The sequence below is a fragment of the Micropterus salmoides genome, unplaced genomic scaffold, assembly GCF_014851395.1.
Source record: "Micropterus salmoides isolate LMB-PRFRI ecotype aquatic unplaced genomic scaffold, ASM1485139v1 Ms_hic_scaffold_20, whole genome shotgun sequence".
Taxonomy (NCBI): domain Eukaryota; kingdom Metazoa; phylum Chordata; class Actinopteri; order Centrarchiformes; family Centrarchidae; genus Micropterus; species Micropterus salmoides.
Genome location: NW_024041151.1, coordinates 7,076,621 through 7,201,911, shown reverse-complemented (window position 1 = coordinate 7,201,911; position 125,291 = coordinate 7,076,621). Strand labels below are relative to the sequence as shown.

Genomic DNA, 125,291 nt, shown 5'->3' with positions numbered 1-125,291 from the left:
GGAATGTGCATCTGAACTAATGAATGAATTTGGGTGATTTCAGAATCAGCAACACAAATGATGCACGACGCGCGGCTCAGAGGCCCCTTTACGCACACGTGCGGATTCCTTGCAGAGATGTGTGTGTGTGTGTGTGTGTGTGTGTGTGTGTGTGTGAGAGAGAGAGAGAGAGAGAGAGATCGTGGGATATAAATGTTTTGCTTAACCAGAGGAAACACTGTGCCCGCTAACCGATCGTCGAATCCATTAAGCTAATTTATTAAATGCAATTTGCCGTGTGTCATTGAGCTGAGTAATGCTGGGAGAGTTGAAAACGGGGCGACAAAGGGCCACTGGGCGGGACAGCGGGGATACACGGCCCTGACACGCGGAATTAGAGAGGAATTAAGAGACTCGTTCAAGAGGTGGTTCCAGGATAAACACAGCAGCCATCACTGGCAGACAGAAAATACTCTGTGCAGAAAAATCCAGCGGCCTCTGAGGCCCTGAGTGGATTTCTGCTTCTGTTTTTCAAGGTACTTTGATTATTGAATTTCCATGTTCAATAAAGCCTATATTTAGCGAGCCAAACAGGTTTGATTTGCAGGCGGTATTCCCACTGGCCAGCATGCATGATTAGCACTTTTCTCTGGGAGCTAATATGCTTGAGGTTGTTTTCCCCACGCACTCAGCATTAAATCATCTTCCAGTGTGTTTTGCAATCCTCCTTGTTCTGCTCTGCAGGTTCCTTCATTCTGCAGGTGCCCCGGTCCCACCACGAGGCAATTTTAGGCTCCCTGTAACACACAACTCTGCCTTCAACTGCAAGCTTGACATTTTTTTTCTTTCTTGTTTTTGTCTTTCTTCTGCTATGTCGTTATTTAATTCCTCTTTCAAGTCCACAACAGTTAATGTTACATTACAAGACTGATGTTTCATCATATTGTTCATAATGAATGTAAAATCTAACAGAAAAGAAACGCGCTCTAATTCCCACACTGGAGGAACAGATAAAAAAATCTCATGCGCCATGGTTATTAGCTCAGGCAATTTATTTTGTGTATGTCAGAAACCAAGAAGACCAGAGAAAAAAAGAAAAAAAAAAAGAATATATAGGCTTTCTTTTCCATTACCAAACATTACAACCTTATTTCCATCACTGCACCGTTAAGTAATTTGCGGGGAAAAAAGCCAACAGTCTGGCGGCATTCTCGGTGCGTGTGTTTAAACCCATTACTTTGCCTTTTAATCAAACGGCGCGCTGGTGTCAAAACGCACTATTTTCTCCATGCATCTCCCCTCCCTGGTTCCAGTTCACCGGGTGACCTTGAAAATGTTTGCTCTCCTAAACGTCTCCCTCACCCTCCCTGTAGCCCTCCGGGCTCCCACCTCTCATCCATTCTCGCTGATCCCGGGGAAAACAAGAGCCTGAGCCATGCACGGACAGCCCGGTACCGGGCACAAATGTGATGATAATGATGACGATATGATGGGTTTAAAGGTGGAGTCATAAAAAGACGATCAAATTATGTCCTGTACGTGATCATCAAAGGCAAAACAACCACTAATATCAACAAAAAAAATCGATTACACTTCCAGAAAGGCGTGAATTAATGTTTTTCTTGAAGGTCTGACATGATGGATTGCATTGATTTATGCCATTTAGATTTATATCAGCTTTAAAAAGGCTTGTAGTTGGGTTTGTCCTCAACTGCTCATCCGTGCTAATATGAGGAAATGACAGCAGTCCTCGCGATGCTGCTGCGTTCAAGGCCATAAGAAGAGAAAAATATATATATTTAAAAGAAAATGATCTAAAAGCAGAGTGCTAAATCCTGAGTAGGCCAAAGAATTAGGCCTCAAAGTAATTGTTTACTGCCATCGCATCAGGCTCAGATAATGGACTATTGCTTCAATTACACTGCTGATCAATTGATTTAACCTGCAGGTGTAAAGGTGTGAGAGGCGCATGGCCGGCACGTGATGTGGTAAACATACCTGCACTTTTGCGTGCCAGAGAGAGATAGAGAGAGATAGAGAGAGAGAGAGAGAGAGAGGGGGGTGGGGGAGGGGGGTCTGAATGTGAATGTAACAACATTGGGCCGTATGATTTATCGCAATGGGAACGCAGCTCCAGTTTTTTGGTGCCTGGCCTGTCCTAACGCATTTCGCTCCAGCCATCAGCTATGATTAAACACCTGCTGTTGCGGGGGAACAAAGCGCACTAATCCAATATGTATTTCTGACATCTTAAATATCACCCAATCCCCTGACATCACGGGCTGCTTTTTCCGTGGGATGGAATTCTAAAACATATTTTTCTAATTTATGGACGGACTATAAATCAAAATTAAGGCCGCGGACAACGAAATATACATCAGTGCAAAAAATGAAGGAGGCTCTTACAGCCACATGCTGAAGCACATGCCCTTGTATGCTCGCTCTCTCTCTCTCTCTCTCTCTCTTTCTTTCTTTCTCTCTCTCTCTCGCTTTCTTTCTCTCTGTCTCTCTGTCTCTCTCTCTGTCTGTCTCTGTGTCTGGACACATTCCTTCATGTTTCACAGCTGTTCAGAGTAAAATCCTGATTCTGTAAATGCCAATATTTGTTTTGGTCATTTTTGTAAAAAGAACACAATTGTCGCCTATACCTGCTCCTGCTTTGTGCTGAGAGCCTCCTCAGCCATTTTAAACCCTCAAATGTTCATTTAGCTCAACAAATAGAATCAGTACTAGTGATAAGTCATTCATTCGCGCTTTTTAAACGTGCTCTCAGTCGATTAGACACAATTGAAATAGCTAAACTGGATGGGGACCTGTGGGCTCTTCCTCTGATTGGTCTGCTATACACACCAAGCGGACCTGCATCGATACTTTCACAGTGGTATTTTGTTGCACTTGAAGTTTAATTCAGTTAAATTAAAGTGCACCTTTATCAGTGGTGCAAAGTAACTGAATACATTTACTGAAGTACTTAAGTCAAGTTATTTATTGTACAGTACAGGTAATTCAAGTATTAATATGACAGTAGTATAATAAGTACAATTCTGAGCTACTGTACTTTAATTTAATGCTACCTTACACTAGTACACCCCCTACATTTGACAGAGGAATATTTATTTTACTCCACAAGGTTGCATTGCTGTTAGCTAGTTTAACTTTAACTGCAACTTAACCAGATGAAACATAAATTTCTTACACATCAATGCATCATTGATAATAATCCATGAAGCCCATCTGCTGCCTATCGATACTTTACTGAAGTAAAAATTGGAATACATTTAGCCTACCTGTAATGGAGTACTTTGTGGTATTGGTCTTTTTTAGATTCTTTCCTCAGAACAAATTGCATAGTCAATGAAATATCAAGAAATACTGACAAAAAATACACATCACAATTTCCCAGAGTGCACATTAACGTCGTTAAATTGCTTATTTTGTGGGAACAACATTTCAAAATCCCCAAAACAGTCAGTTTACTATCATTTGTGACAAAGAAAAGCAGCAAGTGATCACATTGGAGAAGCTGGAACAACAGCTTTGTTTGCAGTTTTTGCTTGAAAACATTGGTTATCAAAATAGTAGCTGTGATCGGCAAATCGATTAACCGTTTCAGCTCAGATATGAAGTCAACTAACCAATTAATGAGGAGGTAAATTAACTTTTTTTAGGAAATGTTCAAATTGCAAAGTATTTTACATTTAGGGGAACGTTTCTCTTATTTCTTCAAAGTTGCTGCAGTGTTATAGGAAGTGCTGCTGAATCTGTCCCCCCAACTCCCCCATCCCCCACCCCAAGGCCACTGTCCCCCCCCCCCCTGAGGTGACGCTCATTGTATGTGACTCCTCAATTTTGCTGCTTCCCTGCATTTACAGCACATTTCTGCCGCTGTATTACCACGCTATGAACTATCTGGACAACCGGTGTTTGCACCAGGTAATGGATTGTTTTTTTTTTCCTCCTCTGTATCCCACTGCTGATGTGCTGAGATACCATTTCTACCACAGAAAACCTCCCGTAAAAGATCAAACATTATTCTATTTGTTGATTTTCTCGCTGTAGGAATTCGCGCCCTCTAATACTGTCCTAACTGGCATTGTGTAGAAATTAGTCTCACTGTGGTGTTGATTCTATCACAACAATGACCCATTACAGGATTACTGAAAAACTAACCCAGATAATTGTTTATAGTGGCCTTAATTAATGCACTAATGACTGCATTTCATGCCTCTTAATGAAAATAAAGTATATTTTCAAGCATATAAAGTTTGCGGTCAATAGGGCGGGTAATTGTCATAATGTCTTCTTATTGATATTTATGTAAATAAGCAAGTTCCTTTAATCAAACCATTTGAATCAGGTGAAATTGTTAGGATTCATTACAACGCGCATGCGGAGAATCAATGCAGCATTAATTTTTAGCGCCATGGACAGCGCACTTAAAGCCGAGGACTTATTGGCCAATTTGCATCTAAAACGACTCTGTCAAACATGTTTTGGTAATGCGTTTATGAATGTTATTCAAGCATTAGTGCCGTGGATAAAGAGCGATATTAAGGTGGATTATTTTCCCTCATAACACACACTGCAGTTAAATAGACTGGACCGGCAGAGTGTTGCTAAGTAGCTGCCTAAAGCTACGGACTCTAACACTGACAAACAGGATAATGTCACCACATGGCACCCAAATAATAAGATGAAATTAATACTTTTTAGCATAGTAGTCCAGTTGAGTCTGTGCTAAGTTTTCAGGCTCAAACCAGTAGCATCAAAACACTTCAGGCGATGTGTTTTCCTCTCCTGAAGTGATTCTAAAAGGTTTGGGGGAAAACAGGTGGCGTTAATTAAGGGAAGAGTGAAAAATGCAGACATTCCCATCCATTCAGCGACTTTTATGTCAGACAGCAGAATTTAATGGCGACGTCAATGTCCAGAAAATGAATGCTTGCTTTACTATAATTTTCATCTCCCTGACAAATTGGTTTCTTTTGCCTAACATGCCTCCCATGGCTGCCACTTAACGCCTTCCTGGGAAGCAGAGTCTGTTTTTCATTTTTCACCAGCGCGGCTTCCATCAGCCGCCTTTCTTCTTCATAAAGCTCCTAATTCTGAATTACAGAAAATGTTCTTTACTGTCTCGTGGTATATTTACAGAGCAGGGCCCGATCAACTGATGATAGATGTGTAGAAAGATATGCAGTGGTGGAATGTAACATTTACTCAAGTACAATACTCAACGTACAATGTTAGTTTGACCTTACTCTGTACTCCACTACATTTATTACATCAGCAGTTTCCTTTAGGGTTAAAGATGTACATACAAAATCTATGGTAATTGATGCACTGAGATGAGAATCTGTTGAAATATTACAATTAAATTGTAAAAATGAGCTCCACCTCAACCAAGCACAACAGTAAAATACTCCTCACCCATCATTGCATGAGTAATAACACTCCTACAGTATGATATATAATAATAATGTAATATTTCACACTAGCAGGGTGTATTTTACTTTGTACTTTAAGTACATTTTGCTACTACTAGCTAGGTACTTTTACTTGAGTGACCATTTTACTTGCAATATAGTACTTTTACACTGCAGTTTTGCTACTTTTACTTAAATGAAAGATCTGAATACTTCATCCACCATGGGTGTGAGCACATAATATATTATTATATATATATTATATGATGAAATCACGTATATATTTTGCTGCGGTGGAAAGTAACTCGGGTAAAAGTAAATCTATACAAATATACCTTACTTGGGCATATGCATTTTATGCTACTTTCTTCTTCTTCAGCACTACATTTCAGTGTGAAATATTGTGCTCAACTACATTTACTCAACAGCAGCGATTTACTAAATACTCTGTAGATTAAGATTTAACATACTAAACATATGATGAGCTCATAAAATGATCTATTGTTATAGATTAAAATACTTAACAAAAGTAATTAAAATAAGCATCACAGTAAAATAACTATACTATATTAGTATGTTATTTTTTGAATATTTCCAGAGATAAAGATCACAAAATCCAACATACCAGCATTCACATGTACATTAATATATATAAAACTGCTCCACATCTTTAAACGCACACGTACATACATGAATCTGTGTGCAAAGAGAAATGAGAAGTGCGGAGGGAGATGATTTCTCATTTTGTGTTTCGCTTCAGCTCTGCCCCCCTTCTACAGAGGATCCAATCAATCTGCCAGCTATTAAGTTTGTTAATTGATAATGCATACTAATTAGGCTGTGCGCAGTTACTTTGGAGACTCAGAGGAGGTAATTGTAGGCACAAGTCCAAATGGAGTTTAAAACAGTCTGTGCCAGGTAAAAATTCATTAGGCGGATAGATTGGAGAGGACGAGGACAGGGAGGAGGTGCGGAGCAGAACAGGTGGAGGGAGGGAGGTGCAGGGGAGGGAGGAGGATGGGGGTCAATGCTAATACCAGTCTATGGAGAAATTTCCCACTGTGATCCAATCATTGTTTCTTTACCGTGCAGCCCTCCTTATGGAAAGACTTTGATGCTGTTCTATAAACTTCTCCATTCAGCTGTGAGGTCAAAGCACAGACTTGTGCTGAGTTTTCTTTTTCTGCTTTTCAAACACTGCAAATATGTTTTTCTTTTAACTCACACATCAAGCAAATAGCTTTCAACAACCACCACCATCGCAACTCACTCCCTCCACCAACACCATGCCGCCTCCTCCACGTTGTTGCCCTGAGGCGTTTGTGATTGACATGCATTTAACATAATGAGACCTATCTCCGGGATCTCTGCGTGACGCCTGTGAATCAAAGGCCTGGCCACTAATTGAGATGGTTGTGGTGTGTTTACTGTCCCCTTTCGGTGTCAGCCTGACGACCCTTTGAACTGTCTGTCAGTCTCCTCGACAAATGAATGTGTCCCTCACTGTGAGAGGCATGCCTGGGGATCATGTCAAAAGCATGTTTTACAGCTCGCCTCAGTGTCTTTGTCACTGAGATGGAGTGACAGAGATATACTGTGTAGGAATAGAAATAGATTAGAAGCTTAGAAGTGTCTGCAAACCCCTTCAGGAGTTTAGAGATTGCAGATGGGAATTGTGTTGCAGTGGACAGGAGTGCACAGATTGTTGTATCCTAACTGCAGCGGTTTGCACAGTGTTCATAAGACGCTTTGTGTCAGACCGTTGTCTTTGTCTTTTCTATTTCACTGTTTTTGTAGCTGACAAAGTGAATTAGCTATTCTATTGCTGTAACATGAGAAAGCAGGACAATTTTTTGCCATCTCAAACTCAATGTAGAGAGACTGTAATCTCTACAAATTGCTTTGATGTTCTGCTGTTGTCACATTATTTATCCAGCAATATCCTCCATTTGAAATATCGCCAGGCACCTTTTGTTGAATTAATAATCATTTATAGTGGGAGATTTCACTTGCAATGTGAGCCTTCACTCCCGTTTTTTTTCCCTCCCTGTGGTCACTTGTTAAATAATCTCTCTCTCTTTCTGTCTCAGTCTTATTCTCTGTCTCTCGGTTTTGTTTGTTTCCCGCTAGCCTCATGGGACACCCAGAGACAGACAGCCTTGCCAGATTCATTTTCTGATCAAAGCTGTTTGATTTGGTCAATTTTGCCACATTGGAGACGTTCTCTATTACTGAGATAAATAGCCTCGGGCTAACTGTCAACGAAAACTTGTAAGCTAATAAATTATTCCAATTTCTTCCAGCTGGATTTCTCTTGGGAGTCAGCCTCTAGGAAATACACTTTTTGATTAGTAAATTTCTGCCTGTGTGTGTGTCTGTTTGGGTGTGCGAGCGTGCGCATGTGTGTATGTCTGGACATTCGGATGTGTCGTTTTTGATTAGCGGGCAGGCTGCTGGAGTGGAAGGCGGCAGAGGGGGCTGTCAGTAGATGGAGGCCTCTAATGCATTATGCATTGACAAGGCTTTGGATCCTGCCACCTTCGCTGGCACGCCTGGGAGAGGAGGCTGAGTCGGGCTCACCTGAGGGGCCTCTGCTTTCCCCTCCTTGCTCCTCAGTCCTCGCTCGCACTCCAGGGAAAGGAAACTTTGATAGAAGCCAGCCCTCGCCGTCTTCAACACCGCTCCCCTCGGACAACCCCCAGGTGTGTGCTCTCTCTCTCTCTCTCTCTCTCTCTCTCTCTCTCTCTCTCTCTCTCTCTCTCTCTCTCCCTCTCTCTCTCTCTCTTTCTGCATCTGACTGACACACACACACACAAACATGCACGTTCAAGACAAATACACACAACTAGACTTTCTTTTTTGCTCTTGGCCTGGAAATGGGCCGATGGGCAGAGAAAGTGTGTCATCAGCAGAAACGGACAGAGTGAGAGGACATGACTGATAGGCTGGAGAGGAAAATTGATCGGCTCCACGTCTCCCAGCCAGGCAGTCTGTCCTCTTTCCATCGCTCCATCCCTGTTGAACCCCCCCCCCCCCCCCCCCCCCCCCCTCCTTCTCCTCCTTCTCCTCCTGCTCCCCTGGCCTGTCTCTCCGCTCAACTAGCGCTGGTGACTCAATAAGGCTCAGCATGCTCCGCATCTCTAGCCCTGCTCGGCTGGGTTTAGGCCAGAGCAGATAAATAGGTGTGCGTGTGTGTGCGAGCACCAAAGCCACACACACCATTCATCAACCTACCAAAACTGTCCCTAGATGATTACCTTTTCCAAGCTCTCCAAAACCAAGGGGAGGGAGATAGAAGGAGGAGATGGTAAATGAAACTTTTGAGGGGTCAGTGGTTTTGTACTTTGGCTATTCATCTTCTCTCTCACCTTGCAGAGCTGCAGAACGGCAGGAGTGCTGCTGGGTAATTACCTCTCAGCGTGCCGCACTGCTTCATTATGTCCTGCAACTCCAATCCACTGAAACATTTGTAATTTAGTCTGGGAAGCTTCGCGCAGGCCATGCTGAGAGGAAGATGGCTGTGTGGATGTATGCTTGTGTGTGTGTGTGTGTGTGTGAGAGCAACTGTGTGTGTGTTGGTGTCTGCAAGCCTTGGAGGGTAATATGTGTATGCATATTATTGGTTGGGATCACTTCTATCTCTGCACAGTCCATTTAGGAAATGAATCGAAATTTAATTCATCAGTTGCAGAGATTGCCCATTATTTTCAATGAGCATTGTTTTTTAAATCGGGGATATTGTACAGTACATGAAGCACACAGAAATGCACTTTCAGCCAAATACTGTGGTGATATGACTCGCTCTGCAGCAGTGTTCATTTTAGAACATGATTTGTGATGTGGTTTTTGTCATTTGATTAGTTTTAGTGAACATTTTTATGTCACCCTCTTTGTTGTGTACAGTTACATTGGTTACAGGTGTCGTTCTTGACGAGGTTGGTGGAAAAGTTGTCCATTAACTTGTTTATACCCACAGTGTCCATGTGACTCTGATCTGCAGTGATACAACAGGCTGATTACCATTTCCAAACAATGGCTGTTTGAACAGAGCTGCTTGCTCTCCCCGTCGTTCCTGCTCACCTAGGATTAGCGTTAGCATTAGCACAGCTACCTCTCTCCATTCAGAAGCTGATTCGCTTACTTGATACTGTTCACTGTCTGGGTTTAGCTTGAGAGGATTAATTATTATTATTATTAACTGAACATCTAGAGTAAGAATTAGATGGTTGACTCTTGACAGTAATCCTGAAACAAAGTCGACTGAAAGTAATGTTAACGTCACATGTACAGCACTTGATAACACTACTTTACATTATATGAATGTCGGCCATCTTAATTGTCTAATTCTCAGTAGATTGTGGAGGAATTTAGTCCACAAATGTGTTTTTTCTAAGAACCGGTACGTACAGAGAAGGAGTGTTACTGAATGTAAGATGCTTCCTGTTAACAGTAGTTCAACACCAGGTCAAGCAGCTGAATCGACTTCTGAACAAGAGATATTTTGGGCATTGGAGGAAATAGTTTTACCAATCAGGAGCTACAGTGTGATTTTGCAGATGCATGCAGGTCGTTGGATAAGACTTTGCATTAAAACAGTCATTAGTTAATTTGTCTGCCTCTATATTATTATTTAGTTTTTATTTGTTTACATTTCGTTATAGAGCTCATTTTTATTGGTTACTTTCGTTACTTCATTATAGCCTAATATTTGGCAGTAAAAGAAGTTCATCAACAGATATTCTTCATCGATGAAATGAACATTGCTCTTCAGCTGGTGTTAAGGGAAAGTGACCCGAACCTAACATCCTGTCTTCCCGCCATGTTTCACTTCAGCAATTTACTAAAGAGTCTGGAAATGGAATAGCACTGGAACGAGTGCACCTCCAAGGTCCATGTCTTTCCTGTCACAACCTTTATCTAATCCTTCTCCGTGTCATTCTGTTGGCCAATGACGTCACAGTAAACTGGAGCCAGCCCTTGTCATACAGGCACTAGTATACATACAGACTAGTGACAGCACACTCATACGTCCAAACCCCACGGGACTGCTGTCCAGGCCGAGGCCCAGTCTCTCAGATGTGGACTCAGATGAGAGGACGGATGGATGAACAGGCCTTTGTTTTGACAGAGCCTGTGGGACTGAGGTTACAGTGCCCGGCAAGCTGTGTTTTCAGATCTTCTGAAGGCTCCACTCTGAGAGAAAACACAAGGCTGTCACTGAAATGGCTTTGTCCATGACACATGTGTTTTATGTCTGTCTTAAAACACTTCAAAGCCTACTCTAACCTGCCATGTACATGTAAAGTGGGTCTAATTTCTTTTAAATAAACAGGTCACAAATATATAGTTTCATTTTTTAAAAAGGCTCAGTCATTTCCTAAAACAGATAGGCAACGTAGTTTTTAGAAAACGTTACTCAAAGAGGAGTAAAATGGACATTTATTTGGGACTATTTGCACAACACGCCTTCATACCTAAATGGTAAAATAGGTAGATCCCAAAACGGCATATATGACCATTTTCCAAAACAGCATGTGAGAGGGTTGGCGAGTATCAGTCCAACAACAGGCATATCGGACCTTAAGTACGTAAGGTCATGGTTTGGGTTCAAAAAAGTACATAAGTCACATTAGTCATCTGCAAAAAGTTATTTCACTTAAATCTTGTCAACACGGGACTCGAACCTTGGTCTCCTGAGTGAAAGTCCTTAGTTTACTTTAAACAGCCATATACTCCTCCATCCTCCTTGTTGCTGTGTCTACTACGTCACTTTTTCTGCCACTAGAGGTTGAAAAAAACAGCTAGATTTTGGCTTTGGAGACCTCCCTCCAAAGCCACTCCGCCCAAAAACACTACAAATTTTCTGTCTGTGATTTTATTCTTCTTACACTAAACATACGCAAGTCCACTTTAGTATTAGTTAGTTATGTTTTATATTGTGTTATGACTAAAGAACACAACTTCCTACAGATAAAATGACACTACGAAGAACAAAGATTCCCACACATCTGTTTTTTAGAATCATTCACCAGAAGAACTCATCAGAACTGAAAGACTTAAATCATCATAAAACAAACAAATATAAAATTTAATTGACTTCATCTTCAAAAATCAGACAATAAACAAACCCTTTCCACTTCATGTGATCCTTCAAACCTGCCTTTTTCTCAGATCATGGTAGTCCACCGCCGTAAGTGTGCACACAGAGACATTTGTTAAACTCTGCTTCGCATAAGGCACATATCCCACTGTCGCTGTTTTTTATGAGATGATACGTTCATTAGGTTTTTACCAAACATTAAAAGACCATCTTTCCTAATACACAATATAACAATATGCGCTGAGCATCATGAATATTACACCTTGAAAAACAAGTTCAACAAATCTTTAACAGTAATATATTTAGCGTCAATGATTCCTTTTGTACAAATATGCACCTATTTCTGTTTCCCCTTCACTTTCTACCATTCTTATGCTGATACCTGTGACATCTTCTCCTTTTCTGATTCTTCCACAATCATCATAAGTTCTTGTCCTCTTGTCAATCCCTCGATTTAGCCCTGCCTGATTTCATTCTTGTGTTGTTTCCGCCCCCCTCAGTGTCATCAGAGAGCTCCCTCTAACTAAGCAGCTCCCAGACAAGTCCCTATTAGAGACTGTTGGCCTCTAATCCGCTAATCAGAAAACGCATTTTTTCCTCAGTCCATGAACTCCCAGCAGCCTAGGATTCACATTATGCTTGTTCACTTGCATGTTCACACACACACACACACACACACACACACACACACAGTCTTCCTGTAAGAGGTGGGGCTTTACAGTAGGAAGAAGGACCCCCCTCTTCCCCTCCTCCACCTCACCCCCCCTCAGTGGAGAGAAGAGAGTGTAGGGACGGCAGGAGCAGCCAGCTGGGTTGTAGGAGTAATAAAGAAGGAGAATCAATAGGGCATGCAATGGAGCCAAGGTGCTGCCATTCATCACGCCGCCTCCCTGACTCCCATCATTCATCATGCTCAATGAGGCAGCAAATAGGAAAATGACTATTTGTATCAAACACATCTGCACTCATCCACCAAGGTATTTTATTCCCATTAACTCTCAGAGTAAAATACGCACAGGGTTGTTGTTTTTTACCCCCCCCCCCTCTTTCCAGTGATTGTGTGTGTTTGAGTGTGTGTTGTCTTTGTGTTGCACGTGTCTCTATGTTTGTAAAGAATAGCGGTGAAAGATTTCTCGGGCAAAGAACATATTTATGGAGTTTTTTCCCCAGCTTTTTTTTTTTCAGCAGACAAATATTTTTATGATTCAACCACACCCACCTCCCCTCCCAGGTCTCAGCACCCACCTCCCCGCCATCCTTTATGTGCTGTCATTGGCGGGTTGTCATGGATGTCTTCATTCTTCAACACCGACCACAAACATACACACACACACTTGCAGGCCTATTCTATTTGCCTTTTGGGTTTACACTCCTATAATAAATCTCTGCGGTTGACTCTAAGTGTGGGTTGTATTATTCCAGAGCGGCTTATTCACGCCTTTGCTCTATAAATTACCCGTGCCAGGTAAGATGGAGGTGCAGCGCTGCAGCTAAAGGCTGGATGGGATGCAAATGTCGAGGACTATCATCATTATAGTGTAATACCCCATGAAATGGCGGGATCATTACAGTCTATGGCAGGATCATTATTGTCTATGAGCTTTATGAGGTTCTGGGGAATGGTAGAGAAGAGCGACTCTACAGGAAAATAGGCGTGCACGTGCGTGCGCTCGCACGCACTCGTGCCTCCTCTTCAAGGCTCTGTGATCCAGCCCCTCAACCTTTACATTAAACTAGTGCTGTTTGTTTTGAGGCTGCTCCCCTGGTGGCAACCCCATCGCATCATTATGGGCCTACAATTTTAATTGGATCTGTCGAAGTCTAATTAATCTGGATGATCCTCAAAACACAAAACATAAACAACCAGATTCTCATTACAATGAAAATAATACAATCTGAGTTTTGAGGGGCTCTTTTTTTTCTCCACATCAACAGAAAGGCCAAACATAGTGTCTATGTATGGATTTGTTGATAACATTTTACTTTAACCCTGCGTATTTAGCATTCATAAGCAGTTTAGAAACATTTTATTAATGGTTTATAACACACTATTATATGGTTGTGCGCAGATATAAATTTATTAATGTATTTGTCAACAAAAACTCTTCCCGTGGGCACCCATAAATGAAGGCTGGTGGATAGACTGATAATAAATTACCATATGAGAGTAAAACACAGTTGCAATAATATACAGTCTGTCTTCAAATGAGAAGTTATCATTGTTGACAATTACTGAACATTGACAACCACTTAAAATGTTGCAATATCTGCTTACAACTATCTAGATCACCTGACTCCGCTCAGAAGAACAAGTTGCACAGATGATACAGAAGCAACTTTTATTTCATTTAGTGATGATTGAACCCTTGAGTGCTTTTATTATGTGTACCTGCTGTCTACTGTCTATTATTTGTGTTGTTTTCCAAAATGTGAGCACTGTTGTCCACTGCAAAACAAATCTACCCACAGGTCCAAACAGAGTAACCTGAGCCTGATTTCACTCGTTTCAAACCCACACCTGAAACCTTTACAAGGAAGTGCTTTTTCTGTAGACTAACAAAACAATTTATATTTATAATTATATCTCCACACTATGGCTGCTGACCAAACAGCAGATTTAAATCTGATTATGGAGAAGGTAACTCACAACCTATAAACTAATTATACCATGATAATGAAAACTGTGAAAGTAATTTGACACAGGCATTTTTGAGGAGGTAATACATTCACCTGTAAGCAGGTATGGATCACGGAGCACAGGCACAGGGGCCCAAGCAGTCACAGGGCCCCTAAATCAGATTGTCAGTATAAAGTTATTAACAATTCTTGTTGGGAAATCAGTCTGTCAATCAAAAGTGCATCTTTTCCATCCAGATATTTATTATTGTTTCTGTTCTTCCTACGTAGGCTATGACATCCCTGTGTTATAATAGCGATAGAGCGTCGCATTTTAAGCACATCTTCAGTCATTTTTGTCAGCGTTTTCCACATGCACATGAGCTTAAACAGTGAAGCCTGCTGGTAAAGGAATAACACCTTATTGAGAAAAGAACCAGACATGATTCATGTGTTAATAAGAACTATGTTTTAAACAACGTGCCTCATGAAAACTGACATATCTTCTATTTTATTATTATTATTTTTTTGTTCATAGAGATAACCAAAACTGACAAGCCACCGATGCTGCAAACACCAATCTATGGAGAAATTGTCAACAACTACAAATGATTACAAATAATTTGAGGAGGAAAACACTGGATGCAATGACCTAATGTGAATGAAAGGCATCTTCTCCCTTTAAAACCTTTGTCAGAGCTTAAAAGCCAGAGCTGGCATAAAAGGATACCTAGAAACAAGATGTTTTTTTGTGTAGGTGTTTTCATTAAAGCACCAGACTGCAATAGGGGCTGCTAATAACATCTCCCCTACTGAGAATGTCGCTAAACAGCTGTAGTACTAATAACTAAGGTTTTTTATATTATGTATTAGATTTGTTTTCATCACAATGCTTCCCAGGTCTCGTTATGATTAATAGGCTATAGGACTCAGTAACGCAGTGACAATAACTATTAAGATTAGAGCAGAAATCCATATTTTACCTCTTGAAAACAAGTATTTACAGAATACGTGTGCTTTGAGTTTGGTGAGCTACACAATGTAGATATTCAAAATTATTAACTGACAATAAAAAGTTAACACGAAAAAATAATTTTGCCATTGGTAATGAAACTGATTAGCGTTCAGAGCGAATAGCACGTCAGTCCGTCTATCTCTTAAGACTTTCTGACTTCCTGTCTGTGGCACTGGGCTCCAAGCATATTGCTTCCTAGCGAAAATGTAAATCTTTAAAAAACTAGTAATTTTTTAAAACAGCTGCTCACTGTATTTTTTATCAAATGTTATTCAAACAGGAGGAAATAGTACATTTGTTGGGGACTATTTTCAGCAGCGGATGAATCCACATGTGGCGCTCTAGTGAGTATTTGGGGCAGCAGGAAGGTGTGTGTGGGACTGATTCAGAAGTAACTAGTGTGTTTGTTCATGGTGATGAAGGAATATGTCAGCCTTTGCAGCAGTGAGACTCACTGATCGGTTTGTAATAGTTTTTGGCCAAAGAGTGGAGCTCTATGGCACAAACACAGACAATAGTTAAATACGATCAATTCAGTGTTATTTTCATAGGATTTGTTTAAAAAGACTAAGAAGGAGAAAAAACGATTCCAAATCAAATAACAGCTCTAATTGTTCAAGAAAAGTACACTTCACTGAAAGCAACAAATATCTGTATACCAATTGAAAAGACATCCGGAGTTACCTGATCTTTATCAGCATGTGTTATTAAAGATGTGGAATTAAATTATGTCTTATATTTAGTCAAGGAAAAGCTAAAGTGTTGTTCTAGTTGTGGAAATGAAAGTTATTATTGTTGCTTATGACACACAGCTAAAAAAAGGAATTAACCGGCATTTCTAACTAACCTCTCAGTCTTGGACCTTAAATGGCATCTTGAGCATCTAACAGCGCCTTTTGTTCCTGTAAAAACTTAAATTCTCCCTAGTGCCAAACTAGAAAAACAAACTTCTATAAAAACCTTTGTACCTTTCCCTTTCTTCCCCCTTTCTCTTCTAAGTCTCCTTCATTTGGCACACCGCCTGTGCCCCACTTTCCACCTCCTCCTCAGGGAGCAGCCAGCAGAGTCACAGACTCCAGGAACAGGCCTTTCAAATTCATAAAATTCATAGGATTTTTCACAAATGAATGAACACAATTTTCTACCAATTTCCTCATTATGCAAATATGCAAAATATCGCATTTAAGCCAATTAGGGTTCCACACAGTTCCAAATTTAACCGTTTAAGTCATAATTGCAGAAACTATCAAATAATTACCGCCGCTAATTGTGAATATTTGTGACAGATACAACAAATTCTCACACAAATTACATTTTATTCAAGGATCCACTGAACGCCACTGCAACTTTTTTTTTTTTTTGGAGCAAAGTCTAAATTAACTTACATAATAAAGCGAATTGAGTGCTTGTTATCAAATTTGAACAATTCATAAGGCTGTAATGTGGAATGATGAAGTAAATTGGTCCGAGATCCACACAATATTTTACTGATCTCCTTCACTGGCCTTTCTTTCTGTGGGGAAAATGTCTCCCGCTATTACTGAAGGTGTCACAAAGTCTTTCAGAGAGTGATAGAAGCTGATAGAAGGTGATGGGTTCTCATCTCCAAGATTCACTCCTCCTCCTTCACTGAAGCTGGTTGCAGAAATACCCTTTTTTTTTTTTGATAAAATGAGCCATTTAATAACAGTATAATAAAGAAATGTGTGACAAAGCCTTTCTTTCTGTTTTCCCCCCTGCCTTATAAATAACTGCAGGGCACAGTGGCTGTTGCATTCAGGGAAGGTCATCTTTGGACACAGACATCTATTCTACCCCTAATCCTAGACACAGGCATTTATAACTGTCTTGCCGGTGACCCGTTAGCGGATTATGGATGTCCCCCTCGGGCAGTGATTTGTTTAATCCGTGGAAATGGTCCTGGTGCTATGTAAACAAGCCAAGTGCAGAATGAAGGTGGCTACCCAAGCGTAGCGGGGAGGCCCTATTTGTCAGGGACCCTTCATAAAACATGGGGATGGTGTTGGAGAAGTGATGTCTTCATTTTACACAGAGGGCAAAAAAGGCTAAAATACTTTTCCTGTGAATTTAACCATGAGGACATTTTAGCTCAGAAAAATTAAGTTGCACTCTGTCAGTCGATGGCATGAAAGTATTATCAAGTTAATTGCCTGGTTAGAATATTTTAGATCACATCCAGCAAAATGAAGTTGTAAACAATCACTGAGCAAATTGGATGATTTTCTGTTTGTGTTTCCAAATAGTGACTAAAGTTAGTTTATTTATCTTAACTTGAGTCTTTTAGCCTTTTTTTTTGATTATTTTCTATTAAAATCTGCTGTTTTCTTTCCTTTTTCCTGCAATATGAGAAGATGGATCCCATTAACAATCCTGTATCCTAGATATTGTGCTGATATACAGCTAATTTGCAGCAACAAATACGTTTTGAGGTAACTCTAATCCGACTGTTTTTCTGTTAACATAATAAGAAAATGTTGTTTATGAACGTATCTGGTAAATTGCAAAAATGTTAAATTGTATTAATAAAATGTTCATGGCAAAGTATTTAATTTGCTTTCCACAAAAATATCCCTATATCTTGCAATCCAGTATCTGCTTGGAGTTGGTTATGGTTACAGAAATGTCACAGTCTAATTTTATACAGAAAAAAGTCCACAGTGACTCAAGACACTTGAGACACAAACATGGTCGGTGCTGTCAAAGTCCTCTGCTTTGTATAATCCCCGTCCACCTCCGTGCGACAGCAGTACAGAAATGTAGCGCGTCATTCACTCAAAGAAATGTTGCCTCTGAATATAATCCAGGCAGCAATTACGTTTGTCAATTTAGAAATATAAACAGAATTTCTTGGAAACAGGGTTGCCGTTAAATATGAAGCTACAGCCAGCGGACAATTAGCTTAGCCTAGCCTAAGTACTGGAAGCAGGGGGAAACAGCTAGCCTGTCTGAATGTACCAGCACTAAAGCTCACTAATTATAACATTGTGTTTTAAAAATCGAAGAGTACTTACTGACAGAACCGGGCTAGCTGTTTCCCCGTTTCCAGTCTTTATGCTAAACTACGCTAACCCTCTCCCATCTGTAGCTTCATATTTAGCATACAGACATGAGAGTGGCATCGATCTTCTCATCTAATTCTCAGCAAGAAAGCAAATAAGCGCATTTCCTAAAAATACCAAACCATTCTTTTAAATCCACTTTAATCCACTTGAATTTAATTTTAGACATTTTGATCAAATTTACATGCGAGACACATTAAATTACACGCAAACTACTGAACACTGTCTGGTTGATTTCTGTGTTACAGTAAAAAAAAGTCATTGTGTCTCCTCTTTTTTTACCCCCCAACACATGGCTGCAACCATCATGGAGGATGGTTTTGGGAGTGAATAGAGATGAAGGAGGGGATATTAAGTCACTCTATATAACATCCAGGACACAATGCCGCAGTGATTGATGGGGGACAAAGTGGGAACAGCAGGACGGGGTGGAGGAGGTAGGGGGGGTGGGGATCCTTGGAGACAGCAGGGGGAGTAAATATTGGAAAGGAGAGAAAAAGGAGAGAGGAGAGGAGGTGAACAGAGGAAAAACACATTTCGGGAGGGACCAGGCGGAGTTTGGAGTCTATTTGTATGAGTAATCAGCCAGCTATCTACTGCCTTACACACACACCCCTCTCTCTCTCTGTCAGCCGTGTTTACTCACTGATTTTCTCAACAAGACAGCCATTGACACTGGATGGATGGGGCTAATCCGACACAGAGAGGAACAGCTCTGCCGGGGTTACAGGTCTGAGATAGACTGCCCTCGACACACTCCCCTCACCTAATCTTCCGGCAAATATTTATCACTATCAATTTGGCCTGACTCCATGACATTAAAATACCACGTATAGATAACCTCTCGCTGTAGAATCGATCGTGGGTTCCAGCCGGCCCCGTCCGGCTCTGGCTCCCGGTGTAGCAGACCAGAGGATCAGATGGAGAAGGTCACTTTAGTAGCACATCACACCTGATACCAAACAGGTCATCCGTGCTGCTGCTGCGGTGCCCGGGGAGGTCTTATGCATTTTAATAGGAGTTTTGTTAGAGAGGGTGTTGGATCCCTGAAAAGGGGTCCGGGAGCCAACAGGGTCCCGGAGAAGAGGGGGGCCTCTGGGCAACAAAATGAGGAACTGATTCATTTAGCTGAAACTAGAGAAAGACTTTAATAGTCACAGGTCTTATTGTTGTCACACTGTTCACAGGTATAAATAAATTGATAATTTAATAAAGTATAAAGCCACAAGGAACCCAAAATACAAGCAAAATTACACAGATGCATATAAAAATGTGATAATCATTCAAAATATTAGAATAGGTAGAAATGAAACTACAATGATGTCTATTTACTCATCTCAGCTCCTGTTGGGGACTTTTCACCTTCATTCATGTATGCCTGTAAATCAGTGAAACTTAAAATTTACTTTAAACTTTAAAATGTCTTTCAAAATGATTTTATGGACTAAAACCCCACATCAGCACTTTAAACTGGCTTTCTCTGCTTTACATGATATATAAATATATTTATGTTAATTGAAATACAACATGCTCAGTGTAGATGGACTCCAGAGGGCCACAGCATCCAAATGACAAAAATAGATTTTTGACTAATGATTTGAGTCTTTTTTTTTTTATCTTGCGGTCCAATAACCTGAAAGTCAACCAAACTTCTCGTCATTGAGTTTTTAAGGCTACACAGTTCCATCAGATGAAAAACCTATTTCAGATGTCTTGTGCATCATTTTAGACCCCCCCCCCCCCAAAAATCCCAAAACATATTTGGTGTCTTTGGAAGCTTTGGGATCTCCACTAGGATTTCAAATTGTGGGCTGGAAAAATGTTTGGCTGCACAACTTGAGTTTGTAATAACCGAGGTGTTTGTTAATGTGTTACAGTGGAGGTATAGACTTTATATCTACTCTAACAATTCATTTGCACTCCACGTACAGTAGGTACCAGGCAAGGCAGTACCACCGTGATGCCCATATGCATCGGTTTGACCCGTTTTCATTTGTTTTTACTTATTGTTTTTACTGTTGGGTGTAACGGTTTGTCCTATTTTATTCTGTTTTACTGATAGTTGAGTTCGGAGTGATTTTGCCATACTGCAAGTAAGATAATAAAAAAATAATTGTACAGATTTTCAAATTATTATTATTTTGATCATTTGATATATTAGTAATTGTTTTGTTTTTTACATTTGATACTGATTTCTTTTTCTTTTTATTATTTTTTAATCAATTAATTATTTTAAAAAATATTTTTTTGTATATTAATATATACACACACACGTTACTGTTTCATTTATTTATTTTATTTTTTTTATATATTTTTAACACACACACACACTTACCGTTTTATTTATTTATTTTATTTTTAATATATTTTTATTTTTAACCAACACACACACACAAAGACACACTCGCTTACTGTTTTATTTATTTATTTTATTTTTTATATATTTTATTTTTAACAAACACACACACACGCTTACTGTTTTATTTATTTATTTTATTTTTAATATATTTTTATTTTTTAACACACACACACAAAACACACACACTTACTGTTTGTTTATTTATTTTATTTTTAATATATTTTTTTTAAACACACACACAGGCTTACTGCTTTGTTTATTTATTTTATTTTAATTTTTTATCTCTCTTTTTTTTTTTTTTTTTTTTTTACACAAACACACATACGCTTTAATTACTTGTTTAAACGTATGGGGCTGATTTTTCTTATGTTGTGTATATATGATGCTTTGGCAATATACATTCATGCCAATAAAGCTAATTTGAATTGAATTGAACTGAATTGAATTAATAAAGACTGAACTGAAAATGGAAAAACAATTTCAGCAGTGGCAAACCTTTACAGAGACAATATCCTCCTTACTAGTATAATCCAGAGATGAGATGGCGAACACGTTTTATTAGAGCTACTTTCTAATGAAGAAAACTGCTGACAGAGGTTTGTGGATGACCCAGAGTAACAGGGACACTGTTTTCAAGACATATTGAGAGAGATGGATATCACAATACAATAAGTATCTGCATACTATGAGAGGTAAGTGAGAAAATCTGTTTTGAGTGAACTGACCCTTTAAGATCTGTGACAAGTGTGAGTTTCAGGAAATAAAACCAGATAAACAGCCAATAATAAAACACTTCTCATATGCCATCATCCCAGTCAGAGATTCTATTTACCCAACTTTATTATAATTCAGAGGAAATCACATCAAGCCTGTGAGAAAGAGGAAAGACAGAAGGCTGGGGGGTGTTGTTGGTATCTGTGTGCGTGTGTGCGCGCTCTCCAGGCAAATCTGCACTATAGGAGTACCAGCTGATTTTCTCGCCTCCTCCCTCCTCTTCCTCTCGCCTCGCTAATTGACCGACGGCGTTCATACACACATTTCTCACTAATTTCTCATTTGCTATTCCAGCAGTGGCCGAGGCACGTCTCAAGGAAAATCTCGCCCTCACTACTGCTGAGTCCATCAACGATTTCCCCCCTCCCCTGTTATAAATTACCTGTTTTGTTTGATAATCAAATCTCTGTGATTCAGCCTTGTTCCCTTCTTTCTCTCTCTATCTCTCTCTCACACACACACACACACACACACACACACACACACACACACAAACACGCGCTAATACGCACACGCGCGCAGAAGCTTTAGCTATTTCTAATGGAGAAAAATGACAAAGTGAATTGATATCTGATTTTTTTTTTTTTTAGTAATATAACTTCCTTGCAAACACACACAAGCGCACGCATTCTCACATATACAAAGACTGAGACATATAAAGAGTGAACACTGACACACACACGCACGCACGCACGCAGGCGAGGCAACGCATTAGAAAACTCCAAAGTCATCCAGTTTGCTCTAATCATTACAATTAGTCGTGAATTATCATCGGACTCTGACAGACGTTCCTTGTAACTCTCTTTTATTTCCACCCCGCGCTAATCAGCGGCTCTCATTACAAACGCTGATTAAACTGCAAATTACCCAGCAGCGGCCCCGTCCGCGCCTACCAGTGCCTCGCTCAATATCAATTAAGTCTAGCAGCCCGTCTGTAGTCTCACGGCGCTTCCAAATGCTTGATAGTGCCACTTATTAGTTTGGAAAACTCGGAAAATACCAATAATCAACGGCCATGAAGCTGCAGGGGAAAGAGCCCTGGGCTTTCCCACCTCTCAGATGCAATCACACGAGCTTTGTCCGATAAAGGATTTCTCTGCTGCTGCTCCCCCCAGCATGCAGGCCTGGACAGAAACCTGTGCCATATTTTATTCTTGTCTAGTTTGGGAGACGAAAATATGTATTTTACTAGCTCATATGTTTCGCGTTGGAGTGATATGTAAAATAATGTCTTGCATTAATGCATGGCACATCTTAAAGCTAACATAATTAGATCGTTCCGGTTGCAGAGAGAATGAACTGGTTTCTACCCTCTTATGTTAACCTATTTAGTCTTGGTTTAATATAAATTAATAGGAGCTCATTATAATTATTTTGCATTTATGGGAAATCCTGGTTCTGCATGTTTCTATAACATGCTTTTGAGCAGGAAATTTAACCCCTTAGCCTACTGTGCTAGTGGAGCTCCACAGTGTTGAGCAAGAGAATAGGTATTAAACACCTAAGTATTAGTAGCTATTTAAGAGGAGGAAGTATTCATTTTCTTTCAAATAGGCAATATGTAAAGTTAAAATAACAATTGTAAGTACTGCACTGAAAATGTTATAAGTAAAAGTATTATCAGCAAAATGTATTTAAAGATTCGAAGTATACTCATGAAGAGAAATGGCCCCTCTCTGTGTTACATTATCATACAGCATATTATATTACTGGATTATTTTTACTGATGCATTTGTTCTGTGTCAAGCAGCATTTTGATGTTTTAGTTGGTGGAGCACAACTTCTTTATAAAGTGTTGGGTATTTAATCTAACGCTTCATATTTTATGAGATCATCATTGGTTTTGTGCACAGAATGGTAATCTGTAAAGTAACTACAAAATAAAGCAGATAAAAATAAATGACAAATATGACAATATTTTGACTTTCAAATGTAATGGAGTAGAAGTAGCATGAAATAGAAGTATGTAAAGTGCAATTACCTCAAAATTGCACCCAAGTATATTCTATCATTTCCTTCAGTTGTAACTGTATATGCATAAAGTTGTTATAATGTCTGTTTATCTTGATAACTACCTTACTTTTTCATGTCCTTGTCTTTGCCAGTGATTCAGAAGTTGTTGAGAATACTACGCTAAAGGTGAGCTTATTTTTATACTTAATTTATTGCAGAACTAAATTTGGATTTACATTCTCCAGTATTACACAAGCAGATGCACATTTAATGAGTCTCTTTCTATTTGCCAGGGTATAATAATGTCATGTCTAAATGAAAAGCAGCCATCCTGGTAGTGGAATAATGAATATTCACTTGAAATCATTTGTTTATGTTGTTGCAATATTAGCTGGTATTGCTGAGAATTATAACAGCGTGCACAGTATATTTTCATACCTAATTTGTTAAAAGCTAAATAAGCCACATTGATACTTTGTTAAAGTGGAATTGTAGGCACCACCACTAAAACATTGATGACTGCTTCTGCTTCTTCTGCCACTGCTATGGACATATTTACCCAATTATTTTTTTTGTATACCATTTCATGCATTCTTTATAATTTTTGCACCACTCAAATAAAGCAGAGCCTTCAGCTACCAAAAAAATAAATATAAACAGAGCTTTCAGCTACCAAGCTCCTATCCTGTAGAATTGGGTCCCAGTTTGGGTTCAGGAGGCAGACACCAACTCCACAGGCTTAAAACTCAGGTGAGTCCTGAATCATCTCTTAGTTATGCTGCTATAGGCTCAGACTGTCTAGGCAGTCTTGACTCATGCATGATGCAGTGAGCTCCTCTCTCCTCCTCTTCCTCTCCATCTGTATGCATCATTATCCCATTAATGCATGTTACTGACTTGACTCCTTCCATCTCCCTTAGTTTTGTGCATCCTCATCCCTCTCTCCTTCTGTCACTTTCTGCAGGTGTTTCTGGCTCCAGAGCTGTAGAGTCTGGATCTGTGGTTGCAGGCTGCCTTTTGCCCCCATGTTGCTAACAATAATTAGTATTAGTCTTATTAATATTATTGCTAATACTTATTATTAATATTTTTATTGATTGAATTAATGTTACCACTAGAATGGTGAGGACGAGTTTAACAACATTTTTAAAAGAGAGAATTTTGATGTAAATTTATTTGCATGAGAAAATGTCTACATTTATGTAATTCTGCAGAGGCTGTATTCCTTTCTTCCACCCTTGACCTGACAACTGCTCTGCTCATTAGTTGTAAGTTTTGTTGTTATTATAAGTGTGATGAGCAATTAAGACATTTAGGTTGTGTTGCTGTATATAATTATTCTACTGTTATGGAAAAGCTGTGTTGAAGCTGTGATACCATAATGTGCAGAAATGTAGTTGAGTAACATAAACTTTTAATGGTATTGACAGACTGAAGACTGGAATGTAATAAAATATATGTTTTTCTGACACAAGCAGCCTTGAAGAAAACTATGAAATTGATTCTTTTTCATAGATCACACAAATCAATATCAGATGCACAGAGATTCAAATTATATTGAATGTGCTGTTTTGTAATACAGCTTTATCTGCCATGTCAATTGTTTAGCTTAAGTGATATACTGTTTAAATAAAGAAATTGGTTTATTCTGAGGCTTATAAAGCCTTAACTTACACAGAGCATATAAGGCAATATTTGCCTGTATATAGATTTTAATGCCTATTGACACTAAATGTTTAAAGCTAAACACACTGGCCTTACACATGAATATATATATGTTATAGTGAACAAGATGTATGCAAAACTAGTATATGTGTAACCCCAAAAGGTAAGGATTTTTGGGTCTGCTGTAAGACTTGTACTTGCTGTACTTGGATCTCATTACTGACTTTGGATCAGATTGCTGTAGAAGAGACAAGATTCAGAGCAGGACTCAGTGGATACCTGAGTATGTTTATGTGTTTTATATCCAATGCTGTCTCATGGTTTGATCCAAGGTGGGCAGTCAACAAAGACAGGATGCCAAAGTAGTGAAGTAGTAGGAGTATTTTACATTTGTCAGATAATGACCCACATGCACAAAGGCAGGAGACTGCACATGATTTAGATAGATAGATAGATTGATAGCAGCATTAGAGCAGCCATGTCACACATTAACATCCTCACACAACATTAAGACAAAGATGTAAATAAAAAAGGGAATGATAAAACATAAATAACTACAAACTTAACTAGAAGCTGGACTAGCTAAGAATTAGGATTATACTCTAACTCTAAATATATTAAACAGTATAGCCTGATAATATTATGTACATGGCTAATGCAATTGTAGTATATACTGTTTATTGTCTTGTATTGAAATAGCAAGGTACCTCATTGGAACTGCATAGATGTATTAGGAATAACTATACAGTGAATATCTCTACAGTATACACAGGTCAAAATATTAAAAGTAAAGTACTTTAAAGTAGTTTGTTTCTCCTAAGCCTCGAACATTACTTAAATGAAAATATCTGAGCAGTTTAGAGGAGAAATGTCTCTTTGGTGGAACACCTAACACCTTATAGACATCAGAAACATAACAAGGAGCCAAAGCGTTTTCTGTTAGGGGTCACAAACCGAAAAGTTGAGAGCCACTGGTTTTATTTTTACCTCTTCTGAACCAAATAAATTGCTTAATTAAGTATATATATAGTATATATAAAAGATGCAGCTCTTCGTTTTTCTTGTTACTTAATTGCATATTCAAAAATAGTATCACAAACTAGACTTTCCAGTTTATAAAATTCAGAAGTCAATGAAACATTGGAAATATGTTAAAGGTTAATGCATAGGACAATACAAAAATATAATACATTTGTTTTATTATTATATTATTTAATTTATATGGCAACAGAGCAACATGCCAGATGATCTTAAACCTTGATAAAATTCAGCTCTTCTGAGGGAATCCCCAACTGCTCGCAAAGCAGCTAAAAGATGAAGCTCCTATTAGTCTTGGATATTTTTCATGGTCTGCTGGCTGTCAGAGTTGTCCATGTCCAGAACACCTTCAAAGCAAGATGCGTGAGAGATATCCTTCCCCAGATCATCTCAACTCATTTCTCTAAATGTGGAAGAAAAGCAGCTCATCAATTAATAACTCCCACATCACTAAAACTGAAGCTGAGTGGGGCACTTCACCCAAAACATGTGATTATGGATTACGATGAAGCTGAAATTGCCCTGTAGCCTTTTCAACCACCGCCGCATGCCACACCTGTGTACTGCATTTGTTGTAAGAAAAAAAAAAGTCCTGCATTCAAAAGTAAAAGTACAAGAGTATTAGCATCAAAATATACTTAATTTGTTATATTTGTTTATTGTCCCTGTGGGAAAATTAGGTCACAGCAGAAATGATATGGCATTTGGCAGCAAAAGACAAGAAAAAAAATCAGACAACAGACACCAATGAACAATTTCAACCATACATGGACAGATATACAGACACTTGTGACAATACGTTATCATCATTAAATATTACATTTCTTTAAGAAATTTATTGGCCTGTGGAAAAAAGGAAAACTTGGATTTGTTTTTTGTAACAGAAGCACAGTCTTGTCGTCCAGAAGGAAACAGTTAAAATGAAGAGGCAAAGGGGCGTCCCTGATCACCCACAATGCTGTTTGCCTTTTTAGTGTTCTGTGTTTGTAAATGCAACCCATACTTTGAAGTTTACTGGATGTTGTTATTATTTTCCTTAAAGTACCATCAGCAAAAGTACTCATTATATATATATATTAAAGAAATGTAGAACTACAATATTACCCACTGAAATGTAGTGGAGTAGAAGTATAAAGTAGCATACAATGGAACTACTCAAGTAAAGTACAAGTATCTCAAAATTACAATACTTAGTTACATTCTACCACTGTATAGGACTAATACAAAAGGAATACAATGACCTTGTACAAGTTACCAGGACCAGAGCGCTCTCTCCCCAAACTGGACCAGTTGTAATCTGTGATCCACACACTCGGTAATCATCTAATCCAAACGATCGATTTATCTGCAAGCAGCTTGTCATCACTGAATTCCACCTGTGCGCCGTGTTCACCCAGTTACCCACAGAAACTGTAATATCCCCAGTCTACAGCCATGGCAGATCCAAGAATACGGCAAATTAAGATTAAAACCGGCATCGTTAAGAGGTAAGATGCTTATATTTGTAGTTATAGATCATTTAGCATGTCCAGAAAGCTGCTTGAATAGCTACATTGAGCTAAGGATAGCGATCTAACTAGCTTACCCAGGATAGGAAGACTGTTTGTCGGATATGTTTTAACTTTACTCCGGTGTTTGGGCGCGGCCTGCGGTCACTGATGGCTACGCAGTTTTCTTTTGTTCCGTTTGCAGTGGCTACACTTCATTTTGGTTTGACAGTAACTAGCTAACACTTGTGGTCTGACGATACAAACTCACTGTAACGCCACCCAAAATGATAGCGTTGTTCAGTTACTGTCATTATGTTCAGCGTAGCTTCCAGCTGCAGCTAACGTTGATCAACTGATGCTAGCTGTTAGCTAGATAGCTCTCATGTTGCTATGAACATGTTGCCTATACGGCTCGTCTGTGAGATAACTATTGCTGTGTTGTTTCCCAAACTGCCATGTATAATGATAGAAGAGGTAAATCCCAACCACCAGTGTCATACACGTTGTTTTTAGTGGTTGTAATGTAAACACAACTAACTAACGGTAGCTACATAGCCGCTAACATTGAAAACTTCCCCATCTCGGCTAACATTGAATATACTAACGTTAATGTTACACTGCTGTCATTAATGCAGTCATATTTAGCTGTGTTTGTTGGTTTTATTTCCATATAATTAGACTTTTCACCACCCTGTCTGAACGGATGGTGGACATTTGTAGAAATGCATGAAATACCTGCACAGTCACGATGACTACAATGGGACAGTCTCCATCATGTACTGCTGCTATTAGTATTATGGCCTAGATAGCAGATCATCACATTTGTATTAGGACTGCAAGTTTGCTGTCACTAAGCATATCATAAAAATATGCTGTTAAATATGATGCTGCTTTATTTTCTATACTGAAATTGTTTCTATGAAGAAACATGTTGGCACTAGCTTCAGGTCGGTTATTTTGTGGTAAGATTATATTATGGCCTCATTTGTACCGTCCTGGAGACAGACAAGTTATGCAGTCTCATCGTTTGTTTCATTATGCGCATATGAAGTTGGCAGTGCTCTCTTTAGAGCTCTGGTAGAGTGATATTAAAAGACTACAGTGATGTCAGGAAATTTGGGCCATTGGTAAACTTAAACCAAGTTGATCATGTGACCCCATTCTGTGGCAGTTTTCATGTCACTTAATACCAGAACAATACCAGAGATGTTTTAAGAGGCGACAGGTTACTTAAAGAATCCTCAATACAACTCCCATAATGCCGGGTTATCCCGCCCCTCTCGCTAAAAAGCCAATCGTCTGCTTTTAACTGCCGAGCCGGGAAACGTATTAAGCCAATCGTGTGGTTCCATTGACGTAAAGGTCTGCTGCGCATGCGTCACTACTACCACGCATATGAAGGTGGGGAACTATAACCGGTGGGGAAAAATGCTTATCAAACCTTATTTTTGGGCAAAGTCATCAAACTTTTTCAGTGTTTTTTTTTTTTTTTTGACAGAGTTTACTGCTGATTCTGTACGTGCAGTTTTTATGTTCTGCTGACCAGTGAAAGTGCAGTTATGGCTCTCTCCCTATTCATTCAGATAGGGGCCTGGTGTTGTTAGTCCGAAATAACCACCAATGGTCATATGGGACTTGCCTATAAGGACTTTGGCAATACTTTTACTCTAAATTTTAATGCTTAAATCAAATTCAGGATTTAGATTTAGGGCTTTGAAATTGCGTCTTAAGTGCGTGCGTTATTAGAATTAAATGTAGAGATCTCCTGAATTCCTTTTTTCTGAGGCATTTCATATTGACTATCTGGTCAGTAGCTTGATATTTAGGATAAATTAGCTTCTGTTTCTCTCCATCAGTATATAACCTCAGTGTAGTTAAGCCAAAGATGGTTATATTTCTCTTAACTTATATTATCAAGGTGACGTATCTACAAGATTATTGAGACATTTATATAGGCCTAATTAGAGTAAATAAATCAGACCACAGCTCATCACTAAACTTAACTTATTGACACTTGATGCCAGGGAGTGGATTCTGTTGGATGACAAGTTGCAGCATCTCCAGAAGCATGGAAAATATTTTATTACCTCCGCAAACCACAAAGGTATATGCGGTGTAGTGTAAGTTTAATCTTGTACAGTCAGTATTCTTCACATTCTGTTCAACTGGAATCTGCAGTAGATCCTGATTTGATGATCAAACACGTTCAAGAAAAACATTGCAGTATCAAAGCTTGTAGTATTATATGGTAGGGATGGGCATTTCAAGCAGAAGTACTGTTCAAGAGTCACTGGGAACTATGAGAGTAAGAGAGTAGTAAAGCTGGTTAACTAGCAGTCTGGACTGCTGATGAAGATTTTTCGCTAGAGATTGTGGTGAAGTTCATACTGTAAGCAGGATAACACTATTAGGCTGCAACTTGAGCCTCCAGCCCACGTTACAGAGCTGTAGCCAAACTGAACATGCCACAGCGGTATGTTTTACAGACGCCTGGTAAAATGTACCTCTTTTACTATCACTACTGTTAAATAACAGCAGTAAGTGGATAGATGTCTTCAGGAATGTGTTTCAAGTTGGCAAGTTGCTACCAGCCATGTTTCCATGACGACAGCGGAAACAGCTGATCAGTCGTAAGTTACAAGGTCACTACGTCAGAACTTAATCTGCAAAAGTGTTTCCATCTCCCATTTAGCGCATTAAGTCTTTTTAGAAAAAGACAATTTTTTTTTCCGTTTCCATCAGCTTTTTCTAATTTGATACTTCAAAATGTCATTTAAAAACATTGGTGGAAGCACAGCTTTTGTTTCCATAGTTTTCTAGCTGGTGAGGGATGTAGCATGGGAAAGAAGACAGCATGGGAAAATCGACTCTTACAGTACAAAAGAATAATGAATAGAAATTCCAAACCTGTACCCTAATACATGTGTTTTTCTTTGTACATGACATCTCAGCAGATTTGAGATGTGACAAAACACAGGCTTTTTGATGTAGGACCTCTGAAGATCATCATCCAGTGTAAGCCAATCTATTAAAAGAGTTGGCATCCACTCTGAGCTCATCTCTAAATTTGTCCAATGGCCTGATTTACCATGCTGTTATAGAAAATACTGTAGATATTATAAGAGCTGTGGTGAGGTAATGGGCTCAGTATAGTAGTCTCTGTGATGGACTGGGAGGGTCTCTCGTCGATCAGGCAGACCTCTAATTCCCTCCTGTCAATAGCGTTAGTGTAATGTGCTATTGATTGTGTTTTGATGAGGGTCAGATTACTAACAGGCTCCCTGAGGTGGTAATGATGGTGGCTGGGCTTCCCATAGAGAAAAATGTCACAGTGTCCAGTGCAAGAAAAACAATAGTGCAGTAGTATAGAAGTGTACTGTCCCTAAAGACTGTACTTTTTAAGGTTGAGTATACTATTTGAACATAAGGCAGGCGATACTACATCTCACCCCCTGTAGGCCCAAAGTACTACGCTGACATGAACCCTTAATCAAGCCGTTAGGTTTAAATGTACAGAGTGTCATTGCTTTCTGTCTCTTCATAATCTTGTGTCCCTCCCATTCAGTCTCTTTCTCCTCTGTCTCTACTTTTTCTCTCCTCTTGCCTCACTAGCTCCCTGCTTCCTTGTTATATATTGGAGTTTAGAGGAAACCTGCCTGGTCTTTTAGCCAGGCCTATTTCCACTGGCTTTTGCACATTCCAGTCAGTGCCTTTTCTGCCCTAGCGAGGCGGATGCCCTTAATAAAATGACAACAGTAATTTGCCTTTGTCATTCCGGTCCCAGCACAGACTACGTCGTGGCTCAAAAATACAGTGCCAGAGGAGGCGGCCGAATGTGTGTGTCGGCTGGCTCTAATTCCCTTTTTTTTCTATTTTCCAGAGAGCTGCCTTTTCCATTAAGCCTGAGGTGGCAGGTCTATTTAAAACCAGCCACGACCCCACCCCTCATTCACACGGCGCTCCAAGTCTGGGAGAAATAAGAAATTAACATCAGGACTGGAAGGGGTGGAATGGACATTTTGTTATTAGACTGTCCTTCAGTTTTATTCAAATTATTCCAAGCCTTCCTTCCTCCATCTTTCCCCTCTCTTTGCCACCTTCTTTGACTCTAAACAGGTGACATCACTCATTCAGCATCAAGCATGAGAGTGGAAGGCAGGCGCTGCGATTACATATGGCGCCTGTTTAAAAAGCTTCTTGATGGAACCGCATTAAAATGAGTGGTAATTGATGTAAAATATGACAGAGCAGTGCAACACGGAGGGAAGGGTCTCCAGTAATGTGGCTGATTAATGAAAGATCACTCACTTACGCACACACACAGCTGATTTTATGAAAAATTACGTTCATGTTGTCATTCAGGCACAGACGGAAAAAGACTATTAGTTGGGAATCATTATCAATAGCGATATTTTCAAACTCAATTATGCCAATCAGGGTCAGAATCTGTTTAATAGATTTAGTTCCATTTGGCCCGTAATTGATAAATAATCAAAATTTATCAATGTACTCAACCCCATTTTCACTAACAATCAAGGAAAAGAGGCCCATTTACCACCTGACTTGGTCCAAATTAGGGACTAAATTGATGATCAATTAATCTCTAAAAAGGACTAGTAGTGTGCATGTCCGTGTGTGTGTGTGTGTGTGTGTTGGAGGTGATGGAGCTAGATAAAGGAGTCAGGTAAGCACAGTGATGGCGTGAGCTGGAAGCAATGATACAGTTCACAAGGACAGTAAAATGTTTTCTGTTTGTCTGGCCCTGTATGTTTGCAAAACATGGAATAGGTTGAGGTGCAATTTAATTGTCGATGTTACTCAACACTTGATAATGAAGACATTCGGACACATATTTATTTTGAAAAGTACATTAGTAAGAATACATTTAATCAGAATTCAGTTTACTTCACAGTAGAGATGATTATGCAGCACTGAAATGATCTTGATGTGTCACTTCAGAGTCTCACCTTGGTATATTTTGGAATAAAATTCAAATTAAATTGAACAGCATACAACAGAGCCACTATGTCACTAAATATAATATTTTTAATTGCCCTGGCACTGGGAATCCCTACTCTGAATTAATGTGAAATAAGCTTCTGTGCGATAATATTTCAGAATAATCATCTTGCTTATCTTCGTGCTCCTGAGGTCATGCTCGTTTTTGTTAGAGGAATGTTTTGTTAACAATTAGATTCTGATATTAAATATACATTGGACTAGAGAACAGATTCATGCTGAAACAATTGGTTGAATAATCGATCAGTTGACCCCTAGATAATTAATTGCCACCACGTTGCCATCTAAGGCTGGTAACAAGTTGAATTTGTATTTGCCGAATTGACGAGAAGACTGTTGACATATGGCACCTTTCATCTTTAGTTTCTACAGTTATGTGTTTTTGCCGACACACTATGAATGGTTACTATGTTGTTTCTTCAATGGAGTATGGTGTAATATTTTCCCTGGAGACAGCAGGGAGCTTGCGTTTCATTCAGACTGCTAATACTGTATGTTTATTCTTTTACGTTTTGTCACCACCACAGAAACAATAGGTGACTGTTAAAGTACGATAAGGTTGTCTGATGTTGACTGCAGTTAGTTACTTGTTTGATTAATGGTTTACAGTCTGATAAGATTTAAGTGTTTGTATTGATTACGTCTGATGATCAGGCTAATTACCCGCTAATTGTACTCAGTTTCTAACGGCAATAAGCAGTAAATGGTTAAATTAATATGAGTTATTGACATTTTGAAAAATCAAACAGCATTTTAACTTTCAAATTTAATAAACTCAGGAATGTTTCTCAATACACCTACTCCTAATTGTTGATTTCATACTGTTCTTTCTTGATACAATGTAATTATAACTTACTGCACCTTTGGTTTTAACTGCCCTACATTTTGCCTTATATGCCCCAATATATTTATATATATCCATGGCCAAATGGCGTTGCCCTAAAAATTACTTAATACCAGACCTAAGATCCATGTTTCTGTTTTGGATAAATAACTTGTGCTAATGTTGCGTATGCATCAGGTTTGTGGTGTGCATTGTGACATGACACGCTTACAGAAATGGTGTGGGTAACCTAGTGAAGATTATAGAAATGGTAGAATAACAGTAACAATAATAATAATAATAACTCCTGAAATCTCCACTTTAAAGTGCAAATTAACACCCCCTGGAAACCTTGTTTTTGTTTACAGCCAGTGTTTTAACTTCTCACTTTGCTGCGGTGATGTAGTTGTGTACCTGAAGGCGTGTCAGTAAACTGTGACAGCACTGCCTCAGGGTGTGGGGGTACAGGTACTCCAGACCTGAAACCTTTTCAGCCTAGTGTTAAGTTACACTATAATCATCTTCAGTCATATATGAGGTTTTCAGAAATTCCCAACATGAGCTGTCTCCATTCAAACTACTCAAATTGTCACATTTGAGCAATATATGATACAAATACTAATAATAAATAATAATATACAGTATAAAACTTGTGAAAAAGGCTTCTCAGTCTCATTTCAACATCAGGCCTGTACCATTATTGCCCATGACTATGACGCTCTACTAATAAGTGTTCAGTTGTTTAGTCTATTTACTATGAAAGAAATATCCTGTAAATATTTTTCAGTTTAGTCGTGACCTTTGCAAAGACTTATTTTGTGATTATTATGGAGAATGTCTGTGCAAAGCAGCTATCAAGCACTGATTTTAATACTATCTTAGTGTAAAACTAAAGATTTGTTCCAGAAATAAAACACATTTCATATCAGATGAGCATGACATTAACATTGTATGGGAAACATTTGTCTGAGGTATTCAGGGACATTTTAAGATCTGCAAGTACATCATATCCTTGATTTGAATTTCAAATTAAAGCATAATTTAAGGCTGATCTCCGCTTGGATGCCAGAATGGTGTGTAGCAGCAGTGAGGAGGAATGGTGTATTCGGTGGTTGTTATTGAGGTGTGCGTCTCGCCATCCTGCGGGAAATGATCTCCCTGTGACCCCTCAGTCAGAGGACCATTGGACAGAATGAGGATAGATGGCCTCTGTAAAAGGTGACCATCACAGCTCGTCTTTTTCATGGCGCGGCCTATATTATCTGTCGGGGAGCCCGTGCATTTATGTTTCATGTTTGAAGGAACAACACTGTGTCACTGCCTCTAACTGAACCGTCTTTTCCCCTCTTGCTGTTCTTGTTGTCTGCAGGCTGGTGAAAGAGGAGATGTCGTACAAAACTGAGGCACAGCAGCAGGAGGAGAAGATTGAGCGCCTGAAAGCGGAGGCAGGAGATCTTTATGTGATCAAGAAACAGGTATGTGGGTCCTATTCTTTGCTTCTTTGATCATATATAACAGTATATATGGAAATCATAGCATTATCCATTTATCTCAGCCAGTAAGTGACTCTCATAGTTAAGAAGCGAATTCTATGTTGATGATTTGAGTAGCCCCTCGTTCATGTAATGAGGTCAGTCCACAGTGATAATGAAGAATTAGGTTTTGAGAAGAGAATCATTAGTGATTTTGTAATTTGCTTGATGCAGATGTAATTATATCATGTTACTTTAGAGGAGTTTGATAATTACTGACACATGCTGGTAATTTAGTGTCCCTCTGCTCCTTCATTCTCTGTCACTATGCCGGCGAGCCCTCCATCATTTGCCTGTGCACTGGAGAAAGCAGTGTAGGGTTTGAACATGTGTGCGACACACTTGTTGCTAACTTGCTTTATGTCTTGGTAAAATAAGTTTTACAAGTCCTTGTGTTTTCATTAGCAGAATGAAAACACAAAGACTAGCGTAGAGTCATCAGTTAACAGACCTATACACAGGTACAGTAAATTACAAAGGGATTTGGGCCAAAAAGGTCAAATTAAGAGGAACATTAAATAAAATTGCTTGATTATCAAGAGAAATGCACAAAATACTGACAGTACTACGGTAGGTTGATGACTTAAACATTACTGGCACACCACTCAGCCCTACTAGTCAGTGTTTCCCACATAGAGACTTTACTTGGGCCGGCCTCCCAGGTATATTTGGTGACCCATTTTAGCATTTTGCAGAGAAACACAGAGAGAATTGTGATCTATTACATGACAAGACGTGGACATGGTGGATATTTTACAAGCACGGACCAGGTAAAGCAAAGATAAGCTCTGTGTCGTTTCAGCAACTTTATAAAACGTATCCTACTGGAGGAGGTGGGTAAAAGAAAACTGAAGGGAAAGGGAGCAGATTCTAAAATAAGGTGGAGAATGAAGTAGAATTAAAATGGTGAAATAAGCTACTAGAAATGGTAAATGCATACACCGCTAACACTGATCAGTCTTGTCTTTCTGTGGTTGAAGGGTGCAAGTAATTTATTCCATGGAGCGTAGTCAGTGTTAAAGTTTCATAGTTGGTTATTTCTCTGAGTTTGGTAACAGTTCTTTTTTACTTGAAGCCGTAACAATATTTAGGAGATAGATATCCCTTTTATACAATCCCAAAAAGCCTCAGTATGTGGACTGTACCAAAATATGTGGGCGTGTTCCACCAGTACTGCTCCTTACTTCCTCCTGCAAGAGTACTGGGTCCCAGTTAATTTGGATTTCACTTGTACATGGTTCAGGCAGGGAGGAACTACATTATGTTTACTGGTAACATTAAAATTCTGTGTGTGTTTTGTTTTGTTTGTTCATTCATAGAGCGGAGGCTCAGGCTGAGCAGCAGGCTTGGCTGGAGTTAAATGTGGAGATTGTGAAGCCAGATGGATTATGGTTGGAGATGAGAGGTCTGGGGCAGGATGGATTAGAGGTTTTTATTTTAATGGAATCAATACGCTGTAAGTGTCGTCTTTATCCAGCGCTGATGGGATCATTCCACTGCACTGGGAGGGCACCATGACTTTTCTCTGTTTCAGCACTCCTCTGCTTAGTCTGGCTCACCTTGTCACATCTAGATGGAAACCTACTCGACTAGTTGTTTACCGTCTTTTCGGCGTGTCAGTTAGCCTGCCAGCCTGCCCGTGTATGAGTTCATCTGAGCGCCTGTTTGTGGGCACAGCCGTGAAATGTACATGTGTGTAACTGCGTCCATGTTTTGACTTTCCAGCTCGACAGAGGGCTAGGTGAGGAAACATCTGTCATGAGTGAGTGTGTCTGACAGCGTTAGCCAACTCTTCTCTGCTCTTTAGGGTGCCAGCTGGGGGAATTCCACATTAGCCGCGGCTGTGAAAGTTCCTCAAGCTTTAACACAGTTCCACTCCGGGCGTAGTAATACCTCTTTACGCCTGATCACAGTGCCCTCGGCTCAGGGTTTCTTCATTTATCCAGGTGTGCAGTCAGATCGAGGTGGTCCCCTGCCGCCCAACTCCCTGCCCGATCGATAACTCAATAACATTTTTCATACCATCGCCTTGTTGGGAGATGTTCACCACAGCAGAGTGAATGTGGGACACCCTGCACGTTACTGTCAGGAACAAGGCTACAGCCAAATGCAGCAAATGAGTATGCCTGTATCTAGCTGTTTAAAGTAATGTTCCTTATTTTGAAAATACATGTTTGATAATGTGTTTATTTTTAATTTTTTTGTGAAGGCAGGTAATGAAAAATGATAACGGGAGCAGTGTTGGGGGTAAGTCCAATTAATAATGGTGATGGCTCTGTGTGGTTTCAGATGGAGGTGTTGCAGGAGTCCAGGATGATGATCCCAGACAGCCACCGCCGTTTGACCATAGCTCACGCAGATCTGCTTCAGTTATTAGTAAGTAACACACAAAAACAACTTTTTTCATCTCACAAAAGGACAAAACTTTATTGATGAAACTCTCAATCTATTAATTCATGGCTTTGTTGAAAACCTACATGGTGTCATTGTATTTGTACTGTTTTTCATTCAGTTAGCCTAAACAGCGTATTTTACATAAAATGGGTTTCTCACTGTCACCAAGCAGTGTATCTTTTAGTCCTCATTGTATATCTGATAGTAACTTTATAACCTGGTCTGAAACTAAGCTGGTCCCAAGGCTCAAAGAGGTGAGTAGGTGAGTGGGCACTGCTTGACATTTGACTGCTTAAAAGTATCCAGACAACAGTAACAACAAACTGCTTTGCCTTGATTTTGGAAATGTGAGAGATAATCCAATACGATATTAGAGACTTCCGCCAGCATTTAAACATAGAGTGGAGCTGAGTGAGATTTTTGTTGCTCAAAAGATTGAAAATTGACATTTGGAGAAACTCAACAGCAACATGTTTTTCCAGAAACAATGATGTAGTTAAATTTTTTATTAGCCGTGCTATTCATGTAACTGTAGGGTTGGCAAGGTCAGTCTGTTGGTCAGTCGGTCAACCACTTTGGTCCAGACTGAAATATCTTAACATCTGCTCAGTGGATTGTCATGAAGCAGACATTCATGACACGGGTGGCGTTAACCAAATATTCCCTGTAAATGAATGTGGGGGGGACAACAAAGGAAAAATCTAAAGGCTGTCTATCATTTTGACAGATAAAGACTCGGGGCGCTCTACTGTAATGTTAAGTAACTCACATGCAACGCTGTCAGTAACCACACGTAGACCTCCTGTCCAGTTGGCGGCGAGTGTGCATATTAAATTAGCTGTTGTCTAGTAGTTTTGTCTTTGATCTCACATTCATGACCTTGTTATCCAGGTAAGTGGCAGCAAGCAGGTAAAAATCATTCGCCTGCTTCGTGTGGTCACATGAAAAGTCTCTCCATGCCCTTAATAAATGCATAATCTATAATGCTTTTGAAAATTAAATCCTATTAAATAGGCTATATGTCTCAATAAAAACTGACATGTAATAACAGATTATGACGGACATCGAGTCTAACGCAGCCTCTGATTCATGGTTCCCAGATGATGAATCCTACTGACTTTGTTGATCCCCTGACTTTTCCTGTACAATGAGGTTAACATTTGTTTTTTTAGTGAAACATCTTGACAACATTTAGATAGATTGCTATGATATAGGCACTTAAATAAATGTCTCCCTCAGGATGAGTTGTTTTAACTTTAACTTTAATTACAATTTGTCCAGTTTGGTTTATGACTTGAAAAACTAATGACATTCCCATCAGCCTCGCCTGAACTTTGGGTTTAATGTTAATTAGCACCTTTCAGCCTTCCTTCTTCACAGCAAACCAAGATGGTGAAAATGGTGAACATAAAACGCACTTATTGAATCAGCTTGTTAACCTTGTCATTGTGACCACATAAATGCTTTTTTTGTGATATCAATGAACTGAACATTTGAATATCCTCAAATGTCACGTTACACCATATTTTGTCTTTCTGTACAACCACAGTCTCAGGGTCGTCTCAAATAATGCAGTGCAACAGCTGGTGGTGTGAGTCAGTAAATGGTAGGCGGAGGGAGCTAACTTGGGATTAGCAACATGTCCTCTTCCGTCATCACTCATCCTGTCTTCTTTTTTTCTTTCTTTGAGACGGACGTGCACATATGAATATGCTCATCGCAGTTCATTAGCAGCGCTGTCACTGCAGTGACCACCACAGGAACTCGCACACACTTGATTAAAGGACATGGACACCACACAAGTCACGTTATCTCTCAGTCCTACACTCAACTTCTCAGTTTAGATCCCAGTCACATGAGGCTGACTGAAATATTACCTCAGTCATTAACGTTTTATGATGACAATGACAAAGCGACATCAAAACAGTTTTGTTCAAATCTTTTGATTATAGACAGTTACACAAATATGTGTAGAGGACAGTTGTGCATTTATTCTAAAGTAGCTGTAATTCCTCATTTTTGGGCTTTGGAGATATTTTTCAAAAGTCTGTGTTTGTGTCTTTTCAGGAAACAGAAGAGGATTTGGCCGAATCAGAGGAGTACAAGGAGGCTAGAAACATTCTGGACTCAGTGAAGCTTGAAGGATGATTTCTGATCTGTGTCTGTTCTCACTGTGAGATTCACTTGCTTTAAATGTCCATTCCTTTCGTCAGGCTCTGTTTGCAACCGTGGAGGCAAACTGAATCCATTCAGAGTCTCTGTTCTTGATGTAATTATTTTTACTGTTCACCACTAACGTGCCAGCACATTTGATCGAGCCTCTCCTGTGAGTAAAATCCCACAAGAACACGATAAATCATTCAGTTTATCGCAGTAGAGGAGTAAAAAGGTTTTTCTTATGACATTAATTAGCATACTAATACACAGTCTGGACTACATAGGCATGATTAAACACACACATGTTTGTTGTCTTTTCCGCAAACATTTTTTGTTGGTGCGGGTCCACTGCAGGATTGATTTATAAGTAGGAAGGTTTACACTGGTTGCTATTGTAAACAGTGAAAGACTGCAGATCTCTGTAGAAGCTCCAGTGTTTTATGAAGTGACAGATTAATACATTTTGAATTTCTTTTGACATGTATCTGATTTGGTTAAGTTTTGAGGACCTTTATTGTTTCTAACCCTTGATGATGATGATGAGACATCCCAGAAAACTAACCAGAGCTGCAACTGACAATTGTTTTCATTGTCGATTTATTCTTTCGATTAATTGTTTAATTTGTAAAATGTCAGAAGGGAAAAGTACCCATCACAAGTTACCTGAGCTTGTTTTGCGAAAACACAAATATATTCAGCTTACAGTGATTAAAAAAACAGCTGAAAAGCAGCAAATTATCACATTTGAGAAACTAAAACCAGTTAATGTTTGGCTTTTTTTGTTGCTTGAAAAATTACTAAAACAATTAAGCAATTATCAGAATTGTTGGGGATTGTGAATTTCTTTCAACTAATCTATTAATAAACTGATTGTTTCAGCACTAACACTAAGTGATGGGTTTAATTGCACCATGTATTCACTTGCTGGTGTTCCTGTTAAGAGCAGTGAAAATGGATTGTCTTGATACCTACAATAAAGACCAGAGCACTCTGGGCAGCCCCGTCAGTCACATGATGAATGTTGGTTAAGGCCATGAATGACAAAACAGGCCTGTCTCATGTCCCTGCAGCAGTTACATCTATTATCCAAATGACCTAAAATAACGACACCTTGTATCAAGGCTGAGAGAGTCCTTCCTAAATAGTCATACTAATAAATGAACTCAATTGCCAGACAAATTAAGGTTACATTTGACTTGATCCTTATTTTACAGATTTCGATAATTATCGGGATCACCCCAAAGTCTCATTACCGCCCTAATGAGGCGCTGCTACTCCGTGGCATCTACCCCGCTCCATCTCGTTAAGGAAATCGCTCTTCAATGCTGATTATTTTATTTGGAGGTATAATTATATTTCTTTCGGATAAATCACGGCCTAATCGAGTCCGTACAGAGGGCAGCGGCGCTAATTGAGGCATGAGATGCGGTGGCTGGGCGCTACATCTGGGTTTATGTGACCAGAGGACCCGTGCAGGCTGCTGGCTGCTCTGAGTGGCTAAAAGAAGAAGTGTTCAGATCCTACATCTAAAAGTAGCAGTAAATAAATGTTTTACGTAAGTATTATCCGCACTTTTTTAAAACTTAGGTATCAAAATAAAAGCAGTCATTAGGCAGTAGAACTGCCCCCTTCAAGGAGATGCCATATTTGGCCTATAGGTGAATTATTTTTAATAATAATGCATGAACTTGTAAGCAGCATTTTAGTGTTGTAGCTGGAGCAAATGGTAACTTGTTTATATCCTGGTAGATGGTTTAATGTTTGTTAGAAACTGATCACGTGTTTTTCATGTAAAATCTTTATCTGAAAACGTCTCTGCCATATAAATGGAGTTGAATGGACTACAAGTATAAAATGGCATAAATTGGAAATACTACTTCTTTATTCTGCCTCTTGAGTAATTAGTTATTTCTCATTAGGCCTATACTTTATTCAAAAGTAATGTTTGTCTACTCATTTCTCAAACAAAACTAATTTCAGCCTCTTTGCTTCCACGACCACCAGACTACCAATTATCTGGGAAACCTTAAATTAGCATAGAATGAATGAATTGGCCTGTATATAACCTCAGAGCAAGCTAACCTGCCATTTCCAATCTAATAATGGAGCAGTTATGGCACGTGACTATTTTGATAAGCTGTGGAAGGAAACTATGGACATTTTCTCAAGTACTGAGTCGCCAATACCTCAAAATGTCATTCTATTTTACGCTTAAAATATAGATATTTTTTACTTCTAGGATATAGGCTATTGTAGGCTCCTTCTCAGCGACTTTTATTTGGCAGTTTTGCACACGGAGATTTTAGTTACTGCAGTTAGGCTAAGGATGTATGCAGTAAATTAAACAACCTAACACTATAAAGTAAAATGAGCTCTACCGCAGCCAGATAACATTAAAATGCCGCTTACATATTAATACATCATTAGCATAGGTGTCATTTACACTGGGGAAGATGGGGACATGTCCCCACCACTTTTTTAAAGCATAATTTGTTTAAAAAAAAACATGCAATGCAATTAGGCTAAAATATAGAAGAAACAAATGTGCATTGTCCAATAAAAGTAACTTAAGCTAAAAAAAAACAAGCTACTGATTATAAACTGACCCAAAAATGTGCATGCACCAGTCAGTAACATTAACAACTTCTTGACACAGTTCCTTTTTGGCCTTGTTTTCGGTTCTCTTTCTTTGATAAAAGAGGAGGGAAGACTAAATCATGCCTACATATGTGTTGCCTCAACGGGGATGATATTACATGAGAAAAGTTGATCTACAGGAGCAACACAGAATGACTGAGAGCTGCACTGACTTAGATTCTGTTATATTTATATATTTTGAAATGTCAGCTGCAACCTGAATTTTGTGTTTCCTTTACCATAAATAAAAACATTTCCACCATAAATTGGTGCAGAAACTTTCACCAGAATGCAGGAAATGAAGTGTTTAAAGATCAGAATTTCATGGGGTAGGTCCCCCATGACCCCCGCTATTATATCTTGACTTTGAGGATATCTTTAAAACACTGTTTAAGGATCTTTTCGTCTCCAACCTAATATTGCGTATCGTGATTTCTCGCGAGCTTAGTGTCTCTTAGTGTCTCCCTAATCTGAGCCCCTATGTCCCCACCACTTTTCCCCACAAAGTGAAGCCCTTGATCAGCAGTAATCCAATAGGCCTAGTCTAATAAATAGGCTATCTATATATATTTACTGTAACAGGCAATTTTGCCTTCACTGTAAGTAGCCTACTTTTATACGTAAGGTTACATTGCTGATAAAAGCCGATTTATGTAGGCCTAGGCCTACTTTAAGCATTTTGAAAGCATGACTTTTATTTGTAATGGAGTAGCCTATTTTCAATATTTTGAATTGCTTACTAAAGGATCTGAATACTTCCTCTGCCACTAATTTTGTTGATAATTTACTATTTACAAGTTTATTGTTATTAGAAATAGGCTGTAACTGCGGACATGTTGAAGACAACAGTCCTTATTTTGACGCGGGCGCGGCACGTTGCCGCTGTCGCGGTAGCGGCACAGAAGGTGGGATGCATACGTTTTCCCCTCACGCGATCGAGCAGAATGCCGTCTTTATCTGCTGCTAAAGTTTGTCTGTGTACAAACTTTCTGCCGCTGCATGCAGGACGCAGAGCAGACCGCTGAGTTGCAGCATCAGCGGCAGCCGCTCGTCTCCTCTTCAACACAGTAATTTATTACTCCTAATCCCCCGGACTGTCACCAAATCAGCTGCATGAAACAAGAATCTCATTTGTTAAACGGGGCCTTGTGCAGATGGAAGATCGATTGTTTTTCTCCTCAGAAATCTCTAATTGAGTGAATACGGACTGCAAAGCCGGATCAGAGAGAGGGAGAGATAGAGAGAGGAAGGGGGATGAAAACCTCCCGCGGGCCTATAGTATTGGAGACCCTGTACTGTAACCAAGAGGTCACAGGTTCAAGCCCCGCCAGCCTCTCCAACTGCGCGTCCAACAGCAGCAGTCACGGACGTGCATATGAGGTAAAAAGCCATGCCCCCACAGATATCTGCCCCAGTACACCACTTACAGTTGGATTACATTTTTATGTTGTTTTTATTAAAAGTCACTCCTCATCTCCACAACGCGTGAAAATGTCTACTTTCCACTCAGATGCACCGCATTAACTTTGAGCGGGCGAATTTGTTTGTCTATTTTTATTTATGTCATGGCTAAGATTGATGGGAGCATGTAAGTGGGATCTACCAGGGAGATATAACTGTGGCTTTGCTCCTTGTTTACCCTAATTACAACCTTATAACTCAGCAAAACCAAGACCTTCAATAAAACACACACACACACACACACACACACACACACACACACACACACATATATATATATATATATATTAAGTGAAAAGAACCCTTTAAATTAGTTTATATTGTTAGTTTAACAACTTAGATTATTGTTAGATGAGACAGCAATTTGGTTAATATAAAACAACCCAATACTACAAATATCATTTACTTGTGCTTTAAGTCTCCAGTGCATTGAATAAAAGAGTAAAATGTTGTTTTATTATTCCAAATAAAGCATGAAATCTTGCAAGGTTCAATCTAAACCAGATTAATAAATTGTATTAAGGCAGTCAGTGTTGTTTGGATCAATCACAACGTATTTATTTGGAGGGGGAAACACTTATCACACTCAATCTACCATTTCTAAAAAGTTGATATTTTTTTTCGGCTTGTAAATATTAAATAAAAATGTGCAAGCAAGTTAATATTTGTTTTTAGGCAGCTCATGTTTAACCGGAACTAGGGGTTAAACATGAGCTGCTGCTGCTATGAGAGGACTCTTCACTTTTGTTTGTACAGCTATAAAATCACTGAGCTATTGAAAAGTCGTAAAACGAAGAGCGCAATCCATCATCCCAGTGTGATGACTTTGAATTATCCTTATTGGCTTTCAGCGCGCCAGGAGAAGCTGTGACAAAAAGGCTACACAAGAAAATGTCATTGAATTTTGTACATATTTTTTAGGCTAATACAAATGACAAAATGGCTTTATAATTCTGTAAAATAAACAAACATTAATATAAATGATGGGCTATGTCCTAAACTCTACAATAGGCCTCCTTTAAATTAACATCGCTTATTTCCAGTCTTCACCCTCTTAAAGTCTACCTCAAGTCCCGCTTCTAAAAAAACAGAGCCTTGAAGAAGAAGAGGACGAGAAATATCTCCAAGTGCGCATCTTCTTCTTTTCCCCCTCTGAAGAAAGACGCAGACATCAGCGCAAAGACCAAATCTCCTCCACGTCCCCGATGCGTCCGAGAGAGACTCCGGCACACGACTCCACTCCATCCATCCATCCCTCCCGCTCGGTCTGTCGGTCGTGCCACCAGATTGCAGACACATAAAAGATGAGCAGAGGCAATAGAAGCCTGGGTGGATGAAGAAAGGAACCCAAACGAGCCCCGGGTTCACGCTCGGACGCCTCCTTTGTGGCATTTTTTCAGCACATAATAAATAAACCTGCTCCCTTAAAATGTCCGGACATCTGTCCAAATGCATGTCTGATTTTTTTTTTGTCCTTAAATATTTGGAAGGCTGGTGTGTTTGTTTGTGTTTGTGTGTGTGTGTGTGTGTGCGACAAAAAAAAAAAGCTGCTGTGCTAATCGAACCTAATTCAGTGACAAAGGGATCTCCCTTTTAGTTGCATTTAAAATAACTTTTCTTGTCTCGTTGAGAATAAATAACCTTCATTTAGAGAGATTAGGAAAAATGAATAAATTGCTCCTCCAGGTGCTGTAAACATGTAAGAATATAGGCTATATCTATTCAGGTGTCATGTTATTCAGGTTTAACTGTGTCCCTTTATCAAAGGCAAACATCCGCAGCTCGTGTTGAACTCCCTCCACTTTCTGCCGAATTAATTCGCTCACACATCATTTAAACCAAGTCCCTCCCTTCTTGACAGTTGGGCCTAAACACTAGTAAATTACCACTAATTTATACTGATCTTACTCTGATATTTGCAATAAAGGCGTATAGATTTGGCACTAATTACATAAAGGCCTAATGGCCTTGAAAATTAGTCTGGTTAGAATTATATAAAGTTTGTTGTTTGGCTGGATTGGGAAATCAAGGAAATTAGAAGAGGTTCACTTGGTCTCCAAGAACCATTTAGTGTCATGAAGAGGTCGACAATGTCATCATGGACTACAAATGTCATAATAACAATAAATGCAGTTTGATATTATAGACTCAAGTTCAAACTCATGGTGTTGCACATATTTGCCATGCAATGTGGTATCTGTTAATGCAGCCATGTGGTTCTTCCTCATATGAATAACTCCTATTCTTGTTCGAGTGGCTTGCTCTAAAAACAAGTGCAGAACAGCATGCACAATTAAACAAATATTGTGGTGATCCAACATTTCTTGAACGGGTCGAAGCTTTCACACAGATATTAAATCAGGTTATTTTATTGGATGTAATTTGGAGGAGAAATCAAAGCCAATTACAGGAATGAGGAGGAATGAACTTGTGGATGTGAGAGGGGGAGGAGGAAGTGGGGGTGGGGGTGGGGGTGGCGTGCGGCGGGGGTCTCGGGCTAAAGCTGACATACCTCAGGCTTCAACTCTGATTGGTCCTCGTTTGGAGAAGCTCATGGGTTCATTCCGTTGTTAAGCGCCTCCCCATTTCTCTAAACTACATTATAATGCAACGAACCCCCCATTTAACCACAAACCGAATTTGCTTTCATTTACGCTATATATATTTCTTAAATAGGTTAAAGTCATAGAGATTTTTTTGGAATAGCACTTCGCCCTGGAGCGGTGCGCAATGCTATCTCATGCCGACCTCCTGGATGCTCGCCTCGGTGAGTTATCATCACCAAACTCCGGTCTTCAACTCTACTGTAAGCTGGAGGAACTTCTAACTTTAAATCAAGCTCAGAAAATTGTCAATTTGCTTCTTATATCATCTTAATGTGACTGAAGTGAGCCAAACTCGCTTAATTCATTGGAAAAGTAATTATTATTATTATATTACTGCGTAATTTGATTTAACAATTTCCTAAGATATCGGTGTGATCGAATTGAATTAAGAGTATTTAAGGAGCAGATTGTAATGTGCATGCTGTGGTTGTCTCTCTCAAAGAGCTGCACGCTTTTTTAATTCCTGCATTTGTGTTTTAAATCTGAACTGGATCGTTTAATGCATGCGCAGCTTTTCTGTGATCATTTACTACAGCAAAATAATGTTTATACTACTCATAATTCCTCTCTCTTTTGTCTGTAAAGTGTATTCTCTGTGTACAGTTTAATGTCTCGCAGTATTTGATTAACGTGTGCTTCCCCCCTTCTGTAGCGAAAGTGTTTACTGTACAAATCTCACCAGCTGTGGTTGTCTGTGCAGGGATGAAGGATGCCGCGGCGGAGCTCCTGGGCCACAGGGAGGCTTTGAAGTGCAGGCTCGGCGGAGGGGGACCTGACCCAGGACACTCCGGAGAGCTCGGCCCAGGCTCGGACGGCGTGGAAGGGGCCACGATGCTCCCGGGCGATGATATTAGCAGCGGCGGAGGATCCAACACGGTGCAGGTCAACAGCAAAGAGCAGGATAAACAGCAGCAACAGCAGCAGCAGAACAACAGCTCCAACCAGTCGGCAGCGCAGCAGTCCCAGAAACAGAAGCGGCACCGGACCCGCTTCACCCCGGCGCAGCTCAACGAGCTCGAGAGAAGCTTCGCCAAAACGCACTACCCAGATATCTTCATGCGGGAGGAGCTGGCGCTGAGGATCGGTCTGACGGAGTCCAGAGTGCAGGTAGGGCGGCTGGAACTGTAGTTTCAGTTAATAACGGAGGGAATGAAACGCAATGCAGAGAAGAGACACAGGCTCATGTGCCATTTGATATTTGTAGGGCCTAAATATCGTTTAATATCGTTTATCTATGAAGCGTCAGACATATGTGCCGCAGGTGAGGACAGAATAAAAACAATCATTTCGCTTTTCGAATAAAAAAAACCTTAAAAAAACATCTAATCAAAAAATAAAATAAGACAAAATAAAAATGTCATGATGCAATTATACTGGAATAAATATAGAAATTGAGAATTGAAATCCCTCCCAACAGAAGCCTTTTTATTCCTTATTCTGTGACTAAACAACTCAACTTATTGTGTTCACCTTACTACAACACAGGAACATTTCGACAGGTGTGCACATACATTTAGCCTAAATGCATCCTAGCTCGAAAAAAAAATCCATCCCGGTAATTTCTTATCAGTAATCAATAATTGTGCTTTAACAAAATAGCAATTTAATTTCTCATGCATGTAGAATTTAATGCTCTGATTTTAGAAGAGAATTTACTCGATAAACCAAAAAAAGTGATTTGGCTTACGTTTTTAAAGTTTTACACAAATCAATTATTTATCCTCTTCAGTTCAGCTTCCGGTTACACTGAAATAATTATCTACAAGAGGAAAACTAATACAACTGTTTAAATAGGCTACACATTTTTATTAAATCCCAGAACTTTAGGTCTATAGCTCGCAGTTTATTTTATAAAAACAAACAAAAACAAAACAATCACGGCTGAAAGAAAATGTATTTTGTTGAGGTTATTTTTATTTTATTTTACATGAACTTCAATAAGTGAGCCAATGAATAAAGAAAAGCTTACAACACTTCCGGCGTGTGTGCCTTGCCCAAGTGCAGTGGCTGTGTCTGGTCCGGATTCAAAACGTGTGGATTACACGCGTGCTTCATCCACACACACTGTAAATACATAAGGAGGCTTCAGGAGTGACAGGAGTCATCACAGCCTGAGATCAGCTCGTTACACGTTACTTCAGTTACATCCTGTTTGCAGACAGACAGACATCATCAACAACAACAACAAGTCACGCTGTCACGCTCTCACTTCACGGGATTTAAGACTTTTAAGGACAATTTTATGATGTAAAAACTCGTGTTTGACTGCACATTTAATTAAATTGAATTTAACCAAAGGTCTCACTGCAGCAGTTTGTTTAGCAGCCGTTTGTTGTTATTAATGGTGAGGAAACTTTAACCTCTAAATTCTGCCTAATTCTGGATTTGTCCTACATCTCGTGTCTGTCTCGTTTCAATGAATCCACAGGGAACCAAATGATGATTGCAGCTTTATCACACTCGTTTAGTCGCCTCAGATAAAAACGCACTGATATCAAGGGTTTTATCCTCTTTAAAAACACAGCCCTCACTGGCTTCCAGCCTGCACAGATACCAAATCCACATTAGGAATTATGGCATCACCGCCTTATTAACTATAGCAATGCCAAATGCACTCAAATGTGAAATAATACCCTAATAATCATTATTGCTGTGTGGGTCAATTCAGTTTCTATATACTATTTCCATAAAATCAGAATTAGTGAAATGACGCTCATCTGCTGTTATTATAGGGCTGAAATAAGAAGCCGGTTTAGCGATGGGCCTGTCACCGCCCTGCGTGTCTTAATGCTGGACGGGCTGAGGGTGCACTCTGTCTTTTTAAACGGAATGAGAAATTGCATTTTCTTTCCTTTGAAGTGTAATGCATTTCAGGCCGGATTTCACGGCTGGCTACGCGGATTGGAAAGAGAGTGAGATTGTCCCGTTCTTATTACTGCGCCCCACTTTCTCAACCAAATCTTCACATTAATCATAGACGCCCGCGTACAAGCAAACCTACAGGAGCCCAAGGACTCCCGGAATAAAGTCTGTTCGTCTGCAGACTGTTTGTCACAGCAACAACGTTATCTTTATTATCTGAGTGCGTAGTTTTCAGTGGCTCCTCCCAAAGCAGTAGAAGTCAATTGGGGTCAAATAAGTAAAAAGTAATAAGTTATCTATAATGTTATCTTTACAGAAAAATAAAACTGTTATAAAAACATAATTTCTACATCTTTAAAAACTCGAGATAATACTTATATAGCCTATTAATATTAACGAGACCTATAATATTATTTAGGCCTAAGAAAATGCTGTTGATTTATTAAGGCATCATTTCAACAATTCAAATCCAAAATTTTTAGCATTTTGCCACCTAGATGAGATGTAACCTCTGTTGAAACTCTTGTTTTAAGGATCAGGAAAGAATAACCAAAATAAACAAAACGTATCCTACAGGCGTGTTAGCCTATATAGGCTATATTTTATTGATTGGGAACGTTTACACATCAATTGCAAGGTTTTGGAACTTTGTGATAAGCTGATAAAATCCTGGAAAAAACATAAATCTGTGTTTTTCTGCAGCTGATTTATTGCTGGTGGTTGGCATTATCATGATGGTCACAGACTGGTGTCATAACCTTTTTATGTGCGCTTACTGCTCTGATAACACGACCCTTCAATACACCCGCAGCCATTACACCTGCTCCTCCTAACTCATCACATCTCTTTCTGCAGGTCTGGTTTCAGAACCGACGCGCCAAGTGGAAGAAGCGCAAGAAGACCACCAATGTCTTTCGGGCTCCGGGGACTCTCCTGCCGACGCACCACGGGCTGCCTCAGTTCCCGTCTGCCGCGGCAGCAGCAGCGGCCATGGGCGACAGCCTCTGCTCCTTTCACGCCAACGACACCCGCTGGGCTACGGCAGGGATGCCCGGCGTGTCTCAACTGCAGCTACCGCCGGCTCTCGGCCGCCAGCAGGCCATGGCGCAGTCCCTGTCTCAGTGTAGTCTCGGCGCAGGGCCGCCGCCCAACTCCATGGGTCTAGCCAACATGTCGTCAAACGGCTCCGGGCTTCAGTCGCACCTCTACCAGCCCACTTTCCCCGGTATGGTACCCGCGTCCCTGTCGGGCCCGACCAACGTGACCGGCTCGCCTCAGCTGTGTAGTTCCCCGGACAGTGACGTCTGGAGAGGGACAAGCATCGCGTCGCTGCGCCGCAAAGCGCTGGAGCACACAGTATCCATGAGTTTCACCTAGTAAGGAGGGCCACCGCAAAGAGCTTTTCTTTCACTCACACAGAATTCTTCTGCATTTACTTCTTATCCATCCAATCCATCCAAACGGTGAACCGGGGAAACTACAAACAGGATACTGTACACCTGACATTTTTTCTCCCAAATCACAAACAAGAGGGAAAACTGAATCTATTTATCAGGCCTGTTGGTCTTTATCAAGCTAGGACTGGTTCTGTTTTAAGCTTTAATTTATTATTTCGCATGTAACCTATGCCAACTATTTATTTGATTATTTAAATTCACTTATTTGTTTGTTCTGTGTTTATTTATTTGGTACATGCAGCCCTGGCCTTTATTGTTGCAGGGTTTTCAGTGACATTTGCTTGGTGACTGACATTTCTGAAGACAAATTCTGTGGATACTATGAAACACAAAACTACTTACAGATTCCCTTCTCCACCTGCTGCACAGAATGCAACTATGAGGAGCCAAAAAGAGGAACAGTGGATGTGCAGAAACAAGACACCTGGAGGTTTAAAAGATGATGAGGACATGAAAGATTCACCAGAAGAGAGAAGGAAGCTGATTTGACAAGAATCAGGACAACATGGAAGAGGACTTGACTGCATGTGCTGTTCAAGGCAAAAAAAACATGGGAAATACAATAAATTAAGACATGGAAACTGACTTAACTATAATCTGTTATATAGGATGTTTTGTGTAGCGGAAGCACTCTTGTTCCCATTTGGTCAGTTTGTGATAACTTATGTTTCCAAAATTATGTCTGTGCTGATTATCAAATACTTGACTTTCTTAAATGTTTGAATCATTTTGTTCCATGGACATGTTTATATCAATTAAATGTAAATTATCAAATAAAAATCATTTTCGATTATGTCACATCACGAATCAACCCTTCTTTCTTGAAGCAGTTTAAGGGCTCAAGTTAAAGAGTGAAAGGCATCACTGGACCACTGGTGCCACTGAAAAAAAACATGTATGTGTTAACATCAATTTGTCATGAGAAACAGTCTTGTTTTCAGCTTTATTTTAGGAAATCTAATTGGTTTTTAATGGTTTATTTAATTTAAAAGTACAAGAATTTACTCAACTCATAAAGGAACACAGTTCTTCTTCAAATAAAAAAAGAAATTGAAGATGCATGTTTTTCACTGGACAGCGACAAGATGCAATATGAAAAAAGAATAAATATTGTATGCAACTTTAATCTAATCCAAAACACTGATGCAGAAGCTGCATGTCCCAACTCCACAGTGTCATCCACTTTAAATCTCCAATTCAAACTAAATTATGAATCACATTTTCTGTTCAATATGACATCATATCATGACATCATCAGATAAGGTTTTTTAGTGACCACATAAACCATCAATGAAGACAGGAAGAAGACTTTTACAGTAAAGACAGTGGAAATCCATTTTAAAGCTAAAAATAAACAGCATCAAACAAATTATCTATAATTTGGTGAAAGGTAGCAAAATTATGTTCTTTATGCAAACTTCTGTTACAATTTTATGCTATTTATACTTTATTTTAGGATTTTATGGTACTTTATTTTTCTACTTCAGAAGGAAATACAGTACTTTTTACTCCACTGCATTTGCCTGATTTAAAATGTACATACAAAATACATGAGCAGTTTATAAAATATGCAGAAGAGATGCATTTTTAAAGCTTGAACAACCCAACATTAAATAAAGTAGTCAAAATTATCTCCACCTCAACCAGCTCCAACATTGAAATGCTGCTAATATGCATCAATAATAATATAAACAGTCCACAATAATATAGCACTCTGAAAGGGGATATTTTGCATTTTGAGTACATTTGGCTGATATTACTTTTGTACTTTCACTTTTTATGAGTTTTACTTTCATTTAAGTAAAGAGTCACCTTCCTCCTCTGCCTCTGGTTTCAGGGTGCGTAACCAATCCTTTTTCAAACAGTGAGGAGATCATTCACGTGCTGGCACCTGAAAGCAGTTGTAGGTTCTGCAGTTTCTGTGATGGACCAGCCCAAGAAACTGCTCATGTCCCAGTGTGCATTTCTTTTTTAAGTGGACAAAAGTCTCTTCCAATAATAGGAATATGTATCTCCACACAAAATGCTCAATTCCCAAACTCCATACTGACAAATTAGCAGAGGGCCAATGCCGTTTTTCTTCATTTTAATATATTTTAGCTGAACGACACCTGGTTACTATAAAACCTGAAACAAGAGGAACATTCAATGGCTGTGAACCTTGGCATGTAGTCAACTTGAAATTATGAATCTCAGGAGCTTCAACTTTCTCACATGTGACACCTACAACAATCAAATAATTAATCGTAAAACATGCTTTTCCCAAAGATTAACCTACATGTTAATAATAAAACAATGATAAACAGGCTGTGTACATACTGTATCTGAAGGTAGAATTCAAACATGAAGACAAGGCTGTGGCGTCATGTCTAGGACAAACTTAAATCTCTGCTGTGCACAAGCTGGAGCTGGGCGAGCATGCAACATAACTGGGCCCAACAGCCTCCATGGACATAACGTTAGCTAATAGCAGAGGCGAAGAGACCGAAGAGGATGTTAGTGGTGGAAGCTAAGAAGAGAATAAGACAAGAGCAGCAGCAGCTAGACACAAAGCTAGACAGCAACCGACTAATGTCAGAATGTGTTATCTAATTTAACATCAACTCAAGATTTATAGCTAGTGGCAAAACCTCTGTCTGTGAAACCTCAGGATGATTTTGCTCTAGTCGACAACTTTGCTAACAGTGGCAAACATAAGCAAATGCAACAAGACATAGGAAGCCAGCTAATAAGATGTTAGGCTACTTCAAACATCAAGAAGGCCGCCCGGCGTCTCTTTTGCATTCTTTCAGCTATTTTAGCCAGTCCAATATTTACTGCTGTCCAGTCTCTTACTTGGTCACTCTCTCTTTTCTTTGCTTCTTTCAACAACATCTTCTTCGGTCTCTTTGCAGCCTCTGCCATGATATCCAAACAGAGAATACCGAGATAGCTCCAAAGAACTTACATTGTTACAGACATTACAATTTTTGCTTGTTCTTATTGCTTGGTTGCTGATGAGTTGTGTTACATTGCGCAGTAGCTGGCACTGTGAGCTCGGGGTAGTAATGACATCCTATTACAAGTCAGTCTTCCACCAAAATGAGCTGTTATTTTAAGATTTTAAAGAAATCAGTTTCCACAATATTGTCAGCAGCTGTGTAAGGTAAGTGTCTTTAGGGTGGGTTATATACATATATCTCCTTTTCCAGGTATATTTTGATAGACAAAGGAGAGGTTTTCCCCATCAGCAGGTGCAACTGGACCTCAGGTAGGTCTTGTTAGGGTAACTTAATTACAATTTAAGCTCAAGGGTCTGTCATTACTAGTTCAACATGTAGATGGCACAATGTACGCTGGTGGCAGCACACAGACAAATGATTTAAGGTAATCAAGGGTAGGACCATGCAGGACCAAAGGGCATTCGGAGATTTATTGTTGTTCCATATTGGTGTTGCTGGTTTTTGTTAACAATTGAGGTGGGCGTCACTTTGTGTTGAAAAGGGGACATAGGGGCTCAGATTAGGGGGTGTGAAGAGACACATAGCTCACAAGACATCATGATAAGCAACATTAGGTTCACAAAAAATGAGACGAAAAGATCCTTAAACAGTGTTTTAAAGATATGCTCAATGCTGAGATAAATGAGTGGGGGGTCTGGGGGGACGTCCCCCAGGAAATCTTGATCATTAAACACTTCATTTCCTGCATTCTGGTGAAGGTTTCTGCAACAATTTATGGTGTAAATGTTTTATGGTAAAGGAAACACAAAATTTAGGTAACATGTGACATTTAGAAATATATAAATATAGCAGAATATAAGTCAGTGCAGCTCTCAGGCATTCTGTGTTGCTTTCAGATCTGTTTCTCCTGTAGATCAACTCTTCTCATGTAATGTCATCCCTGCTGAGGCAACACATATGTAGGGATGATTTAGTCTTTCCTCCTCTTTTGTCATGTTCAAAGGGAGAGAACAGAAAAATTGGCCAAAAAGAAACTGTGTCAAGAAGTTGTTGATGTTGCTGATTGGTGCTTGCACATTTTTGGGTCATTTTATAATTTGTTTTAGTTTTTTAGCTTAAGTTACTTTTTTTGGACAATGCACATTTGTTTCTTCTATATTTTAGTTGCAAAGCACATTTTCTTAGTATGCAAATAAACATTTCTAAAAGCATTTTCATTTGTTATTTAACGGCAAGCTATATTTCAGAACTTTATTCAAACAATTTTGCTTTTAAAAAGTGGTGGGGACAAAATCAGCCATTTCAAAAAGTGATGGGGACATGTCCCCAGCGTCCCCAGTGTAAATAACACATGTGCATTGAGGCTACGGTAACAAGAATGTACGAAAAGAAACTAAGCTTAAACCAGGAGAGACTTATTATTGCTGATACTGAACATCTGCTGACAGGTGAGCATCAGAAAAGGCTCTTTTAATTCCCAACATTTTTATGTCTGATGTACCCCCACCACCTTATCAGACAAGCTTAAGTAGCTCTTCATACATACCACACATCATGTTACCAAGGGAGTATTGTGAATAGGTTTTCAACTGGAGGTTATTTAAAACTATTTATGTACAAGACATGATGTCTGGGTGTGCTTATAATCACAACCAGAAGCGATCTGGGGGCGGGGAACTGGGATGAAGATTTTTGTAGTCTAGCGACAGATGTGAAATAATATTACATAAATGTAATAATTTGTTTCACCATCACCCAGGTTAATTAGTTTGTGGAAATGGGTAACCTATTTCTCATTGGGTAATTTGTCACACACTGACGAGGTAACCAATCAGTGACCCTGCTGTTGGTGGGATCATTTCTCCCAGAATGCTGTGCAGCGAGTGTGTGAAAATGTGAGAGCGAGCCAATATTTACCTCCTATTTATTCCACACAAATAAATGAAATCAGTCAATAAACCATCCAAGGGTGAATATGGCTCTCTCCATCCTGGATTATGAATGAGAGCTCATTAATTTTCCTGTGTGTGAGTTTGTGTATGTGTGTGTGTGTGTGTGTGTGTGTGTGTGTGTGTGTGTGTGTGTGTGAGAGAGAGAGAATTTGTGTATAGGTGCGCATGCATGTGTGTGTGCATCTAGTTACTGTGTTTATGTCCACATGTTAATATTTGTGTATGTGTAAGGAGATGTCTGAATGAAATCATTTGTATTTATATTCATAGATAAGCATTAGGCTACTGTATTATAAATCATAACAAGTACTTGCAAAGGTCCACAGTTTTGTTATTATATCAACAAAATAACAATAATAATTTCACTATTGGGAAATGTGCTTATTTTCTTTTGCATTTTAGCTAAGGCAGTTACATTAGCTTAGCCTAAAGTCTTGAAACAGAGGGGAAAAGCTAGCCTGGCTCTGTCCAAATGTGAAGATCTGCCTATCAGCACCTCTAAAGCTCAATAATTAATACGTTATATTGTAATGATTCACTGTGTCCAGCCAAGAGACAATCTGGCACATGGCCCCACAACCTTGTTGTTTTTACACTTCAGTTTTTGTAAAGAACAAAAATAGATATACCATGATAATTAGTGAGCTTTAGAGGTGCTGGGAGGAATGTTTTGTTACCTTTGGACAGAGCCAGGCTAGCTGTTCCCCCATCTTTAGTCCTTGTGTTAAGCTAAGCTACACAATTTCCTGTCAAGTCTGTCTCAAAACACATGTCCACATGTAGCTACATTAAATCTTGTTGCTCGCAGTGGACAGGCCTGCCCCTTGCATGGCAGCTCCGTTCGGAGTGTATGGATACAACGGACAGACAGGACTGCAGAAAAAATCATTGGTGCCCTCCATTCAGGACTTACACTTTTCCAGAGTCAGGAAACGGGCAGGAAACATCACTGCAGATCCATCTCACCCTGGACACAACCCTTTCCAATTTCTCCCCTCTGGTAGACGCTACAGAGCTCTGTACGCCAAAACCAACAGACTCGGGGACAGTTTCTTCCCACAAACCATCACTCTGATGAACAGCTGACTCTGACTCACAGTATCAGGAACAATTCCTGTGTAATAACCCAGTAACTCTGCCTGTTTACTGGTTGCTACTTATTATTTATTCATCATTTTCTATTTCAGAGCTGTTCATACTGTTCATATTGTCATTTAGTATATTGTATACACTGTATACCAAATCCACCTACCTCAAGTACATAACACCTGCACATGATACTTTTTTTTATTCCAGCATCCTTTGCACTGTGCTCCATCACACTGTGTACATGTGTACATGTTTGCTTGTATGTGTAGGTGCACCTGTGTATCACAGCCACCTCCGACATGTGCATAATGATAATAACGTCAATAATAATTTACTCCTGCATCCTTTGCACTCTGCTCATTGCACTATTGCAATCTGTCTATTTTGTTTTTGTTTATAGTCTGTGTATAATGTAGCCTGTGTTTGATTTTATTACTGTATTATTGTGGTGTTGTATTATTGTATAAGTAAGCACATCGTGAGCATACAATCCAGAGTCAAATTCCTCGTATGTGTACACATACCTGGCAGTTCTGATTGTGATTTGTGAGAGGCCAATTGTAAAGTGCTTTGTCAGTTAAGGTAGAAAAGCACTATATAAGTGCAGTCATTCACTTGATGTGGCAAACTCAATCTGCTGAAGCCTCATATAAACTTTGGTTGAACTTCAGAATGAGACAAAACAAGGACTGTGGAGTTTTTCAGCCATCTGACCCTATCCTTCAAAATAATTTTTTGTCATTTCGGAAAAACCACTTTCTTTCCGAGAGCTAGATGAGGAGATCGATGGCTGGTCTCATATCTGTACACTAATTATGAAGCTAGACAATGCAGCCGGTTCACTTAGCTTAGCATAAAGGGATTGTTTTGATACAGACTTACAAGATGTTAATGACATTAGTTCTAACACTAAAACATTTCCATCTTCCTCTAAGCAGGATGATCTTCCAGTGTTCAGTGTCTTGCCCAAAGACACTTTGACATTTGGACAGGAGGAGGTGGGGATTTTACCTCCAACCCTGTGCTCAGTAGATGACCCACTCCACCACCAGAGCCACAACTGCTAACAAGACCCTCGAGTTGATATTATTTTTGGGTGGTGATGGTGCAATGGATACTTAACATGCCTTTGATGTGAGAGACCCGGGTTCGATTCCTACTGTAACCCATCCACCACTGTGTACCTGAGCAGGACACTTGCACTATTGGAGGAGTGCGACCTCTGACATGTATTGCAGTTGTAAGTCACTTTGGAGAAAAGTGACAGCTAAACGAATAAAGACAGAAGTCTCCAATACTTTCAACACTTGGGCTGAACATGTTTCCAATGTCTGAACTTATAAATAGATAAAGAGATTTTGATCTCTGAAATCATTCTGGGCCACACATCCAATCATTTTTGAAGGAAAATGTAATTCTTAGGGTTTTTGGGGGTAGTGGTATGTTGGTGTCTCCACATGCACGTTACGAATCCAAATTCATGAGAACTTTAATTTTATTTGACAGGCAGAGTCTAGGAGTGTCGTGGTGATTGTTATGCCAGATGGCGGTGAGAAAATTCCATGTGAAGGTTTTATTAATTTTCGTTAAAATGGAGGGGTTCGCCCATTCTGTCTCTGCTTTCTTACTGACGGGGCTGACTGACATCTCGCAGCTCCCTCCATTTGTCATTGTTTGAAAAGGTCTTAATTGTATTACATGCAAATGAAGAGATTTGATTTTTGCCCATTATCTATTCATAAGAGAAAATGAACAGAACATTAGTGGGTCACCAGATGAGGGAGGGAAGAGGGAAAGGAAAGGAGGGGTGAGAGACTGACAGTGATGATCAGTTAGACAGGGAGGAAGATTAAACAGAGTAAAAGAGAATTGGCAGCTTTACATTACTGTGCTGTATGTCTTATAACTTTTTAGACTGTACAAAAACAATCACTCATCCTCATGTTTAAAGTGTGCGATTATCTGTATGTGTGTATGTAATAGGTCAAGGCTGATAATTAACCTATGATGACTGAAACATAGCAATTACAGTCATACTCATGTGACAAATCAAAGTGACAAGCTTGAATACACTCAGGCGTCTTCCCCTGGTCATCTTTAGATCATGATCCTTTTGGATTATGTGCCATATGTATTCTAATCAGATCCACATCCACTTTGTGTTAATGAGCTCTTTATGGCTCGAGTGTCACCATATACAAATTAAAGGATCAGTTAAAAAACAAAACATCAACAACAGAAAGAAACATATTTTCTGTGGACAGATTTTATTGGACGACTTTCTACCAAAGAAATAGTCATTATGAAGTGTTGACAGAAGCCATGTTTCCATCTAATTGTCAAGTGAATTTTAAGCCAACTTTTGAAATGTGCAAAAAAGAAAAAAGATAATGTGAAAGAGGTGCATTTTCATAACACTTGGTTGTAGCCACTACCCACCAAACAGAAGAAAAAATACCTCAAAGCCTGCTGCGGAACGTTGAATAACGTCGCAAGGAAACATGTCGATCAATTTGAAAATGTTGCACACTGGTGCAAAACCGTTTGCGATTTGCTACGTTTTGTCGGCGCTGAACTCGCCCCTGAACACCCTATTGTGTAAGCAAGTACTCAGACTGCTGCAGTGTCTGGACTTTTGAATGCCCTCTTGCCCGTCTGTTAAATTGGAGTTGTGTTAGGCAAGTGGCTCTTCATGGCCAGTTTGAAAAGGAGGAATGAATATGAGATAGCCTATTAACAATACCAATGCACTGGGCATGTGAGAACTGAACACTGAACAGTTCTTTAAAGGACAATAAACTGTCCTTTAAAGGGTTATATCCAACGAAGATTAAAGTCAAGGGCAACTGGAATTGGCTGAAGATACTAGAAGACGTTTTGAGGAGTTGGCCCTTCTGTGTTGACATTTTTGACACTTTAACCTCAACGACCCCACTGAGGTTAAATAGCTTAGTTTCCCTACCAGTCAGTCAGAACTGAAGAAGTCCCTTGGATGAGGGAGGAAACGTCTTCTAGTATCTTCAACCAAGTTCAGTTGCCCTTGACTTTAACCTTCTTTGGATAACCATGACCTGGATGACTGAGAATCTTCACTTAAAGGGTTATAGTTTTGAAAAGGCCAAAACCAACAATGAACTAATCCTAACAGGAATGGTCTGTGTAGTCAAAACCATGTAGCTTATTGATCTGTGGCACAGAGCTCTATTGTTGTCTAAAAACTGCTACGTAGTTGGGTGACACGACCCTCCAACATGATGAACACAGGCGCTGTAGTGATTCAATCTAACATACACACCTACATCTGATAGCATAAATAATCTATAATACATCAAATGTATATCAATCTGTGGCTGAAAATAGTCCCCAACAAATACATAGTTTAATCCAGTTTGAGTCATATTTGCAAAAAACTATAGTGTAGACTTAAAAAAAAGAGAAAAGAAAAGTTATATTTGGGACCTGTTTCTTTGGAATGACTGGACTTTGGGACGAGTGCCTCAGATAGGATAGAGAAAAAATACTAGTAAAGTAGTATATTGGTGTTGTTTACATAACATTTTTAGATAGTGCTTGCTCATGGTGGATATTGTTCGGTCTCTGTTAATAATATTACAAAGAGTACTGTCTAGACTTGCTCTATATTAAAAGTGCAGTGAGATATTTATGAATTGGAGCTATATAAATAAAACTGAATTGAACTGAATTTAAAAAAATTGTCATATATTTTTATTGAAATAAGAATTAAAGACAAATGCTGTATATCTATATTACCTATGGACCTCTGAAGGTGCTTCCCTGCGTGTTCAGGCCTGAGTGCAGATCCCATGTAGGGCGAAGGTAAAGGCAGCAAAATCAGAACACAGTGAAAACCTGATGAAGAGGGACAGTGAAGTGTGTTGGTCAAGAATGAGACTTTCTCTTCTACCAGACCCCTCCGAACAGCGAGAGAGGGAGCCCGTTATTGAATTCTGCTGTTGGCCCATTGTTAAATTACAGCTTAATTCCTTTTCCATCATCATAACCATTTGTTTTCCTTACAGTGTGGAGATAGGGGGATGAGATCAGGCACTATGGCGGAGGCCACTTTTTTCTTTGCTCTGACTCTTTAGTGCTCTGAGTGTTTTGGTGGCCATCGCATCATGACTTCACCTCTTAGCTGATTCCTGCCATTGGTCATATTTGACACCTCGTCTACAACAGACCAAAGCCGCGGAACTCAGGAACCACTTATTTTTATCTCCCATTTCTTCCTGGTGAACTCCTGAATCTCTGCCGTATCTCCCTTTCTGTTTGTTTTTTTATGAATTCTTCCTTATCTTCACCCTATAATGTGTCTTTACCTCCTCATTTCTTGGCATGGCTCTGGGGATAGCAATTTCAGTTGGTCCACCACTTAGGTCTAATGCCTCAACAAATTGTTGGTATGATCTGGTACAAACATTCACTGTATCCAGAAGATGAATTCTAATAACTTGTGATTATGTGGTTCCCCGACTTTTCTTCTAATGCCAACCAACAACATTTCTATTAATTCTGTTAAATAACTCTTTGATGGATTGGTCCATAATTAAAGGCTGTATCTTTTAGGGGCACCATGATGTTGACATTAGTGATTTTGAGTGGGATGTTGGTCGACCACTTTGGCCCAGACGCAAATATCTCGACAACTATTGGATGGATTATACGTCTGGAAGGTACAGACATTCATTTTTCTCTCAGGATGAATTCTAATGACTTTGATGATCCCTGACTTTTCATCCAGTGCCATCATCAGCTGAATATTTTAATGTGTCCAATCGGCTACTCCACCTACAGCTCCAGGTCTTCTAGTCACATCCGTTTACAAATCCCTCCAGCAAACGCACGGCTAGGCCGCACTGCCTTTCGGTTTGCTGTGCCCAACGATTGGAACCAACTACAAAAAACAATAAAGCTCTCTACTCTATCACCACTGCCACTGTTAAAAGCAAAACCACCAGCTCATTTACAGAAACTTGATGCTATGTGTGTGTTTTGATTTAATGTTGCCCGGCTGCCCTGCTTCTTCTTGTCTGTGTTTTATTATTCTTTCATTTGGTTTCTTTGTGCCTGGTTTTCAGCGTTAGTTGTTGGGACTGTGTTGTTGTCCTGTGTCTTCATGTTATTTTATTTAATCCCAGTACCCATTCCCTAAAGGAGGCCTTTATCTCCTGCCAGGCCGTTATTGTAAATAAGAATCTGTTCTTAATTAACTTGCCTGGTAAAATAAAGGTATAATAAAAAAAACCTTTTGTTCATAACCACATGACTCAGCCTTAGAGAAATTCAGGCTCAGCTGCACTGTTTAAAGCTAATTAGTAAATGTTTGCATCCTATAACGCTACACTAAGAAGGTGAACATGGCAAACATTACACCTGCTAAACATCAGCATGTTAGCCATCTCATTATGAGCATGTTAACATTAGCATTTAGCTCAAAGCACCATTGTGCCTGTGTAAAGCCTCATAGAGCTGCTAGCACGGCTGTAATCTTGTACGTGAGTCACATTCCTTCACATCTTTTGAATGAATTATAACTCAAAACACTTCTCTAGAGTTGCCATATTTGACCCATTCATTCAGACATCTGACACATAGTTAAACAAACAGAGCATCACCCATTCCCAAATCTAAAACCTATTCAGTCCACCTCAACCAATCCCTCTCCCTGACCCTCCTCCTTTCTCCAGCTGCCCTTGAGCTTTTCTATTACCGCATGGAAAGCACCTCGCAGCCTCTGACAAGCGCAGCGGATCGACACTAAATCAGAAATCAGTGCCAGCCGCAGATCTGAGCCACCATGAAGGTCACAGGCCCTACACTGTGTGTCGTCTCAATCGGGGGAGCAGGAGTAGACACAGGGTGATGTGCGAGTGTGTGTGTGAGTGTGTGTGTGTGTGGTAAGTGTGTTAAACAGGGGGACACTGAGAGCAGGAGAATGTAGAAGGGAGGAAGAAGATATGAAGGGAAAGCAGGACAACGTGAATGCAGAAGTCATAGGAAGGAGGAGAGAAATGAGGGGAAGTAAGACAAACTGCAGGCAGAGAGAAGTGAAATAAAAACAAATTATTTGATTTTGTCTTTTAAGAATTACATTCATAATTTAGATACATGCAAGGGGAAACACTTGGAAACTCTACATTCCCTTGATAATAGAGGTTTGAACCTTCCTCTGATCTCATGGGATTGTTACACACTGCCATCTAGTAGTAAACAGGAGAATCACACCCATTTAAACACAAGCTACACAGTGCTCAGTCTGTTAACACTCCCCTTCACTGTTGATACCTAGATGTTTGAGCTTCACTATGCAGACTTACGTATGTGCAGACACTAGGAGGCTATTCTGGATCTGCTGAAGGGGGAAAGTTTCTCATGCGCTCACCTTAAATCTGTGTATAGGGGCATGATATTTCAAGCACTCACAGCTGCTGTAGTTTGGAAGCCACATGTGATCCAATATGCTACTTAAAGTTGAACCTAATATGTGGCGTGGAAACCTCCAGTGCACACTGGCAGAGAATGGACTTGTTGGCCTGTTGTGATAATTTGGATTACCTTTTAATCATTTGGTTAGTTTCCTCTAACTTTCAGCTATATTTCAATAAATTGGCTTATTGTCTCCACCCCTGAGATCAACAGTGCACTGAGTTCAATAGATTTGGCTTAATGTGTAATGGCCGATAACCAGCAAAACTAAATGTAATTTCATTTTATTAGGTTGAAACTTTTTTCCTATTTCAAATAATTATTCACTCACAGATGTGGTAAAAGCGTACATCTCTTCATTTAAGGTGAAGACTCTGATGAAGCATGCTGAGAAAATTAAAATGTTTTAGGCTCTGATTGGGCTACTTTTTGTCAGCCAAAACTGGCAACGCGGTTTCTACATTCGCCTATTCTGGATCTGTCATGACAGATGATGAGTAGGCCTAGATGCGGTCACTAGTCACTTTGTGTTGAAAAGTGGTGGGGACATAAGGGGTCAGCTTCGGGGTGTGACAATACATTTAGCTCACGATACCTGACGATGCACAATATTGCGTTCACAAGAAGAAGAAAAAATGTTAGCTCTATTTTTAAGACATATTCAATGCTGAAATATTAGTGGGGGTCCTCCCTCATAAAAGTTTGAGCATTAAATACTTAATTCCCTGCACTCTGGAGACATTTTCTGCATCATTTTATGGAGGATATGTTATATATATATAAAGGGAAACAGAAAATTAAGGGTACAATTAAAAATATAAAAAATATTTGAATTTAATACAGTAATGAGTAGCTGGTTTTATTTTTTTTGGCTTAAGTTACTTTTTTTGGACAACGCACATTTGTTTCTTCTATATTTACATTGCATTGCATGTTTTATTATCGTGCAAATAAACCTTTCTCAAAGTATTTTCATTTGATAGTTAACATTGCCAACACCAAATCTGACGGATACTATCTTTTATGTTTATGTCTTCCCCCTAGTTCCTGTAGGTTTCCCTGTTAGGTCATCTTAAGCTGGCCTTAACCTAGAAGAACAAATCTATCTGATGTTTAGATTTCAATACTGCGTCATATTGGAATCATTACTATCCATGAGTTGTACTCTTAATCTGTGGAGCCACTGAGTTCTTGTAAACATACTTGTAAGACTCAACCTTGCTAGATTCCCAGAGAACACTGATATCTGCTAGCCTGACACCTGAGCTACACCCTCAGTCTAATTGTCTCCCTAACAAGGAAAGTCACATGGGAGAAATAACTACAGCTGGAAGGTCAGTGAACACTTGTGGGGTCAGCCAGTGACTCCAACCCAGACTCCTCTTACCTTTCCCTTTTACATCTATTAAGCCCCCTAAAAATATCTTTAACACTTCTCTTCAACAAAGTTATGGGGACAAAGTCAGCCATTTCAAAAAGTGGTCCCCAGTGTAAATGACACCTGTGCCTAGATGTAATTTCAAGACTTCTGAGAAGGTAATTGGACTTTTTCTGGAAAAAGACAAAATTTTATTCAAAGCAGGGCATTTTTATATATTTAAAAAAAACGGTCCGGGAGAGATCTTTAAAGAAAGCACGATAAATAGGCTAAATATCAATAAATACAATGTTTGGTACATTACACTCACTTCCTGTTTTTATCGGCCTGAATGAATCGTGTCCAACCGAAGCTTCCGTAGTTTGAGTCACAAGAATGATTTGTTGTGGTCGTGACTGAAATGTAACGTTACCTCTAACAACATTTAGCTCGCTTACGTACTTGTGTATCTGTAACGGTACATTTATCTGCTTTGGGTGAAAATATCAACAACACGGATCGTTACATCTGAGTTTCCTCTCCTGAAGGCGGTAATTAAGAAGATATTTGACCAGGCGGAAGCGTTTTCTGGCATCTCTGTTTGCGCCAATGACGGGTGAAATAAAAAGCGTGTTTGTTATGCTAACGGACATGTTAAGCTATGTTTATGCTCATATTCAGATGTGTTTGTAAACTGGCTTTATTCTGTTCCTTCAGCAAACGTTAATCGCTATTAAACGAAGTCATGCTTCGGTGGATTCTTGGTGGTCGAGAAGCTCCGGGTTCAGTGGAGGTAAGATGTAGCTCACAGTTTAAAGCTAACACACAGTTTTCTTTTCGATTGCTAACATGCATTGGTCAAGAAACAGAAGTGAATGTGCACCAGACTGTTAATACATTTTCATTGCTTTCACTCAACATGCATTCAATGGCCACTTTCTCCAAAATGAACTGCTTTCTCATTACTTATATATCTGCAGCAATTTTTAAATGATTACACGCTGTGTCATTCAAAACAGAGTGCTGGCAAATGTCCTGAAGCAATTCATTAGTTTCAGCTGTATGTTAGCTAGTGTCACTTCACAATGTATCCTATCTGATTTATAGTAATGTTGTTTGGCTTAATACATACCTGTCTAATCGCCCAATAAGCTTTTATGTAACTGCGAAAAAAGATTTGTAAGATTGGGGTCCAATAGTGGAAAGTAACAAAGCACAGTTAATCTAGTACTGTACTTAAGTGCAGCTCTATGGTACCTGTACTATACTTGAGTGTTTCAGTTGTATGCTACTTTATGCTTCATGTCCATTTCAGGGGGCAGTATTGCACCTTTTAACCCACTGCATTTAACTGCTGTAGTTGCTTCATTTTGCAGATTGATATTTTTTTTTTAGCACTACAGCTGCATGCTACAATAAAAAAAAATGCTGCTAACATAGTTAGTACTTACAATTTTTACTGTGTGATACAGTGTTAGTATATTCTGCATGTGTGTTTTATTGTGAAAAAGTTTTATGAGACAAATTGAGTGTATCTATAGCTACGTGTATCAGAGTTCTTGTCAAAATATATCTATTTTCCTTGATATAATATAACCAATTTAAAATTTCTTTAAATATTAATCATTATCAGTAGTAAGAATGACAAATTATATAAGCCAGATAAACATCCACTCTATATCTATACATAGTGTAGCACATAGTGCATTGAAGCCCAGTATGAAATAACTGGTGTGGGAAGTATTGCTTCGGTAAAAGCAGCAAAATAACAATGTAAAAATACTTAAATATAAGTAAAAGGCCTGCATTCAAAATTCTACTCAAGTAAAAGTATCATCAGCTAAATGTACTTGAAGTATCAAAAGTAAAGTTACTCATTGATTGATGTATTATTATGCATTTTATTTTTTTCTGATGTAATAAAATGTAAGCAGTATTTAAATTTAAAGGTGGAGCTAGTTTTAACTATATGCCGTTTAGTCCAGTAGTTCCAGACCTCCAAAAGGTTACAAGATTCTGAGTGGTTGTGAGATTATTAATGGGGTATGAAAGATAAAAAAACAAAGTTATGCTACACTAATTGTTGATCATTTTGCAGACTTTTCTCTAATCCTTGTTTCTGTTGTGAAATGTTGGATAATCCTCAAACCATGTGAGCAGTTTAGGGGAAATGTCTCTTTGGTGAAACTGCTTACAACCTACAACTTATAGACATCTGAAACATGACAAGGGGCCCTCAGTAGACACTGCCTTTTTCTCTGCATTGTATTTATTAAACCCATCATTTTAAGGTGAAATATTAAACTGTGGTAAGAATAGTGCTGTAAAAAGTACAATATTTCCTTCTAAAATGTAGTGGAGAACAAGTATAAATTAGCAGAAAATGAAAATACTTAAAGTACAAATCCCTTAAAATGTTCAATACTTGGGTAAATGTACTGAGTTAGCTTCCACCACTGTCTGCCTCTGCACCACAGCCTGTTTGTCTCACTACTTTCGCTCTTATGTCTGCAGAAAAGCCCCGTGTTGTGCATCGGAGAGGAACAGCCCAAAAACTGCTTCACTGAGCTGCAGGTGCTGAAAGGACATTTTGACATTGTTCGATTTCTGGTGCAGATTGATGACTTCAGGTAAGTAGACCACAACCCCTCCCCCCCTTTTCTTCTCTCTCTCTAACCTCTCTCCTCTCTACCCTTGGCTGGCCTCTATCCCTCTGTGATTGACAGGAGATCCTCACCTACAGCAAACTTACAGAGCATGACAAGAGCCCAATCATCACCACTATGTGATTGTGTGTGCACAGTACAGTATAACCAAAGCCTTTTAATGCTGTCCATACACACATGCGCGCACACACAGAAAGGTTTTGCACCTGCTCTCCTCTCTTGGTGGAAGTGTGCTGCACACTGGCATGGCAGAGTGGGTCTGCATAAGTGGTCAGATTGGGATTTATAACAGAACTAAGTGTGTGTGTATGTGTATGTCAGGAGGTGGGGGTTGCTTCACGCCTGGTCTCCTCCAATAATAACCCCCTCCTCTGGGTCTCGTCCTCTACGCACACAGGTCCACAGTCGGGGGCAAAGGCCAGAAAATTCTCTCCAGATTGCTTTTGAAGTCAGAAAATGTATCCTGGACAGTTCCTTTCTTCTCATTTTAACTCTCTTTTTTTATCTGCTCATCCTGTCTTTTGATTTTGGGAACAGGGTGGTTGAGGGTCAGAGGGCAAGTGAAGATAGAAAACCCCCAGGACAGATGTTTTTTTTTAAAAACAGATTTCTCAGGTGGAGATGGACCTACAGGAAATAATTCCTCACACAGATAGAGATGAACTTGGTGTGTTCGACTACGCTTCGTGAACTCGCAAAAGATGAGACTACCACTGAAGGATTTTTGTCACGTATGAGTCTGCTTTCAAGAAACAACTGATACCTTTCATCTTATGTATTCTAGGTGTGCCTCAGCAGGGGATGATGGTCTTATTTTGGTGTGGAATATTGAGGTAATACATTGCAAGTTCATAATTTCAGTGCATTGTGAAACTGCACACAACACAGTGGTGCTAATTGCTTTTTTTTTTTTCTCTCTCTGACTGTTAGACCGGGGAAAGGCTGCAGGAGCTAAGGGGCCATTCCCAGCAAATAACAGCAATAACCACCTTCACCTGTAAGAATGGGCCCACATTGCACACCTCGCTCATCACAGCCTCCTCAGACCGCAGTCTCAGTGTATCCTCATACCAAAGACAGAGCAAACACCCCTACATTTAAACACACACTAAAATCATTCATGTGTAATTGTTGTGTTTGTAATTCAAACTTGGTTTTCCTTAATCTTATGTGTCAGTTGTGGAACCCTGATACAGGCAACAGAGTCCAGACTATTTCAGATCTTCAGTCTTCTGTAAAGGTATTTGATAAGCCCCTTTCAGACATGTACCTTGTTACCTAAATGTATCTGAGTCACTTTTACGTGAAAGTCATGATGCTAATCTTACTATGTCTGACCTATAAACATTTGCGTAAAACTTCCAACACAGACAACTCTGAATTGAATGTTGTCACGTTAACGAAAGGGCTACAGAAGAACGAGGCTTGTGCATACGAGGCCTCATTTTCCCAAATCTCTACAACGGAGGTGGTGAATGTCATTTGTCGTTTTTCAAGCAAAAACAGTGGACAAATGCTTCACGTTTGCAGGTTCCAGCTGCTCAAATGTGAGAATTTCCTGCATCTCTGTTATATATGTAATAGTTTACTGATTACTTTTTGGATTTTAAACTTTTGGTGAGAGAAAACAAGGCATTTGAAGACAGCACATCAGACTCTGTGAAGTTGACATCGAGTGATTGACATTTCATTGACCAGGTGATTAAAGTTATCTTAAAAAGTGTTTGAAAAGAAGGCTAGTCACATCTCTCCTCGAGTGCATAAAACAACCAATTAGAGGCGGTAAAGTGAAGGAAATTGGTGTTCGTGACAGCTGTGGTTTTGCACCATCACATGTAGAACAACTTATTTTAGTTATTTATCTACCTAATGTTGGTATAAAAACTACAGTGTTTGTAAGAAAGTGGCTGCAGGAGGATTTTCAACTCTGAAACCTGACCGTCACAGTGCTGGTTGGGTGTGGTTTCCACTCCATTTCAGTTTGGTACACTAAACGGTGCAAGCTAATTCATAGTTCGATTTTCTTAAAACAACACCTGACATGTGACACTTTAATTTATATTATACAAGAATGTGTAGTTGAAGGGCAATATAATTGTATATTGTTTTTCTGTTAATCTTAGTAGCTGTTAAATATCATCAGCTGTGATAGTGCTCTGTTTCCCCAGTGACTTTAGAAAACTATTAGTCATTTTTAATTGGGACATATTCCAAGTTTAATCCTTTGTACACATCTGCTTTGAGGAGTTTTGGGTTTCAGGTTACGCCTCGTTTCTGCATTGTTTATTATTCCCTGACAACAGTATGTCTGAAATACGTCATAAGCAATATGTATGCAAGTATCTGTGTGTTTTTAAGAATTGAAAAGATCAAAAATTTAAAGTAGTTTTGAAAGAAACAGTTACAGCTGCAGAAATGTTTGCTCAGTGCTCCAACAACATATCCAGTACGTCTTGGTCCTAAATATAAGATTTTCTTGGATATGCCAGTCATGTCATCCAACTCTGGGCAATTAAGTTTATGTTGACAAGATATATAACAAACTAATTAACATGTATGACACCAAGGTTGGGCTGCCAGATATGATTTAAAATAAAAATGCTAATTGCCTCCTCTTGATGATAGATTAAGGTTAATTGCAGAATCCATAGGTTAATTACATTTGATTTATATTCTTCGCTGATATTGTGTGTGTATGTGTGCATGTCCAAATTGAAAATAGCGCATGTATTTCCCGTGCTGGATCCCGCTGTGTGTCTCTCTCAGTGTTTGCTGGTGCTGGAGCGGCTGTGTGTGTGGGTCTCCGGCGGGGAGGAACTGTGTGCATGGAACAAAGACTTTCAGCTGCAGTGTCAAAAACAGAACCACAGCGACACTGGTAAGGAGAAACCAAAGGAAAAATAACTGTCACAATAAACAAATCACGTGTTGATTGTTGCACCAACTGTACTCACCCCCGACACTTCTGTTTGCACACAAACTGATTAATGTTGTCTTTGTGTTTTGTCATTTTGCAGGGATAACTGCTTTAATAGAGCTGCCCAAGAACTGTATAGCAGCTGCGATGGATAAAGAGATAGGTAAGAGATAGATTTTGATGACTAAAGTATTCAATAATTACAGTATGTTATGTGCAAATAGATTAAAATGACATGGCTTTAAAGCAGTGGTAATAAACTTTTTCATATCAAGGACCCCTAAACTGACATCTATTAGACCATGGACATTTGATAAGATTTAGTTCTGTTATTTAGTTCCCCATCTGATAGAATATTTGCTTTTAGATTTTTTATTACAGAAAGTGTATGAAATTAGTGACCAAAATAGTGATACATTCTGTCTATGCGTTACGTATGGATGGAATTATAGAATTAAATAATTGTGGTTAATATATCTTCTTTTAAATTACAGTTTCATCAACTTTTTGCTGGGGACCCCTTGAAGGACCCCTGGGGGTCCCCGGACCCCACGTTGTGAACCACTGCTTAAAAGAACCTTGACCTATATTTTGTCTCCTTTGCAGTGATCTACAGACTGACAGTCTCTATTGATTCCTCTCTGTCAATGGCTGAGATCCGCTGTCTGTCCGATCACCAGGACCAGATTCGAGCTCTTATAAATGTCAATGGTCAGTTTGTCAGGAAACTCTGACTCATATTTCAAAGTCAAAGTGGCTTCATTCAGTTAAATTGCAGGTTGTACCCTTTGGTTCATTATGTACACGTGTTATATATATACCATATCTTCTTCAGACCGGCTCTTTGCCAGCGGTTCCCACGCGGGAGAGTTGATCTTATGGGATGCTATCGACTGGAATGTCTTTGCCTATGAGCACATCCTGTGGGAGGAGTCACAAGCCTGCACTCAGTCTGAAATACGACTGGCCGCTCCCAAACCCAGTGAGATGTCCATTCAGCATCTGACCACCAATGGAAAGGTGAGGAAGACGGGATGAGTGGATGCACCTGCTGTATTGTGCTATATTGCTTTGTCATCGTGATACATAAAAAAAACCTTGTGTGTTTTGTAGCACGTCCTTGCAGCTGTGGGCAGCGGCCTGTACGTGTACAGCGTTCTGACCAAGACAGTGGTGGCCTACAGGAAGGTTGCCCATGACTCTAATGTCTTACACACCATGATGTTATCTGACAGGTATAAATATATCAAGACATTTTCGCCTTTTTATTAGTATATTTATATGAATATGTTAGAGTTCCAATGATTATAATAATTTACAAAAGCAAAAATTAAAGGAAAGTCTAATTTCTTCCTTTTTTTTCTAAGGGCGGATTCAGACGAGCAAAGTCAGCTAGGTCACTTGCTTTGCTCTGGACCAAATACAATGTTGATTATTTTTGATTGGTGTAGTTTGCTTTCACACTGCCCTTTTTGCAAGTGAACCAGAAGTTATAAAATAAAATCACATGTGTCTTGAGGTCATCAAATCATTGGATAGAAATCCTGGGGCAGGGAAAAGCAGGAATCTTTCTATTCACAAACTGAAATATACTATTTAAGCTCTGGCAGAGAGAGCATGCGCTTATGTACGCCTACCATGGCATGCTTACAACGGAACTGCGCAAAAGTTGGATCAGGTATAAAGTTTGAATTCATAGAGGGAGACTATGTTTACACAAACAGATCAACAGATTATTACATCAGAAATGATTACTGCTAACATTACAGCATACTGCTATCACTAATGAGTCATGTTTAGCCATTTCATCACCACTAATTGCACAATAAAAATCTGACCCTGTCACACTAGTCAGCCTAGGCTCAGTGCATTTGTCTCCAGATTTGTCTGTAATATGAGGTGGTTATCAGTGTAATTAAAGACACAATCTGCACTGACTACGAGAGCCTGTTAACTCCAAATAGGCGCAGTGCTCTCTGCAATTGGGTTGGATCAAGGTCGGACCACGTTCGCACCTTAAATGAACCGTACCAGAGTTTGTTTGGAACTGGAACGAGACAACCTGTTCAGCTGGGCCTCAGTATGGTTGTTCACACCTGCCCAAAAGATCAGCACCAAGTAGAGAAATGAACGTGAGTTTGATTCAGTCGAACCAAAAAAGAGAGGTGTGAATACAACCTAAAAAAAGCTGAGTAGTTTTGGTAATTACATTATGCTGCCTGGATCTTTGGTGCACATAAAACTTATATTCTCCCTTAACATTAAGATCCCTATTCTCACACATATGCTGTGTTGTATTATAATTCTTATTTTTTTATTCAATTTCTTGGCTTATTCCACATATCATCAACAGACAATACAAAAAAATAAGAGTCCTGCGAAACAAACAGGAGATTAGGAACAAGACTGTGTCTATCTGTGTCCCTGTCAAATCTGTTCCTAGATGTGTGTGTGCAATACGCTCAGTTTACACACAGGAGAACTGCCTGTGATTAAAGCAGCTGTTGGACTAAACCGTTTGTTTGACACTGTCTTCGTTTCAGCGAGCTGATGTCCTGCTCTGAAGATGGCAGCGTGAGGATGTGGGAGATCCAAGACCTGCCTTTAACTGCTGAACCAGCCTCTCCAGGTGACACGTGGGACACAACAGGACACACACACATACACACACGCACAGTTTCAGAGCTAAATGTCATGATTGGATGGTAAGTAGTTCACATACAAACATACAGACATATCTAGCAGTAGACCCTCGTCCCATTTCTGCTATGGATATGCCGTCTTAAGAAAACTGCCATCGTAGTGATGGATCACATGCATAAATATGAATCAGAAAGTTCAAACACTGAGGAAAATTGCCAGCACTCAACTTTAGTGTGTGTGTAGTTGTGTGTCTTGATGTGTGGGCGTTGGGAGGTGCAGTAATGCAGTCCTGATGTCATATTGTGTAAATCAAAGGAAAGTGTACCAACACTCAGAGAGGCTGTGTTTTCTACTTAAGTGGGGTGGTCTAAAGTTGAGCTTGTGTCTGTGTGGTCTAGCGGTCTTTGATGGTCTAGCTGTCTACAGTCAGTGTAGCGCTGTGGTGATTCTGAATAGATCTTGGCTGGAGACTACACTCAGGCTACATCACTTGCTAATCATCACCAAAAGCCAATTATTTGTCTGTCGCTTGTTTTATGTCTCCAGGAAACCAGAAATCAATCACTTTCATCTCTTGTGGTCTTTAAAGGAAACGTTTGGTGTAACCTGGCTCTGTTGCCCAGATTTGGGGAAACAAAGACTCTAATGTAAAAGCTGCGATTAATAATGAAAAACCCACACAGGATTGTCACCCAACTTTGGGGTTCCCCTCAGCTCTGTGGAGTGTTTAGCTCATTGTTTTGGTTATAAGACCTACAGCTTGACTGTTATGATAAAGCGTCAGCTTTGTTTCCAGCAGCAGCAGGCAGATGTCTTTCAGCGAAAAAACAAAAATGACAATGTTAAAACAATATGACACTGTGAAAGGGGTCACACGTAGTGGCAAACCTACAGACATTTATCACCTGAATCTGCAGCTTCTCTCGGCTTTACAGATCTTTATAGTGAGTTTTAGCTCATTGTTTAGCTGTCTGGTTTGGTTCACTCTGTATCATTTTCTTAGTGTCATTTTCAGTCACAGCAGGCAGCTGTTCAGTTACAAAGCTCTTAAAAACCCACTGTACACGACCTGCTCAGCAGCAGGCAGCAGACAGACACAGTTAGAGACTAGCTGGTGAACATAGTGGAGCATTTAGCCGCTAAAGAGACAGATATTTCCCTCAGGAGATAATAGAGACCAAAACCAGAGTTAAAAGAGAGTGGATATTGGAGTAACAGTTACCAGGTGGCCAGAAACACAACTCCAAATGAATGTTCATGTTGCTCAATAACTGCTGGATGAGTAAATAGGCAACTGATTGCTAAGAAGTTCAACTTAAAAGCTGACGATATGTTAATGTTGTGTTCACAGCTTGTTTACGCTGCCCTAAGTGGAAAAAGAAAATTACTAACTGCATGTTTAAAGAAAAATCTATTTCTACCTGCAGGAAAAATGTCACCACTATGGCACTATGGGTTATGTGAACTTTGCATTCACCACCTCCGTTGTAAAGATTTGGGAAAATGAGGCCTCGTGTGCACAAGCCTCCTACAGCTATTGAAACAAAGAAGAAGAAGCATTTCAAACACTTGCTTCTGGGGCTGGTTGAAGTGAAACACAGAAAGTCGCCCCCTGGAAAAGAAAATAATGTCATTTGATACATTATTTGTATAAAAATATTGATTGAAGCTTTAAATTCAGTCTCTTTCTAAAAAGTAGTAAAAGTAGTTTCACCATAAGACATTCTGGTTGATTATCCCCTCTAATGATGTAACTGCTGTTTTTAGCCAATCCTACCTGGCTTCTATATCTCCATGGATGTACAGAAAACATTTTGTTCTTGCAGTACCATTATTCTAAATGAGTCTTTTCTCTCTGTCCATCAAACCAGGGTTCTTTGGAATGTGGACTTTTGGCCGTCCAAACAAACAGACTGGTCCTCCGTCAAAGAAGGTCATAGACGTCCCGAACACCAGGACACTTGAGTTGACTGGAGATCTGATTGGACACTCAGGGGCCGTCCAGGTGTGAATTTATGATGTCCAAACTTCTGTTGTACTTTAGTATGGTTGTCATGATTGTGCTTTAACAATGCCTTTTTGTTCTTCTGTCAGATGTTTGTGAGCTTTGGGGAAAACGGTTTGGTCACATGCTCGGCAGACCACCTGCTGATTCTGTGGAAGAACGGAGAAAGGCAGTCCCGCCTCCGCAGCCTGGCACTGTTTCAAAAACTGGAGGAGAATGGAGGACTCTGACCTTTAACCCTTGGATCGCTGCCTTAAAAATGAGATGATATTCTTGGTTAAAAAATATATTGTATTGATTGTTTTTTGAATTTAATGACAATGTAATGGTTGTTGTTTGTATTTAACTTATATTAAAAAAACAAAACAAAACAAAAACTAAATACCCCATCTCAGAAACTAATTGCAATATTTTTATATCCAGCATTGCGTGTTTTGGCGCTGTGATGTCAGACATCTCGTACGTACTATTCCCTGGTATAGGTCATATTGAGGCCTGTCAGGGATTAGCAGGTACATTGTCATCTAAGCACCTGCCTCAGTCCTCATTTCAGTGCAGCTTCATATTTGGTGTATAAGCCTGTTTCACAGTTCTCTTTGTAGAGATTTGGGTGTTTTTTCCCCACCACCCAGTCTGCAAAAACCCTCTTGTGACCACCAGTTCTGCAGACCTCTTTATAACATTTGCCCAATCAGACTTTCATCATCAAGGAGTCTGCACTGCTTTTCTTAATGCGGTAATTTGCATTGGTGTCTTAGTTAATTATTTCCCCGTGCTTTCAGTCTTCATTTTAAGCAACACTAATGCTCTTCTGGCTGTAGCCTTATATTTACCGGACGGATTCTGATGTAGCTCTTCACCAGAAAGGGACTAAGTGTATTTCCCAAAATGTCATGTCAATGTTTCTTTAAGGGTGACACAGTGGTGTGGTCGTTAGCACTGTCGCGTCACAGCAAGAAGGTCCGGGGTTTGAACCTTGGTCATCCCACGCCAGTTTGCCGTGGAGTTTGCATGTTCTGCGTGGGTTCTAGCTGGGTGCTGTGGCAGCCCAAAGACATGCACAGGTTAATTAGTGGCTCTAAATTGCCCTTGTGTGTGTGTGAATGGTTGTTTGTCTCTGTGTGTCAGCCCTGTGATGAACTGGCAACCTGTCCACCGCCTCTCAATTTGTTGCTGCAATTCATGTCACAACTTCATATTTAAAGAATTTTTTAATTGTCTCTCACAATACATTTGTGTTTGACAGAACAGCAAAATAAGACATCAAAATTCAGAGCGCAAACTAAATTTTTTAACAAACATTTTAAGTGACTGATGGAAAGCTTTTTTTCCCACTATGCATGAGGCAATACAATCTTTCAAAACACATTACAGTTCTCATGGCCAATAATAATTTGTTTCTTTGAAAAATAATTTATACTGAATACAACATCAGTTTCTAATTATTGTTCTGTTTATAAATTATACAAAATGACACCGGATTGGCACGTCTGCAGCCACGGCCATCAGCGTCAGAGGTGAAAGAGAGGAAATAGAAATCACTGTAAGTGATGAAGGCTTATTATATAACAAGCAGTTATACAATCTGGTTCTGCCTCAGACTCAAAGCGAGGCATTAAGCGATTGGCTGTCATCTGATTAATTCATATCATCACATTCCAGTCATTGCTGCTCACAGAAAAAGGCATGTTTGACTTGTAAATCTGAAATATTTAAATTATCTTTTTGAATAGAAATCTTTCGTTATCGTCTAGCAAAAATATCTTCTGATCAGTGACAGCGTCATGTCATGAAACACTCATTTCAAGTCACTGTAAAAACATTAAAATCTTGTTTTATAGATTTTGGAAATCATCCCTGCAACATATAACAGCCAAAAAAAGTTACATAAGCAAATTATGTAAAATGCAAAGCAAAAAAAAAAATTGGTTGAGTATTTACAGGAACAGCAGGTACATTAGGTAGTTTACAGTGTATTGCAACAATAGCAGACCTAAACACTGAGATGTGACAAGATTAAGGCGTTGATTAAGACCTTGGTCATCAATGAAATGACTACATCTTATAAATGCATTTAACATGGACCTGATCAGCTCTGTCTATTTGAAGTGAACTGAAATGATGATTGACAAACCAATAGTGGAATTCACATCTGCTCCAACATCACCTGATTCAGTCTTTTAAAAACCACAGAGTTGTACAAAACAGAAAGGATAAAATGTCCGGACCATCATGGCTAAACTATTAACACTGACTCACCATGTTAACTCAAAACTGCAGCACAGACCATAAAGTAATATGCCGAGAGTCATATTTTTTTCAAAATATCTATAACATGTATGGCTTTTCTTCTAATTCTTTCAGGAGAAACTATTTCAGCCTAAAAATACTTCGGTAAAGATGACCAAAGAATAAGGCACCTGTAAAGAGCTCTCTGTGCCTTTGGTTAATACTGTAATGTGCATTTCCTGGATTAACTACACGCATACTGTAAGCGCACAGCAACACCTCCTACTTCACTCATGACCATCATTCAGATGAAGTCTTGGGACGAGAACTGGTTTTACATAATAATGAAATTACACCATTTGACCAAAGCAGCTCAGGTAGTTTATGGATATCTGCAGATTTAACCACTAATCGCCATTTTGATTTCTAATTTAATTAGATGCTAACACCTTCCCAATACTGTTTCACCTTCATGTGTGAATTTAATTTTCTGATGCGTACCACCACTGCAACACCCCCAAGTAGCCACCAGAGGGCAGACACATCATACAAATCTCATCATCCCATGGCCTCTTTAGTTCGTTTATCTGAATCCAAATAATTTAAGAATCATACGCAGCTAGATTTCTCCCAGAAGAGAGCCAAATGTCTGTAAGGTGAATTGCAGTTTGGATTATTTGAGATACAGTAAAACTGGTTTAACAAAAAACATGTGCGGGCCGGAGCTGATTGGTGTTAGACACTGGCTCTGCAGCTGCTGTTTTTACAAGCTGGATCTGAACATGGATCTGGCGCTCCTTCATACATCTGTGCCTGCACCATACAACAGTCAGTGTCACTTCACATAGAACACGTATAGCCTACTTGCATTGTTCAGATACTAGCAAGTCAGGTTTCTTCTTATTCGGGTGCAAATGTCTACAGTTAGTGTCACAAAGCTATGCAAGTAACATCTGATGTTATTGTTTGATGAAAGTATCACGTCTAACTTAGACAACTCTGATACAGTGCAATTCTGTTCCTCCATTTGTTCTGACATACAGGTTTGACAAAGATCGCCACTGTCTTGAGCACAAAGGACGGTGATGTAGAGGAAGTTACCGTAACAGTAGAGGGAGATGTTTCACCACTTGTTACAGAGCTACATGATCTTTAGATCCAGCAGTCATCACAAACACAGGTCTTCTTGGAGGCTACCTCTGTATCTGGGGCTGGACATTTAGAAAACCTTTGTGCTGGTTCTCCCTCTCTGATTGGATCCTGGTACTTGCTCCCCTTTCTTAAACAAGTTTTTTCTGTACAGGGCCGACAGGGTTTGCTAAGAATTTGGTCCCATACACAAGTCAAAGTGTGTCTCATACTGTAGACCTTATCACAGTTTATAAGAATAATTTCCAGATGAGCACCTTCGCAAGTTGGCAATTTAGTACACACACATTAACCGGCAAGCACGAACAGATCCGTCTTTGTACTTATTCTCAGTTAGTGACTCTAGCTTTGGTGACCACGTTATTCACCACATTTCTTTTACAGCAATAGACAGACGTAGAATAAAAAGATCTGTTTAAAGAAAACTGAGGAAAAAAACTACTGAAAAGCAAAAATAGCAAGGAGGAGCTCAAAATGAAAGTGTCTTGATTAGCTAAAGTGCAGGTTTCTGATGTTACAATGGACGGTACAGATTGTCAAGTGAATGATGAGGTCAACACAGTTTTGTAGCGGTGCTATTTGGAATACTTAACAGGGCCATAAAGTGACAACAGAGAGTCGGCGGGGCCCTCAAATGACAACCTGTTCTCAACTGGCAGAACACCACCTCCACGAGAACCAAACAAGAAAAGAGGCTGTGATTTGAGATTGAAACAGCGTCTCAGTGTTCATCAGTCAGTGATGTCTGCTTTCAGAGTCCCCCGATTGACCAGCTTTGGGTCCGAGAATGTGTCCGGGGGTGCCCGGGAGGGCACAGACCTCCGTCGAATCACAGCTGAAGAGACTTTGTTCCACTGCAGGGCTGCGTTCTCTGTCTTAGCCTGCCCGGAGTGATGGATGAGAGGAGGCGATTAGGAATTGGTCAAGAAGGAGGGGGAGGACGCAGGCTCTTACACTTCATCTCATCCAGGCTCTTCCAGTACTTGTAATTCTCCGACAGGTGTTCCATGAGACCAGGTAGGCAGGCGAAGGCTGAGGGGAGACACACAAGCAAGGTCAGTTAAGCTGAGTCAAGTCAGTCTTAACATGATGCTGTTTTTGGTTGCTATAATAATTCCTCCTGTTCATACTGGCTGTGAGGAGATCCCTTCATAATATGATTCCAATGTAAGAGATGGTGGAGAAAATCTACAGTCCTCATTCTTCACATGAATCTGATTAAAATTCAGCTGAAGTTAACATGAGGCTTCAGCAGCCTGAGTTAGTGTCATGAAGACAGGTGGGTATCTTGCAAAGTAGCATATTTTTCAGAATATAATTCGCTCATTGTGTTGATGTCCCTTCACTATGGCTCAGGAAGAAAAACACCATCCAGGGAAACAAAATTAAGGAATTTTGTAGGACAGATTATTTATCAATATTGATTTGTCTGCCGATTCTTAATTCTGTGTTTTTATGAAATGTAAAAAAATGCTCCACCAGTCTCTCACAGTCCAGGTGGGCTTCTTTAAATGTCTCGTTTTGTCAACAGACCAACCAAAACCCCAGATTTAGAGAGAAAATCAGCAAATTCTTATATTGGAGAAGCTGCAACCGCAGAATGGTTGACATGTTTGCCTAAAAAAATGACTGAAAGGATTATTTATCAAAAGTAATAAGACTGTAACTGAGGAAAAACAAAAAAATAACCACTTGATCTGACTAACTCAGGCTGCTGAAGCCTCATAGTAACCTCAGCTGAACTTGAAAACACATTTTTGAACAGAACGAGGACTGCAGATAGATTAAAAACTGCAACATGAGCGGATCACTTCAGGGCCAGTATGAACAGCAGAACATTTACAGGCAACCAGTAACTCTGTCAGTGCACATATGGGCATGTAAGTGTTGTTTTAAGACTGACTTAAAACTATGCTTAAAGCTTCTGTAAATAAAATGTTTCAGGAATCCAGGAATTAACAGACATCTGTAGTGAAATGTCAACTGACTAGACACACCTGTTACCAGACACTTCATGTTATCATTCCACATGAGCTATAAAGCAGGAACATGTAGAGTGTGTGTGTATGTGGTTCATGTACAGTGGCTAATGTTATATACACTCTGCAGTGTTGCTCCCACATAAAAGGACTGCCGGGGTCAGAGGTCTCTCTCTTTCTCTCACACACACACACTCACACACTCACACACTCACACACACACACTCACACACACACACACACACACACACACACACACACACACACACACACACACACACACACACACACACACACAGCTTTTTGTTCTGCTGAGTGTGTGTTCTCAGTACATGACCCGCGCTGTTTACATCCTCATTTCCGGCTTTGTTGATGACCCACGCTACATCTCTGGAACTAACAATGACCCCCGTGCAGACCCGACAGTGACCCTGGTGAATTGAAAGCGGCTGCATGTGTGTTTTTGTGTTTATGTGTAAGTAAAGTTGTACTTGACCGCTCTTCCCTCCCCAAATCGAGAGATCGTAAACCCCCGTCCCCTCTACTATTTTCCCAACTTCCCCTCCTCTGACGACCTCGCAATTTGTCTCTGTCCCACTGGCATTTGGAATCTTTCCGTGACATCAGAGCTGTGTTGACTGTAAACAAGTTCCCTCTTGGGGAGACTAAGCTAAAAGGGAAAATCAGTGGGAATGGGGAGCTATAAGCACCATACTGGCTCCTCCTCCTCTAACCCTTTCCTGTAATTTCCTATCCTGTGATCTGCCAAGAACAATGAAGAAATCATCGGGTGAAGATCTGAATGTATGAGGATCTGTTTTATCCTGGTAGTCCGACTGAATTGCTGTATTGTTTAATTTTAATTCTTTTTGAATACCTGAAATTGGAAATGCTAGCAATCATTATTAATGACATTTTATCCAAACATTCATGATCCCCAGAGTATGAATTCTTCTGAATTTAGTGATCCCCTGACATTTCAGCTAGCACCATCATAAGGTTGACATGGTTGATTTTTGTTTTTTTTTGTGAAATATCTTCACAAATATTGGATGGATTGCCATAAAATTTGGTTCAGATATTCAATGGTGCTGTGATGATACATTTTCATGACTTCGGTGATCGAACGTTTCCTATTGTGCCACGAGCAGGTCAAAATTTTCACTTATAGGAATTATTGACTTGATGGATTGGCACATGTTTTTCAGACACTCATGGTCACCAGAGGATGAAGCTGAAAGACGTTGGTGATCCCCTGATGTTTCCTCTAGCACCACCGTGACGTTGATATTTTTGGTTTACCGACGGTTTGCCGTGAAATTATTGATGAATTGTAATATGTCTGATGATCCTCTGACTTTGTTCGATACTTTAGTTTTGTCGTAATTTGTTCATCTACCAATGACATCAGCCTCAGCTATTTGTGGTAATTAGCTAAGTTGGTGAACGTGTTAAACATTATCTGATAAACATCAGCATGTTAACGTTGGGATTGAGAACATGTGAGACTGCTGATATTAGCATTTAGCTCAAAAAGCAGTGTTATGCCCACGTACAGCTTCATAAAGCTGCTAGCCTGGCTGTAGACTCTTTTTTTCTGCTTCTTAAATATTATTCATTTAAAAGCCAAAAGCTTCTGCTTAATAAATAGGGAATGGAAAAATATATGTTTCTTATAATTGGCCCTAAACTGTAGAAATGGCTGAAGATGCTGAAAAGCTGGTAACCCCCTGGTTTATAGTGTTAGGTGATGTTATACAGAGGATTTCCTACCGCTGCTGAGGGCCAACAGCTGCTGTAAACATTGTTGGGGGTCGTCTCTGCAGAACCTTATTTCAAAACCTTGTTAGACTGTAGTTTAAAGTCACAACTGAAATGGAAAGTCAATTAAAGGAAAGAGTTGTGTAAAAGCAGATCAACAAGTCTCTGAAAAAAGGTCCTTTTAGACTTTAAACTGGAGCTTTCAACAGCATCAGCATCTTTGTCAGCAATCTGAACAAACTCAATTTGCTCAGGAAGCTCTCAAAAAAGTGAGTAAGTGGAATTTGAGTGAAGATTGTACTTTTTGTCAAACCAATGTTTTCATTTTGAGGGAGCTAAGTAAATTTACCAGCCAGAGAACAAAACTGCTTGGATTAAAAGAGGAGGCTTGAGACATTTATCAAAGAGAAGGACAAGAAACAAGTTGACGTGAGACCAGACATCTAACATATGTCAGGGCAACAGGCAGCTGTATGTTTAAGTACAAGCAGGTGAGAAAGCTCCAAGCCACTTACTTTAAGTACTTAAGTTCTTTGAAGGTAAACATTCAAGGTTTAAAAGGAGCCTGTCTGATTTGTGAACACTGACTTGTGACCTTCTAGTAAGACAATCAGACTCTATAGTAAATAAGTACAGAACTTTATTTTAGGGATAGCGTACTTGGAATTAAAGTGGACACACACACACACAGAAACATACAAAAGGTATGCAATTGAGTACACAACAGAAATTGCTCTTACCATCCCAGGCGTCAAACATATCAGTGATGAAGTAGTCTATGAAGGAGATCTGAGATTTGGGCACGCTGCAGGTGTTCCTGTCAAACACTGGCATCACCACCGGCAGCCCTTGTCTCTTTTCCTCATCTGTCTGCAGGGCAAACACACAGATCCCAAGGAAGTCACAATGGCGAAGGTAAATGCGCACAATGAAAATGATCACAAGAAATAAATGCATGCCTCCCTTTACAGGTGCAGTACATTTCTCATCTTTAGCTGCATTTTTTTTATTAAACTGTATTAGTATTCCCACACCTGTGCAAAATACTCCTCAGAGATCCGTCCAGCCCACTCGATGCAGAGCTCGAGCGGTCTGCAGGGATTTGCCACATCTGCACACTTGATCAACATCCTCTTTATCAGCAAACGGTTCTCTGGAGAGTTTCTGATGTTGGCCTGACCCTCGCAGTCGCTGTTCATGCTCTGCATGAAAGACACAAAAAGCATAACCATGCAGAAAAATAATACATGCACACTATTCAGTACTTTCTGTTGGCATACTCATACACACATTGAGTCTTTTTAGTAACATGTCTGTACATTTCCTGAAAAATGTACGCTTTAATTTGGCACTAATTATAGGTCAAATTCAACCTGCACTTTCCAATTAATTAATTCCAGTTAGTGTTTGTAGAGTAACCCACAGTCTTTAGACAGTGCATCGTAGGTAAGCTGAACAAGCAGAAATGTGAATTGTGTCTGCAGGAAAGCTCACAGATCAAAATATCTGTGACTAACTAAGCACCACACTTACACTGGTCTCCTCTATGGCAGCCATCGGCTTGTTGATGCTGTTGACAAACTTGCTGACGTGCTCAAAGTGTCTGGTCATCTCTGTAGCCAGCACCATGTCAATAATTGCCTGTCGCAGTGTTCTGAACTGATTTCTGTCAGCAGTGAAGGGGATAAAGTTAATACTAATACACCATAGGATTAATTAATGTCACGTACTATTGATCATACTACATGCTTAGACTGAATGTACAACACCGCCACAAACTGCTACTACTGACCTGTCTGTGTTCTTGAAGATGTTGCTCTTGCTGTCTCGGACAGTGAGCTGGAAGGCGAGGGCTGCGTGGTGGCTCTCCAGCACAGCTGTGTCATTGTAGAGGATCGCCAGTTCACTACCGGCGTTACACAGGAAGGAGTTTGTCCTGCCTGGGTGGTCCACATCGTGCACTGTGGCTGCTATCAGTGCCGCCACTTCATCCAGCTGATCCAGACTGCTCTGAATAAAAGAGCAGAGAGACAGAGGGATGTCAGTACTGGAAGCATACGGTAAATGTTTTAACTAAAAGATTGTCAGTCATTCCAACTGTGTGTTTTTCTTCTAACCTTGACTCTCTCTTTGCGTAGGAAGTAGGCTGTAGCGTGCAGCACGTCTGCGGCATGTGTGGAGTTGTGGTAGGAGTTTGAAGAGTGGTAGCTGGCCTCAATGACCTGCAGCCAGGAGCGCAGCGTGGCCTCCGAGCAGTTCAGGAACTCACACACACCGAAACTCGTGAAGATCTTCAGTCCGAGGTAAGTCAGCGGTCTGCAGAGGATCACACAAAAGACTGGGTGAGTGCACAACATGGGGAGGGTACTAAATGTTCTCCTATACTTTACCCAGTAATTCTGTGTTCTGTACTTTTTGCTTCATCACGGCATCTTTGTTATCCATTCCTCCTGCACCATGCTTTAAATGGTCTTTTTTACACATTGCATAATTTTATGAGTTGAATATCTTTACACACTTAATCAATTGACATCTAATTAGTTGCTGTAGTTTCAAAATATGACAAAAGTTGACTTTCTGTAGGTAGAATCTGAATTTTGAGTTAGATGAGAATATCAATACTCCTCATGTCAACCCATTTTCCCCAAGTCTTTATGCTAAGCTAAGCTAATCTGCTGCTTGCTGAAGCTTCATAGTTTCTGTACAGATATAAGCTTATACTGTGCACCCAAATCTAAATCGAACTATTCCTTTAATGCTCGTGCTTATGGTTTTTTAAGGAAAGATGTCAAAAACTTCATCGACACATTTGGTTTCCTTCAGAATTTACCAAACTTTTTGAAGGTGGTGCCAATTTTGAGGATGCAAAAGATGTGTAACAATAAATCAAGTAACTGCTGGAGTGTTAACTAAATTAAATGATTACCAGGCAACAAGCAATAAATTACCTTTTCTAAACATTTTTCTAAACTTCCATTTTGGCTGCCTCGATTAAGTTTCCCCCATCTTCGTACCTCTTGTGTGTAGCTGCCTCCAGCTCCAGGATGTTGAACTCCCAGCACTCCTCATCATTCAGCATCTCAGCAATGGGTGGAGGGACGTCATTCAGAGTGATTGGGATGGCCAGCTGGCTCGGGCTCATATCTAGCAGGTAGACAGAAGCGTGCACGGACAACACACACATACGAGGTTCAGGGTGATTTGACCATAAAAGGGGCAAACAGAGAGAGAGCTCTGTGTGGGATTTAATGGATAAATCATGGCAGCCCAATCTTGGCTCCTTAACATCTATATACATGTGCAAACATACTGGCCAAGTGTCTGGCTTTGTAAATCTGGTTCGTTGAGACCATGGTAGAAAGATGTTGTGTGATAAGATTGTTTAAAGAACTGTATGAGGGCAGAAGTAGCTGCCACTCTGAAATGAGTACACTGTTTTCAACTTGATGAAACATAATACAACTTCTTGGAAAATAGACCCTTGATTTAGATCTTCTCTCAGTTAAGTGCTCTTGTGACTTTAATCATTATAATGAGGATTGCATAATAAACTCAGATGAAAGAATTCACCCTCTAGAAAGCTACAAGAACAGTGTGATGCTATCATTCAGACAATAACCACCTGAAACATACCATGTATTCATGAGATTCAGCAAACCTCATGTTCCATAATCTCTGTGATGATGGCGGCCACAGGCTAAAATGTCTGCACTCCTACCTGTTCTTAACTCATTAACATTAATTCAACACTGTTTGGCTTTTCTTTGTCATCTTTTAGAGTGTGAACCTGTGAGGGAGGTAAAGTAATTACAAGAGCGCTGCTAATGTGTCTAGCCGCTTAAAAGGGATATTATTTTTATATTTTCCTAATTGTCCCTAATGCTTATTTCATTTGATGTGTTTTTCTGTCACATAAATTGCAAGTTCAGTGCAGTTACCGGTTATGATTACTCTTCAGTCTTAAGATTTGACCCTCCAACACAGACGTTGGGTCATGCACAGTATGGTACGTAATTACAAGATGGAAAACATGAGTCAGTTGTGGGTAGTATTCAATAGTCCCCAGTGTGTCCCTTTTCATTTCTCTGGTTGGTTTGGCATTAACAAGGTGATTCTTCCATTTCACTTCATCAAGGTTCGGAAAAACAAAACATTTCTGTGGCTGACGTGATATACGCCAGAAACCCTGGCAATGCATTAGTGTAGATGTAGGCTACAAAACTTTACAAAATATCACCTGAATACACGTCCAGAAACCTATGCTTATTGAATTAATGGCACCTGTAAAAGGAATAGCTTAGCATTTTGGAAAAGGGCTTATTTGGGAGTTGATTAGCTTAGCTTAGCATAAGCTAAGCAAACAGATATAAGAGTGGTCTTGGTCTTCTCATCTCTTCTGTTTTTGCAGGGACTCAAACATTTTTACACTACTAGAATGCTATGTTTACAGTTCACTTACTGTGTTTTTTATTAGAGCACATCAGTTGTAGCATCTCTCTGCATAACGTCTACCTGGGCAGAGGTCTAATCCTCTGAAACACTCACCATGTGATTTGTGTTGTGTTGTTCTATTGATAAGTGATCTTTGATACAATGTGGCAATTCAGTGGTTCTTACTTACTTTTGCAGAAGACATATTCATTCCCAGAGAGTCTACGCAGCCCATCCTGGAGAGAACCCCCCCACCCACAAACAACAGGAAATGGTTGAATTAATTGTAGAAAAACAGTAAGAAACTTTTGGTTCATCTAAAGCAAATTATAACATCAAAAAACTTTCATGAAAAGCTTTAGCTCCATAGTTCCATTTAACTCTATAAAAAGAATGGGAAAATGTATAAGTCTGGTATTTTTCTTTTTTATTTATTGTCAACAAACCCCATGAAAGGACAAAAAACAACACCGTGTATGTGTCTCAATACTTTCTGACTTCTGAACCAATATCATTTGTTTCTTCTTAAGACATAATCTTAAAAAATAGCTCACAAATATAAATTGCACTGTTTTTGAAAAAGGATTAGTAATTTCCTAAAACAGCTGGTTACTGTACTTTTTAGCCACCGTTTCTCAAACAGGAGGAAATAGTGCATTTGTTGGGGACTATTTTCAGCAGCGGATTAATGCACATTTGGTGCTGAAGTGAGTATTTGGAGCAGCAGGACGATGTATATGTGTATGTGTTGTAATGAAGGAATATGTCACCCAGTGCCACTGTGAGGCTCAATGATGTGTTTTTGGACACCACCGTACTCTATGGCTCAAAGGAAAAAGATATATCAGACTTTGGATACACAGACTATACTTGTTTGTAGGATCAATTCATTGTAGGCTTTGGTATTTTCATGGGATTTGTAGACAAAAATAATAAAAATGCCTATAAAGTGAATAATTTAGCATACAAAAGTTTTCTGCAGTTAACTGATCTGAAAACATTCAACTCTGTCTTCAGAAATAAACATCTGCATGCAATAACTCACCTCATAGTTGGTCTTATTCAACAAATAAAAAAATAAATAATAAACAAAGACTCTGTTGGCACTTCAAAAATTACAGATTTGATTTGATTTTGGAAGCCAAAAATTTCTTGGTTCAACAAGAATGCATGTTCAGTTACATGCGCATGAGGTCAGAACATTTTTACAATGTGATAAAAAAAAGACAGTATTTCTAACCATTCCTTATAAAGAGTTTGAAGCATACTTATGAATGAACTCAAAAGTATATAATAAATATCTACACTGCCTCTTACATTCATGAGCCCCCCAACCAGGTCGTTGGTGTGGGGGTCATCTTCTTTGGAGGCGAGCTGAGGGGAGTAGAGCTCGGTGGTTCTCAGGATCTCCAACACACGATCCAGTGCCTCGGCTACTGTTACTGGACTGTTCTCCTGGGCTGCGTTGATGATGTTTATTACCTGGGGAAGAAGAAAAAGAAAAGTCCCAATTCTGCTGCAAAACAGAGTCCTATGCAAGACATGCCGTAACAGAGTGCTCCTTTCTTTGTGCGTGCTTGACAAATCTGGTCTGGGCCAAAACAACTAAATAAAGAGGTTTCTAAAGACACACAAGGGCATCACAGGACCTGCAGCAGGCAGAGCGAGACAATGTGACATACTGTACACTGTATTTTTATCAAACTATGATCCAGCCTACAGCTTGACCTGGGTTTATTGCTCACAGCATCTTCACATCATGGCCCTGTTCTTCAAATGTGACTTAACTAATTCAGCCTTACATGCTTTTATCAGGCTAATTATTTTCTTCTCATCCAGCTAGTTTGGTTCTTTGAAAGTGGTTTGAGAATTGATTTGTTGGACCTATGTAGACTTGAATAACAATGCGCTCTTATTTTGAAATAAAATGTGTAGAGAGCCGAAACCTTGATCAGTGTTAATATGATTGGCTGAGTGCTGATCATGTGTTTGCAGGTACATGAGGGTAGGTGTGTTGGGAACCATCCCAGCTTGCACTAGGACAATTATAGCTTTACGGACATAAGTCTAATTTTCTTTGTTCCTGCATTGTTCATGGCCATTTTGTTCTATATTGTGCTTCTACATTTTCATCACTGTTAAACATTTGATATTAACAGCTGGATTTTAAAAGTATCCAACCAAACAAATCCCACCCCCTTCTTTTCAGGCTTTCCTCCAAAGCAACTCCACCAAAATTTTCATGCACAATGAGTTCTCGGACAAAGGACCAGGCAGGTAGGCCAGACAATTATTAAATTATTTCATGCTTTGACAGTCCTGCGACAGCCACGGATACAGGATATTTCTCAGTTTTGCAGAGTAATTCCTACAATGAAAGAAACATTTGTGTTTTAAAGTGCTTAATGCACAACTTGCATAAGTGATTTAGAATCAGATTCTTCATTTAAAGACAGCCCTTGCAGATGATAGTTTTCCTTGAACCATTTCTTGATCTTCTTAGCTGTTTGGAAGAGAAATTTTTGAGTGTCATCTCTTTTGTTTTACTTAACCGCTAACAGTTGGTTGAAGCATGTTAGACCGCAAAAATCTTTTTGATGTTGTTTAGTTCAGAGCACTTACTGAACAAAATTATTTACATCCATAATCCAGGTCTGATGACTTTGTAATCATTTTTTAATAACACACTTGTGCAATTGGTTGAGCTGTTCATTAATGGTAAAAGTAGTATTTTTTAAACAAAGCTGAAAATGATCATGAAATTCAACCTTTTCTGACTATAAACTGTTGTCAATATGGTAAACCTAATATTATTCCATTGTAAAAATTTTTCAGTTCAGCATTTCAGCATGTTTTTAGAGAAATGTTGAGTGAAAATGTAACTTCATCGAAAACACAGTAAATCCAGGGTGATACAGCTACTCCTGCTAATAATGATTAAACAAAGCCAAATTTAAGCACAATAACCGTTGTAGACAGTGACAAACCTAACTCTGGTCACTGGGGCTGGTGCAACATTTTGAAAATTGAAGTGTAAAGGAATTACTTTTATGTTTTTATTGCGATTCCAATACAAGTCAGCATTGCTTTGTTGAAACCCCCAAAAAGAGGATGAATAAAAACAAAAACACTGTTGAGCTGTGGCAGCAAAAGCAGAGCAAGTTTGATCTAGTTTTAATAAAGATTATATGTAAAATTAAATAGAATTTCTCAAGTTTTTACATGAAAGAGGTATGAAAAATGGTCTTTTATTTCACTTTAATAGAGAGAAAAAATGCAGACTGTTAATAGTGCACCATTTCTGTAAATGGGTATCTAGGCTCATAATCAAAAATGTATTCCCCCTGTTTTTGCTGGGTGGGACCATAGGATGTTAAAAAATGACTGAATGCTGAAATTAGCGTACCTTGGTGATGGGAGCCTCGATAGTCATGGAGTGAATCCTGGCGATAGAGGAATATCTTCGATTCTGTAAACTGGGAGCTGCAACTCAGAAAAACAATGATTTTTTAAACATTACGATAGTGTGGCTCATTGATCATCTAATATCTAACATCATTAATTCTATAACTGCATTAACCTGCAATTGTTATCCCTCATCAAAAGGATTATGAATGGAAGGCAGAAAAGGAAAGGATGTGTAGAAAATGTAAGAGTAAATGTAAGAGTAAATGTTAACGTAAGGCTAATGAGGGACGAGAAGAGAAAATACGAGTGATTGAAGAAGAAAGAAGCAGACAAAGCCGAGCAGAAGAAGCAGTAAGCTGAGATACCTGAAAATAGCAGCAGCTGTGTCAAAGTGAGTTGAGGAGGGAGGTATATAATGTCATCAACCCACGACATCTCTCTAAGATCTCTTTAGTTCAAGTACCTACCATAACAGTCTGACTCATTCCCTTCGTCACACCATTCTTCATCTCTTTTCTCGCCTGATTCTTCCTTTGTGCTCCTGCTTTTACTCATTTTCTCAGTTATCTCATTCTTCTAATGCTCTTTCCCTGTCGTTTTCTGTCTCTACTGCTTTTCAGCCCTTCAGAACGGCACAAACCGGAGCTCCACTCATTCAAACAGAGGCTCAAATAAAACAATGCATTTTGAATGTTCTCACCGTCACTACCACGAGAGCTGAGCGATCTGGCATCAACTGAATCTTTCCTCCTGTCCCGGTGGCGTAGAGAATGGCAGTCTGTAGAGAGAATTAATGAACATTAAATGTAAAGTATGTTTAGACTGATAAAGCTGAGTCTCAGTGCTCTTTTTCATTTCAAAGATAATATATTTTGCTCCTGAAGCATTTTAAAGTCTTGTCCCAGTTTGTGCCTCTCATGTATTATATAGTATAATATGTAGTATAATACATCTGGACATGTGTGAATATGCCCATCTAATTGAATTGAATTGAATTGAATCTCATAATACAGTATATGCATATGGAAAATGTTAAATATGGTGAAGAAAAAGGAAATGTTGCATGCAATACATAAACAAATAAATGTGTGCCAAGAAAATTACATAAAAACTAAAATTAACTTTTACTTTTTAAACCAAATGAATTCAAGGAAAAGTAAGCTTTATATTTCTTTATTATCTACACACTATCTACACACTTATATGAACTAGCCATGATAGATACATATAGAGAGAGATATACAGAGAAATATATATATATAGAGAGAGAGAAAGATAGATTTCTTTTTACCTATCTAATAAATATATCTATACCTATCTCTGTGGTTCAGAGGTAATGGTATAACACAGGATTCACAAACTGGGACTAATCTACATCACACTATTCTATAATTATGGTTATATAAAAAAAATATAGCTGCCTAATTAAGAGACTCTGGAAACATTAGAGCATGTCATGTGATAAGTTACCTGACTGAGAATGTTCCCCGCTGCATCTCTCCTCCTTGTTGAACTTGTGGACCTGACAGACAGAGAGAGCAGGACGTGATTAAAGTTGAGGTTTGGACTACGATCACGAGTCACTGTTGGTTCTCCTTTGCTGTGAGGAATATAATCAGCCTAATTTCCTGCTCCTTGAAAGCAACACGCTGGCAGGATTTACTTCTGTTGATTAAAGACTTAATGTGAAGCAGCTATTTGATGTTCTTTCTACTTTGAACATATCTTTTCATCTCACCTCAACAACCCTTTGCGTTTTACAGAACAGAAATGTTTGATATTTACACTTCATTCTCTTTTGTCATGTTTAATTTCCTATGGCATTAAAAGATTCTCAGTGACCGATGAAGCCATGTGTGAACAACACAGAGAGTTAAATGAATCAGTGGAGTTAGGACGGGTTATCCGAGAGACTACCAGTGAGATGTGCCTGTAGGCAGGGGATAGAAAACAAACCAGCATGACTGACAGCTTTTGAGGATCAGCAGGGGGAGATGTAGAGATGTGCTGCAGCACTCGCAATAAGGAGCAGTGCAAATGGACAAAAAAGCTAAAATTAGTTTTGTTTGTATACTATATTTTGTTTCATTGCATTTCTGAAGATTGTGAAATAGCTATGTTTTTAGATGTCATTATAATTCTGTAGGGCAGTGGTTCTCATACTGGGGAGGTGTAGAGACACTTCAGGAGGGTTGTGCATATTGAGCGGACCTAAAGTTGCATGAATATGATTCATGAGGTGACATGAACATAACAAAAGTGCTCTGATGCTAACAAGGTTATTTTGCGAACCTGAATGATGTTAATTTCACCTGTATTGTTAGTGATTGATAAAAATTAAATCCAATTTTTCTGGGTTGGGGAGTCATGAACCTTTTTGGCTTCTCAAGGGGGGCGTGACAGAAAAAGTTTGAGAACCACCGCTTTAGGGTAAAGAGGGAACACAATGACAGAACTGCAATCTCATTTTCTGTTACACAGTTTGCTGGCCAGCTTGCAAAAAATTAAACCCTCAACTTCACTGTTTCTGCAGTTAATTTAATGAAGAAAATCAGACAAAATAATCTGTTCAGTCATCAGCAGGTGACTGCCCGAGTGCCAAAGCAGAACGCTAGAAGAGGAGACCAAATACCAAAACATTTGCATGACAAAACTATTTACTATTATCTTATATATTACAATATTGCTTGACTTTATTAAATGACAGCTTGTGATTTACAAAAATGATAATTATAAATGTAACAAAATGTTGTTTCTGAGCTACATAACTGTACCATAACTGTGAACCTTAAAGAACATTTTCCCATGTTCATAATAATGTTTTCATGGAGGTGACAATTTGCACAGAACATCCTGTTAGTCACACTCAGGTTAGGTAGATATGGATATCAAGAGCCTCTAATTCGATTACAGAAGATTTTCCTCACCCTGTGACTCACTGCACCTTTACATCTTGCTGACAGTGCAACCTGCACCATTAATGTAACGATTAATGCATCCATCTATGTTGTAAATTTATTAATACTTATGTACAAAAATGTAATTTTGATTAAGAGAAAGGTGTTTCTGAAGTGTTTATCAATTACATTTCATTTTTCACTCTCACATAATTGCTCATTTTCTCTTTTTACTGGCTCCTAAATTTCTAAGTCGCTTGCTCTCAGGTCTCTAGTGCGTCCCGTACTGAGTAAATAGGATTAAGACAGTGTAAACACTTCTAATGACATACAAGGTTGCCAGCTTTAGCTGGCTATAGCTTAATGGGCTTCTTGGGCTGCAAAGCACAAACAGACATCTAAAAAAACATCTTTTGAATTAACTTGACTAAAGCTGGGAAATAGTTGAGATTATGATGGCCCTTAATTGAAAGGGAAAGACAAACAAAACTGACCCTATAAGTCTGGAGTGCTTAGACAAGTACTGCTAACTAAACAACACAATGAAATGGAAACCGTAGTCTACAGCCAAACGTCTGGGTGGGAAAAGATGTGGAATACTGTGTGGTTTAAAGTGCTCAGAGAAAATGTCCTAAGCAAGAATACAGTATCACATCTGCGCTATCCTGATAGGACCTCTGAGGCCCCGACAACATCATAAAGTTTAAAATGTCATCAAATACCAAACTTTTGTTCCTACTTTGCATCAGTTCCGTTCTATAAATTTGTGGTGAAAATGCATTTTTTAAAAAGGGGGACACCCTTTTTGTCCACTGCACAATTCAGGCTGTGGGGATGACTTCCACGGCTTCAAGAATGGGATCAGTTGCTGCCATGTCTAAGGATTCCCGATCCCAACAAGCTGGAATGAATGCCATTTGGATTTGGCAGGCAGATGCCAAAGGCTGACTCACCTTATGTACACACGATGAAAGAGAGCAATGAGCCAAAGCTAGTCTGTGTACAGCTTTGCCTTGAGTATAAATAGCCCTGGCGCCTGGCTGCTAGCCCTCCCAGGCCTTAGCGGGGGATCCTGGTGCTTAGCTGTAGCTTAGCATAGTATGACGTTATTGGCCTGGAACCCAGCTGAGAGCAGCGACGCACCTGCTTCAAAGTAAGTGTGCACACTGCTCAACAGAGCTGGAAGGCTACATGCCCTGTTGAAGTATTTAAATCTGACACTTTACCCTGCACTTCATTTGAAGTATTTATGTAAAACTAACTGCCAGCAGAGTTTGCAATCTATGCTTGAGTCCAGTTTGGACTCGTTCATTTCTCCACCAGGCTTGATTGTGCCAAGCTGTGCTGTAGCATTAGGACTGCTGAAGGACTGACATTTGTTCAAGCTCCACAAAAAAAACATAAAGACAACTTACTGTAATCTTCAAAAGTGGGCTTATAAGTCTAAGGCTTTTGTAAATTAAACTTTGTAGCAGCAATATTTTCTTCCAAACCAGTACTAGTAGGCTTGTAAGCTAAGGATTGATCATTTGAGCGTACTAATCAGCATTTTGGACACATCTCAGTGGAAGTGGTTTAAGATTTCAAAGTGTTGCTAATGTGCAGGCGCCATTCATTTTTGAGTTGGAATAAAGCAGGCAAAGAAATGGTGGTGCAGGTTTGACTTTTTCCCCCTCAGGTACCTGGATGAGTCAGTGATGAAAGATCAAGACTTTTGTACGAACATCTACTGCTCTCAGGAGGCTTCCAGATTTTATCAGAGTGTAGTTAAAGAGCTAATTAAACTGATTACTGCATTTCAGTACACCAAAAAGAAAACTACAAGATGATTGGAAGGAAATGGATCAGTTAGGCACATAGAAAAACATTAGATTATCACTTGACTCACCTGATTATTGTTGTCAACATGAGCTCTCTTGATGGCTACAAAATGTCGAATCTTCCTGTTGGAAACGAGATAAGAATCTGTCAGTAATATCTGATTTATTGGAAATGTACAGTGACCACCTTGGGTTGATTAACTTACCCTCCTTGGCCGATGACAGGTGTTATCTTCACTTGCTGTTGTATACTGTCGCCTGACTTCTTTCTGGCATAATAAATACCCTGCCATTCCTTCAGAGACAACAGAAAAGTCAGGCAATGACACAGTATCGTCTCATTTTACAGATAAGTAGATAGGAGGATGGATGGATGTGGGACTTACCTTTCCTTTTTTGATACAGGTGTTGATTGTGTCCAGCAGGTCAGCTCTGTTCTTGTCACTCTTGGGGAGCTCTGTCAATTCCTTCCCGATCAACTCCCCCTTGTGGTAGCCCATCATCCGCTCGAACGCTGGGTTCACGTACTGAGACAAAACCAGGAAGACGATGAAGTCTAGCAATGGGTTAGGGTTATTTTTTGAAAATAAATGTATTCTTTTGTATTGCCTGTGTAGCCAAGGCCTGATATAACCAACCCCTCCAAACCACTGACTGTAGCGCACCATATCCACTGCTGAAAATAGCCCCCAACAAATGCACTATTTACTCGTTTACTGATAACTACGGTGCACAGCTGATTTTTATTTTAAAATATAACTTTGTGATGTACATCTTCAAGAGTGCCACAGACAGGCTGGGGAAGTCAGAAAGATTAGAGGATGATACATTGTTGTTTTTTTTATTTTCATGCAATATGTTTAAAATAATAAAAATATAGAATATCAACAATATAAAGGAAAAGTTTTAAGATTTTGCTCATTCTGAGTCATGCAAATTCTGTATGTATGTGTGTGCATTATCCCTACCTGTATTATGTGGTCCTCACTGGTGATCTCCACCGCCTCTTGGCAGTGCTCCAAAGCTGTGAAGACCGCGTTACAAGCCCTGCGGATGAATAAAGCCACAGCATCTCAGGATTAGTAACACCACCTTGTATCTGTGTCTGCGCATGTATGTGTGACTGCATGGTATGTGCGTCACAAGGTGTTTTTCCTATGCTGTACCTGAGTTTGAACTGGCAGCGCACCTCTCCGTGTTCAATCTGTACGAGCTCATTATAGCAGGCTGACACACTGCTGTTCTCCACAAACCTCTGGAGGCCAAACAAGGTTAAGTGGTGTTTGAAGGGGGAAGGAGAGAGAAAGAGCAGTGGGAAATTGAATGAGTCAGGATTTACTCAGTAGCGACTTGTTTTGCTGCCTCCTACGTCATTTTCACACCATCAAACACTGCTGACAATAAGTGCCTCTTTCAAAACTGGCAACATGCTGCTATTTTAGCATCTGATGTCTCTTTGAGGGCCAATAAAAATCATCTATGAGAAACAAGGATAACACATTCAGTCTGCTATAAACACACAGTCACAAGCTAAGGCATGTGGTTGGACGTACTCTGCTAAATCCAGCACAGAGGAGAGGAAGGACAGATGGCTCGTCCTGATCAGCAGGTCTGTACAATGATGGAAAAGAATCATTACCAACTGCAACAAAGGGATTTTTCAGAAACATGTGTGGTCCACACCATTGGTCCACACCATTATAACAAATTTTGCAGTTTAAAGGCCCTGAAAATGTATTTTCTTAATCAGCTTTTTACTATGTGTGATGGGAATCTGCAATACATGAACAGAGTATTTCCTGCCAAAGTTACAACAATTTAGGTTATTTCACACGACAAATTCCTTTTTTTGTCTTGTCTCTTCCCACTGGTTTGAAATGGGTGGGGCTCAGTTGGAGATGCATGGATACCTGGATATACACCTATAGACCTATGAACCTGTTGTGCACCCTCAATTTCTGTGTAACTTCTGTGTAAGAGTGTGTGTGTGTACATGGCTCATTTTAAAGAAAAGTACCTAAAATGACTATTTTCACAAAAGTTTCTTAACAAATTTAAATTTTTGAATTTGAAAGAGCCTGTCAAAACATATTTCATAAACATTTTACTTTGTTGGTAAGCTAACTTATAATTGCTTTATCACACTTATTAGTAGTGATGAGTAAAATTTACTATGTCAAGCTCACTTACCATATGATTTCTCTTGAGTACTACATGTAACACTCCGCCCCACCCGCCATAGAAACCTCAGACCAATCAAAACTATTCTAACATGTCAACTAGTGTTGTAACAACAGTGCAAGATCAGTAACTGTGATTGGCTGTAGCCTACTACAACAGCTCACACTGAAAATGTATTATAATGTACATTTCCACAGCAGTAATCCATTGATAAGGGAGAGGAAAAATGAGTGCTGTGAAACAGATATTACACTGAATGTATCAAGACAACAAAAACCGTGGATGAGGTCTTGAGTTTGCATTAAATCATTGAGGTAAATGCAGATTTAACAGTAAACTTAATTTTTCAGTGTTAAACTCAATAAACTTATTTACTTACTTATAAACTTATTCAATATTTTTTTAATATTGATTGTTGGTAATGTTACAGATATATACTTAAGATTGGAAGCCAAGTCTTCAGGGACTTAATCACACAAAACACCTTTAACACAGGAGGATAAGAAAATCCACAAAAGCTCAAATCAAACTTACTTTTGTGGCACAACGGCAAGAACAACTGTGTTTTCAGAGGGCTTTGTGGCGCGGATCAGCCTGGAAATAAAACAAATGTGAATTAAAAGTCAGCCGGAGTTCATTTCATCCACACTTTGAGCTCATGAGAAGTGGCTTAGACTCAGGTACAGGATCAACATGTGGGCAGATTGGGGGTGATGTCATTGCCACAAAAGAAAGGCAGAGCATTTCTGCGCTTTGCACAGAAACACCAAACACACCATCTGCTTCAGAGGTTTGGCCACAAAGCCACACTGCTGGCAGGATGTACGGGAAAGTGGCCCGGAGGCGGAGGAGGAAAGAGGACAGTGATGGAGGACGAAAGAAGGAACAGAGGGAACAGATGATGGGGGATAAGGATGGAGGAGGTGAAAGGAAAGAAAAAAACTGTGACGAGGAGAGGAGTGAAGTAGCAAAGGACAAACAGGGAACAGATGCCAAACTGTGGTGATCAGAAGACAGGAGAGATGAATGGATCTGTTCCTTTACATGGGGAAATAATGAAGCACTTATAATAAATCATTCTACAAAATACATAGTGGTGGTTTTTAGTGCTTCCAAGAACTTTGGATGGGCTAGTACTGTATCTAACAATAACATTGCCCTCTGCAGAAACACAGAAATAGTCTTAGCTAACAATAATGAGGAATATGTATCCTACCATTTCACCAGCTTAATACCCAAGCTGAAAAGCAAGGACATAAATAAAAAATCTTTACAGATGTCCTTGTAATGATGCCCAGAAAGTATTCACACAGGCATTAAGACAACCATGGGACACACATTAACACTTTGATTCATAGAAATCTCCATTCACATGCCCTAAACACAAGCCAATTGTTCATAGATGTGAAAAAGCAGATGAAAAAGTACTTCTTAAATGCATCTTGAAATGCCCAGGCACACTAGAAAGTAAGAGAGGACAATCTAAGCACAGACCAGTATTGCTAGTATGAACTCAGCTAACACCTAGAAAGAACAAGGGGTGAATGGGGTTATTTTGCAATCAAAAAAGTTTCTGAAAAGTGGCCAGGGGATTTTCCTTTTGCTGTGGAAAAATGGACAAGAATGAAAGAAAGAAAAAAAAACATATTTTTTAAGCTTCTACATGTGTAATACTTTTGGTTCCCCTGGGCCACTATCAAGCTTTCATGTCAACAAACAAACTCACAATTTGTAGTTCAGGCTCACTCAAGTGCCTCTCTGTTTCAATAGCCAGTATTCACTGCTGCTTCCTTTTAGAGCTAAACACTGAATTGAGCAACCTCAAGACCGTGGGCGAACAGACTACAGTAACTCAGAGCCTGCAGCTTCAGGTTGCAGATGCCTGTGGTGCCTCCAGTGAACACCAGATGGCGCCAACAAGCCCTCCACAACAATGTCCCAAAGCTATTAGCTGTACAACTGCTCACAGACTGAACTCTTCTTGTATATTACTGCTTCTCAAGCAGAAACATCATAATTTAAGAATTTATTATTTTTGATTGAAGTGAAGGATTACATAGTCTTTGTTATAGAAATTATCAGACCCTTTTGGCAGACGAAGCCCTTTCAAACTCTTTGTTTAATGTCAAACAGAGGCAAGCTAGCTGTTGCCCCCGTTTCCAGTCTTTGTGCTAAGCTAAGCTAACATGCTGCTGGTTGTTGCTTCATTTTTTCCATATACATACAAATGTGGAATCAATCTTCTCATGTAACTCTCAGAAAGAAAGCCACTAAACTTCCAACTATTCCTTTAAGCATCCTGTATAGGAGGAGACATTCTGCAGATGTCAGTCCTTCAAAGATGAAATAAGAAACAACTACACAGAAGCGGCGGCAGCAGACACACAGGTAAGGCTCACCGGCATACAGCCTCAGGCTCAAAGTAGCGTGAGTGGCGTCCATCAATGACTATAATCTCATGGTGCTTGTCCAGGAAACACTCAACGGCAGACTCGGGCGTCCGTGCGATGTTACACCTGAACCCAGCACGGTCGCAGGCCCACCAGAAGGCATCACTTTGGCTGTCCTCCTTGGCGAACACTAGCAGGACCTGAGGAGACAGGAAGGAATGGACGCCTGGGTGAGACAGTGCTGCTACTACAGTGATAATTATAGAATATCTGTGTTAGTAGGTCTACACTACATTTACGACTCAGACAGGACATTCTGCAGAGCAGCAGACATCCAAGATCCAGACTTCACACTTATGACACCAATGTTACTGACATTTATGGGCCTAAATAATACAGTAACTGCTGCAACTGCCAAACCTTTTTAAGATGTGGAAAATCTAAATTTAGTTTGAGCTCATTGCCAAAATTCTCCAATGTGACAGAAGCTCTCAGAGATATTTATCCTGCAAACACCTACTTCCCTTGTGAGGATGGACCATTTTTGACGGTCTAATGATTATTATCATTAGACCCTTGCAATGAAATTGAAGTCAACGATTGTGGGGCATTGTATCTGCAATATTTTACAACAAAAATACTTTTTATAGTACTAGCGAATTAATGGTACTGAATACAAAGCACTCTAAATTTAATACTGATGTGGAGGGCATGTCTCAAACCCACCTGCTGATAGAGAAATAAATACAACTACCGTTTAAAAGCAAAAATAAGTACTGCTCAAGCAGATATCACGGGTTGTATCATGAGGCGCACTGACTAAATGGCTTTGTTGTCTCACAGCAAGAAAAGTCCTGTTAATGAATCTTAGCCTTGCAATGCACAAGCAATTACAGAATACATCTCTTATAGAAGTTATCAGTAGAACCTCTCAAGATGTGCTTCTAAATATAGAAAAGACATCAAATCCTCTAGCCATGAGAAGGCAGAGGGTAGATTTGCCCTGCTCCTTTCCTCTTGTAGTTTGCATCCTCTCTCTCTGAGTATTTGTGGATTTCCTCCCGTAGTCTCATGACACATTCAGCTCAGGGGATTTGAAGACTATGAACTATCCATAATTGTAAGTGTGTTCATCCATCTTCTTCTTCTACCCTGTGACAGGCTGGAAACCTGTGCAGGGTGCCGCCATGCCTTTCGCTAATTACATGCTGGGATAGACTTCAGCAACCTGTAAAATCCTAAATATGGTGTATTTAAACAAGAATATATAAAACACCTGGGCTAAATACACCACAGCGTGGAAACGCAATGGTAATGTCTTCTTCCAGTGAAGTATCCCTTCAACATAAATGGAGGGGCACACAATCACTAATGAAGGCTGTGTTTCTGTGTTTCACACAAACAGACATGAAGCCTGCAGGGTGGGGACTCATGTTTTTGATGCCACACTGTGTTCTGACCACAAAACACACCAGCCACCTTTGGTTCAGTGGTGAGGAAATACAACTCTGTAAGAGAAACATAAAGGACATGCACACACACACACACACACAGCTGGGCTGCAGCCAGAACCAACAGTACTCAGCTCTGCCTCGCAGCAGCATCACCTCCTGACTCTAAGGACAACAAAGGATAAAATGACATGAGGGAAGTGCAGCAGAGAGAGAGAGGGGGAAAAGAGAATGAGTGATTGGGTGAAAAGAGTAGAAGATGCCTAATGTCGTGACTCCCTACACTTCCTGTATAGTTTTAAACTCAGGAAGAGAGTGGTTAATAGCGGGACATCTGTCCATGTAGTGCTTCACAAACGGAGATATGACAGAAAAAATATAAAAGAACAGGTGAGAATGGCAGTAGAAGAAGATGTAGAAGAGAGGAACAGAGAGGAGAAAATGAGCTAGTATTGGTGAGTCCCTGTGAAAGGTCCACAGTCTTTGATCCCGTCCCGGCTTGTGTAACCATGGTGCTAACATGCGAAATTCCACACACACAGTACCCAGTCGACCCTGGGACGACGCCGACTGCAAAGATCTCTGACCTGCCACCTAAATATGTCACCAACAATGAGCCTGGTGGGAGGCGCCGTCAGTCTTAATACCACGTCTGATATACACACAGTCAAACACATGGCTGCGCTCTGTCACACCACGGTCATCTGTCTTAGGCACACACTTCCTTGAATGTAACTCATTGTAATGGTACACAAATGAATATATGTGTACACAATTACTTGGTTACAATGTCTTTAAAGTAAATACATAAATTACATTTTAACATTAATGGATGTATGTGTACACAATTACCTGATTAGAGCATCTTTAAAGTAAATACATACATTACATTTTGACAAACATGTATTCAGCTACACAGTCTCATTGGCCTAACAGTTTATATGAAAACAGTGTACAGTTAGTTTTCAGCTGGCACAGAAACGTATTCCTGATGGCTGCTGCAGGCTGACTCACATTTTCAGAGTTCAGAGGTTAATCGTCCATGTTTGCACAGCCAGGCCAGATGCCATCTAACGTTGGGAGATTCCCAAACACAGAGGTGTCATGGGGCTAACTAGCTTTGAGCACTTTATCTGTGTGGAAGCGTATCAGATAGTATATGAGGGAGGGTCAATGAGATCATGTGTCAAGTTTTTATGCCGTTATGCGAAACAGGGGCACGTTGTATAAAATATTAAAAAAATATAAAGTATGAGCTCCTTGACCATTATTAGAGTTTTTGTCAGTAACACATTCTGGTGTGCGATAACTTTTAAAATCTTACGAAAATTGTCCTACTGGTACTGGTAGAGATAAAATCAGAGTCGGTTAATCTATTTCGGTTGTTAAAAAAGTAATCAGTAGCAAGTTTATTTTGATAATGGGATGGGAAACATAAAAATGTATGACATGTGTGGTACTTTAACGTCACTTATCTGTGTAATGACACACGAGTCACTAGATAAGCCGAAGGAGGAGGTATCTGCAGAGGTTGAAACTCTCCAGGGCTGTGAGGCAGTAACAGTAAATGTCAAGGAAAACTCACTATATATAACTCTCTCCTGCAGAGCATTTTATCTCTGTCTTTTCATCTCTCCATTCCTATGAAGGAGTGAAACAGGAGAGGGCGGGTTAGGTCATGGACCCAGCAGAAGGGTAGAGGTACAACTTTAGTGGGCTGCTTTGGGAGAATAGTTTGAGGGTTTTATGGGGCATGAGACAAGGTCTTAGAAGGCTTTTTAATAAAGCCTCTGGTCCGTCCACCTGCCCGCACGCTGCCACAGATTCCTGGTGCGATGTTATTTGGCATGGTGAATAAGGAGAAGGAGGGCGAAAGGATAGTGTAGATTGGCATGATCATGAACATGGCATGCCAGGCCTCTCACATCACTGCATTGGAGAAGGAACTAAGCTGAACTCAAAAACCTTTGGAAATTGCTCAAACTAGCGCAGCTCAAACCGAAGCAAATTAAATCAAAGCAATAAACAAGCACCTAATAAAGTAGCTAATTCCTGAAGGAGGATCTGCCAGAACAGAGGAATGCTTTGTGGTATCTACATCTCATACCAGCTGGTAACCTCCAAGAACTTAGTTTCTTCGTTACGTAAGGATAAATCTGACTAGCACATGGCCTAAATCCTAACCAGAGGATGAGCACAGACAATCCCTGACTCAGTACAGACAAGGTGTCTGTGGACAGCCACTTAACCTTCACACAAATACAACATCCTCTCAAAGCCCGTAGATATAAAGTGGATGAAAGTATGTTAAGGAAACAAGGACATAAAGTGGGACATGTTTTCATTTGATTGATTCCAGTTTTACTAAAATCCAGCCATTATGTATGCACTTTTAAATCGACACAAAAGAAGCTATGGGAGATTTAAAGGATATGTTCACATAGAGGAAGTTTTGCACTAAAAATGCAGCGACTGTTGAAACCTCATTAAGCTTAAATTAAACTTTTGAGTACATTTAAGTCTCTTAATGATTAGTGTGAACAGGAGGAATAGTTACAGCAAGTAAAGCAATAGGGATCTGACTATTTTAAGAAATTGTGAACCTATCCGTTCAGATCATTAGCTTATGTAAACATCCTGCAATACAAGATGGCAGGTGGATAATATAAACATACTTGTCCGTTTACTACTTGGAAGTTGATGTGACTGGTTTTCCCATCAGAAAGATCATATTTGCAGAAAATCCCAATGTGACCCGAACAAAGCACAAGAGCACACATAGTCTTGTCTAAATGCTACTGTGTATATAAACAACTCTATAACTGGAGATTAGTAGGACAGTTGCAGTTTTAAAGTGAGTCATTTTTTTTCATTATGATGTTGGAGATTGTATTGGTTCTTTAACTGTGCATTGAGAGCTACATTTCTATTTCTATTCTGAAGAACACAAAGCTTATATTAACAAGCTAGCCAATGAAACAATATGAAAAACTATAAGTTGATTGACAGAAAAAAAAATCTGCAGCTATTTTAATAATAAATAATTTTTCGGGAAAAAATGTGGTGGGTATTTGACAATTTTGTGACATTTCAGAGAATAAACAATGAATCCATTAATCATATGAATAATCTGAAGATGATTCAGTTAAAAAAAACATTAGTTGCAGCCTTATATTCATGAAAAGGTGTTGATCCGTATTTTCTAATCAACTTCTTGCATTTGATCATCAAGTCCCTCAAACATGACAAAAGTAACATGCTTCCAGATGTTAAAGTATATTGTATACTCTTACCTGAATTGGCTCTTGAGTCAGTCTCATAGGTCCTACACATTCTTCTGTAGCTGAAACCTGCAGGCAACAGATGAGACTGTGTGAATCTCTGTCACAAACAGAGCACATAAAACACACACATGGAAACACAACACAGAAAAAGCTGTGAATACTTCTTACCATTTTACCATTGATGTCCAGAAGCATATTGGCATATTGTTTTTTCTTGCACGACCCGAAACTTCACTACCTTCCTGACCTCCCTCTTTCAGCTTTACGTGTCCATAGAGCAATAAGACAAGTACTTCCTCTTACAAGTCTGGAGTTGAACAGCAACAACCTCCTCAAACAACAAATATCTGTGCATCTGGCTTCCTTACTACAGATTTCCGTGACTGCCTCTCCTACACTGTAGACACGGATATTTACATGCAGCATTAGCAGCCCAGAGCGGCACTGTCCACTGCAAACATCTTTAGAAGGTATTAGCAGCCAGCCACAGATAGAACTCCCAGGTTTACTTGCATAATCCTCACATCACATTCTGTGCTGGATGTGTGTGTGCACGCAGGTTTCTTAACCCTATGCGTCATTCTTGTGTGAATAAGCAACTCAGCTACATGTGCATCCTTTGAACATATGCACACACATGCTTACACCCTGCCTCAAACACACAATGAATCAGCAGTGTACCATATGGTGTACCACAGTGGACACCACATTAGCTCTGTGAATCATGCCTGGGAATTAACCATCAGATATCTGGTTATTTTTGAGCAAATTCTATGTTGGTGAGTAATTTTTCCTCATTGCAATGGTCTTTTGTTAGAATGTGTGCTTGTTGCCACGAACATGCTCATAACCCACAGGGGAATGTACCAAATGAAGGCCTCTTTCCAGCTGAAGAAAAATATTTATGGTGGCATCCACAGAGAGAGATAAAGAAAGGGGGAGGGGGATTTCTGTTAATTCTGCTAGAGGCCAGAGCTCCATAATAATGCATACCTTGCACAATCTCTACTCAGCCATTCAAAAGCCGTTGTATGACTAAAGTAATGAGGTAGACAGGAGTTGGTGAGTCAACCACAAATCAGTATTATTTGTCAGTGGTAATTAGGCTTAAAGGTGGACATCAACCCACATCTAGTCTCAACTGGCCACTACCAACCACAAACGTCATCAAGAGCTTTTGGGTGCTAAACTCGAGAAAAAAACCCCCATAATTTTGGGTGACATGCATTTACGTTGCGTCAGGCATGAACAAACTAATAGAGCAGCGCTATAGTAAAAAACTACGATGAAAGACATATACAGTCCAGGCTACATAAGGTGAAGAAACATTGGTAAGAGCCATGTAACATATGACCCAAAGCTTGGCAGTGTTGGTGATTTAGTTAGTTCAAGTTACTTCATGTTATTCTGTGTGTAGTGGGGTATAAAAACACAATGAAAGGAATGAATATAAGTTGAAGCATACAAGAAATTGCCAGTAAGCATAAAATAATATTCTCTCATAGTTCCCCCATCTCCCCGCAATACACTGCCACACACCATTCCTTGCAGGTAAAGGCACATACACTCACAACACATTCGCTATTTAGCATATTGTCTCATGTTGTCTTGTGTCAGACATTCACATTTTCAGATTAAAAGGAGTAGATCCAAAGTGAGCGTAGTTTATTTCAGAAACATTTTTTTGTTAAATTTGTTGAAATTCTCTTTACATCCAAACAGCAATCAAATGAAATGCTCTGGCACAAAAACGATAAAAAAAATCTAGTGTCTGTGGGACGGTAATAGGCACAGCCAATCATTTAATTTGAGCCAATCATTTTATTCATTCTTACCTACTTGCGTTCACTCACTGTACATATAAATATGTTTTGGGGGAGTTTCTTAGGAGGAAGGCTTTATGATTGAGTACTTTCAAAATCAAGCTGTCTCCTACTAGTTGTGATCCTTAAACTATACTATATTATACTATACTATACTAATACTTAATGTGCCCCTGTTATTTGTCTCAACTCCTGTGGTTAGGGTTACCATCAACAAAATGCTTCATGGGGACAGAGCACTACTGAGGCATTGAGAGTTATCAATTATCAGGAAGCAGGTGTGAAGGCTGTTCATGAAGTTCATATGGTGTTAATTGAAACAAAACACTTTTTGGAGCTGCTTCACAGTAAAAGTAACAAGCAGGCATTAGCAAGGTCCAAGCCCCCCAGTGCAAGCTGCACCCGGCTGTCTGCGGAGATGATGCAAGTTGAACCTGCAGACCGTGATGCAAGTCTCAAGTGGCGAAGAGCCCAGAGATTTGAAAACATTTTTTTAGCATATTATATATATATGATTGACAACAAGAGCGCCACCTAGTGGCTGATTGGCACAGATTTTTGCGCAGAGCCTTAGTGTGTCATGGGAAACTACTGACCCAAGTTTCGTGTTGACTTGTGTAAACACTGCAGAAAAGTAGGACAATGTTGTAAATAAACAACAAACAAACAAACAAAAAAACCCTTAAAGTGCCTCCTGTTATCTTTCACAGGCAGACCTATGCAGACATATGACATCACTTCCTGTTTGCTTGCAAGCTTCAGGAAATTGTTCCTCTATAATTTGAATTTCACTTACAGAACTTTGTTATGCTGTTCCCAGGGTCCCCAGTTCCCCAGTTCTAGGGTTAGGGAACTTAGGACTCTGGGAAAATATAGTCTCCCAGGAGCAAAGGAGGTAGTGTGACATTGTTATAGAGCCACAACACCGCAGAGGGAGGGGGCTGGGTGGTCGGTTAGGGCCAACAAAACATGAAACATTGAAATGGGAGATCCTTTCCTAACCTTAACTTAGTCTTTCAACCCAAACCAAGCTGTTTTGTTCCTAAACCTAAACTAACCTTATCCATATTTGTGTAAGATCAGAAGACACTTTTATTTTTGTGATTCGACAGTTTCTGACAAATGTCCTGCTGATTGGCTCATCAGATCACAACATCCCTGTAGAGGTTTGTGTTTGGAGGGAAGTAGCTCTACATTCAGTATATTGTCATTCAGTTGAAAGACAATTAAACCAATTGCTGTGTTAGGATAAGAGCTATGTAACATAGCAACATTTTAGAGTTTGGGGGCTATGATTAAGTTGATCTGCAAAATGTAAAGGGTAGATCCCTGAGCAGGAGAAGCCAAGGGATACGTCTATCTAAGGTACTTTGTTGACCATAGCAGACTTACAGGATTCTGTTGTCAGTTTTGTCTTACTGTACAAAGAGATTATTAGACATCTGAGCAGGAATTACTCTCATATTGTCAGCGATCATGGTGAGGTCTAAGGGGGCAAAGTAATGAGGTCAATCAAGTAAGAGATGACCCAAGAGAGTGCTGAACCAGAGATCCAGCAAGTCAGTATAAAGACAAGGAGCATCTGGCGGCTCAGTGTCTAATGCAAAAGACAAATGACTGAGGGGACTGAATCATCGTTGAGTGCTTCAGTGATGACAAGAAGCACAGACTCCAAAGATGTCAAGAGAGTTGGCTTCATGAGAAAATGAGTAATTCTGTTTTACATGAGGACGACACAGCCAGATGTGAAACAGAACAGGAAGGAAGGCTGTAGAAATGGGAACAGCTCAGTAATCACTGCTGTGAGAACACTTTGGAGAGAGATCAGTCAGTGGAGTTAGAAGCTGATGGAGGAAGTGTTGGGTGAAGTTGTCCTAGTGCACCATCTCTCCTTAAAGTAGGTGACAAAAATCCCCATGGAACAACAGGAAGGGGAAATATGTGAAGGAAGATTTAGGAATGAGTACACAAAAGAGCCTCTGAGAGTTCAGATGAATGCTAGAAGAGATGAATGGAAAAGAATGAAAAAAAACAGGCTGGAGGCTTGCTTGTACGCTTGATTCATAAGGATTCAGACAACCACGGGGAAGGAGAGGAAAAAACAGAAGAGAGGACAGAAATATTCAAAGAGAGATGAGAAAGTGAATGGAAGTTAGACATGAATGTGTAGAAAGTCAAGAGAATAAAGAGAGGAAAGAGAAACTAAACCCCAGGATATAAAGCACCGCAAAGACATGATTTTGGGATATAGTGCTGGGCAACGATTAAAATTTTTTATTGTGATTGCTCGCATGATTTTGCGATTAATCATATTGTTATGCGCAAAATTTAATAATGAATTCTAAGGTAGTGTATTGCATACTATTAATTTAAATGCACTGTTATATACACAGCAGTGCAATAACATGTGGTTTGCAAACACTTAAGGTGCTTTTTACCAGCAGTATTCCCTTTATACAGTAGCAATAAAATATTTCTTGTAAATCTCAACTTCAACTCAAATATAAAACCAAAGCTATCTGCCACTGCCAGGGCATTACCTTTTATCTAGCTTGTTAAAACAAGAGTGCAGAGCCACGATCATAACATCAGAACAGTCACCTTCTGAGCAACAGGTTAACACATCTAAATCTGTTTTCTTTTTGGTTTTTTTTCTGAACAGGTATCAGCAGAAACATTTTTCTATTTTCAGGGAGCAGCAGAAACAGTCAGAGGCAAGTGTCCCTATCAGAGTGAGATGAAGTGCTCTCCTCACGCACATGCCCAACTTTTTGTATGGGACAAGCAGCTCAAATCATTGGAAGAGAGACTGATCCTCACTGTTTGTTAGTTTCCAGAATCTATTACGGTTTAGTAAATAGGACATCAACAGGAGGGAATTTCCATGGCAGAGCATCCCCGTAAAACTAGATGAAGGCTTATCAGGTAAAGTTATGTATAATTTTAACTTACGTACAGAAGCCATCGTTGCCATCATTATTATCCATAGAGCACCTGCTGTTTACTCATGGAGCGCTGTCGGATAGAGCAACCCTGCGGGGTGATTTTAAGAACATACCTAAGACCGGCATCTTCCACAATACTAATCAGCATGCAATGTGTAGCTATCCAATTCGCTATGGCATTTGATCGCTTGTCTTGCTTTTGTTCATCTATTTCTCCCACACGCTGCATCAAGCATAGTCTGCTGAAGCCTCCCACCACTGCTTGTTTGGGTGGGTGATTTGCAGGCTGATCAACATCCCAACCCTCCTGTGACCCATGGTTTGACTGTATGTGTATTCAGAGCCAGCGAGAAACAGACTTTCAAAATAATGATAATAATAACATGCGATAAAATAATTATCGGTGTTAATTAATGAATGCGTTAATGTGCTCAGCCCTAGTGTTTTCCATCCATCGTCAACCGCTTATCCTACGCACAGGGTCGCAGGGGGCTGGAGCCAATCCCAGCTGACATCGGGCGAAAGGTACACCCTGTACAGGTCGCCAGTCCATCACAGGACCACTCACACCTAAGGACAATTTAGGGTCACCAATTAACCTAGCCTGCATGTCTTTGGATGGTGGGAGGAACCTGGCAAGAACCCATGCAGACACGGGGAGAACATGCAAACTCCACACAGAAAGGCGAGGGCAACCGGGGTTTGAACCCACGACCTTCTTGCTATGAGGCAACAGTGGAACCTTTATATTTACCTAAAAAATCATTAGGATTCCTGGGGTACTTTACTAATGCCAATGGGAAATTGAACTGTTACAGCAACCAGTTACCTGACATAATGCAAGGACCCTCAAAGAGGTAGATAAGTAATAAAATGAACAAAAAATATTACACTCAGATCTTTAACTAGAACAGACTTTGAGTGGTGCTGTATAAATAAACCCTTAATTACTAACTAGGGCCCAGGTACATCATGTCATTGCATATATTGTATCCACATTGTTATGATACAGATTAAACATTGCCTTCATTGTGAAGGCTTACTCAGTCATTACAGAGCACATTTAATAGAGAAGTTTATTCTTCAGCATGCATTAAACTTAACAAAGTTAGGGTATGTTTAATGTATTCTTTTGAAGGTGTTTTCACTGTTTACATTGATGTTAGATTATAAAGATGACAAGTTAGTTTACATTATGGCTGGAGAACAGAAAGGCTTGTTTACACTTATAGGCCAATGTAATCATTTTGAATAAGTGACAAAGAGGGGTGTATATCTCATCTAGAGCTGACCTTTGTAGCTTTAACTTTGAAATGCAAGAGACTGTTTAGAAATTAGCATGACGTTATTGTGGCCTTCAGTGCAGGGCTCACTGGTCTGATCCTATGCATTATGTCACTTTCGTCTGTATTTGAACCACAGAGAAATGATAGTTGTTCTATTTTGTATATTTCCACATAAATCCCGAGCAGTCAGCTGTCGACGGTCATCGTATCACTGTTAACAGCAGGCCTCCGTGTTTACGTGAATCACAGTCCTTGCAACAAGGTCTCATCTTATCTGCGGTGCAGTTGACCTTCTATCGTGCCTAGATGGACTTGAGGTCAGCCTCGGTCTGTGCACTGCTACGGTTATCTTTCTTTAGACTTCTTTCCACAGTATGAAGTCATGATAAGCTCACACAGATCAAGTGATATTTTGACACAGGTTAACTTTGTCACATGAGCAGGCTTCTTTGCTGCAACCTTCAGATTTGATGCTCACTTTTCTAATAATAGCACACTGTAGAAGCCATTATTATACAAACTGAGAGTAGTTAATGAAATTGTTTGTTCACAACATGTTAATCTTTAGCATGCATGGCCCTAGAGATGACAATGTCAGTCGGTCAATCAATCGACGTGAATCGAAGTGATGTTTATTTGCACATTATGTCTGTTTGATCCAGATAAAAGCACCTGTAGACTGTGTGATACAGCTTTAACATGCTGCACACTCTCCCGCGGACGGCAATCAGGTTTTGGTGGACGATAACTTTTCGGCATGACACCTGCATGCTCTGCTGTCTTTCTGGGACCACGTAAAATCTGATTTCAGGTCTGTTAACACCTTATACAGTCTATGAATAACACGGGGACATTTCCGAGGACAGCAGACAGGTCACCATAACTCCCCGGAAAACGAGGACGTCTGGTCACCCTAGTGCAGCATGCACTCCCAAACTGTGTCTGTTAAACGGTCTATGGGGGATATTACGAGCAGAGCAAAAACGTAACGCACAGCAGAGTATAGGGCAGGTAGAATTGAAAATATTGTGAATTTTCATTCAATGATGACGTTAGTCTCGTAGTATTGCGACTTCTCTCTCAACATGTCAGAGAACACAGATATGTGGGAGAGATTCTGAATGTGCAGAAAGTTTTGAACATGAGCAGAAAACCTGCTGAAACACAACAGCTATTAAAGTCCAGGAGTTTATAACTGCATTAAAATTAATTAATTTACCATTGAGGTGAAAAGGTGCCACATGCACATTTAAAGAGGGTACTTCCCCAAACAGAGACTCAAAGAGGAGGTAAGACTAAATCATGTGTGCTGACTCAGCAGGGGTTTTATCAATTTAAAATCTCGCCTAGGACTCCAAAACTGACCTGGTGTTTACGTAAAGTCTCAAATAATGCTATCCTTGTCAGAATTAAAAATCCAGTGGTCCGGCTCTATTCAATCAACATGCAAATTAGGTGGACTGGAAAGTCTAATTTGCCCTGTGAATATCAGTGTGTTTGAGCTGTGATGAATTTGTGACCTGTTGATTATTTTTAATACATTTTTTTAAGAGAGATACTTTCACTCTTTTTTGAATGAGTATCCAGGCTATGATACCCGTATAATGGATTATACCTTATATGGATCAAAAAGCTTGGGACAGAATCATTCTTATTCAAATGCTGTTTAAATTATTATCGTAATCAAGTAGTCCACTTACAGTGTCCATTCTGGGTCTTTCGTACATGACAACATATAGAGAAATAAATTAAAAGGTTGTAACTATTGTAAGCGGTCATATGCTTAGGCTCCCTTCTAACTTAGGTTTTGGGACTGCAACAGTGCTTAACGACCATCCCTGCTGGCTCTCCCAACATAAGTTCACTGTGTGTGTGTGTGTGTGTGTCTGTCTGTGCGCTTGCTGTGCGCTTTTGCACGCCATGTGCCTCTTCTGTTCTCACATCGCCATGGCCTAGTGAGTTATTTTGCCCTTCTGTTCCTGCTCTGCTGGCATTTTGGGACTTTCACAGTGTGTAATTATTGTGCCCGCTCCCTCACAGCAGCAGGTATGTTATGTGATGTGAGTGGAGTGTAACGCTTTCAGCCTGACCATTCAGACAGGGCTCAAAGCATGAGAGGACCACGTTTTCAATCAGTAAATAGCATAGCTGTCCGTTTCATTACTTTGTATTCATGTATTAAAAAAGTCAATTAGATGGCAATTTACATGAGAAATAAAGAAAAATCAGCTGCTTATGGTGATCATGATTTGACCCAGACAGACGTGATCACCACTGGCAGTTTCCACTGTATTTATTTAGGCAATTTGATAATAGATGTCATTCCCCTAATACATAAAATAAATCTGGTTTGGAATTCTGCAACATGTTAATTTGTTTCAAGTAGGCTGAAATTTCAATCGAGGCTTTATGCACAGTAAAGTACTTTTTAAAAATCAAATCCACAATTTGAGATGTAGCAAAGAAGTCCACCATTCTCGGTAGTGATCATTGCTGTGCACTACATTTCACACCAGCAACAAAGACCATGGAAACATGACAGTGCACAATAAAAATTCAGACTATGCTCCAATGAGATAACATGCATGTAAACACACACCTACAAGAACTTTTTTTGCATGTAAACAGTTGTCCCAGTCCAACATTCAAACTATTTTCCACTTCACAGCCTGGATGACATTCCTGCTCTCACACACCCCCTCTTACACTCCGTCTCACAACTTTGTCCACGCAGCCAGCTGAATCTGAAAATGCAGTTTAAATCAATCTGCGTTCACATCAGTACTATGAGGTTGTTTTCCAACAATATCCATTCATACTGCTAAATGTTAAAACAACAGGAAATACTTTTACTGTACTGCAGCACGGAGATGTCGACTTTAACAAAGTAGTTTTTAATAGCTGGTTCTAGTTAAACAGCCTCTGTACTGACACACCAGTTAAAGCATGATAATCACTCAAATTAATCTGAAATAACCCACTAAACACTAAATGGCAATTAGAAAAGCAAAATCAATAGTAATGTCAATTTATGATAACTTACACACAGAATGCATCCATTTACAGTCAATGTGAAGAGACTGACTACTACTGTATTAAACTGATTCTGGAGCATGCTCCAGCAAACAAAGGGCTGAGCAGGGCCTGAGCTAGGCCTCTTAAAGCTTGTGCAGACTACACAACTTTCAGCGTTGGCCGATGTCCATGCCGTTCACACTACACAACTTGCCGACTTGTGACGGGAGTCTTGAAGTCGTTGTGGTGTTCACACTACGTGACTGATCGGTAACAAGGGGTCACACACTACACACAGCGGCTCTGTCACCCGACGTCTAGTCTCCAAACCACAGTTTGTCAAGAAAACACATGTGAAATGTGAAACGGGAAATGAGGTGACACTACACACGAAACAGCTGTTGTTTGTTATTATAAAGATGGCAATTAATAAAGACAAAGAATATGGGTGAAAGAATGGATAAGCACACGCAGGTAGCAGGGATTGTTTGAGCTACAGAGAGAGCTGGAGGTGAGTAAAAAGTGTTTTGAGAAAAAGTAGCTAAAGTAGCTGCCTGCTCTCATTGGCTGGATGTGGATGTCGAATCGGCCGATTCCTCCAGATATGTGGCGTGCTAGATATCTGGCTAGCGTCTGCTATGTGTCAGCGGTGTGTCAGGGAGCTGTTTTGATGCGTTGTTGAGTAGTTAATATAACGACTGGCGGCCGCCGATTGATTGCTGATTTACCCCTGATCACAGCCTGACGGTTGCCAACCTTGCCGACCGGAAAATCGGGCTTAAAATCGTGTAGTGTGAACTAGGCTTAAGCAGTTCAGGTGTGCCTTATAAGGCTAAGGTTCGGCCCCACCCACACCTGACTGAATACATTGCATACTCAGCGTTGGTACAGAGGTATACAGTAATTGTAATCTGTAAACCAATTGAAAACCTGGAGAGCTATGCTAATGAATCAAACAGCAGAACACCTGTAAGTGTCAATGTATTTCTCCTTTGACTACCTGTTAAGATCTGTAAGCATGCTCATCTAGACTGCATCTCCAACCGATTTTAAATAACTAGTGTTTCTTGTCATCATGACATTGGTCTTTTGTACTGCTATTCGTTTCTGATCTGCAAGTTAATATGTTCTTCTCTTGGGGAGGCCTTGTATTTTGTCACCCATGCATACTGTTTGTGTTATTGTTCTGTTTCTTTTCTCAATAATGTCAGTTTGTTTGCAAAAATAATCAAATAAACAAAAGCCAAAAAAGAGACTTTCTGCAAATCTATTAGCAGGTTAGAAGAACTGTGTCAACCAGGATTAGTTTGGCATGGTGTTCCTTTATTTTTCAAAACACAGAACCTGTATTGTTGATGATCACTGAACTTTTGTATGTCGAGAGGTGGTCGCGACGATGCTGATAAAGTGCTCATTCATGCTGTTTTCTGTATATTCAGTGTATATCCTGGGGGGATATCTGTACAGGCCACCAGAATCAGCTCCTTCACATGTGACTGTTCACACCCAGCCCTACTGACCAGAGGGGTAAACAAATGACTTGCGTATATAAACATGCACACACACACACATGCACGAAGGCGTGCACACACACACACACACACACACACACACACAAACAAACACACATGGGAGCATGATCAACGCCATGGCAGATTATCAAGATCCTGCAGGGAAAGGCAGATGGTTTTAATAATAAATGGTATCATTGATCCTCTCTCAGCCCTCCAGAGATAGAGGGGACTTGGATAAGAAACAGCTAACAAACCAAAACACACACAGACACTTATAATCTGTACCGTAAACTAATGACACAAATCTTTAAAAGGTATTAAATTGCTGGAGCTAAATAATATAAAGCTGTTGCAACGTGTTCTATGATTTCAGCTCCTGATAAAAAGTATCTTGCTCGGGTGACCAAATATTTTCATTCAAACCAGTGATTGTGATATGATATAATGATATGATGACATTTTCAGTGATCCAGTGATCAAGTTTTCTACCATATTAGGACCAGATAATGACAGTTTTTTAAACCAGTGGTGCAGAGGTTAAGTCTTGTCAAGTCGAGGCAAGCTCATCTTTGATATCCCTCAAAGATGGAAATTCAGTTGGCCTGCTGTTTCACACATACACACATAAAAAATAAAAACATTAAAAAGACAATGTGAAAGATATATAGTAACAAAAAAGGAAACAAATCACAAATAATATTAAAAGTAAAAATTATTTAGGTAAGGAGTTGCTATACCGCCTAGTGAATATTTTATGCTGCAAAAGGCTCCTGCTTCCTGTCTGGCTAGCTGCACAGCACCTCATGCAGGGGGTGGCTGTCATCAGACATGAACTGTCTTGTCTTGCTATTTATTTGTCTTTGGTATAGGTCTCCCACTGACTGTTGGCTGATGATTTTGCTGGCATGTTTGACTGCCCTTTCCAATTTGAGTTGGTCTTGGCTGTGTGTGTTTCCAAACATGCAGATGAAGCAAAAGGAAAGCTGTGTTTATGTTAGATGATTTTAGCCTCGTATCAACAGAACAACAACTGTCATGTCTTTGGTTTTCTTTACATTAATCTCTATTAGTTCTGTTTACACCAGTTGATAAATGTATGTGCTATTTCTCTTCAGATGTATAGTTTACCAAAATCAAATCATACCAAAAAAAAGAAGGTTATAATCATCGAATATGTCTTTTCTATTTTGTAAAATTAAAAAATTAAAAATCTCATCCAGGCCTGAATGGGTGAATCTATTATTAGGTTCTGATGACATGATCATCTGCTGCACTACTTGTTAACAAAAAACACAGCTATATCCTCTGGGATTCGATCGTAAATATGAAGAAGTATCTGTTCACATGCTTCCTCATGACAAGACATGTACACAACTCCACAAGTTTATGATCCTTATTCTAAGTCAGTCTGTGCCATTCTCAGTTTTAACACTCATTTTTTAGTATTTACTAATTTGGTTTATTAAGTTAAGAGCATTTCCCATGTTATTGTAATGAGTTATTGAATAAAAACTGAAATCTTCTGTATGTGAAAGTGAATTCTAGATCTTTTCTTTACCAATAAATAGCTTGACTCAAGGTCCACCATCCATCCATCCATCCATCCATCTTCATCCGCTTGTCCGTGGTCGGGTCGCGGGGGACTCAAGGTCCACTTTTCTGAAGTTTCTTTTGTCATGCAGATAGCTAATTTGTCATCACAAACTTCTTCCACAGAGGAAGACCTTGAGATGCGGTTGAATGTTTTGGAAAAAGCTAATTTAATTTAGTTTACTTTTAAGGCAATTTGAATGCAGCATCTCCCTTGATGAACGTAACTTATTTTTCACTATACAGCTTAATGTTTTAGTTTATTAGGTTAATAGCTTTTAATGTACAGCACCTCCCATTCTAAATCGTACAAAGCTTCCCAGTTTGTTAACTTTTGTCTTTGAGGCAAGCCTTGAGAAGCAATATAAAAGCATTGTTCTTTATGAGAACAATGTCCAGTGAGGTTAACAAAATTTACAAGATCAACACAAGTCATCAAACAACAGATGATCCTTTGGCTTGTTACACTTTGAGGCACACTCTCCGTGCTTTGTTGCTTAAGAACAAACCAATTGGATGCACATTTTTCAAAAAGCTTCTGTTATAACACACAGAGAGATCTGAAAGAAAAAAATGCAAAGCAGGGATTTGTGGGATAATTTCACCTACATTACTTCCAAGATGCATGGAAAAGGAGGAGATCAAAACTCCAGCAGGAGTGTTCGTTATTTATTTGATTGTAACACTTTACTGTAATCCCACTGTGGTTTATTATATACTATAATGAAGGTGTACGCATATTTGTTCACAACTACGACTCCATCATATGTTTGTAGCGTCGCCATAAGTAGAGGCTGGTGTTTAAACAGATGATGACAATGTAATAAAATAAACTTTTAATAATATATGTATTGGAGACGTTTTAATTGTTGACAAATGCTCAAAACACATCTTCACAGAGGCCTGTCCAGGGAGCGGCATATGATGCAGGCCACCTCTGAAATCTGATTGGGCAATTATCCTAAACCATGATTGGCCTGGTCAGAGAGGGACCTTAGTTTGAACCTGCTGTTTGACAGTAAAGTGGACTTTTATTTATAACATATTTTAAAACTTTATAAGAGTTTGCTAGCCAACGCAAGAGCAGGGGTTATATAGTTTTAAATGTTCATAATGGTTATAATTAACATGTGATGCAAGAGGCAGCTTGTTGCACATTTTCTGTAAGCATTGCATTGTGGACATTTAGCACAATTTTGTCAATACAGGTTTATTTATTTTAATTTTGTTAGAACTTTATATTGTGACTGTATTGTTTTGAATTTGCATTCCACAGTACAACTGGACATATCTTATTTACAGTCAAAACAACCACTGTTCATATTAGCCTATGTATCACTATTACACACTAATGGCTGACTGCAGGAAGGGAAGATAAAGGCAGTGAATGACAGCAGACTGAATGAACTACAGTCATTACATAATTGTAATTATAGCACCCGATCAGAAGGCTTAGGCCTCCTCCTGTAACTAACAAACAAACCTAAAGGCCTCCTCACGTGTGATTTTCACTCACGGTGTTTGGTTCATTTAAACGCACCCCGCTGTACTGTACCTTGACGCTGGTGTGGCTGGTCTGCGTCTCGGCCTCGATGCGGATGTGTCCACCGCTGTTCTCCTTGCGATCCCGGTACGAGTTGTTGCGCGAGTGCCGGTTCTGGTAGGTGATGACAGAGGGGATGGTCTCGGCCGCATCGGTTTTGATGAAGAGCCCATGTAGCGTGGCCGCGGTGCCCTGAGAGATGGTGGTGGTCTGGTGGGGGGAGTTGGATTCGTCTGAGTCTCGGCAGTAGATCACCCCGCTCTGAGAGACGTGGATACTGGGAGCGCAGCCCATACCTCAGCGACGCGCCTCCGGAGTCCGATCCCAGATAATAAACACCGACACTTGGGTACCACCTTTCTGTCGTCCACAGCTGCCTGCACACAGGCTGCTGTATTCTCCGGGCATCGGCTGCGGGCTCAAATAGCTCTCTCCTCCACACACCTCCGTTTGAGCACATTAAGGGTGTAAACGTGAGGTGTTGGTGATTGTTTAATTCATGCGTCCAGTGAATCCGGTTCCTCCTCAGCATCCGCTATTATAGGATCTTAGTTTTCGATATCATATTTATAACAAAAGGTGTTTCAGGCTGTAATCTAAACCTTGCTCATGGCATGTACCACCCGCTAACGCATCTATGAAATGATCCGGACCCGGACTAATGAATAAAATTAATAAATGGGCTAAACCACCTGGCTGCTCTTTATCACCCTCTTCCTTCATATCCGCCTTTGTCTTCGCTCATGTGACATGCTCGCATTTTAGGCCTGTGGAGAGTAACTGGCTTTATGAAATCTCTTCTGTGTCTCTTGTTTAGTTATTCTGCTTGCCGATGATTGGCCACGGTCCACCCCCCCACCCCCCCACCCCCCATGTCTCTCTCTCTCTCTCTCTTTACATCACTACATCACACTACCATTGTATCACTTCTATCTTTCATGACCCTCTAATCTCCTGGTCATTTAAAGCCTGGCCTTGCTGGCTTTCTGACCCCTCAAATAGGTATATGGACCTAATTATATATTTTAAAAACAGAAGAAATGACAGTGACAACAATAGGCTACACTGCAAAAACTGAGAAAAGTAAGGAAGCCTGATAAGTAGTTTGTTAACTATAACAGTGCTTGGATTTGGAAATGAAACACTAAGTTGATTAATAAATGGTTAAAAGCAAGTGGGTTCCATGTTCTTGAAATGTAAGGACTTTCTGTCCTTTTTTGTTATATATCATTGTAAATGAAATATCTTCTGGTTTTAGACATTTGTTCATCGACATAACAAGCAATTTGAAAATGTTGCTTTGGACTGGGAAATTGTTGTGGGCATTTCTTCACTGTTTTTGACATTTCATAGATTTAAAATCAAACAAATACATGACAGATTATTAGATAATTGGATTACTACTTGGATGTATCCTCTTGTATCATGAAATAACCTGTTTCTCTCATTGTCAATGCCAGGATAAACTAATATGTAAAAGTAGGCTACACAAAAACACGGTTTGGAACACAGTCGCCTAAATATTCCTTCTTTGAAAATGGCAGAGTAACAATGTTTAGGTTTCCAGGTTTTGAAAAAATCCTTTGGCTTGTGTATATCCACCTCCAGAACAGAGGTGAGGCTGAGACCAGTGTTTAGTTTGGGGTGTCTTGTTCTGTCTCTTTTCTCCACTGCAAGAAGCTGAGGGCCAAATAGTCCTTTTTTGGGGTTGCCATGGCCACCATTTGGCTCTATCATTGCTCCAGCCTTCACCCTTTTAAGCAGCTATAATCAATGTTTTTTGTATCAGCAATCGATCACACGACATCATGAATGTGTAGGGGTTTGCTTGTGGTGACAAGCTCACTTGACTCTGCAGTTCTCCTCGGCTCCACAGAGTGTTTTAGCATCTTTCAGCTCACTGTTTTGGTTTTACAGCCAGTATTGTTTTAGTCTCAGTGCTCTCATCAGTGTTGTTTTCAGACACAGCAGGCAGCTGTTTTCAGCTAAAAACTCTGAACCCATTGTATGCTACCTGCTAAGCAACAAACAGCAGACGCAGTTAGTCATTAGCTGGTGAACATTTAGCTGCTAAAGACCATGATATTTCTCTCAGGAGTTGGTAGAGACAAGAAACAGAGCTATAAGAGACTGAATATTGCACTTACATTCATCAGGTGGACACAAACACGACTCCAAATGAACACTAATGTTCCTATGTATGTGCTGAATGTGTAAAAAAAAGAAAATATTTGCCACATAGCAGCATTGTGTTTACAGTTTGTTTCTGCTGCCCCCACAAAATCTGTTTAATTATGTTGTAATTCTACTCTAGTATCTAACTTTAGAGCTGTTAAATAACTCCTCTACATCACAGGGGACACTGGATCACCTAAGGAAATCTGCTTCTCAGTATAGGCACAGTTCAGGACATTAAAGCAAGTATTCAAATATTTTATTTTCTACCCTGAAACACTTTAAGAGAAGGACTTGCTGTAGGTATGAGCAGGCCTGGCTAGTGTCCAGGTTGGGATTTTAGAAAAGTGAGTGACACCAGAATCACTTCAACCCAGTTTAGCCACATGCACCACATAATAAACGGTCTGAGTTGATTTATTGCCTTTCTTGGGATCCGTTGGGACAGATACTTCAGAAGTAAGAGCTGGAAAAGTTCTCCCAACACTTTTTATGACTCCAATGTACAAAGTGAAGGAGGAAAAGCCACACTAGGAGCTGCACTGTTAAAACGAAATAATTGTTGGTAAGCAGAAGAGGAAAGTAACGTAGTAGCGTATTTACTCAAGTACTGTACTTAAATACATTTCTAAAGTACTTTATTACTTGACTCCACCATTCTGCTACTTTAAACTTGTTCTCCACTACATTTCAGAGGGGAATATTATTCTTTATTTACTCCACATCATTTTGTCTGACAGCTATAGTTACTTAGCAAATGATTTTACACCCAGAACATATGTCGGCTTATAAAATATGAGCCATTGTAGCAGATTACTGCACAACAGTAGGCTATATAATTAGCACCACCTCAACCTGCCACAACATTAACAGGCTGAGCACACATACTGCCTTCATCAGTAATAATGCACCTTTAATATGGTATATAATAGTTAACACTGACAGTTTTTGCAGTGCGTACTTTTACTTTTGATAATTGTCAAGGAATCTTACTTGTAACAGAGTATTTTAAAAGTACGGTATTGCTTTACTTAAGATAAATGATATAAATATTTATTTCACCACTGCTATTTAACTACTGTTTGTGGTTTTATTTGTATTTGAGAGCACTGTGTGCAATAGATCGTGCTCAGCACTATTAAGTGTTGAGACTGCAGACAGCCCCCTGGTGGCAGGCGTCACTGGTGTTCAACTGGTGCTCAAATTGTAGATCAGAGCATAATCTGTAGCCTACAGGCTAATACACACAAAAAAATCCTCATACATGTCAGTTCATCAATGCAGCTGTGCAATTGTCTCCACATCTTTCTATATACATCACATTCAGACTTTAGCTGGTGGCAAGGCAAACCACAAATACAACTTTCAGTAAGATATCAAGAACTTATCACACAATATACTATATCATATATTTACCTTTCTACCAACTTTGTTTAGAGTTAGGCTGTAAAATATAATGTTTTTTCATGCAATCACAACACACATTTCTCTACTTAGTAACGGTCGTCAATTTTATTTATTTATTAATTTGGCTCCTTAATTAGTAGCGAGCTAGAGACACTACGGCAGTGGTGTGGGTGTATATGTGTTAACCTAATCAACCCGAAAATCAGTAATTTATCAACAGTATTTGTATTAAAGTTCAATTAGTAGCTTATTGCAGTTTTTCACTGGAAGCACGAAGCAGCACTATATTTACTGCAGTAAGCTCCTACCTTTTGTGGTCCATTGGGAAGCAATTCCTCTTTTGACAGTCCACTCATGTCTTAAAGCCACAATGGTTTGTCCTTCAATATGAAATCAAAATGATGGAAAAGCTTGTTGTGTTTACAATGAGCATACACGTGGAATACTGTACTATCTGATAACCGCAGCTGCCGAGAGACGAGGTGTCCCACAGGTACCGACTGGTGGATGGTAAGTTTGGTGTCGGCCTCTGAACTTCACAGCCTTCTTGGTCAGACTGCACCGGCAGGCTCGGTGTCCGTGCGGCCCTAGTGCCCTCACAGACAGTGGTGGAATGTAAGTAGCCTACTCAAGCACTATCCTTAAGTACACATTTGAGGTACTTGTGTTTTATTTGAGTATTTGCTGTAGTTTATACTTATACTCTACTACATTTGTCTGACAGATTTTACAGAGTCAGATTTTTCAAAATCTTTATATCCTGTGAAAATCACAAATCTCCAAATTTAGTGATATTAAAATTAGATTAGAATTAGATTACTGATAAACTGTGTGAAGTAAATAAACAATTTAAACGCAGCCTTGGATCAGCTCGAAAAATGCATCTTCACAAAGCTGAAAACAGGGCTGTTTCTCTAAACTCAGAGATACTTGGTTCTCACATGACAGCGACGCTACAAACATATGATGATCTTATAGAATAAGATGCATTGTTGTAGATTAAACTACCCAACAGTAAACTGTATAAAGTAGTTCACAAGAGCACAACCTTAAACATATAGTAATAATGCAGTAGTTTATAATTAGTATATTATATATATATATATATATATATATATATATATATATATACTGTATATATACTGTATATATAAGTAAAACACTGACAGAGACCATTTTACTGCCGGATGAGAGTACTTTTACTCTTGATACTTGAAGTAAATGTTGCTGATAATACTTGCATACTTTTGAATGCAAGATTTTTATTACAGCATTTTCAAAGTGCGGTGTTGCTACTTTTACTTTAGTAAAGGGCCTGAATACATATTTCTTGAGAACAGTGATGGTTGAAACATTCAGATATTTATTTTAAAGTTAGTCTCAACACCACACTGAAAAAAAACTAAAAATGTAAGTAAAAGCCCTGCATCCAAAATCTTACATTTTGGCAAAATTTTATATCAAGAGTAAAAGTACTCATTGTCCTATCATATTATCAGCACTAATGAAGATTCTGAAAGGGTGCACAGTGAGTACTTTTACTTTTGATGCTAAATAAGTATTATTTGCTGATTTGTGCTTTTACTTGTGTCCTATGTCTAGTGGGAAAGTAAGAGTGCTAAAAGTGAATCAAAATAACATCTGTAGGTTTTAAAATCATAACAATGTGCTGAAAGATGCTGAAGCTTTAAGTTTGCCTTTTAAACCTGTCAGGGAGAGCAAACAAAGCAAATTATTCACATCCACTTGCACAGCTTTCTCCGACATTATAACTGTCGTGTGTATAAATGAAAGAAATCACCTGGCTATAATGACAAAATTTACATCATCTTTCATCTTTCTGTACCGGCAGAGAACAGTGTTATCACCTGATGGGGCACTGAGTGCATAGCTTAGTCTCAGGGTGCCAGACGCAGAGCTCTGCTAAGGTGAACCAACTGAGAAGCCTGTCCGAGGAATATGCACGTGTTCATAGAACCGGGAACGGAAGTATGGCAATGAAGGGTTGAGGGGTGGGTTGCTATAAATATCTCAAGACGCCTAAGAAGCTGCTTTCTAAGCTTTTCATGAGAGACACATGAAAACACTTTGTCAACAAAGAGCTTTTCACCGTGGTGGCAGGTGTTGCGTCTAATTCTGGAGCATGACTGTGATACTGTAGAGGTTGCACAGCCAAATGACAAACCTTTACTTTTATTCATTTAGCTGACGCTTTTATCCAAAGGGACTTACAATTGCTATACATGTCAGAGGTCACACGCCTCTGGAGCAACTAGGGGTTAAGTGTCTTGCTCAGGGACACAATGGTGGATGGGTCACAGTGGGGAAAACCCGGTTGTTTAACACCAAAGGCAGGGGTCTTATCCATTGCTCTATCACCACCACCCGCCTTCTTTAGCTGTGTTATGTTTGAATTATGACCCAGTTCATTTTCCCTGAAGGATGATTCAAAGAAATGTGGATGTTGGCTGAATCAAATGTCTGCATAAGATGATAGGCCTGTATATCTAAAGATTGTCATGTTTCATGTTCACTGTCAACACAGCAAAACCAGGACAAGCTGTCAGTTCACTCTGCTTACGTATATCACTGATTGTATTTCCTGTGTTCTGGCCTTGTTTGGGAATGGGAAGAGTGGGAAGCCACACCTTTATGTTACATCCAAGACACCCCTAGACCTTGGGACGTCACAATGATCAATTTTTGATCTGCTTCCTTCAGAGTGTAAATTCAAAGTCTAAAAAGAATTGAAATATACTGGGATATATATACATCTCACAGACTTGCTTCACCTTCACAATCCTCCCAGAAACCTCCGACACAAACCTCCTCTCCCCACCACTCAAGACCAAGGACCATACCTGGGGTGAAAGAGCTTACACCACTGCAGCCCCCACACTCAGGTCACTTATCAAAACCTACCTCTTTAGATTAGCATTTAAACTCGAATAATATTTCATTTCACCTGCCACTAATTGCTAATTTTATGGTCATTTATGTATTTTGTTCTAATGTATCTCTTTTAATGTAGCCGGCTAAATGTGTTGTTTTATTGTAAAGTGTCTTTGAGTGTTCTGAAAAGTGCTTTATTATTATTAATATGACTAATTATACAATAAGACATGCAATTTCTCACTTTGTTAGCAATGCTAGCAGCATGGTGTGCGGGTTGGTTCACCACTTTGGTCCAGACTGAAGTATCTCATCAATTATTGGATAGATTGTCATGAAATATGGTTCAGACATTCATGTTCCCCTCATGATGAATTGTAAGCACTTTGGTGATCTTCTGACTTCTCATTTAGCACCATCATCAGATCCAAATAATAAAGACTTTGTTTTATGAGAAAATAAAACTAATTACATCAATCACATCACCAAGATGGTGAACATAGCAAACATCATTCATACTGAACATCAGTGTATTAGCATTGTGAGCACGTTAGCATGCTGACATTAGCGTTAAGCTCAAAACATTGCTGTGCTGAAGTGCAGACTTTAAGTGTTGTTTCTAACATTTCCAAATGTTTTTAATGTTATAGAAGCTGTTTATTGTTTTGTTGACTCTGTATGGGTTTCTTTTGTGCCAAGATGTCATATTTACCCATTTATTTACTCCATGTATGTTGAAGCAGTTTGAGGACAAAGGGTCATTTACATCCTCCAATGAGTAGATAATAAAACTGAATCTTGACTATTGCAATCCAGGATCAAGGATCAAGGATATCTTTATTGTCCCCAAGAGGCAATTTGTTGTACAGACAGCAGCCAACAAACAATTATCAACAGTCACAACTCACAAGCAAGCAAAATTGGCCAAAAATAGATAAAACCTAAGAAATACACTCGCTATAAAAGACCACAGTAGATATAAAAACAATAAAACAATAAATCTGAATTACAGCCAATTATTTAAAAGGCCTATGGCAGCTGGGACAAATTAATTTTAAGTCTGTTTGTCGTGCATGTTGGCATCCTGTATCTACGGCCCTGAGGAAGCGACTTAAACAGAGGGTGGCTAAGATCAGCCAGGATTGAATGGGCCTTCTTCAAAGTCTGAACCTTATATAAGTTTTTCAAACTTGTGCCTGCAATTTTACCGCACACTTTGATGATGCTTTGCAATCTATTTTTATTCATAAGGTTGAGTGACCCGTACCAACTGACCAGCGAGAATGTAAGAACAGATTTGATAAAACAAGAATAAAACATTTTCTAAAAAGTGTAGTCACATTAAAACTCTGAAGCTTACGATATGAATGCAGAATATGCAGAACTTTCTTACACACAGCATCCACCTGAGGCTCGAAGCTATTGCGATGTGATCATGTTGCAGATTTGTGTCTTGTTAAACTAGAAAGAATTGTAGCGAGAAGGACAGCAGTTTAAAATGGCAAGACCTATGCAAGCTAACACAGCATTTAAGTGTGTTGACTGGAGGAGAAAATGTTTATATCAGTGATTCTACACTGTACAGTACTTGGAATGCAGTAAATGCTGTGTGAATAGCTAAATTAACTCGCCCTTGTTAAATTGTTTTTACATGTCAACAAAC

General features: G+C 39.6%; 4 protein-coding genes and 1 long non-coding RNA gene across 8 annotated transcripts; 4 read left to right on the top strand and 1 right to left on the bottom strand.

The window, feature by feature from the left end:
• Positions 1-27,333: 27,333 nt before the first annotated feature.
• On the top strand, positions 27,334-40,414 carry tbca (tubulin cofactor a). Its single transcript, XM_038734095.1, has 4 exons — positions 27,334-27,489; positions 34,704-34,809; positions 37,156-37,242; positions 39,328-40,414. The coding sequence occupies exons 1-4, from the start codon at positions 27,437-27,439 to the stop codon at positions 39,406-39,408; spliced, it is 327 nt and encodes a 108-aa protein (XP_038590023.1). The 5' UTR covers positions 27,334-27,436; the 3' UTR covers positions 39,409-40,414.
• Positions 40,415-46,175: 5,761 nt separating this feature from the next.
• On the top strand, positions 46,176-51,176 carry otpa (orthopedia homeobox a). Its single transcript, XM_038734314.1, has 3 exons — positions 46,176-46,321; positions 46,822-47,228; positions 49,839-51,176. The coding sequence occupies exons 1-3, from the start codon at positions 46,246-46,248 to the stop codon at positions 50,358-50,360; spliced, it is 1,005 nt and encodes a 334-aa protein (XP_038590242.1). The 5' UTR covers positions 46,176-46,245; the 3' UTR covers positions 50,361-51,176.
• Positions 51,177-64,613: 13,437 nt separating this feature from the next.
• Positions 64,614-74,847, top strand: wdr41 (WD repeat domain 41). 4 transcript variants are annotated; one of them, XM_038734208.1, is made up of 14 exons: positions 64,615-64,843; positions 64,945-65,020; positions 66,742-66,857; positions 67,678-67,726; positions 67,824-67,952; positions 68,071-68,133; positions 69,660-69,771; positions 69,911-69,973; positions 70,417-70,521; positions 70,646-70,830; positions 70,924-71,045; positions 72,354-72,439; positions 74,325-74,458; positions 74,548-74,847. In XM_038734208.1, exons 2-14 carry the CDS (start codon positions 64,973-64,975, stop codon positions 74,686-74,688), a joined length of 1,353 nt encoding a protein of 450 aa, XP_038590136.1. In that variant the 5' UTR covers positions 64,615-64,843; positions 64,945-64,972; the 3' UTR covers positions 74,689-74,847. The 4 variants fall into 4 exon arrangements, with proteins under 4 accessions (XP_038590137.1, XP_038590136.1, XP_038590134.1 ...); XM_038734206.1 differs by having other exon boundaries at positions 69,636-69,771; XM_038734207.1 differs by having other exon boundaries at positions 64,619-64,778; positions 69,636-69,771.
• A 2,951-nt stretch (positions 74,848-77,798) lies between these two features.
• On the bottom strand, positions 77,799-117,918 carry pde8b (phosphodiesterase 8B). Its single transcript, XM_038734545.1, has 22 exons — positions 117,167-117,918; positions 103,448-103,504; positions 98,713-98,903; positions 96,848-96,907; positions 95,686-95,743; positions 95,299-95,387; positions 95,101-95,179; positions 94,519-94,659; positions 94,339-94,427; positions 94,201-94,255; positions 90,886-90,937; positions 90,116-90,193; positions 89,414-89,490; positions 87,325-87,489; positions 86,198-86,243; positions 84,591-84,720; positions 83,694-83,892; positions 83,369-83,586; positions 83,110-83,242; positions 82,611-82,778; positions 82,317-82,446; positions 77,799-78,868 (listed from the first exon to the last, which is right to left on the bottom strand). Exons 1-22 carry the CDS (start codon positions 117,446-117,448, stop codon positions 78,759-78,761), a joined length of 2,607 nt encoding a protein of 868 aa, XP_038590473.1. The 5' UTR covers positions 117,449-117,918; the 3' UTR covers positions 77,799-78,758.
• LOC119915003 lies at positions 83,525-86,330 on the top strand. Its single transcript, XR_005446878.1, has 4 exons — positions 83,525-83,636; positions 83,715-83,879; positions 84,604-84,727; positions 86,206-86,330. It is a non-coding gene; the product is annotated as an uncharacterized LOC119915003 (long non-coding RNA).
• Positions 117,919-125,291: the final 7,373 nt, after the last annotated feature.

Coding starts and splice junctions, on each gene's coding strand:
- tbca (XM_038734095.1), top strand. CDS start 27,437: ATGGCAGATCCAAGAATACGGCAAATTAAGATTAAAACCGGCATCGTT. Junction 27,490..34,703: donor AAAACCGGCATCGTTAAGAG/GTAAGATGCTTA, acceptor TGTTGTCTGCAG/GCTGGTGAAAGAGGAGATGT. Junction 34,810..37,155: donor TTTATGTGATCAAGAAACAG/GTATGTGGGTCC, acceptor GTGTGGTTTCAG/ATGGAGGTGTTGCAGGAGTC.
- otpa (XM_038734314.1), top strand. CDS start 46,246: ATGCTATCTCATGCCGACCTCCTGGATGCTCGCCTCGGTGAGTTATCA. Junction 46,322..46,821: donor CTCCGGTCTTCAACTCTACT/GTAAGCTGGAGG, acceptor TTGTCTGTGCAG/GGATGAAGGATGCCGCGGCG. Junction 47,229..49,838: donor TGACGGAGTCCAGAGTGCAG/GTAGGGCGGCTG, acceptor CTCTTTCTGCAG/GTCTGGTTTCAGAACCGACG.
- wdr41 (XM_038734206.1), top strand. CDS start 64,973: ATGCTTCGGTGGATTCTTGGTGGTCGAGAAGCTCCGGGTTCAGTGGAG. Junction 69,974..70,416: donor TGCGATGGATAAAGAGATAG/GTAAGAGATAGA, acceptor TCTCCTTTGCAG/TGATCTACAGACTGACAGTC. Junction 74,459..74,547: donor GACACTCAGGGGCCGTCCAG/GTGTGAATTTAT, acceptor TTCTTCTGTCAG/ATGTTTGTGAGCTTTGGGGA.
- pde8b (XM_038734545.1), bottom strand. CDS start 117,448: ATGGGCTGCGCTCCCAGTATCCACGTCTCTCAGAGCGGGGTGATCTAC. Junction 89,491..90,115: donor CAGCTCTCGTGGTAGTGACG/GTGAGAACATTC, acceptor TCTGAGTTGCAG/CTCCCAGTTTACAGAATCGA. Junction 78,869..82,316: donor TATGTTTGACGCCTGGGATG/GTAAGAGCAATT, acceptor GTCTCCCCTCAG/CCTTCGCCTGCCTACCTGGT.